This window comes from Rhipicephalus microplus, chromosome 7 (genome assembly GCF_043290135.1).
Source record: "Rhipicephalus microplus isolate Deutch F79 chromosome 7, USDA_Rmic, whole genome shotgun sequence".
NCBI classification, from domain to species: Eukaryota; Metazoa; Arthropoda; class Arachnida; order Ixodida; family Ixodidae; genus Rhipicephalus; species Rhipicephalus microplus.
In genome coordinates this window covers 121,663,772-121,783,593 of record NC_134706.1, presented here as the reverse complement: position 1 = coordinate 121,783,593, position 119,822 = coordinate 121,663,772, and the positions used below count along the sequence as shown (strand labels likewise).

The following is a 119,822-nucleotide window of genomic DNA, read 5'->3' as shown; positions in this document are numbered from 1 at the left end:
TGTCACCTCTCTCTCGCTTCAGCCTCTCCACCGCTCGCAACGTTCGAGCTCACATCGAGTGAACACTCTTTCGGCTCGTTTATCTGCGATGGATAGGGCACCGGAAAGCGAAGCTGCTTTACCCGCCGAAACATGCACCGAAGCAATTTCGCCAAATCCGGCTGTCGCCGGCCTTGTGCGGGTTAGCAGAGGCGATCGCGTTCGCGAATGGTGACGTCACGCCTGCAACCCCGATGAAACACGAGCCAGAAAAGCAAAATGCAAGCGTTGGCAGCGGAGACCAACGGCACCGACGAGGTGCAAGTAAAGCACTCCCATCGCGTTCGAGAATGGAGACGGCGCGCGGGTAGCACCGACGAGACACGAGCCGAGTAAGACGTGCGGCGAAAGCGTCCGCAGTGGAGTCGCCGTCATCGGCAACGTCGTCCCCAACGTCTCGAGAAAGCCGCACGCCCTCCACCGAAACGTCCGCCCGCAAGTGCAGGGCTCCGCTGGCCGATCTGATGGTGACCAAGAAGAACGACCCGGAACCTCCCGAAGACGCTCCTGCTCCAAGTGTGTTGCCGTGTGCGTCAGCGATGTCGCGATACTCACGCTGTACCTCACTCCCAACCTACCGAAAAAAAAACAGGTTCACTGTTGTCTGGAGGAGACGCTGACCAACAGTCGCGGGAGACTTCAACGTTGACCTAGTAGAGGAGGAGGAGAATATTTGGTCGATTTCAGTCGTGACGAGCACTCGCTGAAGTGCGTGCCAGTGGTATGGAAACTATCCACCAGGTGGATACATCTGGTCTTTGCCAACGTCGACGTCGAATATCTGCTGGAGCCTCTCAGCGTGCACTTCATCGATCACAAGGCCGTGGTAGCTGTTGTGTAATACCACCTAAGATAGAGCGCGTGTCGTATTTAAGATAAGATACTCATAGAAGTATCTGGCTCTCTGACGTCACTGTTATGTTCTCTGTTAGCTGATAAGACCACCGCATGTGTGGCGGTGGGGTCATTACGTTGTATTGCAAGTTGCAATAAACATGTGTGCATTGGCTAGCTGGCTACCGAGTCACTGAAGATACAACAGTAGGCAAGGTGAAACGCATGCCAGCTCCTGTCCAGCACCCGGGTCCACTCTGAAGAAACGAGAAGACCTACGCCAGCCACCGCTTCAAACGAATCTTCCAGCGCTGACCACAACACCCACGTTAGCACCGATCAACCTGTGACGCCACCTGTGCGCAACGCTGCTGCTTCGCATCTCATCAGAATACCCTTTAGCAAGATGTCATTGATTTTTTTCGTGGTACGACTGTGTAGTTTATTTCATTTGCATTTTGAACATGTCATATTTTTTACATGGTGGATGCTTTTATAAGGTATGGTATACTAGATGGCAGAATTGATAGACTTGCGCATAGAGATATTAACAATAATCGAGTCCGCCGCGTAAGATTCTCCATGCGCACTTCAACAATTCAATCTAGGCGTGAGGCGGAGAGGAAAGAGTAAGTGCATAAGAGAAATATTGAGAAATAGCCGAAAAAAAAAACACCGAAGGAAGTCATCACAGCTTTTTCACGTGGATGATGAGTGGGCGAAGCTCTGAGACATCAAACGGGTAACCATGAATCCTGTCAACAACGCCCACTGAAACAGCGTTCATGTCGTGCTGCTGTCTCCCATTTTTTTTCCGTCTCCACGTTCGCTTTATGATGTTGACGTTTCGATTCGGCTTCCACCGCCCTCGTTGTATCGGTAGATTCTTGCCGGCGTTCACGGAGCGCTCCCTCTTCTCTAGCCCTGAGTTCAGGATCGGCTTGCCACTGCTGTCATTGTGCTGAAGTGGCTTAGGCCCTCTTCTCATCTTCTACTGTTTTTGCATTTGGATTGGCGTTGCTGATAGCGTCGTTGTTGATGATGTCACCGGAGAGATTGAGCGGAGTGGAGCTTGCGCAGGCCATATAGAGCTATCTGGCACCTAAAGTAGCAATAGGGGAGTGTATTGCGAATCTCAAGCAAAACCAGCGCGCGATAACAGATCCAGGCACAGCTGTGGAGCATGCGTAGTATCCGATTCCTATTCGGGAGGTACCGGGTTTGATTCCCAGTGCCGACCGCGGTACCACTGGTTTTTCCCAATAAATCGAGCAGTACGCGGACGAGGTGCTCGGTTGTTTGCGGGTACCCATCTCGAAAGATGGCCCCAAAAAGGCCTGCAGAGGCACATCTTAATCTACCACAGCTTTGATGAAAACCCACCGCGGCTGTGGGAAGCAGAGAATTGCTGCCACCGAGTGCCTACCGGTTAAATAGACAGAAGGGCACTTCCAGCCAGAGCTGAGCAAAGCGAAGTATACCGGGACTTGAGAGCGCACCCACACTGTGGAAAATAGGTGGGATGGGAGCGAAAGTCCTAAATTTAAATTCATCCTCTTTTTTAAGAGATCACTATGACCATGCGAGCTTGGCAGTCTAGTCCACAAGCGCAATCGTTCAGTGAAAAGATTTATTCTATGTATTACGTATTATTATTCTTTTATTTATTCAATTGTTTTTTATCATTCGACATTGTCCAAATTATGTACTCAATTTAAAGCTAAGAAATTTTGATCAATCTGCCAGGGAGAGAGAGAGAAGAGTGTGAGAATTTATTAGAAGGCAGAGAGGTCGGCCTGAGCTAGTTCGCTCTAGCCTGCTACTCTACACAGGGGATAAGAGAAGGGGGAAGGAAAGAGGGATGAAGGGTGATGGACGGAACAAGAAGAGGTGCTGCGTATGTGTAGTAGCCACTTAGCATAGTACCCTACAGTCTAGTATCTAGTTCAGTGCTTTTCATAGACTAAAACAGCCTTTGTAAAAGCTTTGACACTGTTTGGTCGTTCATTGCTGACAATATGTGGCTTTCACTCAATGGCGTTCGTCCGTTGCTTGCCAACGTTGCAGTTTTGCATTTTTCTTTGCGCCACGTGTAATGCACAGTCAAAAAATATGTGAGCTAAAGTTTCACGCACTTGGCAGCGCACGTAATTCGGGCTGTCCGCACGGCAAAATAGGTGAGTGTAGGGGCGAGTGAAGCTGACGCCCAGGCGAATCCAGTGCAGTATATTAGCAAGTCTTCGGGTGATATTATCTGGAAGACAAAAAGTGGGTATGTGCCATATTGTGTAAGGCTCAAACAAGCAAACAAGCAAACATACAAACAAGCAATCTCGTATAGCAACCAGATACCACACTAAATGCCCTAATCGCGCATGCGCAGTAGCTACCGACAGAGACATCGCATGAAACCTCCGCTCAGCATATGAGTTATTGTGGAATAGCCTCAACGAAGTCCTGCTTGTTCGTTTGGGTAATTGAACTCTAATGTCCCCTCAATTCAATTAGCTACTATTTTAATAAATATTTTGTTGAGAACGGAGAGCAAGGGGATCGGCCTGTAATTTTTCACATCGTTCATGTTTACTATCTTAAGCATTAAATTGATGTTAGAGTTCTTCCAAGATTCTGGTACCCTTCCCGTCAACAGACAGACACTTCGTATATAAAGTGGCAAGTTTTTCTAACAAGTTCTCTGACATCTTTCAGCAGGTTCGTTGTTACCTTACCCTCACCAGCGGCTTTGCCTCACTGCATGCCTTCTCTAGCTTTCCTTGCTTACCCTATAGCTAGTGGTCGTGTGTCGAATTCGTCAGGGCTATTTTTGCTTCTTACGATATCATCCTGGTTATTTCAGCTTCTGTACAGCTTTCTGCAGAACTCCTCCGCCACCTCTACTATCTTATCCAGATTGATTATGACTTTGCCTTCCTTGTTCCTTAATGCATACATCCGGTTTTCGCCTATTCACAAGTTTTCATTTGCGGCTTTCAGGCTTCTGCTGCTTTTTACAGCCTGCTCAATTCTCTCTATGTTATACCTTCGAAATTTGGCTACCTTGCGCGTGTCGTGTGACTTCGGAAGCTTCACTAGCTCTGTGTTGTCAGTTGTATTGGAAGCCACCATGATTTGTTGTCTCTTAATGATATTTTCGGTATTCAAAGGTTCGTTTCTAGTGCCCTGTCTTCTGACACTACCTAAATCTTCAATTGCACACTCTTTGATGATACGGGTAAGAGTATCGGTCAGTGTGTCAAAGCTAACGTAGGTTATCGCGTTTGAGACTGAATCTATTCTGAAATGAAACTCCGAATTCCTGTACTTTCTCTCTCACCACTAGCGCAGTAATATTGCGCATCAGTTTACGTCTTTTCCTTAAATCTAGGTGAATACGAGCTCTTAGTGTTCTATGGTCACTGCATCGGTTGGACCTTCGGATCTCAACAACTATTTTTAAGTCCTGTACAAGTGGCACATACTCGAGGCTGAACAAGGTAGGTTAAAGACGGCATTCCGGATACGTCTGGCTTCTACGAATTTAACCGGATGTCTTTCAATGTGCGAACTTCGCCATTGTGTTGTACGACACCCCAAATATATCTCGATTCAGCGGATGTTCGCGCGTATTTCGCTGGTTCAATGTTAGAGTGTAGAAACGTATTTCTGTTTCACTGTAACAAAAGGCACTTCAGTGCAAAAAAAAACTTTCCTCTTTTTTTACTTGCAGGTGATGTGGCGATGTATGTGAGGTAAAATTTTCGGAACCACATCAAACAAAGGTGTTGAAAAGGAACATTGTCTAAGCACGCCAACAAGTTAAATGTTGGCAACGTAAAATGAGAAAAGTGAGGTGTTGGGCCAGTCGGTTTTCATGAATAAACAACTGCGCTATACAGTTACTGCGATATAGGAAGTTAGGGAGGAGACATAAATTGAGTTTATGGTTGGCGCCTGTTGTGTCCAGTTAGTTCTTAGTCGACTCCCTAACTTTGCATTTTACAGCAATTGTAGCTTACTTATATAGTCGTAAAAGAAGAAATAACCGAACAATGTTACACATATGGGAATAGTACTGTAGATATCGCAGGTATCAAGTTAGTGTTTTTTGAAGGTGTTTGAGTTCCGGAACAGATGAACAAGTGAGTTTCGCATTTCTATGGGAACTTTTATACCTATATTTAAACGCTAATTTATTACAGTAGCGGGGCATGAACCCACTACACCTACTTGACACATTTGTTCGTGGTGTGTGCAGTGCACAAGAACGCGCAGAAACGTAAAACTATGGCTGAATCTGCATGTGACAGCAACAATGATACATAACATTTACTTCACTGATCTACGACGTCATTTAAACGAGGCGACGACCTCGCTTTAGACGTCAGTGAAATAGTTAAGCAAAATGAGAAGAAACGTTAACAAGACAGCCTTTTCTTGGCCAGTTTCGTCATAAGTGTACTGCATATCTATACGTCAGCCCCGTTTGTCAATTGAGAATGGAGGAAAATGTGTTTATCACCCGAGCGAATGCTGTCCGCATCGGCTCGACGAAAATGCTGCGTCCTTCATTTTGATAACAGTGCTGATAAGGCGAGGGCCACTGCTCCGTTTTTCTGTTTTCGTCTCGCACCCTCGGCTCACACTAAAACGCTACAAAAGACGATCATGATAACGAGTAAGCAGGGCGTCGGTTACTCGTGGCTTTCAACTATTTTCGCGGGAGGGTGCGCGCCGGGATGAGATTTTATCGCAGTGGGCTTTTGCTGATACGCTCATGTGCAGCGTTCGGGCATATACCTCGACATACGCTTCTCGCTTCGTGGCAGGGTGTTTTGTGGGAAGCGCGGTACATCGGCAATGTGGAGCATCATCGGCGCCCTGCTTGCCACAGTTGTCGTTCTCGCTATCCACGGCATTGGTCGCTGGTTGATCAGGTAAGAAATATGCCGTGGTCTCGTTCACTCTGTTTTAGACGACAGGTGCAGCACTTTTGAAGCTCGGGCGACGCAGCAAATCGGTTTCTTGCAGCACTGAAAAACAGTTCAACGAGTCACATGAAATGTCGTAGACCTTTCATGTGACTTTCGTTTCGTTTTTATAATGATTTGTATATGAATACACGTCGTGCCTGAAAAAGAAACAGCGTCATTTACACGTTGGTTATTATATTTTTCAATAAAGCATGACAGATTTTTCTGATGGTATCGTGGCTCCATAAATACTTCCGGTAGCGCGCAGTGGGATCCAATCGCGGAGGCCATTTTTACAATGAGGAAGTCCAAGGACGGGACACATGGAGTTACACATTTAACTGAGCGAACTTATTGTATCCGTCCTACAGCATTGCACATTAGGTTTGCTACACTGTACCTAATAGATGGATCAGGCTGTAAAAAACTGCGTAATTAGTAATGTGGACATTAGGGTTATTTTGTATGCATGGTGAACCATGCACAGTTCAACACCGAAATGATGGTGATAAGAAGGACACAAAGGCCACTGACTTACAAGTAGTTTATTACGGCACAGAAGAAGAAAAGCATGAATAGAAAAGAACACAAAGAAAAGTATATAAAAATAAACGAAATGCTCGATAAATCAGCAAAAGATGGATGTATCAATCAATACCGTCACGTGCGCTGTTGAGATTATTTAGCACTCAACAGGACACAGGTAAACGATCTCCACAGAGCGCGTCAAAATAAAGGTTGATTGCTAAGCTTCATCTCTTGCTCATTTATAGAGCGTTTTGTTTTTGTGTTGCACCTTTTCTCCTCCCGTTTCGTGTACAGGCTGCCCTTTTTTTGCGCCTTGTTGTATGCACGTTTCGGGAAAAATGAACTAGGTATAAGTCCCATTTACCCTTATCGTCCTCTTCTCAGTGCTTTGCTGTGGCTCACCACTGTAATGGTGCTCTTCTATGGGTGCGTACCTTGCGTTATCACCGTGGTCCCGGTGCTTCGCAATCACGAACGGCGAGCGCATTCAGAGAGTAACATACTTTTTTAACCCTTTAATGACAGAATTGTGAAACCGCCGAGCGAAATGCAAGTTCTTCTCACTTTCCAGCTTTAAGTAGCAACCTTTAAATGATTCCGATCCATCTATCAATCCATCTATCCATCTATCTATCCATCTATCCATCTATCTATGACTTTTAGCTCTCCTGGCCGTTTTTATAATAGTATTGTTACGCCTACGAGGGGTTTATTCGAAGCAGACGTAACGGTCGACTCGACGGTATACCGCAGTGAACGCGAAGCAGCGAGCTCTTGCCACCAACCGAACGTCCTCTTCTTCTGCTACCACCATGTTCCCCGCTACACAGGTGCACATACCTAAATTACACATGTGGTAACACTTCCCTCCGCGCAGACGAAGCCCACTGGGCGAGTCAAACAGTCTCTCGAGGAATAAAGCGCTTCAAACGTGCAACATGGACAAGTTCAGTTTTTGCAGACCGTCGGCCGTTTGAATGGAGACGCGCTATGCGGTAAACTAAATCACTGATACGGTCTACAACAAGATAAGGTCCCGCATAGTGCGCTAGCAGTTTCTCGCTCAAACCGCGTTTTCTAGTTGGTGTCCACAGCAACACTAGGTCGCCGCGATTGTACGTCACGTGTCGGCGTCGGCGGTCAAAATGTGCCTTCGAGCGATCTTGCGAAGCAAGAGTGCGCAAATAAGCAAGGCGTCTAGCTTCTTCTGCCCGACAGATAATCTCGGATATGCAGGGATCACGGTGGTCCAAACACGGGAAGATGGTATTCAGGGTATGACGAGGTGGTCGAGCATATAGAAGAAAGAAGGGACTGTAGCCGGTAGTTTCATGCTGAGGGGTGTTGAATGCATATGTGATAAAGGGTAGAATACTGTCCCAGTCCTTGTGATCGGATGCAACATACATAGACAGCATGTTCGAGAGAGTTCTGTTCGTTCGTTCAGTTAGACCGTTCGTTTGGGGATGGTATGGCGTAGAGTGCCGAAACCTTGAAGCACAAACACGAAGCATCTCTTCCATCACGTCTGCTGTGAATTGTCGGCCACGGTCACTGATTACGATTTTGGGAGGTCCATGCCGAAGAATTACAAAACGTAGCATGAAGGAAGACACATCGGCTGCAGTTGCCGATGGTATGGCAGCTGTCTCGCAGTACCGTGTTAAATGGTCGGTGCAAACGACTATCCAGCGATTTCCATCAGAAGACCGGGGAAAGGGTCCAAGGAGGTCAATCCCGACTTGCTCGAATGGAGCTCTAGGGGGCGGCACCGGATGTAATCGACCTGAAGGAGCACTTGTTGGGCGCTTATGACGTTGACACTCGTTACAGCTAGACACGTATTGTTCCGTCGTCTGGCGCATTTTGGGCCAGTAGAATCTTTCTTGAAGACGGCACAGAGTTTTCGCTGTGCCTAGATGACCGGATGTTGGGTCATCATGCATAGCCTGCAAAACATAAACGCGAAGACTCTTCGGAACAACCAGAAGATATCGTGAGCCGGTGTTGGTGTAGCTCTTTTTGTAAACTAGCCCGTCTCGGATGCAGAAGCGCGTAGGCGATGATTTTGGTTTGGTAGCAAGAAGCTGTTGTACGGTGCTGTCCCTTTGTTGCTCATCCTTAAAGGTCTTGTTATCGGGAAATGGGTGGTCGAGTGATGCAATGTAGGTATCGATGGTGTCCGCGTCACATTCAATCGTTGGAAGCGGTAGTCGCGAAAGACAATCTGCGTCAGCGTGACGTCGGCCGCTTTTATAGGAAACCGTGAAGTCATATTCTTGTAGACGAAGTGCCCAGCGCGCCAGCCGACCAGATGGGTCACGCAGGTTGACCAACCAGCAGAGAGAATGATGGTCTGTCACGACGGTAAAGGGGCGTCCGTACAGGTAGGACCGGAAGCGCTGCACTGCGAAGACTACTGCAAGGCATTTTTGCTCTGTGACGGTGTAGTTACGCTCGCACTTGCTGAGCGAGCGACTTGCATACGCTACGACGTGTTCTTGATTATCCAAGCGTTGAACCAGGACAGAACCTACACCAATACCACTGGCGTCTGTGTGAATCTCAGTGGGAGCGAGAGGATTGAAGAGGCGAAGAATCGGATGGGACGTCAAAAGAAACTTCAACTCCGAAAAAGCAGACTCGCATTCCGGGGTCCAGTCAAACAGCGCACCTTTCTGAAGCAGACACGTGAGCGGGTATGCGATATTGGCAAAGCTAGGAATGAATCGGCGAAAGTATGAACAAAGCCCCAAAAAGCTTCGCAGTTCTTTCACCGAGCTTGGCTGCTTAAGTGCCTCCACTGCGGCCGTCTTGGCGGGATCCGGTCTTATGCCTTCTTTGTTTACTAAGTGTCCAAGGACGAGTGTTTGGCGCTCTCCAAAACGACATTTCTTTGAGTTCAGCACCAAGCGTGCTTTGCTTAGACAGTCCATTACGAGACCAAGGCGTGTGTTGTGCTCACAAAAGGTGCGCCCAAAAATTACAACGTCGTCCAAGTAACACATACACACTTCCCACTTCAATCCACGAAGAATGTTGTCCATAAATCGCTCAAAAGTTGCGGGCGCGTTGCAGAGTCCGAACGGCATCACATTAAATTCAAATAGTCCATCTGTTGTAACAAATGCCGTTTTCTCCTTGTCTTCCTCGCGCATTGGAATCTGCCAGTAGCCTGACCTCAGATCCACAGACGAAAAGTAAGAGGCCGATGATAGACAGTCGTTAGCATCATCAATCCGCGGGAGTGGGTATACGTCTTTTTTAGTGATGGCGTTGAGACGGCGGTAGTCAACACAAAATCGCCATGTCCCATCTTTCTTCTTCACTAGAATTACTGGAGCGGCCGACGGACTACATGATTCTTGAATTACATTTTGCTTGAGCATCTCGCAAACCTGTTCATTGATCACTGCGCGTTCGGAAGGTGATACACGATATGGTTTCTGTCGGAGAGGTCTGTGAGATGTCGTGTCGATTCGGTGCTTTATACGAGAAGCAGGGAATGACGGTGAATCATGCTGTGCGAAATCAAAAATACCGGCATGTTTGCGCAGAATACTCGCCAGTTCATTACGTTTCTTGGTGCTGAGTGACTTATCAATCATAGCCATAATGGTGGTGTCCCTGGCGTGCAGATTATCGCAACGGGTCTTATCCGGGGAATCATTGCTTTCTGCGAAGGTGGCAAGCGACAATACTTGGTGTTCACGAATCTCTGCAAGTTTCAGACCCTTCGGCAGCACTGTAGGTTCATTAGAGCAGTTAATCGCCCATAAACCAGTATGCCCTTGCGCAACCGATAATGTACAGTAGGGTATTAAAACTGTCTTCTTTATGCAACTGAGATGCACGGGCTCCACAGTTGCGTCAAATGTTTTCTCGCTTGCAGGGGAACAGGCAACAGGGACACATTTTGCAGACAACGGCGGCACAGTTGTGTCCACAGACACGCAAAGAGCACTTTCTTGAGAGGGCGAGTTTTCCATAAACGAAACTGGGATATTAGAATGTACTGTAATTTGTCCTGTGCGGCAATCAACAGTAGCACCACATAGCTCCAAGAAATCGAGTCCCAGAATGACGTCGTGCGTAGTATGATGGAGAACGGCAAACTCCGCGACAAAGTTCTGGCATGCCAAACTAACAGTCACAGTGCAGACACCAACAGGTTGTAACACCTCTCCGCTCACTCCACGAAACGTATCAGGACGGTCCCAACGAAACATAACCTTTCGTCCAAGAAGGCGGGTGAAAACTAAACTCATCACTGACACGCTTGCACCTGTGTCCACCAACGCCATCGTCGGTACACCATCGATAAGCACCCGAACCTTATTTCTAAGCATGGAAGCTAACGGAGGTATATCTATTGAAATCGAAGGCTGTCCGGCGACCTCACCTCCAACGGCCGCGCCGGCTAGTTTTCCGTAGGAGGCGAGGAGTGGCGGCGCCGAGGAGACGGTGATCGGTTGGCGCGAGGGGCAGGTGGTGGTGTCACACTGCGGTCAGAGGCCGGAGATTGGTTTCGTAGCGGTCCTGGGATCTCGTAAGACGCGCTTCCCGGGAATGTCGGTGCTCGGGTAAAGCCAGAACGGTTAAATCTCGGTGATCGGTCGTACCTTGGCGGCTGCCGGTAGTTGCAATACCTGGCAATGTGTCCTTCGAAGCCACAGTTGTAGCAGACTGGTAGAGGACGCTCGCTGAACCAATGCTGAGACCGCTCAGCTGTGAAGGGTCGGTGACGAGCTTGCTGAGCGGGGGCTGCCCACCTCTGTGTTGCGGGGCCGTGCCGAAGGCGTTGGCCATATCGCTGGTCGGCCGCGAATGAGTCACGACGTGGCCTCGGATTTCCAATTTCGCTGATGTCTGCCACACATACCGATGGTGGCAAAGGAGCTGATGGTGCCGCCGTGTAGTAGGGTGGATTGGTAGGTGGATGAGGAATGGTTTCGTCGACCCTGCCACCTTGTCGCTGCAGCTCTTCACGCACAATTGCCCGAATAGTAGCCGCAAGGTCGGTGGGCGGGCTCACGTCGACGCTGGCAACCGTTGTCACATTTGCCAGCCTACCAAATTTCGGGGCGATGCGACGAGTCTTCAATTTTCCAAACGTGCGGCATTGGCGTTGGACGTCGGAGGCAGAGGTGAGGTCATCCCTGCCTATCAGAAAATTGTAAACGTCTTCCGCTATGCCTTTCAATAGGTGTCCGACCCTGTCTTCTTCGGACATCTGCGGGTTTATAATCTTGCAAAGCTTAAGGACGTCCTCTATATAAGCAGTGCAGGTTTCTCCAGGAGTCTGGGCTCTTCCAGCAAGAGTCCGCTCCGCGCTTTTCTTTTTTGAGTCGGAGTCACCAAAACACTTCTTGAGTTCTTGAGCAAAAAGAGCCCATGTTGTCAAGGACTCTTCGTGGTTTTCATACCACATCAGTGCAGTGTCCGTGAGAAACAGCGCGACGTTCTCCAGCTGATCGATAGAGTTCCAGTGATTGTACCGGCTCACCCTTTTGTAGTGCGTTAGCCACGCGTCCACATCTTCTCCTGCCATTCCCGCGAACGGGCGGGGTTCCATGTAGTGATGCCGAGGTGTAGTCAGTGTAGATTGGCGCGAAGTCGAGGCGGTTGATTCCTGACCTTCGCTCTGGGTCATGACGACTGTTGTCGGCGGCAGACCGGCAAGACGACGGCTCCGGCGAACTCCGAACAGCTGTGGCTCCGTGGTACGTCGACGTGTCGTACCCCGCACCTCCACCACTCTGTTACGCCTACGAGGGGTTTATTCGAAGCAGACGTAACGGTCGACTCGACGGTATACCGCAGTGAACGCGAAGCAGCGAGCTCTTGCCATCAACCGAACGTCCTCTTCTTCTGCTACCACCATGTTCCCCGCTACACAGGTGCACATACCTAAATTACACATGTGGTAACAGTATATTGTCACGGGGTCGTGACGTGGCCGAAGACAGGAGACTTCGTGTTGGAATTTAACTGTTTATTTGGGCGAACCTGTGCCCGGTAAAGGGGAAGTCTAATTACAGCAGCAGTCTTGCACAGATAGCAGTCTCGGACTGATAGCGGCAAACGCAGCGTCGGCCTTCGATCAACAACTGACAAGCGGCGAAGCGCGTCGGCATTTATACCCTTGCCGTCGAATGTTCTAGCGTTATCGCTGGCGGTGGCGTAGGTTCCAGAACAATCTGTACCGTTCGCACAGTGGGCGTGATCTTATCGAAATGATCTACTACAGTCCGGAATATTCTCGAAATCTGCAGGCGCGGTTTGCGCCGAGAATCGTGTGGTGTTTCGGAACGATAACAAAAACTTGTGAAATGGAACGCGGCATTGCCCCCCTCTGAAAAAAGGCATCGTCTCGATGCTTTAACTAAAGATGAAGGTACAATAATAATGCAAGAAAGTACAATGAATAAATTACAATACAACAATAATACAAAAAAACACTGTTTCAGTTTGTTAACGTGCATGAAACGGCTTGAGGCGCGCGACATGGACGACTTCAGGTCGCGATCGGCGTCGTTGAGAGTTCGTGATGCCGTCGGGGACAACCTCGTAATCAAGTGGGCCGAGACGTCGAACCACCTTGTACGGTCCGAAGTACCGTCGCAGAAGCTTTTCACTTAGTCCACGTCGGCGTATCGGCGTCCACACCCAAACACGTTCACCGGGCTGGTATTCCACGAAGCGTCATCGAAGGTTGTAACGGTGGCGGTCGGTCGTCTGTTGATTCTTGATACGAAGACGCGCGAGTTGTCGGGCTTCTTCGGCGCGTTGAAGGTACTCGCTCACATCGAGGTTTTCTTCGTCGGTGACGTTGGGTAACATGGCATCGAGCGTCGTTGCGGGGCTCCTTCCGTAGACCAATTTGTATGGAGATATCTGCGTCGTCTCCTGCACCGCCGTGCTGTATGCGAAGGTCACATACGGAAGAATGGTGTCCCACGTCTTGTGTTCGACATCGACGTACATTGACAGCATGTCGGCGATCGTCTTGTTAAGCCGCTCGGTGAGGCCGTTGGTCTGTGGGTGGTACGCTGTCGTCCGGCGGTGGTTTGTTTGGCTGTATGCCAAGATCGCTTGAGTTAAGTCGGCAGTGAATGCCGTTCCTCTGGCGGTGATAAGGACCTCCGGGGCACCGTGACGTAGGACAATATTTTCGACGAAGAACTTAGCTACCTCGGATGCACTGCCTTTTGGCAGGGCTTTTGTCTCGGCACAGCGGGCGAGGTAGTCGGTAGCTACCACGATCCACTTGTTTCCGAAAGCCGACGTCGGGAACGGCCCCAGTAGGTCCATACCAATCTGCTGGAAAGGTCGGCAAGGTGGATCAATTGGCTGCAGAAGTCCCGCTGGCCTTGTCGGCGGTGTCTTGCGTCGCTGACAGTCCCGGCATGTGCTCACATAACGAGTGACGTCGGTGGTAAGACGTGGCCAGTAGTACCTTTCCTGTATCCTCGCGAGCGTGCGGGAAACACCGAGGTGCCCTGCCGTCGGATCGTCGTGCAGGGCCTGCAGGAGTTCTGGTCGCAGAGCTGAAGGCACCAAAAGGAGGTACTTAGCTCGAAGCGGTGAAAAGTTTTTCTTTTGTAGAAGACCGTTTCGTAGAAAGAACGACGCAAGTGCGCGCTTGAATACCTTCGGGACTTCGGCGGTCCTGCCTTCGAGGTATTCTATTAGGGCTTTAAGTTCCGGGTCGGCCCGCTGTCGTTCAGCGAAGTCGTCGGTAGTTATCGTTCCCAAGAAGTAGTCGTCATCCGAGTCGTCGGGTAGCGGTTGGTCGACAGGCGCACGAGAGAGACAGTCAGCGTCGGAGTGTTTTTTGCCGGACTTGTAAATGACAGTAATGTCATATTCTTGAAGTCTCGGGCTCCATCGTGCGAGGCGACCTGAAGGGTCCTTCAAGGTGGCTAGCCAACACAAGGCGTGGTGGTCGCTGACAACTTTGAAGGGCCTGCCGTAGAGGTAGGGGCGAAATTTCGACGTAGCCCAGATGATGGCGATGCACTCCTTTTCTGTTGTGGAATATTTTGCTTCTGCTTTGGATAGCGATCGGCTGGCGTAACTAATAACCCTTTCAAGTCCGTCAGCCCTCTGCACAAGAACGGCGCCAAGACCTACGCTGCTTGCGTCAGTATGTATTTCTGTCTCGGCGAATTCGTCGAAATGGGCAAGTAACGGAGGCGTCTGGAGGCGATGTTTAAGCTCCTGGAAAGCGTGTTCCTGTGGCGTTTCCCACTTGAACTCCGAGTCGGCCTTGGTAAGGTTAGTGAGAGGATCGGCGATGCGGGCGAAGTTTTTCACGAACCGCCTATAATAGGCGCACAGGCCCAGAAATCGGCGCACGGCCTTCTTGTCAGTGGGCGGCGGGAAATCGGCGATGGCGGCTGTTTTCCGTGGATCGGGACGAACTCCAGACTTGCTGATAACGTGCCCCAGAAACAAGAGCTCCTCATACGCAAATCTGCACTTTTCTGGCTTCAGTGTGAGTCCGGACGTCTTGATGGCTTGAAGTACAGCTTCAAGGCGCCGAAGATGCTCGTCGAAACTCGAGGAAAACACGACGACGTCGTCCAAGTACACAAGGCAAGTCTGGCACTTCAATCCTGCCAGTACTGTATCCATAACGCGTTGAAAAGTTGCAGGCGCTGAGCAAAGGCCGAAGGGCATCACCTTAACCTCGAAGAGGCCGTCCGGTGTTATAAACGCCGTCTTCTCTCGGTCTCTTTCGTCGACTTCGATTTGCCAATAGCCAGTCTTGAGGTCCATTGACGAGAAGTACTTGGCGTTATGGAGCCGATCAAGGGCGTCGTCTATTCGTGGGAGAGGATACACGTCCTTTCTTGTGATTTTGTTCAGGCGGTGATAATCGGCGCAGAAACGTAGGGTCCCATCCTTTTTCTTCACTAACACCACGGGGGATGCCCACGGACTCTTGGACGGCTGGATAATGTCACCTCGCAGCATTTCATCAACTTGTCTCTTGATTGCCTCACGTTCTCGCGTCGAAACCCTGTACGGACTCTGACGGAGTGGTCTGGCATTTTCTTCGGTTATGATTCGATGTTTCGTGATTGGGGTCTGCCGAATTTTCGATGACGACGAAAAGCAATCTTCGTATTGCAGGAGCAGGGCCTTGAGCTGTTCTTGCTTATCGTTCGGAAGTATGGGATTGACGTCGAAAGCTATGGGAGGGGCTTGGTTCCTCTGAGCAGGTTCCGCAGAATCGGCGAGGGCGAAAGCACTGGTGGCTTCGACAATTTCTTCGATGTATGCGACCGTTGTTCCTTTGTTCACATGTTTGTACTCATTGCTGAAATTCGTGAGCATAACCGTTGCTTTGCCTCCCCGCAGCTCTGCAATTCCTCTTGCAACGCAAATATTTCGGGTGACCAACAGATGCTGACTGCCTTCAACGACGCCTTCCAAGTCAGGTGATTTAGGAGCGCCGACTGAAATAATGACGCTTGAGCGAGGCGGAATGGTGACTTGTTCTTCCAGCACATTCAAGGCATGGTGTCCTGACGGCGTGCGCGGCGGTAGTGCTTCTTCTGTGGATAACGTTATCGACCTTGTTTTTAGGTTGATGACAGCACCATGGAGGCATAAGAAGTCCATGCCAAGGATGACGTCTCTCGAGCAACGCTGTAGGAATACGAAGTCTGTAGGATAAATACGGCCGTTAATGGTGACTCTCGCTGTGCAGATTCCTGCAGGCGTTAGGAGATGACCTCCGGCTGTGCGGATTTCAGGGCCTTTCCAAGCTGTCCTAACTTTCTTTAACTTCGCGGCGAACGACCCACTGATGACAGAATAGTCGGCTCCAGTATCGACGAGAGCAGTCACACTGTGGCCGTCGATAAGAACGTCGAGGTCGCTAGTTCGCCGTCTCGCATTACAGTTAGGGCGTGGCGTCGGGTCACGGCTGCGTCGGCTTGTTCCGCTGCTTCCATGTTGCGTCGTCCGGCCACCTTCGGTAAGTGAGCTTTTGCCTTCAGGGCTTTGCCTGATTGGGGTTGTGTTCAAAAAGCTCCGTCGCGTCGGCGTCGTCGTCGGAGGATCTTCGGTAGTTCGTCGCACAGCAACCGCACCTCCATCGGTTGCTGCCCTTAGTTTCCCGGATACGGGCTAGGAGACCGGCCCCGCGTTGGGCCAGAGTACTGCCGGGGGTGCGGTGACATGCGGCGGCTGGGCGACGGCGAACGGGAAGGACTTCGTGGTGTCCATTGAGTTCCTGCCAGGTAGTCGGCGATGTCACGTGGCCGATCTCCTGGCTGCGGACGCGGTGCATTGACGGCGAAGCCACGCAGTCCCATCTGTCGGTACTGGCAACGGCGGTATGTGTGCCCGGCCTCGCCGCAGTGGTAGCAGAGCGGGTGGTTGTCAGGTGCACGCCAAACGTCCGTTTTCCTCGGTTCACTGCGCTGGACCGCTGGGGAACGGTAGGACGTCGGTTGGGGTGGTGGCGGCGGGGGCGTCTGGCGACGGAAGTGTGACGGGGCGGCGTTTTGGCGTGGACGGGGAGGGGCGTTGTAGCGCACTGCAGCGGCGTAGCTCATAGTTTCTGGCTCGGGCGACGGTGTTTCGGGAATTCGAAGCGATTGCCGGACTTCTTCTCGCACAATGTCGGCGATCGAATCCACTTGAGGCTGCGCCGAAGGCAACAGTTTGCGCAGCTCTTCCCGCACGATCGCTTGGATCGTTTCACGCAGGTCGTCGGAGTCATTGGCTTGAGCAGCAGTGCATTCTGGAGTCAGGCGACGATTACACTGTCTGGTGCGCATGTCCAGCGTTTTTTCGATGGTGGTCGCCTCGGATACAAATTCTTGGACGGTGTTCGGTGGATTCCTCATTAGTCCCGCGAAGAGCTCCTGTTTGACCCCTCGCATGAGGAAACGAACTTTCTTTTCCTCAGGCATGTCTGGGTCAGCGTGACGGAATAGGCGGGTCATCTCCTCTGTGAAAATTCCAACCTTTTCATTTGGCAGCTGAACCCGGGTCTCGAGTAGAGCAGCGGCCCTCTCTTTGCGAGCGACGCTTGCGAACGTTTGAAGAAATGCGCCGCAGAAGACATCCCACGGTCGGAGCGTGGACTCCCGATTCTCTAGCCAGGTCCTTGCGGTGTCTTCCAAGTAGAAGTACACACGACGGAGCTTTTCTTCGTTGTCCCAGTGGTTGAGGGCGGCCACACGGTCGTATGTTTCTAGCCAGGTTTCCGGGTCTTCAAACGATGAGCCATGGAACCTTGGTGGTTCCCTGGGTTGATGAATGACGATCGCGGGCTGGGACGCTCCGGTTGTCATGGTCGCTGCAGTCGAGGTCATGGTCTTGGTCTTCCGCGCCTTGTCTTGTAGGAGGCCGTACTCTGGTGGGAGACCTTGCTGTCGGCGGCTCGTTCGCTGCTCTTGGTTGGCGTCGGTGTCTTCTCCGCGAACGGGGCTGGGTTCACGGCTTGACGGGGGCGTCCGGTACATGAACGAAGCAGCACCTCCACCAGATGTCACGGGGTCGTGACGTGGCCGAAGACAGGAGACTTCGTGTTGGAATTTAACTGTTTATTTGGGCGAACCTGTGCCCGGTAAAGGGGAAGTCTAATTACAGCAGCAGTCTTGCACAGATAGCAGTCTCGGACTGATAGCGGCGAACGCAGCGTCGGCCTTCGATCAACAACTGACAAGCGGCGAAGCGCGTCGGCATTTATACCCTTGCCGTCGAATGTTCTAGCGTTATCGCTGGCGGTGGCGTAGGTTCCAGAACAATCTGTACCGTTCGCACAGTGGGCGTGATCTTATCGAAATGATCTACTACAGTCCGGAATATTCTCGAAATCTGCAGGGGCGGTTTGCGCCGAGGATCGTGTGGTGTTTCGGAACGATAACAAAAACTTGTGAAATGAAACGTGGCAATATATACAAAACTTTGTATAGCATAACATGAGTGTATGAAAAACATATTTGACTAGTCATAACATGACAAACATGACATGCGTGTCATGAAACAACATGACTACATGCCTCGCCCATGATGCGCTGGCGGCCGTTTCGCGAGCTTCACTTTTACCAATTTTGGTATTACGGAAGCGTGAATGGATGACGAAGGTATGATACTGGGGCAAACATGGCTTGACGCATGCGCGTTTTAGCGTTTCCGGCGTCCCTCCGTCACGAAAAATACTGGTGCAAACATGGTAAACATGAGATGCGTGTCTTGTAACTACAAGACTACATGCCACACTCATGATGCGCTCGCGGCCGTTTCGCTAGCTTCACATGTACCAAACTCGGTATTACGTGACGCGAACGGACGCCATAGGTGAATGACACATCCAAACATGATAATGACGACATGCGTGACATGTAATAGCATGACTACATGCAACACTGATGATGCGCTCGTGGCCGTTTCGCTAGCTTCACATATGCCAAATTTGGTAATACGTGACGTCAATGGATGATGAAAGTTAGTGACGGGTGCAAACATAGTAATCATTAGATGCGTGTCATGTGAGAACATGACTACATCCCACAGTCAAGGCGCCAATACATTTCGACGTGACGTGGTGCGCGTGTTCACCGGCGTTCATTTCGTCGCGTCACGCAGGCGTTGCCACACCAGGCGCCGTTCCTGCTATGTACTCGCTGCCATGTACTCGCGGCATTGCTTTGACGCATGCGCGTCTTAGCGCGTCCGGCGTCCCTCCGTCACGAAAAGAAGGAGACGTAGTGTTGTCTAAGTAATGCATCGGTTCAAAAGGCAGCATGTCGCATTTCGCGCCGGTTGCCGTCGGGCCTCGCCGATGGACGCTAGTCGGGCCGGTCGCGCCTAGCGTTAGACTATAGAGTTCTGACGTTTTGCTAGCGATGCGTCGCTGTGCCCAGTGTGCGCGTGCGACAACGCTACATTGGAGTATATTAGGCCCTTCATGATGCACTTTTTACCAACTTTGGTGTCACGTGACGTCAATGAATGACGAAAGTATATGACTGGTGCAAACATGATAATCCTTACACGCGTGTCATGTAAGAACATGAGAACATGCCAAGCTCATAGCGTGCTGGCGGCCGTTTCGCTATCTCCACATAAACTAAATTTGGTATCACGTGACGGGAATGAATGAGGAAGGTAAACGACATATTAAAACATGATAATAATCGCACGGAAGTCATGTACGGCAGCATTTAGCTCCACCTCGTAACGTTCGCCTGACTTTGAAGTGACATAAACACCTTTGTCATTTGTGCTTCACATATCATTGATTGCCACTGTACGTGGGATCAGCCAATTTTTAAATTTTATTTTTTGTTTGCTGTTGATTGTGCCCTTCATACGTAGATGGCGATAGTGCCAGCGAGCTACCAACAATCGGATATATGGACTTTTAAGGAATTTTCGCTACCAGTTTACATATACCTTGAGCACGTTGCCTTCTTAGCCGATGATTGTCAGTCTTGCGGAGGTCCAGAATTCCGTGAGACAGAGCGCGTCGCCTTTGCTTCGCACCGGATCACGTTCGATGTTTCTGCCATATGCGTTGAAGGACCGGCTGTTTAGAAGTGCTATAGTCCGGGTAGCTGTCAGCGTTAGTCACCGGAAGCGTTCACTGGGAGCTTTAGTAAGGCAAAGGTACTGAAGATTGGTTCGCCTGCTTAAGGTCATGTGGACGAGTTTCTGTAGGTGCCATTCACCGTATCACCGCTACTTCGCGCCATCACATGGTTCCCTTTAGCAGAAGATAGTGTAATTTTTAGATGTGTAGTAGCTGATGGGAGAGTTCAATCCGGTGGGCGTAACACCCTTCCTGCGCATGTGCGAAAGCTGGCCCAAGCACCCGAACACTCTCACACGCTAGTGAGTTCCAGCCTGTGTAAGGGGCTTGGTAAAAATCTTCCCAACACTTCCTAAGGGATCATGTGATGGCATCGGGGAACGAGATTCTGCAGACGTGCGATGAAGCAACACATTACATTATATTCAGAAAGCACTGGCTCGTGCTAGCATGTTCGGCTCTGCGCAAGTGGCAGACGCACAAGTGGCTGGTGGTCCGTCACCAGCACAAACTCGCGGCCCAACAGGTAGTCTCGAAGCTTTGAGACTCCGAACGTCAGCGCCAGAACTTCCTTCTTGAGCTGCGAATAAATTTTTTTCAGCGCGCGTCTGTGTGCGCGAACGGAAAACGATGGGCTTATGGAAGTTTCCCACGCCCATGCAGTGCGAAATGACGGCACCTAAACCCGATGGTGACGCATCGCATTCCAGCCGCACTGGTTGGTCGGGCTGAAAGTATGTCAACATATATTGAGCTGAGAAGCGTTCGTAGCGCCTTTAGATAAAAGTTTTCTTTAGTTGTACCCCACTCCCATTTAGGCTCTTCATCGAGCAGCTTATACAAGGGGGTCAAGATGGCCGACATGTCTGGAAGGAACCGGTGATAATACGACAGCAGACCCAAAAACGAATGCAGTTCGCTTACATTTGTAGGCCTTGGGGAGTCGCGTATTGCAGCGAGGTTCTTTTCCGACGGGTGCAAACCATCTTTGTCGATCCGTTGCCCCAAGTAGACGATTGAGTCTTTACGGAAGTGACATTTTTCCGCCTTCAGCTTGACACCGTTTTCCTGAAAACTGTGTAAGATCTCCCGGAGAACAGAGTCGTTACCGTCTTTACGCTCGGCGACTAGTGCATCGTCCAAGTACACCTGCACGGCTGGAAGGCCAGCCTGGACGGTTTCCATGTAGCGCTGAAAAATCGCGGGAGCCGAGGCAACTCCAAACGGAAGAGGTTCATAGAAGAACAGCCCCTTCAGCGTGCTTATGACGGCCACCTTCTTCGCTTCCTCATCTAAAGGGAGCTGGTTCACGCGTCCTTCAGATCCAATGTAGTGAAAAGAGATCCCCCACGAATAGACGCGAGAATATCCTCGATGTTAAATAGTGGATAGTGCTCAGATGTGCACGCAAAACTACTTGTGGTTTTAAAGTTACCGCAGATGCGAAGCGACCCGTCTTTCTTTAGTACCGGCACTGTTGGTGCCACCCACTCAATGGGCTCTAGGCGACAATATGCCTTCACTCACTAAGCATTCCAGTTCTCTTTACACTTTCTCACGAAGAGCGTATGGGATAGGCCATGCATTGTGGAACTAAGGGTGGGCGTCTTCTCGAAGGTGGAATTTCGCTGGAGGTCTCTCTATTATTCCAAGCCCAGATTCAAAAAGTGCATGAAACTGTGCAGAGGCTGTCGGGAGCAACTGATACCGATTGCACTGTTCCGAGGAACTCGCCCGGAAGTATTCACAATGCTGGGATTAAATCCCTTTCGCAAAGGCTAGGACCAGAACACAATAACGATCAGGGTGGCAGGAACAGCTTTGCCTGAAAACTGAGCTTGAAGCTGCAGTTCACCGACAACGGGTAGCTTGCTCAAATAGCAGCTGTGCGTTATTTTGATCAGCGCGGCCAGCTCAGGCGATGTTTTTCAGATACACTTGTGGGATTATTGAAAATGTGATCTGTTTCAGATGCAGTGCTCTCATTTTGAATGGCGTAAGCACTGCCAGCCTGCCTGATACAAGCCTTGAGCCTCGATTGGGAGCACCATTTTCTTGCAAAATGACCCGTATTCCCAGAGCGAAAACGTTGATCTCTCTTGTGCGTGCAATAATTTGCTTGATGATCATATCCTCCGCAATGTGCGCAATCGGCAATTTGTTTCTTTTTATCTCTGACGGTGGTTTCATACGGGCGTGATATTTCAGCTAAACTGCATACCGCTGCCACATCCTATTTGGTCATGGCACTAACTTCCTGCGCAACGGTTTCAGCAGCCGTAACAATGTTTGTCGTTTCAGCCAGCGTGAGCTCACTTCTTTTGAGCAGCGTCTGCTGCACGGCGCGATTTCGAATGCCACAAACGATGCAGTCACGTAACATACGGCCAAGGCCGGTGCTGAAATTACACTTGTTAGCTTGCGAAGTTCAATGATATGGTCTCGGACAGATTCAGTGGCAGTTTGGTCCCTAAGGAAGAACTTGTAACTTGTGGCAACTTCGTTACACTTCGGCGCATAGTGGGCATTTAGGAAGACAAGTGCTTCTACGTAACTCAGCTGATTTAGCTTACGTGGAGCACAGTGTCCCGAAATTACGCCTACCACCTTCGCCAATAGCATCGAAACCAAAAACGTCCTTTTCTTTTCCGCTTTGCTATTATCAATTGCTTCAAAGAATGCCTCCAGCTGAGTCGAGTAAATTTCCCACTTCTCTTGATTTTCGTCGAAACTTGGGGTGCCGGGACTCGTAGCCGAGGTCATGCCCGTCGACGTTCCGTGGTGGTGGATGGTTATATTCAGCGCTCAGAAATAGTGAATTCCATCCTTGTCGCCACTCCATACCGATCTCCACAACAATAATTTAAATCTAGGTAAATTTATTGTTACCTGGTTAGGTTTTAGCACATGGTAACTGCAAGGGGTTCCTCACGAAAAACATGCTCATGATCACTCACGGCTTAAAAGCTTACCCGAAAACAAAAGTGAAGAGCAGGTATTTGATATCGGCAAGAAAACACCGCAACGCTTCTTTAGCAACGTCACAAACAGTCGCAAAAGCATTAAATATAATGAACGAAGACTGTTATTTCTTTGGCCCCATCTGAGAAGTAGGCGGACCGCAAAATTGAGGTCCCTCATTTAAGCTTTACAAGTACTAGTACCAAGTCAGCAGCAACCGCGTTTGCATTCGCTCTTTTGTTCCTCTTGTAACCTTGTCTACAAGGCTTACTTCTTTCTTCATTCCTAAATATAATATTTTTGATAGGTATGACCTTGAGTGTTCTAAAATTATTGATTATTGTTAGTGAGGTCAATGAATCTTTTCCACGAGAAGAATTTCAGACACCTCCTCAGGGTTGAAGAAAAAAAGCGTTTGTTTTAAACTTTATACAGGAAACAGTTCCTGCTAATAAAAATCTCAAGGCACAATAATTGCGTACTTTTTTTTGTCCTTACTGCACTCACTATGCTTTCAGCAGGCCCTAATATAGCAAGGGGCACAGGTGTCGTTTTCTTCTGAAGGCGTGTTGGCTTGTCAGCCAAAGTGATCGCAGCTGAAAAAAGTTGACGTTGTTGGCGAAAAGTCGTTGAAAGTAGTTCAAATGCTGTGAGCTATACTAAATTTTAAAGGAACGGGCAACGCAGTTCAATCAGGTGGACCATCTGAAGCATTAAAGGAAGGCTGCGGTAAAGCGCTCAGAATGCGGTAGCGAAAGAACATCAGCATGGCTCGGGAGGATTATTGGTAAAGCATACGAAAATAGATTTAGTGCACCAAGATCAGTAAAGCGGAAAAAATAGCAGCATATCCACGGGGTGAATGATGGAGAGTGGCACGAAGCATCCGTCCGTCCATTCTTTCTTGCTTCCGTTCATCCATGCGTCCGTCTCTGTGACCGTCCACGCGTCCATCCTCCCGTTCGTGCGCGTGCGCCTGTTCGTGCCTCGGTCCCTGCGTTCGTCCATGCTCCGCCATGGTTAGGTAATCGGCTGCTGACCCGCAGGTCGCAGAATCAAATCCCGGCTGTGGCGGCTGCATTTCCGATAAAGGCGGAAATGTTGTACGCCCGTGTACTCAAATTTGGGTGCACGTTAAAGAACCCCAGGTGGTCGAAATTTCCGGAGCCCTCCACTACGGCATCTCTCATAATCATATGGTGGTGTTTGGACGTTAAACCCCACAAATCAAATCTTCAATCAATCATGCGTTCGTCATTACATTCGCCCTAGCGTCCGTCCATGCGTTCATCCATACGTGCAGCCATCCGCGCGTCCATCCATGCATCTGTCTGTGTGTCCGTTCGTCCACCTATTCAACACTCCAAGTACCACCATCTCCCATCTTTTCATCATATATTCCTCATATCGAAGCACCACCATCCAGCGGACATTCCAAGGACTAAACGAGAGGTGGCACATGCGCACTTTCTTACGGCTTGTGCTTTGTGTCTACTTCCCACCTTTAACCACCGCGAGTTCATGGTATATACGAGTTCACTGTATTATTCAAGGCACTGCGGTCCAACGCTCGCTAAACCTTTCTAAAACCAAGGAGGTAACCCCTAGGGAGTATAACGTAGCAACCCTTTCTTGTCAGATAGTGCTCAATGTACATGAAAATGGCGGCTAATGGGGAATGCGAGACAGGTGAATTCGACTTTTAGTTAATGCGCATGCTGCAATTTTTTTATTGTTCAACAACGCACAGGAGAAATCTCCCACCGGCACCACCTTGCATGTCAAAGCGTAAGACATGTTACGTACTATGACGGGGGACGAACGGGTGCTGCTTTAAGGAGCTTCGACCCTAAAACACATGGGGAAGTTGCAGAAGGAACACTCGGCTTGATCGGGGGTTCTGTCGTCAGTTGTAAGTTAACTCCCACAAACTTGGAATAGGTGCAATATGAACGGTCATTTCCGCTCCTACAGGCCCCTACTGGGAGATATATAGTGTCGTTGAGCCGAAACAGCCTTGGTTGACATTGCGAACTAAACTACCCATAGCGGGCTTTTCTGGCGTTTGGGCTACAGTAAAACCAAATATATCAATCCTGTCTCTCAGGTATTCCGACCAATTGGCAACGAAGACCGAAGACCTTTTGTATCGATATAAGATGAAATCTTCAGTTGTGTACATGGGGAGGCTTTCACAGCCCACAAGCGAAATAAGCCCCCGCATAAAAAGGCAAAATGCTGTTTACCGCACGCATTTTTGCTTGGTAAGCCCAGCTACGTGTCCTTTTTCTGAAACATCGAAACCCATTCGCTTAAAGTGCCTTACCTGTATATGTATGACTCTAATTTTTATGCATTTTCATTTACCACTATATTTACGGAATCCTGTCTGCTATACGTGACAACGCAGCAAGCAAGTGATAGTGACTAATCACTGCCATTTACCATTGCAGCCGGCGCCGTGCCTGCTTCGATGCTTTCGACGGCACGGGAGTTCCAACGGTGCCTCTACTGAGCTTAATCAGTGGCAATAGTCAAGAATTCTGGAAACCAGTAAGTAAAATAATGGTTCACGATTTGAGAAACTGACGTTTCTGCACATGAATAACGTTCACACAGCTGAAACAAGAATGACGACGCTGGTTTGAGGTAGACGTCAAAGGCTTTCGAAAGTATGTTGCTGTGTTCACGTACTTATGAAGCAGAGCTTATCTCTTTTTATTTTTTTCGTAGTATTTATGGCACAGGACCATACACACACTTGGTTAAAAATGAAATAAAAAAATAGAAAATTCAGTCTTAGCCACCAATTCTGAAATAACATTGATATGACTCATATGTGGCGTTTAATGTCCCAAAACCACCCTATGATTACGAGAGATGCCGTAGTGGAGGGCTCCGGAAATTTAGACCTCCTGGGGTTCTTGAACATGCACCCAAATCTGAGCAGACGGGCCTACAACATTTCCGCCTCCATCGGAAATGCTGCCACGGCAGCCTAGATTCAATCCCGCGACCTGTGGGTCAGCAGCCGAATACCTTAGCCACTAGACCACCGTGCGGGGCTCTTTTGAACTACCAGAACGTTTGGTTGAGCGTCATGCGTATGCACCCATGAGCTGCGTTTTGAAGGTGGGACTCTAAAAAAATTGGCTGCTTAACCAATTGATTGTCAAATGCGTTAAAATTTTCTCCACTCACACGCAAATGCACAAAAAGACTTGATATACAATAACACCTAGTTACAAAAAAACCACGACAATGTTGTTTGGCTGGTTCACGAGAGGACACGCAGATGAGTCAAACAGGTGTTTCGCAGCGAATTTGTTAAAACTCGAAATAAAAGTAATGAACACAGGAGCCACCGTTATGATGAAGCAAAGTTGTGTTGTAAAAATAGGACGAAGTTCGCTACTCATCACGTGGCCCCTGTAAATAAATAAGGGCACAGACTGCAGGCTTACACCACTATAATACGTTGAAGCAGACGTAACCAATACTTTAAGGAGCCTTAAAATACAGTAGAGATAGTATCGTGACCAATCAGCCGTTCACACACGCTGGCGAAGCATGACAGTCTTGTACAAGTCGGCGCGAAAAGTAAACGAGGGTGATAAAGGGAAATCAGAGGCAGAGTAAAGCATATAAAGACAAGGAAAAGTAGAATGGCAAAGCATCTGAGAAAGAAGAAACAAATAGCATAAACAAACAAAATGTGTAGACAAGTGGACATGAACAATGGAAGAGAAACAAAATCAAATACATAGAGAGAGAAATGACACAAGAGATATAAATAAAAAGAAATTAATCTACGCCAGCCAGAAGAATTCAGGATCGACTAGCCGTGCTGTGCCCAACTTTGTGCGGGTTACTGAAAACTTCCTGTCGCTTTTCAATGCCCTCTTTTTTTGATCGATGAAGCTGAATTTCAGGAGCTCTCTTGCACGTTTACCGGTTTCAGACTACCATAAAAAGGATCGATCAATGGCTGAATGAATATGGCGATGTGTTTGGGTAAGTAACTGCTACTCTGCAATTTAAGGTCTTAACGTAAAAACTGTGCGTCTGCCGCATACCTCAACTTCCTTGCGTCTTTCTTTTCTTTGTTGCTTCATTCAGCAGGAGACAGCCTTGTGAAATGAACGTAAGAAGAAGGTTTAGCCGGGCACACCGAAAAGTTTTTATGTGTGGAGCTTCTCACCACTGGTGCTTAGATGGCAGAGTGAGGGAGCCAGTATTAGTGTAATTTTCTCACGCATCAGTATAAGTGTTCTCGGCAAACGTTTGAAGTGACAGGACTAACGTTGTTAGCTCACTTGAAGTTCGGTGTGTCTAGACAGAGCCATGTTACAAGAATTGTAAGTCGTAAGTACGAAAAACCAGGAGCAAATATGCAAGGCAAGTTCAGGGAAGATGAGCATTTAAAGTGATTGAAATACTTGAAAGAAAAGTTGCCACTTAAGCCAGCGTTTCGGAAAGCAGTGTATTCTTAAAGGCTGCCGCCTTTAGGTCTTCAAGTAGCAGCCTTGATGCATGCAATATTGCCTATCAGTTTATTGGATCCAGTGGAATTTTTATTCTAGCATTTTTATTTTAAATCAATATATGCACTGTGTCCGAAAATTGGGAACTTCTGCTTGTGCTTTCACACCGTGCCAGAGCTATGGTAGACAAAAACAGACTGCACTGCAATGAACATGTGTGGTGAATGAAACTTGTAGGACATAACGATTATGTACGTACACTCTAAAAAAGGTAATGCTTTTAAGTTGGCATACCAAAATCAAATGTACCCTGGATCACGGCAAGAGGACGACGATGAACTTGGATTTTAGTCGCTCCTGCGTGAAGCTTTCGGCAATCATTGTTTCTCCTTATGTTTAAGGCGATTGTTTCAACAGGATTGGTGGGATAGCCACGAGAGATATTAAAGAAATCACAGCAAAAGGAACCATCAAAACGAAGCATGTAACAACCAATCAGCAACTACAGCATGATGCGTACAAAAATATGACCTAATCGCAAACTTAGGCTGGGAAAACAAACGTGGTGTGAATATTATTGTCTGTTAAAAACCATGGTTGCTATTGCAACATGTACAACGAGAATAACAGTAATGATGCTAACGTAGCTTGTGACCCCTACGTATAAACTACAGCGACAGACCTACAGTTGATTATTATGTGGGGCTTAGCGACGGAAAACCACCATATGATTATGAGAGATGCCGTACTTGAGGACTCTGGAAATTTCGACCGCCCGAGGTTCTTTAATGTGCACCCAAAGCTGAGTACACGGGCCTACAATATTCCCGCCTCCGCCGGAAATGCAGCCACCGCAGCCGGGATTTAATCACGCGACCTACGGGCCAGCAGCCGAGTACCTTAGCCACTAGACCAAGGCGGTGAGGAAAAAGATAGACACATGTGGAAGCGCATTGCCATCGCCTGGCTCACTCGGCTGTTCGCTCCCTGGCTACGCATTGCCTGTTGTTGCTGCTATCCTCCCGGTCGCTGTGTACCATAATAAAGCCCCGCAACAAGTGGTGGAGGTGCTGGGTAGTGACAACCTGGAACTTCGCTGCTGGAAACTCAACCCAGCCTCTGCAAAGCCGGATGAAGTACCAAATAAACCACAGCAACAACCTGCTGTCCTGTTGCCTACATTGGTCTGCCCGACCCACCAATATTCAGCGGTACAGAAGAGGATGTTGAAGACTGGCTTGTCGAATACAAACGCGTAAGCGTGATCAACCACTGGAATGACGCTCAACAACGTGCCATTTTATTTGAGCGGCGTCCCCAGCGGGTGGCATCGAAACCACCTGCGTGACTTCCCGACATGGGCTGCTTTCAAAACGCACGTGGCGGAAGTATTCAGGCGCCCCGCTGTTCGCAAGCTTTGAGCCGAGCAACGGTTGCTTGGCCGTGCGCAGCAGAAGGGTGAAACATTCACCAGCTACATTGAAGACGTTGTCGACCTGTGTAACCGCGTAGATGTCGCAATGGCCGATGCCGATACGATCAGGCATATCTTGAAAGGGATTGAAGACGATGCCTTTCAGATGCTGCTGGCAAAGAACCTTTCCACAGTGTTTGAACTTGTCAGTCTTTGCCAAAGTTATGATGAGCTACGCAAACAACACACAGCCGCGCACCACTCTCATCCACAAGTGACTTCCATGTCGCGATTGGCTGTCACTCCTGCCAACTCATCTCTGCTGCACAGTTTAAGGATTTCATCCTTGAAGGGGTCGCTCGCCAGATTTCACTGATGCCGCTCGGTCACGATCAGTGGAATTTCCTGTTGGCACCCACTCTACAAACATTATAAGGGACCAAGTTGCCGAAGAAGTCCCGCCTTTTCTCCGTCAGGCTCCGACTGCTGCTCCCCTGACGTACGCCGCAGTCGCTTTCAGGCTTGTGCTGCAAGGTTTACAGCCAACGTCGTCCGCCCATTCGCCCGCCAGCATCGCTACCCACCCGCCCAGTCATACAGTACGAACGAGCCGACGATCCCCTTTTGCGCACGGAAGACGACCATTATATTTATTTTTATTGTGGCCTTGTTGCACATGTGGCCCGTTACTGTCGCTTTCGTGCACCGCCTATATCCAACAGTGTGCGCCCACCACGCGTCACGTATGTACCACGTCTACCCCGCCGCAGTTATTCAGACGGCTGTGGATCTGATCCTACCTCCCAGACCCCACCCTCCTGTTGCTGCTCACCTTTTCCTCCCCGCCGCTCCCTCTCCCCCATGCACCGACGGTGGAGCCCTGTGCGCCAGGAAAACTAAAAAGCGCAGTTCAGGAGACGAAAACTGCCCCTTACAAAAATTCTTATTGAAAAAAAAAACAAAGAGAAGTTACTGTGCAATGAAAACAGATGGGATCAAAAATACATGACGGTTCAATCAAAATACTGTTGAGGATATTGTTGACCAGGATGAAAAATTGGCCCACGACTTTCAATTGAAAAGCCACCAATAAACTCGATATAGATATATGATTGAGAGAAAAGGAAATGGCGATGGCAAATACGTTGTTGATGGAATAATTGAAATATCACTAAGGCAATTGTTGACAAGGATTGAAAATTGGCCCACGACTTTCCGTTGAAAGCCATCAATGGTTAATCAATGCACACAAAAGCATCATTTTTGCACTCGAGAGTGGCTTCTCGCCGATGATGCAGTAAATATTAAGACTACAAGGAATTAGAAAACGAGTAGTATCACAATAATCTACACCTGGAAGCCGCACTCAGCACTGGAGTCGAACTCGGGACCTCATGAACGTGAGGCAAATGTCTTACCCATTGCACCAAGTGGCTTTTTTTCTTTAATGAATGAAATTATCACCAGTAAAGTACACAGGACATACTTCATCAGAAGTCAGGCAAACACACACCAGCGTCAAGAACGGGAAGCCACTCCGGAACGGGGTCAAAAGTCTCGATAACACTTTATTCATTATGGAAAAGTCGCATGATCTATAGACACGCCGAGCCACCACGGTCGACGAGATCTGTCTTCCGAGAAGCAGCTGCTCAAGTGCGCAGTGTTATCGAGCACCAAGTGGCTATTTGCAAGTCGTTGGCGGAACCTTGAACTTTTTTGTGCCATATGCATTTGTTTACTTATGCATTTGATCAGCGAATAGTTTGTAGGACTTCAAGAACACGAGAGAACCACGGTGAGCGCTTTCGCCTCCGACTTCGGTTCGTGGTTCGCCGTTCTGCAAGATCGATTAACGTGTGTTCGCGCGTCGTTTTAGGGCTTCCCTGGGAACCGCGAGTGTTCGGCTCACCGAAATTGGCGGATACCACAGCGCGTCGAGGCTGTTTTCGGCTGTCAAAACCTACGTATGTTTCTCGCGCGTGCGTGTGCTGTGAGCAAAGTCACTCGTGTCGCGATCTACACGCGTGTCAGTGACAGCAGCCCATTCTCAACTGTTGAAAACAACGCCATTTCGCACGTAAACTTTGCATGCGTATGTTAGCGTGCCTACTCCAAAATTTGCATTTCGTACGCGCGAATTGCCGCCAGCTGCTCGCTCGGGTAGCAGCGCCTTTTCAGCTTTTTGACGGTTACTTTTTTGAGCAATTAGAATTTATGCGCATTATTTCGCAATATAGAGTAGTTTCTACACATTTTCTCTCTTCAACTGATCTTATTTATGTGGAGTGGCAGCTCTTACCTTTATTCAGCACCACACCACTGTTCAAGTGAATACCGAAACGCGCGCCAAGGTCAGTGTTTTCTTGGCGCGCGCTTACATAGGCCAGTGTTTCAGTATTGTCAGGCATGTACTATAGAACGGCCACACCATGAACACAAAACTTCGCAACTTCCGCGGTTCTCGCCTCTGTTTTCTTTTTTTTCCCCCTCCTTCACGCACGCACGCTGGAGAACACGAGGAGGCGCACGTCTCAAGTTTTCTAACGAAATATTGTTTACGAAATACTTCACCCATAGTTTTCTAATAGAAATGAGACGATAAACTTTTTTTGGAAAGTGCTCAATAGAAATAATGTTTACGAAATATTTCGTCCATGTTTGTTTGGTAGAAATGAGACAATAAAATTTTTATTGCAAAGTGCTCAACAGAAAAATTGTTCACAAAATACTTCCTCAATTGTATTTCAATAAAAATGAGTCAATAAAAATTTTATTGCAAAATGCTCAACAGAAATATTGTCAACGAAGTTTTGAAGCAAGTCAATGAGTATTCCGGAACTATAGATGATCAATAGAGTGAATCATTCGACCACAGTTCGACAATAGAAAATCAACAGTCATTGTTATAAGGGGCATTTCTGGCGAAATGCATAAGGCCTCAAATTTTCATCCCCAAAACTTTATTGAAGTCGCTATAAAAGGAACATGAACGTTAGCCCTTGTTGACACCGGCTCTGCCCTCTCAGCAATCGATGACGGCATTTGCCGCCATATCGAAAAAGTCATGACGCCTGTTTCTGGACTATCCCTTCGTATAGCCAACGCGCAGCACATTGAGCCATCCGGTGCCTGCACAGCCCGTGGCATCATCCAGGATGTTCTTTCTGTGATCGAATTCATTGCGTTACCATTTTGTTCCCACGACGTCATATTTGGGTTGGATTTCCTTTTTACACATCCTGCGATCATCAGTTGCGCCCGCACTCAACTCGAGTTGTTCCCATTTTCGACAGACGTCATCAATGATAAGGACACATGTTATGAAATCACAGTTCGTGACGACACCATTGTGTTTGCGCAGTCTACCATTCTTGTCTCTATCTCTTGCGACTCTGAAGATGGGGGCTCAGTGCTTTTCGCACCGTCTGCACGTCTAGTTTGCCGCCAGTCACTGCCATTGTCATTTGCCGTCCTTGAGTTCCATTTAGGCGCCTCTGTGATGTACATCACCAATCCATCGCCCGAGCCAATCACTTTGCGCCACCGGAAAACCCTCGGCCAAGCCGAGCAGCTGGCTTCATCTTCGATATTCGACACCATGGACGACCCCACTGATATGGCCACCCTCGAGACATCAACGCCTCGGCCAGTACCACGAACTTTCACACCAGCTATAGCCAGCGACCTCACGAAGACACAACGAGACCAACTTCTTCGCTTTCTCGACGAATTCTCTTCCTTTTCTGACTGCTGAAGATGGGCACTCGGCCACACAATGACTGTTTCGCATACTATCGACACCGGAAGACATGCGCCCATTCGACAGCGTCCCTACCGAGTATCGGTGAGTGAGGTGCCTTATCAGTGACCAGGTGAATGACATGCTTAAACGCAGTGTCATTCAACTTACCAACAGCCCATAGGCATCACCTGTCCTCCTTGTTCGAAAGAAAGATGACACACTACTATTTTATGTCGATTATCGCAAGCTTAACAAGATACCCGAAAAGATGTGTTGTACTCGTTTCCAAGAATTGATGACCCACTAGGCTTCTTGCAAGGAGGGGAGTTCTTTTCTTCCTTGAATTTCCGCTCGACCTATTGGCAAGTGCCTATGGCTCAGAATGACCGCTCAAAAACCGCGTAACACCAAATAGATTGTACGAATTCACTGTAAAGCCATTCGGTCTCTGTAATGTGCCCGCCACCTTTGAACACATGATAGTAGGCATCATACGTGGCCAGAAGTGGCACACTTGCCTCTGCTATTTAGATGATATTGTCGTCTCTTCGCCAGATTTCCCGACCCACCTACAATGATTGCATCAAGTTTTGACCTGTGTCCAAAATGCCGGTATCCAGCTTTACTTGAAAAAATTCCTATTCGCTGCTCGGAAACTAACTCTACTAAGACACCTCGTCTCTAAAGGAGGCATTCTTCCCGATCCTGCTAAACTTCACTCCGTATCTGTATTCCCGAAGCCTACTAACCTGAAAGCACTGCGCACCTTCATTGGCCTATGCTCCGATTTTCGACGCTTCGTTCGAAATTTGGCTACTGTCATCGCACCTCTCAATCCACTCCTCCAAGGCAACAACAAACTATCTGCCTGGTAAGAATCTTGTGACCATGCGTTTACGAGACTTCGACACCTGCTTACGTCTCCACCAATCTTGCGCCCCTTCTCTCCGAGCACACGCACAGAAATTCACTCTGATGCCAGTGGTGTCAGCCTTGGTGCTGTCAGAACGTGATGATGCCAGTTCCAGTCGTGCACTCACGAAACCTGAGACCAATTACACCGTAACCAAAACAGAGTGCCTGGCCATCATTAGGACTCTACAGATGTCTCGCCCCTATATTTACGGTCGTCCCTTTGACGTAACAGATCACCACGCTCTGTGTTGGTTGTCAAAGCTCAAGGACCCATCAGGTCGCTGCGACCTGACGAGCTATCCGCGACGTTTTTTTTATACCACCGTAACTACCACAAAGATGGCCACACATGGTTATTGGTCGTGCCGCACCATCTTCGTCACAATCTTTGCTCCGCTTTCCACAATAACCCTCACTCCCGTATTCACAAACGATCCTTCACTCAAGAGCTCTCCTCGACTTGAAAAAGCCGTTGGGAGCGCCGTCTCTTGGCGGACCAAGTCACTGCATATAGGCAATATTGTGCAGCGATTCTTGAGAAGCGCAGCGTCAATTTCAGTCGAGCAGTGGCGCAGTGCTCAACTCAGTCAAGTGAAGGAAGGAATTCGAGTCGAGGAGCCTTTCTGAATGCGGGGGTCAGTGTAGCCACGGCGGCGTGTTCAAGGCGTGCACGCGCTTTCTCCTACGCTATTATTGGCGCGGAATATACAGATTTATCTGCAAATACGTCCGCTCATGGCTCGCCTGCCAACGACGCAAACCAGTCTCGCACCTCTCCACAGCACCTCTCCAGCCGCTTCCCTGCACAGCCCACCCGTTTGATTGCGTCGGCATTGACTTGTACGGGCCCCTTCCATGCACTGGCGCTGGCAACTACTCGATTGTCATCGACGTGAATTGTTTTACAAGGTACGCCAAAACCGCTGCATTACCTGCCGCAACAGCCAAAGACGTTCATCCTACGCAGCTTTGTTCTCCGCCATGCCACCTCTCGTAAACTGCTCAGTGAACGGGGCCGTGTATTTCGATTAGGCGTGTTGCAATCACTCCTATTTGAATACAGAATTATTCAACGCACCACTAGCACATATAACACACAGACAAATGTATTAACAGAACAATTTAACCAAACTATGGGTGACATGTTTTCGATGTGCGTTGCGCCAGACTACTGCAATTGGGATCTTGTTCTTCCGTTTGTCACATTCGCCTACAACACCACCTCCCAAGCCACCACCGGATTTTTGACATTCTTCTTGCTATACGGCCGTGAACCCTCTAGCACCACTGATGCGATTCTATCATACCATCCAGACGTTTACGACTGCCAGCCTGGGTCAGCGGTGCTCACCACGCCGAGGAATGCCGAAAACTGGCCCGTTCTTTCACCTACGACCAACAGTGTCGCCAAAAACAGCGCCATGACTCCGACATGCCTCCGGACGCTTTCACCATCGACTTTCTCGTGTGGCTTTGGGTCCCGCCAGTTGCTGCTCCCAGCCTTTCGTCTAAGCTTCTTCCGAAGTATCACAGACCCTACCGCGTGGTCGCTGAGACCTCCCCTGTAAATATGGACCCATTACGCAATTTGCAACCTTCGTCGTCGGGGGCGAGAAATAGTCAACAATAACTGTCTCAAGCCGTATTATTTACCCTCTGACCTCTCTCTGGGCCGCCAAGATGACTTCCTCTCGATACCGGGGGTTATTGTGAGGAAGAAGATAGGCACATGCGGAAGCGCATCGCCATCGCCTGGCTCGCTCGGCTGTTCGCTGCCTGGCTACGCCTTGCCTGTTGTTGCTGCTATCCTCCCGGTTGCTGTGTACTTTATTAAACCCCCGTAACAAAAGGAAGAATTGCCAGCCAGGGAACACGTGGTGTGAATGTTATCTTGCCTTAACAATCACGATGGCTACGACAACAAATAAAACAAAAGCGATAATAATTATTCCAGCGAAACTTCTCACAACACTTTGCAACTACAGCAACAGACGTAAATTAATTCATGATAAACAAAGAATAAACAAGACTACCTAAATTATCGTGGTGCCAATGTCTCATTGCGATAAAAAACTCTACTCAGGCATTGAAGTGCAAAAAAAAGTGCAGCCACAATTTCGGAGAAGCTCGTGAGAACTACATAGCAACTACAGTTACAGCCGTGCATAAAACATACTGTTTAATACGGATGACCAAAGCAAACGGGTTGTGAATGTCCTACCATGATAATAACCATGATCATTACAGCAAAAGCAACAGTAAGAATTCGAAGGAAGTACGTGAGGGCCCCATAGCAACTGCAGCAACAGGCGTGCAGTATATAACATTGAAGAAGCCACAGATTCTGGTTTTACATCTCCTCCAATGACCTCGTACATGATGGTAACGCACTGATTTCTTGCAACGATCAGGAATATTACAGATATCCATTACTGAGAGTTACATTGAATGATAGACCGGAACTCACTAGGCTACCATGGGGCAATTGCACTCTTGAATGTAACCCCAAACTTGCGAAGAATGCGACTAGTTACATCTCTTCACTCCGCAAATATTGGAGAAGGAAAATAAAAAAAGGATACTATTACACGTTGCATGGAACTATTCTCAAATAGGCAACATCAACAACTTCTGCCACTACATTTGTGCACCGGTGGTTGCGAGGGGCACTTGCTGAGGAGGCAGATATAGTTTTAGGAGCTTGCTCGCTTTGCTGGGGGGTTGTCTCTCGTCGTTGTGCCGGCGTGTACGCTAGAGATAATTGAGCCCACTAGAGGCGCAGTTGTGCTCTCTATTTCGATAGCGCTCACTAGGCGGTGCACTGCCACTCAGGGGACGCTCACTCCACTCTTGGCGCGTGCTCTAGTTTGGGAGGAGACCGCAAGGTAGGCGCGCTTTCTTCCTCTTTCGCCGGACATCACTCAGTGCGCATTGATACCGCTACCCACTATGAACACCGCAATAGCCAAGGGGGTGGCGCGGAGTGTTCGAAATGCGGCAGCAGTGCGGGATCGCCCCCAGGACTCTTGTCGAACTTGCCACTACATCCTATTTGTCAAGATTCTCTGGCTTTGTACTTTACCGATCTCAAAGTCATTATACTAAAAGGAAAACGTTCCTCCAAGCTTATGTGATCCGTAAAGAAGCTCTCGACGAAAATGTAGATACTTCATCAGTACGTAAATATCTGTACATAGTACATTGATATGTAAACAATGAACACTGTGTACATAAACGATGTATACCACCCCACCACAACAACTCTCGTGTCACGTCTTTATATGATGATGATTCAGGATATGTACAGAAGATTTACGGTTTATCAGAATTAACTTCTAGAGCAAGCTCCTTCATCATTACTCACTTCGTAGGTATGCGCTTTTTTTCACTTTGGAGAATTCTTACGCAAACTAGGCGAGTGTTTTTGGTGAACACATTTCGCCCTTGTTGTTGTCTGCAGCCACAGAAAGTGTACAATGCGTGGCGGACTTTCGAAGTTTCAGTTTTATTCATTGAAGCGAAAAAGACAATTCATTAGGGAAGAAGGCGTGGCGTTTCGAGGAGGTGCCCCAAAAGCCTGCACCGCAGAACGGCCTCCTGTAAGAGTGGAGCGCCGAAATTCGCGTAAGCAAAGAAACAAACTGCTCAAAGTTTTCATTCACTCAAGTGCACATCTATTATAAATTAACCAAGGAGTACATAAAAGAGGTTGCTTCCCATATCATCACTGATGTGATCTCCCTTTGATAAGGACTACTACTTCTTACAATCAATAGGGTAATGAAATAAGTCCTAGTAGCCAAGCCGAGGTGTATATCCCACCAGTAACGAGATGTGATGTAAGGAAAGCCTTGTAGCGAATGCAGAGAGGGGAAGCCACTGGTGATTATTAGGCAACATCAGATCTGTTGAAAGACCGTGGGTATATTCTGTTAAAAAACCTGGACACCCTGTCTACGAAGAGTCTCGTAACGGGGACTGTAGCAACATCTTGTAAGACTGCTAGCATCACCCTAATATATAAAAAAGGGACGTCATGGACTTGAAAAGTTAGCCGCCGATGCCAATCAGCTTACTGACTGTTGTGTGCAAGTTATTTATAAATTACTAGCTAATAGAATGAAGAGGACATTAATAATAATAAGTTAACCAAAAGACCAAGCAAAGTTTCCTACGGGGTCGTGACGCTGACGAAGGCAGAGACAGCTTGTTGGAAATGAAACTGCTTATTTGGCCAAACTTGGGGCCGGTAAACTAGAAGCCAGATTACAATGATGCATGCTGGTACTGATAGCGGCAAAGATAGCGTCGGTCATCGATCAACTGACGAGTGGTGAAGCGTGCCGGCAATCATACTTATGCCATCGAATATACCAGTGTTACCGCTAACCACCCCGTAATTTCTCGAAACATTTGTACATTGCGCGCGTACTCCTACCGAAATGATCGACTACAGTTCACAAGCTTCCCGAACACTGCAGGCGCCATTTGCGCTGAACGTTATCCACAATGTAACGGGGCGATAACAAAATTTGATGAATGTGGTAATATTCGTACTATAATTCGGGTGATATGAATTGTTAGAGATAGGAGTGACCCCAATATTCAGCGCTTATAGATTCCTGACAAGGCACTTCGTTCGGTCGAGATAGTAGCAGTTATGGAGACTCTACGAAAGTAGAGCGTTGACGAAGCGTATGTAAACATCTCGAAAGAAAGCTACAGTGCACCCACTGTGACAATAGTCCTTAATTATAACGTGGCTGATTTTCAAATAAGAAGGGCGTAAAGCATGAGACATGATCTTCCCAATTCCATTCAGACTGTGTTTAGAGAACGTTTTCAGGACCCTAGATTAGAAAACGTCATGATTAAGTGTTGACGAAAGGAGAGTACCCAAGTAACCTTTGATTTGCTGTTCACATTACTCAATGGATGAACTACAGCTCGTGATTATTGAATTTGGAAAGGAAAACAGAAAAGTAGAGCAGGAAAAAAATGTACAAAAATTAATGTAAGGTGCAACAGTCTAGACAGGCAATTTCGCCTTGTGATAGTGGCGAGGTGCCGGAAGTTGTAAATCAGCACGTCTATTTAGGATAGGTAGTAACCTTGGATCCAAATCACGGGAGCGAGGGAGAATATCAAGAAGGCGGGAGCTTAACCAGTAAAATGTGGAGGATGGGGGAGCACATTTGGCAAGCATTCTCAAAGTATCATTGGTAGGCTACCATTATCGCACAATATGAAGGTGTTTAACACCTGACTCCTTCTAGTAATTACCTACGGAGCAGAAACCTGTAGGCTAAAAAGATAGATCGATTTTTCTTGAGGGCGATGCAGAAAACAATGGAAATTAAACTGATAGATATAATTTCAAGAGACAGGAAGAGAGCAGGGTGGGCCAGGGAGCAAATAGGTTAGATCGATATGAAAGCTGAGACCAAAAAAAAAATCACCACTCAAGCACTCTGTACAAATAGTTAACCAGCAAAAAAGCTGGTAAGTGCTGCTCCGGTGTTTATCTGCTCCCGGTCCTGTTTTTGTGCTCAGACGGCACTATCATTCCGGCGAATGCGAGTCTCTCTCACGTCTCCGCTGTCGGCGCTCTTCTAGACTTGTCCGTCGCATACCCATGTGGAAGGTTTAAAAAGAAACTGATGCGCTCGTGCTCGGCACCATGGTTGGGACGGGATGGACGACGTCACTCAAAACGCAGCCAATGGGGCGCATGCATGGGTACGACGCTGCGAATGACGTAAGTGATAACGCAGCCAACAGAGACCACTCGTCACACCACTGCCGGACCGCTTTTTGTGTCTGCTAGCCATCCATATACAGTTCTCGCTGTAATAAATGAATAGGAGACGGGCACGCAGGCTTAGACCGGATAACCGCTGGTCGTTACGGTCAGCTGTCTGGTTTCCAAGAGAAAGAAAACGAGCCAGAGGGACACAAAAAATTTAGGCGAGGTACTGAGCTGAAGTTTGCGGGACAACGGGGCAGCACCATGCTCTGGACTGGGCTGATTGGCGCTACATGGGAGAGGCCTTTGCTTGGATGTGGGTGTATTCAGGCTGATGATGATGATGACGTAAAAGAATGTTACTGAGGACAACCAAAGATTTCGCAATATGCCAAATAAAAAGGCAAATGTATCCACTATCGTCACTCAAAAATATATTAGGTTTAATATATTGAGATTTAGTAATGAATGATTTCAATGGAAATTCCGCAGAGGCAGGCAGAGTGTTCAGCAGGAAAACAACGGAATGGGCAAACCAAAATAAGTTGATGACTTATACAGCACGATCATGAGGCTACAATTTTATATGTAGAAACGAACAACTAGCGTGATGGGAGCTTAGGTGATGAATGAAGGTGGCTCAGTGCATCATTCAATGTGCTGAATACAATCAAGTCTTAACATATCAGTGCTGATCTTGTGCATTTCTTACCTAATGTTCATTCTTGCGTCTCATAATTGGGGAATTTTTCGTACAGTTTCTTTATTGGTGACGCGCCCTTCATGGTGGTCAAGGATCTGGACATGATAAACGATATATTCATCAAGGAGTCAAACAACTTCTCAGGACGTGGAGTGAGTAGAAATTCTTCTTTTTCGTGTATTAATTTCTTCCGCTTCTTTCTTTTGTTTTCTTTCTTTGTTTCTTCGACAAAATCATTGGATAGGCAGGCAATGTGCCTATAGTTGGTGAATATAAAAATAAGAAAAATAAAGAGATGCAAGACGCCAACATCCGTAGGTCGGCAGATGGAGCTTAGAAGATGCTTTAGACGCCAAGCTGCTTATGATCAGGGCTTGTCCCTTGTTTGTCAGTGTAGACACACTGGTACTCGGAGCACACACAAAATAGCTCTGCGGTAGAGGGCTCATTCCACTCCGGCGGGCAGTACGGTGTGAGTGGCGACCACTAGCAGCACTTCACTGCTCTTATAATAAACGCGCTTAGTCTTCTCTGTCTTTCTTTCGCTCACACACAGCGTCGTAGTATGATTGAAGACTTGAGTAAGATTGCAGCGGAGGCGAGGACTCACAGAGTGGTGTATGCGGAACCATGAACGTCTACCGTGATGAATAAAAGTGAACTATTTGCAGAACTTTACTTACACCCATGCCTGCTTCGAATAATGCTCATGGTTCAATTTTGGCATTGGTCTCACTCGGGTTTAGGTTCAAGAAAACATTGATCAGCGTGGTTTACCAGCAAACAATTGAACACACCAATTAGATCTAATGAACTCAGCCAGATGGAGTCATACAGTTTCCACTCGGTTGGTCTCTCCTGCATCACCACCACCCTGACGAAGTGGAATTGAGGCCATGACATGTGCCGTATTTCACCAACTTAACGCAGTCATCTGTTTGATACGGCCAAGTTTACTCCAAACGTTCAAGGTCTCACGTGCTTTCTTCACTTTTTTTCTCCAACTCACACGCGCCTCCACGAGAATAAAATTCATCAAGTTTTTACTCGACCAAGTTTATTTAAACTCAAGGAATATAAACAGTTGATTGCCCTCAAACTCAAGCTATTCAACCTTAATTTATCATAAGGGTTCTCACAAGACAACCGAGGTGAAATCTGGTGCCACCATTTGTGCAAATTCACAAAGGGGCGTCCTAAGAGCGCTGGGAATGATGGTATATGTGTTCGCGAGGCTTGTGTTGGCTAGTGCTGAAAAGGCTTTGGCTCAAAAGCGGATACAACTGCGCAAGTATAGCTTTCCTGAAATAAATCTATGATAAGTGGATTGATTCACGCGTAATGTGTTCTAAAATAACCTGTATACGGCATAACCAAGCGGTGAAAGAAAAAAATCAGACGACGAGCAATAGCAGATTGAACGCTGACGCTGTTTTGTTTAGCCACCGTTCGTTACCGTCTACGCATAGCGAAATTTTACATCGATGCAGAAGTTTCCCATATTCAATAAAACTGACTACTGTGCCAGGATAAGGAAAAAATATCTCACTAGGTGCCTGTTTTATAGAAATAACTATATTGACACACTTGAACGCGTTGAAAGGAGAATGCATCGAGGTGTACGAACTCTACGGGAACGATGAAAATCTGAGTGAAGTTGGCAGCTTGAATATTCTAGCATTCCTATGCGTCCAAAAGATCGCAGTGCCAGTTTTCCCTCTAGGTAAATGTAGTGAACTGTATGAGTCACCCACGGTCACTGTAGCTGTTACTCATGAATCATAAATCGAAATAATAATCCAAGATTGCTTGAAATATTCAGTTCTATGCAGTTCAGACAGGCCCATTTACCCTGCAGAGGCTCAATTACTTAGGTGTTGTTTTGGTTGAATTAAACACATAATGTATGATATCGTATTTAGTTGCGGTAAATCGGCAGATGTAAGTGCTCGGGCACACTGTCTTATGTCGTTTTCCATGCGTATATGCAAGGAAACTTGAAAATTAGAAAAGCTGATTTTGGTGTCAATCGCAACAGACACAAATATAAAAAGTCATAATTGGTCTTGAAATGTAATTTAATAAAGAAATATATCGCGCAAGTTGATATGTGTGTAGTTTGGTAGAAAGCGCACAGCTTTTACATGGCGACATGACAAAATATACGCGTACGTTCAACTTAAAGTAAACATTTAGAGCGAAACGCCGTAATATTCACGTGTGAAGTAAAAGAAACAACGACTAAGAACGTGTAAAAACAATTAAAAAATGACCAAGAGACCACGTGTTGTGCCATATTCTATCAGCCACGCTATTAAAAACACAACGCTTGCGGGAACAACTTTGTTTTAGGACAAATAAAAAAGTTAGGACACATAGAATGACCATGCATATTAATAATGGTAGGAAGATGAAGATATAATCTTCTGATAAAAAATCTGTAAACAGGGGTTGTATCGAACGTATGCATAAGTGATCCATGCATAGAAGTCACCATGCATGGCAAGTGGTCATATAAATAGGCACTGAGGTGAACCTCACTCTACAGCCAGCACGGGGCAACAATGTTCATAGAGTGGTCCCCGGCTATTTCACATACAAGAGTTCAATGATCACGCACATCAGCGGCCCATGTGCGGGAGGTAACCTATTAACCACTTCAAAACTCACACTGATGCGATAAGTATACGCTCATGCACGCCCAGACAGTATGCCCGAATTCTCTGAGCGATCTTACGCTCATGTGGCTCACCTAAGACTGTTTAGCCATATGTATAATATGGCTAAATATGGCCACGAACAAGCATCGAGCATGCAAAGATGCTCGAGCTCGTGAACTGTGCCCGGTGCATTGCGCGACCAACGACCAGCCCTACAGTCAACAAAACTCCTTTATATTTGGTGAAGCCGTGCTGGGTACTGATCCTTCTACCTTCCCCGTACCATACTGGAACTGCGTTCTCGGCGGCCACTCACTAATATGCCAGACACTGATCAGTAGATGCTTCCATCACCATCAGCCACTTGTCCGGGCAGTGTTCTCCAGCGGGAGCCTGCAATCTTCAGCGGAACAGACGACAACGACGTTGAAGATTCGCTCTCGATTTTCAAAAGAAAGATCACTCTGAACAGATGGACGGACGTGAACAAGTTGACCCGCCTGTCGCTCTAGCTCGCGGGTGTGGCCAGCCTTTGGCTAAAAAACCACGAGGTAGACTTCCGAACGTGGCCGCAGTTCAAAATGTCAATTGTGGCAGTCTTCGACCAATCTGCCGTGCGAAAACTTCGTGAGAAGCAGCGTTTGCGCTGCTTCTCTCGAAGACAAAGGTGAAATTTTAACATGTTATGTTGAAGACATAGGCATTGACGGAAACTCAAAAGATCAATCACATCATAAGAGGGATTACCGATGATGCTTTTCAAATGCTTTTGGCCAGACATCTGACTGCAGTTAACACTGTTATTAGCTTTTGCCAGAGCTACAATCAATGGCGGAAACTTCGTGCTCTGGCAAGACGTCTTCCAGCACGATTTGGCATCAATGTCGAGTCTTACCAGCCGGTCATGACCAGGCGTCGCTAATAGCTTAAATAAAATCCTTCGTTCGCGAAAATGTCACACGACAGCTTTCCTTGGTGTCCTTCACTCAGGCACCTACCACAACTTTGCCATCGTCCCTCCACGGTGTCATTTAGACAGAGGTTGCTGAGGCGCTACCAGCTGCCCACGAGCAAAATCCTGTACCTGCTTCCCTCCCATACGCCGCGGTTGTAGCCAGGCTCTCTCAAAAAGCACCCGCATTCACTGGTCCAGCATCATAAAAGCTCTCCCTCACCTCTAGTCATTTGCACTGGTACTTAAACCCCCCACTTGTGGCGCACACTCGACAGTCGTCCAATATGCTTCGCATGTCGATCCCCCGGGCACGTCGCAAGGTGTTGGCGCGTTCGGGCCAAAGCAACCGATGGAAACCTCCGAGAGCCCTACTTCCCACTTGACTCAAACGTGCCTTACAGTTCCTGCCCTCCAATGCAAGCTCGCTACCAGGATAATTTTCATCCTCGGAACATCTTCGCTCGCCCTCTCCGCGCCATCGCTCGCTTTCCGCTATGCGGCGATGCCCCAACGAAAAGAGAAACCAGATGACGCAGTTCCCGAGACGAGAACTACGCAAGTTCAGGTTTGCCGAAGTCCTCATTTTTTACCCACCAATGTTATGAATGTGGTTGTCGAAAATGCCGCTTGAGTTGGTCTTGTAGATACAGGTGCTGCTGTTTCTGTTAAGGACACTACAAATTGCCCTTCCATTCGCAAAGTTACGACGCCTCTCTCGGGATTGTCGCTTCGTACAGCCAGTGCTCTGCCTTTTAACCGACCATAGTCAGTTCAGCCCGCTTGACCATTCAGGACACTGTGTACGATAGGTGTTCATGGCTCTTTCACCGTGCTCGCGTACCATTATCTAGGGATAGGAATTTTCGTCACGTCACAACACCGTAATCGATTGCGCTTGGGCTGAGGCTGAATTTCGCGTACTTGAGGACCGAGCCTCCATTGACATTAAATGTGCCGCCAAACTTGTTGTGAACGATGACACCTACACACCCCCCCACTCTTTTCCTCCGTACCAGTTTCGTGCAGCGCTATCAACGGTGGGACGGTGTTCTTCTCACCATCTCAGATATTCGTAGCCTGAAGAGCCGTTCCGTTGCCTTTTGCTGCTTTTCACTAGATTTCACTACAGTACACATTGATAATTGTCATTCACAACCGCTATCACTGCTTTGACACGAGTGCGTTGGCCATCATAGCCGTCCACGGTGAAGTGCCCTTTACCCCCACCTGTCAAAGTCAACACTGACGAAGACTGTGCGACCAGGCGAAACGTTTGTTACTATAAAAGGTGTTTCAATATATATATATATATATATATATATATTGTAACGAGGGCAGTGGGCATGGAGCTCGAATATAGAAAAGGAAGAAGACTTGCTGTGATCGCAGGCTTGCGTTCAGTTAGCCCTTGCGTTCAATAAAGCTTTCGTTCGCCGAGTCAACTCCTGCTGGTTCAACACCCCGTTTCAAGTGGTGGAAGTGCTGGGATACATCTGGTACTCACCCTGGAGCTTCGTAGCCGCACACTCCAACCACCTTCTGCGATGACTGATCCGGGACCGTCTCAGGCCGCCACTCCAGCTCTCGCACCCATACCTGTCTTCTGCGCTGGCGCTCTCCGGCAGCGCGACCCCCCCATATTTGGTGGCACAGAGGACCAAGATGTGGACAACTGGATTGACGAGTATGAACTGGTGAGCGCGTACAATAAGTGGAACGCAGCCGATAAGCTCACAAATGTGAATTTTTACCTGACCGACGTGGCGAAACTATAGTACAGAAATCATCGAAGTGATTTAAGCACGTGGTCGGAATTGGCAAAAACGCTCTCGGAAGTCTTTGGACGTCCTGCTGTCCGCCGCCTTCGTGCTGAACAGCGCTTGCGTGGCAGAGTACAGAGAACAGATGAGACTTTCACGAGCTACATCGAAGATGTGCTCTTCTTCTGCCAGCTCATCAACCCGACTCTGGATGAGGCAGGCAAGATAAAAAACATAATGAAAGGAATCGACGATGGTGCATTCCAAATGCTTGCTGCGAAGTGTCCCCAGACAGTCGCCGAGGTGATTCAGCTCTGCCAAAGTTATGATGAGCTGCGTAGGCAACGTGATTCCACACGTTGCGCTGCTCAAGACACCGCGGACATTTCATCCCTCGACTATCGCCATGACACTGCCGACCACTCTGCTTTAATGCCACTCATAAAGCAATTCATACGCGAGGAGGTCGCCAGGCAGCTATCTATAATCACCAGAACTACCGAGCCGATGGCACCCTTATCGCCTTCGCTTCGTCAGGTCATTGAATCGCAAGTTGCCGAAGCATTGCCGCCAGCTCCGGCTCCACCATCTGTTACCGCACCACTAACATATGCAGCCGCTGTTGCTCGGCCACGCGCTCCATCGTCTCCGGCTATCTACGAAGCAACTCGCCACGTTTATTCGTCGACGCCACCCGCCCACCCGTTGACTGTCCCGTCTCCGGCTGTATACGAAACAACCCGGAACGTTTATATGAAGCCGCCGCCTGCACGACCGTTTCCGGTACCTTATTCAGCGACAAGTGCCCCTACCGGCAGCCAATGGCGCACTCCGGATAATCGGCCAATATGTTTTTCATGTGGCATCCCAGGCCACATAGCTCGTCACTGCCGCCGTCGCAGCTTCCCTTCTCATGACATTGCAGGGGCCTCACACTACATGCCCAATCAGCCACGATATCCCGTTCCTGCCGATCCACCTCTAGACGTACGTACCGGTCGCCGCCCATCCGGCTCAAGGCGTTCGCCTTCTCCTCGTCGCAGATCCATTTCTCCAATGTTACGTCGCAACAGCCCACCGCGAGGGGAAAACTGACGGGCGCAGTTCCGGAGGCAAGAACTGCGTTGGCAGCGAAAATTTCAAGACCTAACTGCTGTCCCCCGAACGAAATCGTACCCTATATTGATGGCATAAAGGTGCACGGACTTGTTGACACTGGAGCTGCCGTATCTGTAATTAGCGAGAAACTGTGCCGAAACTTGAAGAAAGTGACCACGCAACTTACCGACCTATCTTTGCAGACAGCTACGTCCCATCAAATTCAGCCTTCAGCTATGTGCACTGCACGAGTCGTCATTCAAGGTGCGATTTACGTCGTCTCATTTGTAGTTTTCTTCCGTTCTTCGCATGACGTTATCCTTGGATGGGACTTTCTTTCGTCAAATTCTGCTTTGGTCGACTGTGCTCGTTCCGAACTCGCATTATCTGTGCCGTGCTATGACCCCGACGATGGCGCTTCGTGTAGAGTGTTTGCTGCTTCTGACGTTGACATTGCGCCTTTCTCAGCTGTTGTTGTCTCGGTGTCGTGTGCCTCCCCCCCGAAATCGCCTGTGTTGTTTACGCCATCGGTCCCATCTGCGTTCCGTCAAAATATCATGCTTCCGTTTGCCGTCGTCATTTTTCGCAATGGTCACGCTGCCATTTATGTGTGCAATCCCTCGGACAGCCCGTTATCCTTACTACGTGGAGAATGCCTGGGAAGCTACGAAGCTTGCGAGTGCATTCTTCCGGCTACTATACCCGATTCAACGGTTTCGCTCCCAATTTGTGCTGTCACTCCTACCAACGCGCCTAATGATGCTCTGGACGTATTCTCGGATGCTATCGACTCTGAGCTTGCAACAACTCAGTGCGAAGAGATTATAAATCTCCGCTTTCGTTCTTCATTCGATCGTGACCAGTCAGGCTTAAGCCGAACCTTTGCGGTCGTTCACCGTATTGACACCGGTCAACAAGCCCCACTAAGGCAGCGTCCGTACCGCGTGTCATCTGCTGAACGCCGTGTCATCAACGAACAAGTGGACGACATGTTGAAACGTGGCATCATCGAGCCCTCCAACAGTCCCTGGGCTTCACCGGTTGTTCTCGTCAAGAAAAAAGACGGATCCATCCGGTTCTGCGTTGACTACCGCCGACTCAACAAGATAACGGGCAAAGACGTATACCCTCTGCCGCGCATCGATGATGCTTTGGACTGCCTACAAGGAGCAGATTTCTTTTCTTCGTTAGATTTACGCTCCGGCTACTGGAAGGTGCCCATGACAGAGGGTGACCGCCCGAAGACAGCCTTTGTAACACCGGATGGACTATATGAATTCACCGTTATGCCCTTTGGCCTCTGCAATGCGCCTGCCACTTTCGAAAGAATGATGGATACCGTCTTGCGAGGTATGAAATGGAAAACGTGCCTCTGTTATTTGGACGACATTGTTGTAGTTTCAAGCGACTTTGCGACCCACCTCAGCCGCCTCGAGCAAGTTCTTACGTGCCTTTTAACGGCGAGACTTCAACTTAACTTGAAGAAATGCCACTTCGGCGCTCGCAAGCTTGTAATTCGCGGCCATGTGGTTTCTAAGGACGGCATTCTCCCGGACCCTACGAAACTTAATGCAGTCGCGGCGTTCCCAAAGCCAACCACCATCAAAGAGCTTCGAAGCTTCATCGGCCTATGTTCTTACTTCCGGCGCTACGTCCGCAATTTCGCCTCCATTATCGCCCCCTTGACCAATCTTCTTGCCGGAAGGTCTGATTTGTCAGCGTGGTCGCAGGCGTGTGATGATGCATTTCAGGAACTCCGACGGCTTCTCACCACGCCTCCCATACTCCGATTTTTCGTTCCATCTGCTCCAACGGAGCTTCATACAGACGCTAGTGGTGTCGGGCTAGGGGCCATACTGGCCCAACGCAAGGATGGCTTTGACGAGTACGTCGTTGCCTATGCCAGCCGCACCCTCAGCAAAGACGAGAAGAATTACAGTGTAACTGAAAAGGAGTGCCTTGCCATTATTTGGGCAATTGGAAAATTTCGGCCTTATTTATATGGACGTCCGTTTGATATTGTAACAGACCACCATGCGCTTTGCTGGTTATCTTCACTAAAAGATCCTAATGGTCGGCTCGCTCGTTGGGCATTGCGGTTACAGGAGTTCGATATCCGTGTTGTCTACCGTTCTGGCCGTAAGTATTCCGACGCCGACGCCCTGTCACGTTCGCCATTGGCTTCAGAACCTGTCGGCTCGCCTATCTCCACCAGTGCTGCCTTGGCCATCAGCATTTCGGACATGCCTTCCGAGCAACGCAAAGATGCTTGGATTTCTTCTCTTTTGGACTTGCTTTCAAACCGGACGCCCGCTCCAGTTTCCAGGACGCTTCGCCGTCAAGCAGGACACTTCGCTATTCGGGATAACCTGCTTTACCGCCGAAACTACAGTTCGATGGGTCGTAAGTGGTTGCTTCCCCGACATCTGCGCTCTGACATCTGTGCCACGTTCCACGATGATCCGCAATGTGGCCACGCTGGTGTGTTAAAAACATACACTCGCTTGCAGCTGCGGTACTACTGGCGCGGTATGTACCGTTTCGTTCGCCGTTACGTAAGGTCTTGCCTTACGTGCCAGCGACGCAAAATGCCCACTCAGCATGCCACAGGTCCCTTGCAGCCGTTGCCATGTCCAGCACGAGCTTTCGATCGTGTCGGAATCGACCTTTACGGTCCGCTTCCCCATACTTCGAGTAGCAACCGCTGGGTCATTGTCGCTATCGACCACCTAACGAGGTACGCTGAAACAGCTGCGTTACCTTCTGCTACCGCAAAAGACGTTGCGTGTTTTATACTGCAAAACCTGGTTTTAAGGCATGGAGCACCTCGGGAGTTACTAAGCGACCGTGGCCGCGTTTTTCTCTCCGATGCCATCAAAGCGTTGTTGAGCGAGTGTCGCATCATACACCGCACTACCACAGCCTATCACCCGCAAACTAATGGGATGACAGAGCGTTTTAATCGTACACTTGGGGATATGCTGGCCAAGTACGCTTCATCCGACCAGTCAAATTGGGATAGCATACTCCCTTTTGTGACATATGCTTACAACACTGCAACGCAAAGCACCACTGGATTTTCGCCTTTCTTCCTTCTTTATGGACGTGAGCCATCATTAACAATGGATACCATTCTTCCTTATCGACCGGACCCTTCAGAGATGACTACCGTTTCTCGAGCAGCAGCACACGCTGAAGAATGTCGGAAGCTTGCTCGTGCGTTCACGTCACATGACCAGACGCGCCAAAAACATCGCCACGACGCATCAACCACGCATATGAGCTTTTCTCCGAACTCACTGGTGTGGCTATGGATTCCTTCAACTACTCCAGGACTCTCCCACAAGCTTTCGTCCAGGTACCATAGCCCTTATCGAGTTGTGCGCCAAACATCCCCTGTCAACTACCTGGTCGAGCCGCTGGATGCCTCTCCGGACAAGCGCCGTCGGGGACAAGAAATTGTACACATTTTTCGGCTCAAGCCATACCATGACCCTTCCGTGTACACCTGTCCTTAGGTCGCCAGGATGGCTCCCTCATTTCCCGGGGTGATTGTAACGAGGGCAGTGGGCATGGAGCTCGAATATAGAAAAGGAAGAAGACTTGCTGTGATCGCAGGCTTGCGTTCAGTTAGCCCTTGCGCTCAATAAAGCTTTCGTTCGCCGAGTCAACTCCTGCTGGTTCAACACCCCGTTTCAATATATATAAACTGGGCAGGCACATAACGTTGTCCAGACATATTTGAGCTTCGTCTGAAAAAGAGCAGAGATTATTAAACTCCAGTGGAAAACCACAGAACACTGCGAAGACACCTCTTGCACTCGCAGTCAGCTACCCACACCTCTCCCTGAGGTTACTTAGTGATATTCGCTGAATGCAAGGCAAGCCTATAGCCAACATTCGTGATCACATGGGCTCGTTCTAAGCTGAAGTTGTTATCACTAACTGCAAGAAAAGTTCACCACTAATTGCTACGAATTTACTATACATACGCACAAACAATGTCACAATCCACATCCTCTTTGATGCTTTGCAGCTGTTCAGCAACAGGCAGAGTTGAGTGTATATTCTTGTTAGAAAACTTTCTTAAAGTAAACTGCAACACGTGTATTTGTTACGAGAATGTGATAGGAAAAGTTTACGAGTAACAATTAAAGTCATGCTTGCACGCCATTGTGACACCCTAATATGGCAGCTACCAACCGGATCAATGTATTTCTCTCTTATCGTCCCCTAGACTTTTTATAGTATTGAATACAGGTGGTGTGCTCGATATTTCACCACTTTCAGATACGATTCTTTTACTTGTCGCAGCACATGTTCAACATGCAAGAGCGGCAGCCAATCTTCGCTAAGTACATGATCTTCGCGAAGGGTTCTTTGTGGAAGATTTCTCGAAATTGCATGTCACAGTTTTTCACGTCATCCAAGCTCAAAGCGGTAAGTAAATGCTGCAATTTATATGTCGGCATATATTATAACAGCATGTATCCCACTGCTCACTGATCCGTTTCTCATTTGTTATATTGTTAAGCCAGCCAGGGAAAAAAGGAGCTAGACTTAGCTAGGGTACAGTTGCACAATCTACAAGCACGTAAAAGTGCGTGCCCCTTCCTGAAATCACATCTTCCTCATTAATGTACTTTGTTCTTCGTTATAGCCAATTATTATGTCTTCCAACTTCTGGTTATTTTTGACGGTCTCGATGCTTTCTGTGGCATGAGTCAGTGGTAGAGTGTGAGGCAGCGTGCATGAACAATGTCGGCAGGCAGCAAATCAGAGGAAAAAGTACTGAACTGGGTTTATTTTGCAGGTATCGCTGGTTACGTGGCGTATTACACGTTCAAATCCTGAGTAGCAGGAAAGCAGTTTTTCGGGCAATTGAACGGGCTTAATCACTGCACCTAAATGTATGATGGCGCTCTAGACTCTGAAACATTACCATGACAGTAGTCATACTGTTGGCTCTGGTGATCTCGTGGTGATCTTAGATGATCATGAAAAGCTTCACGCCATTTATTAACTGCAGAGGCAAAACTACTACCGTACTGAGTCATTAGATCGAGGAAGGCCTGAAAGGTGGTGTCAGTAGTTGACGTTTGGGAACGGGCCGACAGCTGTGTAAGTGAGGAAAAAGCGAATGTGTCATGGCGGGAGAAATCACACGCAATTATAACAAAACTCCAATGCAACAGCCTTGTGGGTTGATTTGAAGAAGCGTAAATGGGGAGCATATAAGTTATTCTCTTGTGGAAGCATTTATTCTAGCGTTTGTTAGCAGATATTCAGCCTTGGTCACCTTTTGTGCGGAGGAATGAATTAAACCTTCAAAAGTTCAGGGCAGAAAAAAGCTGGCACGGTCAGTGAGAAGTTTACAAAGAGCTCTATAATAAAGGGTGAGGTCGTGATCGAGGAAACTGGTAAACTAAATGGGACACTTTCGTTTTTAGAGCGCATGTGATCAAATATTTGGTTGCGTGGTCTGTCGGAACAGCAATACATTTACCATCCTAAGCACCTGTTGCAAAAAATTACAGCTTGGGAGGAACAGCTTGGAAGAAGGAATGAATTGGAGTGTCAAGTGGCTCAACAAGTCCAGGAGAAAATGTGGGTGGCTTCTTCTGAAGCAGTCCCTCTGCGAGCGTTCTTCCTGATTGCACAGGGTAACGTGGCGTCAAACGGTGTGATACTTTCTGGGCAAGCGAAATCGACTCCTCCCACAATTGTGTGCCCGACGAATTGCTATGTCAGAAGTAGTGGAGGTGTGGCGCTGCTGACTGCCAACGCTTGAATGTCTATAGTATCGTAAGACTAGTATTTGACACATTCATTTGTATGTATGATGTTCTGGTGGTGGGAAAATGGTTGCCGTTGTACGAACGTACAAGTAAGAATTACCGCTCAGATGAAACTCTTATGTTACCCAATATCCTGTTCTACTTGACAGGAACAGCAAAAGTGTGGTTCGAGAACCACGAAGACGAAATTGGAAGCTGGCATGCGTGCAAAGAAAAGATGCGCGCCCTTTTCGGCAAGTCTGTGGGTAGAAAGGCAGCAGCCAAGAAGGAGTTGGCATCTCGTGCGCAAACGCCATCAGAGTCCTACGTGACTTACATACAGGACGTGCTTGCCCTTTGCCGAAAAGCGGACAACGGTATGGAAGAAACCGGAAAAGTAGCTCACGCGTTGAAAGGCATTGCAGATGATGCATTCAACCTTCTCATATGCAAGGACTGCAACACGGTCGATGCCATCATCAAGGAGTGCCAGCGTTTTGAGGCCGCAAAAAGTCGACGTATCGCCCATAATTTCACTCGACTACGAAACACAGCAGCAACCTGGTCGTGTGAAGACAGGCTTGCGCTTCAGACGCCGTTAACTGCAGAGCACGTGACCAAGATCATCAGACGTGAACTTGAAGCTCTGTTTCCTGCGTCCACGTGCTCCCATACCTGTGACTCTAGCTCTCAGATGGTGCCACTGGTACATGCCATTGTGCGACAAGAGGTTTCCAATGCTGAACTGGCCTCAAAGTGCACTACAGCTTCCTCTCAGTCGATCAACAGTCGTCGAGCCCATGTTTGGTATGCCCAAAGCCAAAACCTTCCAGCGCGCCCTCGCAATCCATCCGAGTGGAGGACTGCTGACGATCGCCCGATTTGTTTCAAACTGCCACCGTATCGGACACGTGGCCCGCCATTGTAACACTCGGTGGCATTGGCATCAGGCATCCTATGGGTACCCCCATAGGCCAGAGAGCGATCATGGACGGTTTCAAACTTACCGGGAGTCACCTCCGGCCATCAGTGAAGACGTTCCTTCTATGCCGCCATATCGTCGTCGCTCTCCATCTCCGCATGCTCACCAGTCCCGTTCACCGCTCTCCCGTCGCCCATCGTCTCGCTCGCCCCCATTTCGCCGACCAACGTCGCCGACTGACCACCTGCCGCGGAAAACTAGATGATGCAGCTCCCGGAGGTGATGCTGCATCAACCACTTGCCCGCCGAATCGTCTGACCATGCTGCCGACTCGACGCAACCTTATTGACGTTGAAGTAGATGACACACCCGTTGTTGCACTGGTGGACACAGGGGCTCACATATCAGTGATGAATTCAGAACTTCGTTGCTGCCTTAGGAAAGCTTTAACGCCACCCACAGTGCCACTCGTCCAGGTCGCCGACGGTGGCACGTTTCCCGTGCTTGGAATGTGCTCCGCGCGCATAAGTGTGGCTGATCGCTCCACGACAGTGCTATTTGCTGTGCTCGAGAAATGTTCCCATGAACTTATCCTCGGCATGGACTTTTTATCCGCCCACTCTGCCCTTATTGATTGTGGAACCGGCATGCTTCAACTTGATTTACCGTGTTACCATGATGACCCAACACCAGCTCAACCCCATCTGTGTTCTGCAGATCACGTTTGCCTAGCGCCTCAAGCCGTTACTTATGTGAACCTAAGATCAGTGCCTCCTGTTTCCGATGGTGACTACATGTTGTCACCTATTGCTGACGTTCTGCTGGCCAAAAATGTGGCCGTGCCTAACACGCTTTTGATAGTCATGAGAAATACAGCAACTCTTCCGATCCTAAACTTCAGCTGGTGCGCTCAAGTTATCCCAGATGGTATGACTTTGACAAAACTTTTTTCTATAGATGCTGCCATTTCGGCGTTAGTTGCCAAATCTTCTTTGTCCTCTTCTCCGTTTTCATCCTTGAAGAGCGTAGCGGATGCCACCATCGACAAGATGATCGCTCCAGACCTTCTTTCAGCACGGACAGCTGACATCCGGCACCTGCTGAAATCTTACCGCGACATCTTAGATTTTGATGACCGCCCTTTGCGTCAGACATCCTTTGTAACTCATAGGATTAACACTGGAGACGCCAGCCCCATCCGACGACGTCCTTATCGAGTGTCAAATGCTGAGCGACAAGTTATCCAGCACTAAGTTGAAAAAATGCTCACAAAACACGTCATCGAACCTTCCTGCAGACCATGGGCATCGCCGGTCGTGCTAGTCGAGAAGAAGGATGGCAGCTGGCGCTTCTGCATAGACTACCATCACTTAAACACAGTAACACGTAAGGACGTGCATCCACTGCCGCGGATTGACGATGCTCTCGACTGCCTACATGGGTCTGCCTACTTTTCATCTATCGACTTGCGATCAGGATACTGGCAGATTTCTGTCGATCATCGAGACCGTGAGAAAACCACATTCATCACACCGGATGGACTTTTCCAGTTCAAGGTTATGCCATTCGGACTGTGTAATGCGCCAGCTACATTTGAAAGAATGATGGACTCTCTCCTGCGTGGATACAAATGGACCACGTGCCTGTGCTATCTCAATGACGTCATCCTATTTTCACCTACATTCAAAAGCCACCATAGCCGCCTAACAGCTGTTCTTGAGGTTTTCCGGAAAGCAGGACTTCAGCTCAACTCTTCCAAATGTCGCTTTGGCCGTCGGGATATCACTGTGTTCGGCCAGCTTGTCAGTGCTCGAGGCGTGCAACTGATCCTGACAAAATTCGAGTTGTCAAAGATTTTCCCCTACCACGTTCCGCAAAAGATGTATGGTGTTTCATCGGCCTTTGTTCTTACTTTCGACGTTTCGTGAAGAATTTCGCTGACATTGCCCGACCACTTACGGAGCTACTGGATAAGGACATGCCTTTTTATTGGGGTACTGACCAAGCAACTGCCTTCAGCACCTTTAAACAATACTTACTTTTCCACCCATCTTGGCCCATTTCGAGCCGTCCGCCCATACTGAAGTGCGTACCGATGCCAGCGGACATGGAATTAGTGCTGTTTTCGCCCAGCGGCAACGAGGACAAAATTGAGTCATTGCTTATGCCAGTCGCCTCCTTTCTCCTTGGAAGAGCAAGTTTTCCACTAGTCTGGGCAGTCGGAAAATTTCGACCATACTTGTTTGGCCGCACCTTTTCGGTAATTACAGATCAACATGCCTTGTGCTGGCTGTCGTCCCTTAAAGATCCAACAGGACGACATGGCCGTTGGGCCTTGAAACTACAAGAATACAGCTTCGACGTGGCTTACAAATCTGACCTAATGCACCAGGATGCCGACTGTCTATCCCGTCACCCCGTGGACCCACCTGACCTTTGAGCAGATGATTCTGACCCTTGTGTCTTCGCCATGTCGGCTTTCACCGACATAACAAGGAACAGCTCAGCGGTGTCCACTTGCGGTCTATCATGCAGAGTCTACGCTTGCCCCACGTAGACCCGTCGCTACACTTGTTCGTTCTACGCGATGGCATTCTTTACCGACGCAACGCCAGCGCCGAAGGACCAGAGCTACTAGTCATAGTTCCTGCGACACTCCGTTCCGCTGTGCTTGAACAGCTTCACGACGCCCCAACCGCGGGACATCTCGGGGACACGCGCTTGTACGATCGCGTGCGGCGTAGAATTTTCTGGCCAGGCCTTTACCGTTCTGTGCGAAAATACGTTGCTGCATGTGAGTCCTGCCAGCGCTCCAAACATTCCATCTTGCCACCAGCTGGTCCGCTCCAACCAATAGACATACCCACCAATCCCTTCTACCGCGTCGGTCTTGATCTCCGTGGACCATTTCCAACTTCTCTCACTGGAAACAAGTAGATAGCCGTAGCCACTGATTACGCCACAAGATGCGCTATCACACGAGCGCTACCGACAAGTTGTGCCGCTGACGTCGTGGACTTCTTGCTTAATGACGTAATTCTTCACCATGGCGCTCCTCGACAGCTGCTGACTGATCGTGGTCGCTTATTTCTTTCAAAAGTAGTAAGTGACATCCTTCGCTCGTGTTCGACGCGTCACAAGCTGACTACGGCCTATCACCCACAAACAAATGGTCTTACCGAGCGCCTAAATCAAACATTGACAACGATGCTCTCCATGTACCTTTCCAAAGATCACCTTGATTGCGATAGTACTTTGCCTTATGTGACATTCGCGTACAAGTCGTCACGCCAGGACACCGCTGGCTTCTCCCCCTTCTATTTATTATTCGGCTGCCATTCAGCGCTACCCTTCGAGACTCTTCTCCCATCAATTACGCTAACGGTTACAGAGTACGCCCGGGATGCCACTGCTCGGTCTCAAGTGGCCCGCCAAATAGCACGGGAACGTCTTGGCTCGCAGCTCTCTCAGAAGGCCCGCTACGATAGCCATCACAGAGTAGTTTCCTACTCTCCAGGTTCATTGGTTCTCCTCTGGACACCATGCCACCACGTTGGCCTCTCTTCGAAGCTCCTATCTCGCTACTCGGGGCCTTACAAGGTTTTACGCCGGCTTACCGATGTCACATACGAGATTGCTCCGTTGGACAGGCAGTCATCGTCGTCCGCACCCGATACAGACGTCGTCCACGTTACCCGCCTCAAACCGTACATATCCGCATATGACCCTACTCTCCTTTAGGCGCCGCGACGGCGCTGCCAGCAGCGGGGGGTTATATGTTACACTACATCGGCAACGAAAGAGCATCATAAACGACGAAGGTGATGAAAGCGACCGTGCTCGTGTTGTTGTTGCGGCTGTTCTTCCATCTTAGCTGCAGCTGCCTCTGAATCTCCCTGTAGATTTTGTAAATATATTTATTTCATTCATTCTCTCACCCGCTTAACAATATATCGTTCACAAGCGTGATTGGGCCAGTGGACGACTCAGGTGTCGCGGTCCGCAGTCTTTGAATAAGGTCACGTAAATCTGGATTTCGGCGATCTATATAACGGATGTGGCTTGAAGCGAATAGCAAAAATACACATGCTGGCATTTCATTCCAAGCCTTAGGGGGGCCCAATGGTATGAGACAGAAGTATTCACTGACGTGATAATGTTTCCCAGAGTTCCATTGCACAAAGTTCTCCTCGGGGCCCGATTGTGTCCCAGTGGGATATTTCAAGCATGATAGCCAGCAAAGTGCATGGCGTTTTGTATATACAAAAAAATAGGTACAATTAGGTATGGCGAAACGTTACACACTGTCCAAACTACACAAAGGATTGTGTTTCTGGGATTGGAACGATATGTTCGAATGGGTACAGTTGGCGGCTCTCACAGCTGTTAATAACAGAAGACCCGTTCTTATGCTGCGCTGCAACACCATCAAATACTACGGCATAGGCGTTGCTCTGAACTTTTGTAGTTACCGAAGGATAGAAGTGGACCAGAATCAGCAATGCTATTATCCAAACAGAGCTGGTGGGGAACGGTGATATGACCGAAATCATTCAAAAAGGGTAAGAATTACGAGCATAAAACCAGAAAGCTGTTACTTTGGTTCGTTCAAGTGGTAATTTGGAAATACCATTCAGTATAATAATTGTGAGCATAGAAGCGAACACTGATCTAGTTTGGGGTGTTGATCCGAAAATCGACGCTTTCAAGTGTAGCACTTCTAGTGTCCCGACAAATAACTCATTTAGATGCATAGCGAATGAAAGTTCTTGCTCGCTCATCCCACAGGTGATGCCCTCACTGCTGCACGCCCAACAGCAGTTCATTGATATCCTGGGTGAACACTCGGACAGGGAAGTTGATGTTGACATCAACAACCTCTGCGAGCGCTTCACTTTCGACGTGATCGCCAAGGCGGCTTTCGGCATTGACACAGACGTACAACGGAACCCCGAGAACCCTTTGTTCAAAAACTCACTGGCTGTCATTCCGACAGTCACTACGGGTGTCTTGTATCACCTTGGCCGTGAGTAAAAATCTTGCTGGGAACCACAGAAAAACAGCCACACCCAGTTTAAACGAAGAAACGTAGCGAAATAACTGCACTAGAAGCGAAAGTTAAACTAGTTGGTCAGCGCCTTGTCGTCTCTTCTTCCATCTATATGGGTACTCTTGCACTGTTTTTTTCATTCGAGTAGCGAAATAATGTTGTGCTTGAGCCGTGCGGCCTGGCGTTTGTGAAACAAACAGGCCGGAATCGTGATTGTCATAAACACGGGGTGCCGAAGTCATACCGCCTAACAGATATCCCCAAGGACGCCAAGAGGACGTTGCCATCGCAGCTGCGGTAACAAAATCATCCCTTTCTTCAAAGCTATGAAGTATAATATCTTGTACCAATTTTAGCAGCTAAGTTCGTAGGGTAACGCAAATAAAGGTAGATGTCATGGGTTTGAATTCGGGTCATGGCAGCAGGATTTAGTTGTGAGTGTTATGCAAAGTAGTTCCGCGCGCTTTGAGTTAGGTGGCAAGTAAAAATTGCCAAGAAGTGTGAATTGACCCGTAACACTCCTCTACGAAGTGCAGGTTACCGAGGTATTCTTCCTTACCTAGTATATACAAATTTTCCCATTTAAGGCCTCTGAGTACCCCCTCTAAGCACGCATTAACTAGCATTGGGAAATCGTATTCCTTTGTCTTACACCCTTTTCATTGGTATTTTGTCGCTGTCTTTATGGAGTGCTATGGTTACAGTTGATCCGCTCTAGGTTTAGTTGAGGATGTCCGTAAATGTTTCATTGATGCCGTGATTCTGCAGTGTCTACATGACTGCTGATATCTCTGGAATCAAATGCCTTCTCGTAATCTATTAACACTACGTATAGCGGTATGGTGTATTCTGAGGATTTTCCTGTCACCTGATCGATAGTATAAATGTGGTAGATTGTCGAGTAGCCAGAACGAAATCATGCTTGATGCTTTAGGGTATTGAATTCTAATGCATTCTCAATTATGTTAGCAATTACCTTTGTGAAAAGCTCGTATAGGAAGAAGACAAGCTGATCAGCCTGTAACTCTTCGAGTTCTTGTTTTCCCTTTTCTTATGAATTAAGATGATGTTAGCATTCTTCCAAGATTCTGGTACCCTCACTGCAAGAGCGCACTTTGCAGTGTGGCGAGTTTTTATAAAAGATTCAGTCCACTGTCTTTTAGCAGATCTGGTATTACATGATCCTCACCAGCAGCTTTGCCTCTTTGCATTCTCTTCAAGGCTTTTTTGACTTCTTATGTCATTACTGGTGGGATGTCATATAGGTTACTGCTAGCTCCTACATTATGAACGTGCTCTTTCCGGCTATTGTACAGATGTCTGTAGCGCTCCTCTGCTACTCTAGCTATCCGTTCTATATTGGTTGTTACTTTGTTTTTCTGCTTCCTTAATGCATACATAAGATTTTTTGCCTATCCCGAAATTCCTCTTCGACGCCTCCTCAATTTTTATAACATGTTCATTTCTCTCCATGTTATACTTTTTTGCATGGAATACCTTACGCTTAATAATAAACTTTGAAAACTCTACCAGTTCCATTTTGTATGTTGTATTTGGGGTTTTCATGCTTTGATGTTTCTTAATGGGGTTCTTCACCTCCCGCAACAGTTTATTAGAGCTCTGTGAAACTATCGTACCTCAAATTTCCACTGCACTCTCTGTAATAATACTCGTCTGATAATGATTGACTGTGTCAATGCTAAGGCGGGTTTTCTAGATACGAGCCAATTATCTGTTTTAAAGCAAGGCTCTGAATTTCTGTACTTTCCGTCTCAGCACCAGCTCACTGATTTGCTTCTTGTGTATGACTTGTCGTTTCTTCTTCAAGTGTAGGTGAATTCGAAGACTAACAATTCTACGGGCACTGTGCTTTCCCGATGACATTGCATTGCTGAGTAACTCAGGGGGTGAATTGCAATTCATGATTAGTCAATTAAACAGAAAGAACTAAAAGGTAAATCTTAAACCTAAACAGCAGAAAGTGAAAGTAATGTACAATAATGCACAACAACCACGGAAAGGAAGAGCGTTTCGAGATAGCAGGCAGTGCACTTGAAGCTGTAAAAGAGAGCGGCTCCTATCGACAGGTAGTGACCACACAGCTCAACCACAACATTGAAATAACTAGAATAATAATAATGGGATGGCGCTGATTAGCAGGCATTCTCAAGCCATGAAGCGCATATTGCCACTATTACTGAAGAAAAAGGTATATTATAACTGCAGCACTTTATCAGTGCTTACATAAAGAGCAGCAACCTGCACAATTAGAGAAAGTGTTCAGCCTACGTTTAGGACGGTGCAGTGAGCAGTGGAAAGGAAATTGATAGGTAAAATCCTAAGGGACAAGAAGAGAGCATAATGTATCAGGAAAAAATAGCTGTTAAGGACATCGTAGTAGAAATTTAAAAAAAACGTGGTCATAGGAGGGGCTCGTAGCGCCAAGGCGAGATCATCGTCATCCTCATCGTGATCATTATCAGCCTGACTACGTTTACTGCAGGGCAAAGGCCTCTTCCTTGTTTCGCGAGCCAACTCGGTCTTGTGCTTGCTGCTGCCAATTTATACCCGCAAACGTCTTAATCTCTTCTGCCCACCTAACTGTCTGTCTCCCCCTAACCACTTGCCTTGTTCAGGAATCCAGTAGCTACCCATAATGACCACCGGTTATCCGTTCTACGTGCTACCTGCCTGGCACATGTCCATTTCATCTTATGGATTTGAACTATGTTATCCTTAACCCCGGTTTGCTCCCTAATCCACTCTGCTCTCTTCTTGTCTTTTAAGGTTACACCTACCACTTTCCTTTCTGTTGCTCACTGCGTCGTCCTCAATTTAAGCTGAACCGTTTTTGTAAGTCTCCAGGTTTCATCTCCGTAGCTAAGTACCGGCAAGACGCCGCTGTTGTATACCTTCCTTTTGAGGAATTGTGGCAATCTACCTCTCATGATTTGAGAGTGCTCGGTAAATGTGCTCAATCTCCTTCTTATTCTTCCAATGGCTTCAGTCTCGTGGTTTGGCTGCGCGGTTATTGCCTGCCCTAAGAAGGCATAGTTTTTACAACTTCAAGCGCACTATTACCTATCACGAAGCGCTGTTCTCTTCCGAGGTTGTTGTACGTTACTTTCGTTTTCTGCAGATTAACTTTAGGACCTACTTTTCGGCTCTACTTATCTAACTACGTAATCATGAGTTGCACTTCGTCGCCTGAGTTACTCAGCAATGGAATGTAATCGGCGAAGCGCCGGTTACCCAGGTACTCTTCATTAACTATTATGCCTAACCGTTGTCATTCTAGGCCTCTGAAAACCTCCTGTAAGCACGCGGTAAATAGCATTCGGGGATTGTTCTCCCTGCCTTACACCCTTCTTGATTGGTATTCTGTTGCTTTCTTTATGAAGCACTATGGTAGCAGTTGATCCCCTGTAGATTTCTTCCAAGATGTCTATATATGCTTCGTCGACGCCCTGATTCCGCAGTGTCTGCAAGACTGCTAATATTTCTACTGAATCGAACGCCTTATCGTAATCTATGAAGGCTATGTGGAAAGTTTGGCTATATTCTGAGCATTTCTATATTACCTGATTGATAGTATGAATGTGGTCTATTGTTGAGTAATCGGTTCGGAATCCTGCTCGTTTCTTTGGTTGATTTATTTTTATGTTATCTTAGTCATTACCTTACTAAATAGCTTGTATACTAAGGAGAGCAAGCTGATCAGCCTGTAATACCTCAAGTCCTTGTCATCTTCTTTCTTATGTATTAAGGTGATGTTAGCATTTTTCCAAGACTCTGGTACTCTTCCCGTCAGGATACACCCCGTAAACAGGGTCGCTAGTTTTTTTAACACAATCTGTCGTCCATCTTTCAGCAGATATGATGTTACCTGATATTTACGAGCAGCTCTGCCTTCTTGCATGCTCTCCAAGGCTTTTCTGACTTCTTCTATAATAATTGGTCGGGCGTCATCTGGGTTACTGCTAGTTCTTATATTAGGATCATGGCTGTGGTGACTACTGTGCAGATCTCTGTAAAACTGCTCGGCAAATTTTACTATTTTACACATATTGGTAGTTACTTTGCCTTCCTTGTCCCTTAGTGCATACATTTGGTTTTCGTTACTCTTAATTTTCTCTTCACTGCATTGACGCTTCCTCCGCTAGCGTGTTCAATTCTCTCTATGTTATACCTTCTTACAACGAATACCTTACGCCTGTTAATCAACTTTGAATGCTCTACTAACTCTATTTTGTCTGTTGTAATTGAGGCTGTCATGCTTTGACGATTCTTAATGAGATTATTCGTTTCCTGGGACAGCTTTCCAGTGTCCTGTCTAACTACAGTACCTCCAACTTCTACTGCACTCCGTAATGCTATTCGTAAAATTAAAATTCATGTCCTCAACGCGAAGGTTATTTTCCTCGATAAGAGCCGAGTAACTGTTCTTAAGCGAGACTATGAATTCCTGTACTTTCCCTCTCTGTGCTAGCTCATCGATTGGCTTTTTGCGTATCAGTTTTTGTCGTTCCTTTTTCAAGTCTAGGCGAATTCAAGACCGTACTATTCACGGTCACTGCATTCTACTTTCCCGAGCACTTCTACATTCTGCACAATGTCAGGTTGTGCAGTCATTATAAAGTCTATTTTGTTCTTATTTTTGTCATTAGGGCTCCTCCGTGTGTACTTACGGTTCCCTTGCTTTCGGTAGAAGGTATTCAAAATCCGTAAATTACTGCGTTCTGCGAATTCTACTAGAAGTTCCCCTTTGTAATTTTTTGTACCGATGCCATAATTTCCTACTACCTCGTCTCCAGCCTGTTTCCTCCCTACTTTTGCATTGAAGTCTTTCATCAGTATAGTACACTGTTTTTTACCTTACTCATTGCTGATTACACGTCTTCATAGAAGATTTCAACTGACGCGTCATCATGGATGGACGTAGGCGCATAAGCCTGCATCACTTTCATCTTGTATCTCTTATTGAGTTTCATTACAATACCTACCACTCTTTCTTCAATGCTCTAGTATTCTTCTATGTTGCCAGCTATGTTTCTGTGGGTAAAGAACCCCACTCGCAGTTTTCTTCTGTCAGCCAAGCCCCGATAGCAAAGGACGTGCCCGTTATATAGCACTGTATAGGCCTCATTTGTCCTAACCTCACTGAGCCCTATTACATTACGTCTATTACCCTCTAGCTCCTTGAATGGCACAGCTAGACTTGCCTTACTAGATAAGGTTCTAGCGTTAAACTTTGCCAAAATCAAGTTACAATGGCGGCCTGTCCGGGTCGAGAGATTCTTAGCACCCTCTGCTGCGGTGCAGATCTGACCACCGCCATGGTCAGTTGCTTCGCAGCTGCTGGGCACTGAGGGCCGTTAATTAAGGCGAGGTAACCGCTGGTAATTATTGATCCCAGAACGGATTTCAAAAAAAAAGGCAAGCGGGTCAGGGGCGAAAGAAAGTTAAGAGGGCAGAAGAAAGAGGAAATTTGTGGGTATCAAGTGGCAGCAGCAACCACAGGACTGAGTTGACTGGCGGAATGTGGGAGAGACCTTCGTACAGCAGTGGGCGTAGTCAGGCTTATGATGATGTTGATGATGTTGATGATTATGGTGAAAAATTTATGTAACTAGGACTGCTTTTGTCTGGCCTTCAATTATTCACTAATATTTTATCGCTGATATTTAGGATTTGTGTGAGAATGAACTCTATTGAGTATATAGGCGATAATGTAAATGAAGTGATCTGCAAAGTGTGGACAAAGAAGTTGTGTGCAAGTAGTAAATGTCCTAAGCCTGAAAACGAATTTATGTGTGAGTGAAAAGTCAGAGAGTTTATTGTCAAGCGAGATTACCCTGTATAAGCATTGGAATGAAGAATGGCTGCCACACCATGCTTACTATATTTACGGTGACAGATATTTAGTTTTTTTTCAACTTGGAAATTGTAAACAACCACGCAGTAATAAGAAAGATAGGAAGAACGATGGCAGAGAGGGGGCATACATACAAAAAATTTGCTTGCGTACTAGCCAGACAGACAGTCACCCGCTGAAGAAGTGACCGAATTAGTCTAGAAACGTAAGGCCAGTTTTTAACACTTCTATTTTAAAGCCATGAACTAAACTTGAGCAGAAAGTTTGGTTTATCATACTGCTAAGAAATATACCATTCCACGACACAAGGTCACTACAAATAAATGTTCTATTTAAGTGTTAATAAATCATAAAAATTAAAATATGCAGATATGTACTACGGTAAACATTTTATAAAGTGATAAAATCATTAGTATTGAATCCGGTGAAACTAGATTGTGTTAACGTAATACCATCAATGAGGGCATTTTGAAGAAAATGTCCTGCCTGTGCCGACGTCAGCCTCGAATACTGTGAGCAAAATATCCCGCTTTCTTCATGAGATGGTAACTGAGGAAGATGCCAATTTCAAATAAAGAAAGTTGGTTCGAGTGGAAATCAAACCCAGGTCATTTAGGTGAAAAACAGGTGTTCAGCCGTAGAGCCACGCCCATGCTTTGCGCTGTTTTGAAGTGGAGGAGGAATAAATGTTTATTTCACGAATTGATAAGTTACCTGTACGCGTGTAATGATCTGTAGCAGAAGCGCAGTTTTGCCAGGCGTCCAGGCATAGTAATTGCGCAATGCGTCACAAATTGCTCAGACGGAATTATTCCTAATTTATTACGAAACGAAAGCATGCGACGAGGAGGGCAGTTAAAAGGTGTTAGAACATTCCAAGTATCCCTGGCGCCTTAGTACATCGAATAGCACAGAAGGGTGCGGCTGAGTAAGACCTCATACGTAAAAGAAATATGTCTGCTTCATAAAGGTTAGAACTGCAGGCATAAGGAAAATATTGCCGTCATCTTACGTCACTGTGCATACCCTAACTGCAGTTTTCGTAGTGTTGTCTCCCTACAAAAGTTGTGGGTATACATCATAATTACCTAATGGTGTCCCCGCGGACGCATATTGAATAATAATCCTTGCTTTTGATAATCGGCCAAGTAGCCTTGCGCGTTCTCATAGGCGCATAGCGGGTACTTGTCCATTTCACTTGTAGTAGACATTACAGAATAGCTTGAAGTAGCCTTGAACATGCTCACAGAAGTTCCTTTTGTTGTAGCATAGTTGGCCTGTCCACCGAAAATTGAAGGCACGCTAGTGATCTAGAAGACTATGTGAACGGTGCCAAGTTATTCTATCGCGTTCTAATCTTGAACGCAACTTGCCGAAATATTATTCCATGTCATGAGAAACATCTGTGTTACGTGACGTCTAATACTGGTGTCAGTATACATCTATAAACCTTTAGGAGTTATGTATTAGGCATAAACTTCTATAAGGTACTGAATACTAATAAGGCGTTCACCTTTGATGCGTATGACCCAGAGCATAGACTCGGTTTCCCTAAGACGCTTGCCGGTTAAGGTCACACTCTTATGTTATTATTGTTTTTTTTTCCATGAAGGTAACGTTTTCTGTCCCAATGCCGGAACCTAAAGAACTGGGTGCGAATACGCAAGACATCACTCCAGATTGAATATTATGAATTCACTGGTTTTCTTTAAGCGGAAGCGAATATGAGGCCTGATATGTTTCGTTTAACGGCGACACCTGACATACTGTGTTCCGGTGTGATAAAACAAATTCTCTTAACTATATGCTATTCCAGAGAACCTCTACCACTGGCCACGGCTGCTAAGCGGTCCTTCCAGGCTTTTAGGAGCCATCTACGAGAATCCTATGGTTGAAATGACAAAAAAGGCTGCAGAAATTATCATGTACCGGAGGAAGAACCCGCAGGTCTGTATGTTTATAGATTCTACTAGGTATGTGATGCTTGTTTGGGAGTGAGTATATTTTTTACAGCGAAAGCAATTGTGATATCACAGTGCGGGTCTTGCGCGGTGCCGTAGTTGTCCGATGCCAGTAGAAAGAAAAAAATGCAGTAAATAAAAAAATCATTATGACCATAATAAAATCGGAACCATTGTCTCCTGCGCACCGTGGTTATGAACGGCGAAAACACAAAACACACACAAACACGTGACACAGATAAAAAACCACACGCATGGGCGCCTGTGCCCTGTGTGTGTGTTTTTTTTGCACCATTCACTACTATAAACTAATATCAACTCGCCCAACTGTCAGTGCTAATAAACCTGCGTGCCAGCCCAGTATTCTACCACTGAGCCATGTCGATGCTTGGGACTCTGAAAATTAGCTTTAGGCAGCCTTAATGTCGGGAAAGAATCGCATTAATTTGAATAATAAAGTGTTTTAGAACAGCAAAGGAAAAGCCTGGAGTCACACAATGCAAATTGTGTAATGAATGGGTGGTTCAATGCTCCAACACGTTACAAAAGCTTGTTACTTCAGGAATAATTATTCATCGTCGTCAGCGACTCCATAAAAACTTGCACAAAATTCCTGACAAGTGTACAGCAGATAACCCGCTTTTACAAAGAATGACGAACGACAGCATAGTGAATGGTGGCCTACTACACAAAAATCATGAATATATATGAAGTTGGTACCTACCAGAGTGCCTGAAGCAATTACCCAAAGAGTATTAAGAAAAGATTCTGAAAGGCTGCTCTTCAAGATTTCGCTGTGACTGTGCTGCGCGCAGGCCTCGCGTTTTAGGAGCGAAGCTCCTTAAGGCGTGGGCTGAGCGTCCCGTCGTAATCATATGTAGCCACCTCTCGCTAGTTCTTGAATCGGCCGTAGAGGGTGGTACTTATACATATGACGAAATTCATATACGCTAAATATGGAAATAGTACGATAGTAGAGGACATTACTTGTAGTATGACAAATATCAAAAATAACAGTACGTCCCTGGAAAGAATGATGATGAGTGGGGCGAAGCGTACATCGTTCCGTCCGTGCATCCATTCGTCAGACCATCTGCTTGCACGTTCATCCGTGCGTCCATTCATTCGTGCATCCGTTCATACGTCCATGCGTCCATCCATTCGTCCATCCTCTCATGCGCCCATCTGTGCATATGTCCACCCGTCCCTGTGTTCGTTCATCCGTCCGCCCATCCGTGCGTCCATTCTTCCATCCGTCCATCCATCCGTCCTCTTATGCATTCATCCGTGCGTCCATTTGTGCGTCCGTCTGTCTGTACCTACGTGAGTCTATGCGTCAGTCCGTCTGTCCATGCGTGCGTCCCTGCGTTCGTGTGAGAAACGAAGAAGGGGACCCGGACCCGATCGTCTGGCTACATCGAAGGTTAAGGGAACCACTGAGCAAGCCAGTGCCTAGACTCGCGCTCGTGCCAGCCGCCCCTTCTTTCTTTTTGGGGGCGAAGCTCCTTGTTAAGAAAAAGTTAATTTACAGCATGTACAGAACACAAAGGCTTCATAACATTCCAGTAACAGGGCACATACACTTCGGCACATCTATATTTCACGACTAACATCACTACGTTACAGTGAAGACATTTGCTCTAATATACATGATTATGTTGGCATACATGTACACAAAACTTCAATGTGATATAACGATTCAAGGGTATAACGATACAATAGATCCAAATGAAACACAATTTGTAACAAATGAAATCATATATAACAACTCAACGGGCGCTGCTTAGCACCAAGTTGGTCGAAAAATGAGTTGTATCCTTTCGTGTTCCACCTTGACGAAAGGGCACTACCAATGCCGCAGAAACTCTTGCTCCCCGAGGAAGAAAAGCTCTTCGGAGAGGAACGCGAGGATCTCTCGTCTCATTCTCCACAGTATCGGCCACAAGGCACGCCGGCGGCAATTGGCAGCTACGGACTCGCATCAGTTTCTCCAAAGGCTGAACAGCCCCGCAACTATTAAGAGAGCGGAGAAGCGGCTACGTGGAAATCGGCCGTTGGACAAGAAAGTTAGCACACCCTGTCCCCGAAAACCAGCGTTAACCGCACGCCAAAAAAGGCGGGAAACCACACATTCAAACGTCGCATGTCGATTGGTCTCTACCATGACGCAGTTGGGGCAAGTGGAAGTGCGAGCTACCTGCCATCGCTGCAACCGATCTCGCGTGGGGAGCAAGCCCCAGCCCAACCTCCAGACAAAGTCTCTGAGATGCCCTGGCAACACTGCGGCAGTTATTGGTTTCCAAGCGTGGTTCAATACAGATTGACGATGCTGGGGCACCAAGGGCCGTAGAAGGGCGGCCATTTTGTCCACCACTTTAGAATCGGCCACCTCTATCTCTGGGCACGTAGCTTCCAAACGTCCGTGAAATGCCAGAAGGGCTCGATACAAAGATGGTAATTCAGTTGATTGGGGACCTTTGTTTATTTGGCTATCCGGCAAGAAGACACGTAGTGATGGCCCCAGATGGTAGCGAGCCAGTGTCTGAGCGGGCATGTCATCATTGCTTAGTATTCGCAATAGAGTGCGGAGGCACAATGTAGAAGCCGCGACGGAAACGTCAGGGAATGCAAAACCGCCTTGATCTCGCGGTTGAGCTAACGCTGGACGTGATAACAATTCTATGCCACCAGACCAAAAAAATGAACTGATGCAGCTTTGCACTTTCCTGCAGACGTGGAACGGTGGTTTAACAGAATGGCAAAGGTACCAAAATTTTCCTAAGTACACCGTTTGAGTTAAGTATCGGCGTTCCAAGAGGGGGAATTCGAAGTGCCTGGCTGCTTTGATATCATTTAGAAGAGTTTGTACAACGGATGACCAGATGCTATCCTGTATACCAAATACAGTGAAAGTAACTCCGAGTATTGAAATCTCAGGAGACCACTGTAAAGGCGACGTGATGTTGATACGACCGCTGGGGTTGCCAATGAAAAAATACTGGCTTTTAGAAAAGTTTAACTTTGCACCGGAGATAATACCGAAATCATGGAATGTATCAAGAGCATGCTGCAGCGACTGTTCATTTTGTACATATAGAGTGATATCATCTGCATATGCAGCGACCTTTACTGGAGTGTTACCGGGTAGAGGTAAGCCACGAATCTGCGGATGATGTTCAACGGCCCTTAAGAAGCGCTCTAATGCAAGGATAAATAACACTGGGGAGAGGGGACACCCTTGACGAACCCCGGACCCCTCGCGTGACTCTAAATGCGTGACTCTCACGGGAATCTAAATAAAGGGTACTTTTTAAATTAGTGTACATAGCGTTGATAAGGTCAATGAACTTATCCGGGAATCTGTATGCATGTAAAACATTTAGTATGTAGCCATGTTCTATGAAATCAAAAGCTTTTTCTTGATCTAATGAAACCAACAGTCCTTGCGCACATCGGCTAATGGTGTATTGAATGATGTCACGCGTTAACCACGTATGGGTGTGTATTTCTCGGCCCGGAACAGAACAGACCTAGTGGGGAGTGATTAATGTTGCAAGAAATGGACTGATTCGGCGCACCAAAATGTTAGCCCAGAGCTTGTAATCTACATTGAGCAGCGTAATAGGGCGCCAATCTTCTGGTCGCGTGGACATTGGGTCTTTCTTGGGAACTAGTGTTATACGGCCTTTGTAGAAAGAAGTTGGAAGTGTAATATCTTGGAAACACTTGCGAATGACGCGTGACATAGTTGGACCAATGATAGGCCCGAACTGTACATAAAACTCTGCAGGGAGTCCGTCAGGCCCTGGGGCCGATCCCTTTTTCATTGCGTCTAATGCGCCTTTGATTTCGTCATCGGATGGCGGTGATAGGAGGACGTCATTTGACATGTTGGAATCATGAGGTAAATCTGTTGACAGAAGATGCGAAGAAACGGATCCTGGGTAACAAACATTAGCACCAGATTTAGCTATTGACTCAAAGTGTTGAGTGAATTCCTGAAAGTCGCGCGTACCCGCAGCAGCTGGGGTGATAGAGTTCAGCGAGTGGGCGGGCGAGCCTGGTGGACAAAGCAGAGCTCTGCGTGCATACCTTAGCACCTCAGGGTGCGAACAGGGTGCACGTCTACAGCGCCAAGCTGCAGCCGAGAGTGAAGAAGTGCGCATTATACGCTGGTACCGTTCAACGAGCTCCTCTTGCCGTGCCCGCGTTACAGTAGAAGGACTGGGATCTCGATTGGCAATGCGTATCTTCTGGATTAACAATGACGCATCTTTCGACATACGGGTGCAAAGTGCGAAGCTCCTTATAGCGTGGCTTGGGCGTCCCTCGTAGTACGCAACCACCAGTGGCACATACCCGAAATAGATATAACATTTGACCTCCAAGGTGGTGGCGGTGAGATATTTCTTCTGTGCGTTGTTTAACAATAGAAAATAGTGCTCAATGTACATGCCAATGGCTGCTAATGGAGAATGAGAGACAGGAGCATTCGGCTTTTAGTCAACGCGCACGCTGCGATCCCCGTTAGCAGCCATTGGCATGTACATTGAGCACTATCGGACAAGAAAGGGTTGCTACATTATACTCGCTGGGTGTAACCTCCTTAGTTTTAGAAAGGTTAGCGAGCGTTGAGCCGCAGGGCCATGAATACAATGAACTAGTATATACCATGAATGAATTCGAGGTGGTTAAAGGGGGGAAGCAGATACGATGATGATGATGATAAAACATTTATTATAAAAGAGAGATACGGGGCCAAAGCATGACCCCGCTACATGGTCGGCGTCCTTAGTCCGGGACACCGCATGACGAGGCCCCTACTCGCGCCCGTCTCACCAGAGCCCGTTGAGACTCTAGTGATGAGCAGTTGAGGAGGGCAGTCTCCCGTGCCTCTCGGGAAGGGGTAGGGGAAGGGGGTAGGTGGGGATTTTTCGGACATGCCCATGCCATGTGGAAGATATCACACGTCTCCCCACAGTGTGGGCACCGCCCATCTGTGTTGGCATCGAAATGTTTTAGGATTGCAGGACAGAGTAGAGTACCTGTCTGCAGGCGCCTTAGAGTTCTCTCTTCCGCCTTACTCAGCCCTTTTGCAGGAGCCGGGTAAAGGCGGTGAGTGTCGCGATAATATGTCAGAATTTCTTTGAACCGCAGCAGCGGTGTATTGGCCTCCGAGTCATAAGAGCCAAGGTGAGGAGCCCGGTGGGTAAGCGCTCGGGCGGCCGCGTCAGCGGCCTCATTTCCTCGTAAGCCCTGATGGCTAGGAGCCCATACGATGCGTTTCGGGGCTGGATCAGCGAGAGCCCGTTTTAGAATTTGGCTGGCTAGGGGGGATATCTCTCCTACCAAGTAATGAGCACATGCTTTCCGGGAGTCCGTGATAACTTTCGAGTTGGGGTCCACAGCAGCAAGCGCTATCGCAACTTCCTCAGCGAGCTCTGGATTTTGTGCTCGGAACGAGAGCCCATTGACATGCTTTTTCCAGTGAACTACACAGGCTGTGTAAAATCCCGTGGGCGAAGGCCCTGATATATCTACGGAGAATACAACAGGTCGGGAGCCGTGTTGCCTCTGAAGCGTCCGAGCCCGCGCCTGTCTTCTGCAAGCAGATACGAAGCGTAAGCCGTAAGAAATTAAAAGCTGAATCCTCCTGTCTCTCATTTCACATTAGCAGCCACCGACATGTACATTGAGCATTATCTGACAGGAAAAGGTTGCTACGTTATACTCGCTGGGCGTAACCTACTTGGTTTTAGAAAGGTTTAGCGAGCATTGGGCCGCAGTGTCATGAATACAGTGAACTAGTATATACCATAAACTCAAGGTGGTGGATGGTGGAAAGTAGACCCGAAGCGCAAGCCGTAAGAAAGTGTGCGTGTGCCACCTCTCGTTTAGTCATTGGAATGTCCACTGAATGGCGGTGCTTCTATATGGGGAATATATGATAAAAAGATGCGAGATAGTGGGACTTGGAGTGTTGAATAGATGGACGAACGGACACACAGACAGTTGCAAGGATGGAAGCATGAACGAACGCAGGAGTGGACGCATGAACGAGCGCAGGGACGGGCGTACGAACAGACGCATGGACGGTCACACAGACGGACGCATGGACAGACGAAAGCTTCGCCCCCCTCTCCATCATTTACTCCGTGGATATGCTGCCATTTTTTATTTCCAACACTTTCCCGCAGCTGACAAACTCACGGCAACGTTCTGGTGCACAGCGGTGAAAGTTGAGGCGCACATTGAAGAGAAAGATGCGAATGATACTAGAGAGAGAGAGAGAGAGAGAGAGAGAGAAAACTTTATTTGCGCATAGCACGGAGCATTCCAAATGGTCGGGCCTCTATTCCAGGGCTCCGCTGGCCCTAGCCATCATCTCTACCCGTTGGACCAGCCAGCGCTGATCAACAATGGCCGAGCTGGACAGCAGCGCCTCCCATTGTTCCTTTGTGTTGTTCATGTTGTGGTGTTCTTCATTGTGATGCGTACACTCCCACGTGATGTGAAACAGAGTTGGTGTGGCCCCACACCACGGATATATATCTTTATATGCTGTGGTGTAGAATACATGCAGCCTGTGTAAGTTCGTGTATGTGTTTGTTTGGATTCTGCGTAATGCCACCGATTCTATTGCTGTGAGTTTCTTATGCGGTGCTGGATACACTTTTCTATTGTCACTGTAATACTGAAGAATTGTACCAAAGTTAGGGTCTAGGGGCGTTGGATCCTCTATTGCAGTGTGCAAGGAAGCTCGGTAATTTGTGAAGCCTCGAGCCGCCTCCTCCGCAAACTGGTTCCCGGTGACACCCTCGTGCCCTGGCACCCAGATAATGGTTTGGGTGTATTCAATTGCGAAGTCCTTATAAGCTTTGGTTAGAATTTGGAAGGCCTTCATACATATTCTACCTTTTTCGTAATTTCTACACGCAGCCTTCGAATCTGTGATTATTGTCATTGGGGCTTTTCGCTCCCTGCCCTCCTTGATTGCCAGCGCGATCGCTATCTCCTCCGCTTCTGTGATAGAGGCTTGGGCTATGGAGGCACAACTTGTGATGTTTCCTTTTCGGTCTGTGACCACGGCCACCATGTTCTTTGCATTTGCCTGATATGGTGCAGCGTCAGAAAATCTCGCCGTATTCAAATATTTTGTCTTTTTATCTATGTAAGCAGCTCTTGCTTTACGTCTTCCAGCATGTAAAACTGGGTCCATGTTCTTCGGTAGGGGGCATATTTTGTGCCAGGCTCTGACTGAGCACGACATTTTCTTATCTCTTCCATGTGCCTGTACTTGTTCACCGAGGCCGATCCTCTGAAGAAGTTTTCGGCCGGTTGGCGTCTGTAGCAGGCGGTTAATCTGGGTGGTTACTTGTGCCTCAGCCAACTCATCAAATGTATTGTGAAGTCTGAGCGCTAATAGCTTCGCAGTTGAAGTGCTTTGTGGTAGTCGCAGAGCCGCTTTATACGCCAATGCTGATGCTGATGCTGATGACCTCTGATGGATGGCGCTTACCCACAAAGGGGGATGGGCCAAGAACCGGGCAGCAGGATACTTAAATGAAACTAAAATGAAAATGAAGCCAATCTGAAAAAGTAGCTTAAAATAATACTACCAAAAGTCAAAAATTTTTGCTGAGCAAGCGGTCAAACCATCTTTTGTTTTTGAAAGACATAACTACGAATTATAAACTAAAGATCTGGAAAGGTAGGGGTTCACTAGCATGGTAATCATTTAGTTGCGTTGATGTAATCAAACACAGCAGAGCATACATCTCTGTGGCACTAACCGAATGAAGTTCCGCCAAGTGATAAAATTACTGGTAGATTTACTTGTATTCCTAGCTTTTGTAATGGGGCTACTAAAAATATTTTTCTCTGATAAGAATAACGATGACAGAATAAAAAGAAATGTTCAATTGTTTCAATTTCGTTGCCCCAAATGCATAGCGGTGACGCCTTGAGCCGAGCTTTATTAAGGTAATAATTTAGTTGTGGAAATGCACCGCGCAATCTGGTATAAGTGACCTTTAACTGGCGAGATACACACAACTGTTTATTCCAGCAATAGCTCAAATGCTCGAAATCTTTGAATTTATCCAAATTACCTTTTCCCCATTGCAGGCAAGCATTTCGGAACCTTAGCGCGGTTACGTAAGCCGTATCTGGCAAAACTGGGATGGTGGGCCCACCCATTGATACTGCTGCTAAAGAGTCCGCCATTTCGTTCAAATGTAATCCGCGGTGGCCTGGCACCCATAGCAAATGCAGTTTTTTTTACGTTTTTCGGTACTAAATGCCGAAACGTATTCATCAGCTCTGAATTTGCTGCCGCAGAAAGTGCATTACAAACTGATAACGAATCTGTAATGATAACTGCTAATGATTCGCTTGAGGGCAATTCGCGTAGGGCAAGAACAATGGCCAATAATTCTGCTATGAATACCGGCGTATAATCTTGGAGTCGAATCGAAAAGGACCAGTCCAAAAAAGGAGAGAAGATGCCAACCCCAGTCTTTTCTTTTGACACAGATGCATCAGTCGCTATGATATTGCTTATCTCTAGGTGAGCTAGATAATCTGCTAACTGGTCATTTAAATACCTATATGCCAATTGTTTCGCGTTATGAGGAAATATATCATCGAATTGTATGCTAAGTATTGACTTTAGGTTGTGTATTGGACCAATATGCCTAATTTTTACATTCAGTTGCTTTAGTAGCGCTTGTGCAAATACTATTTGCGGGGTGTGTAGTCGCGACCAATGGGTTTCGAAAAATAAAGTCGGTTCTTGAATGAAAGCGTAAAATGAGAGTCTTTGGTTTGAACTGTATATCTTTAAGAATGCTTGCACAGTAAGAATTTTAAACCTATTTAGCAGAGAAAGTAGGCCAGCTTCCATATACAACACGTTATTTGCAACAATATTTGGTAGACCCAGACACAAACGCAACGCTTCTCTTTCCAGAAGTATTAGGGGTCTCATTTTATAAGCTGCGCTGCCAGAAAATAATACACATCCGAATTCCATGATGGGCCGCACATAAAGTTTATATATCATTATTAGCACATCTCTTCTTAAACCCGCTTTATGGTTTGGAAGCTTCCGTAGCCACCCCATGGCCCATGTTGCCTTGGAGTACACATCATCATGTGACTTCTCCAATTTAATGTGTCATTATATATGATGCCCAAATATTTATGGGAATTCGCCTGCGGAATGAGCTCATTACTGTACATTAACGAGATGTTGATAGGCTGTAGAAAAGAGAATGCAAGAAGCACACTTTTTTTACGTTCAGGGTCATATGAATATTTTTAAGCCATCTTTCTATCATATTGAGATAATTTAGTAGACTCTGGTGTAATGATTGGAGGTCGGTATTACTTGCAAAGAAAGCAATATCGTCTGCGTACACATATAAGTGAATATCCTTAGTTGACGGAATGGAGCTTAGGAAAATGTCAAATAAAACTGGCGACAGGACAGCCCGCTGTGATACGCCACGTGTCTGCTTATATCTATTCAATGAGTACCCATCTTTAAAGCAGTAATATTCTCTCCCTCTTAAAAACTCCGACACCCACGCAGTGATGTAGTTGGGAAAGTGGTGATATTCCATCTGTTTTAATAAAATTGAATGCTCAACCCTATCGTACGCTTTAGCCAAATCTAGAGTAACTAAAGCACGGTATTGGCGCTGACGCCGAGCCAGTTGTATTCGGCTCTCTAAATCAACATGCGCACGCCATATTGAGCAACCGGATCAAAAACCAATTTGACTGGGGTTTAATATTGCGTTAATATTATTATATTTTATTACCTGGGCATTCAAACCTTTTTCAATTAGCTTAACCAGATTTGACGTGAGTGATATCGGCCTTACATTGTCCAAGGCGAATCCTTTTTCCTGCTTTTTATGAAGTGGAATCACTTTAGACAGCTTCCATTCCGAAGGTATCCAAGCTTTTGTCAAAGAAAAATTCACCAGATTAAGTACTTCAGTTGGAGAAATCTTGAATATTACTTTTATAATTGCATTTGTTACCGCGTCTGGTCCAGGTGCCGAAGGAGATAAGTGCCTTATTATCTCTGCCAGCTCATTTAAAGTAACCTCCTCGAAATTCTCGCCTGCCATTGGGTTCACAATGTGCAGTGGTATAATTAACATAAATCTATCTTGGAGCCCTTTCGCATTATTTTTTACTAAATCAGAGAGCTCACGGAAAGAACAGAAGAGTCAATATTTTCAGCGGGTGGTAACATCTTTTGAGATCTTAAAAATCAGAAGACCACTTTTTGTTTTTAGCCCTAGAAAGATACTCATGTCGTTTCACATTATAACCATCTTTTGCTGTACTTACTGTGCGTTTGAAGTCTGCTGCTGCGAATTTGTAATCACACCAATTTTTCGGAGATTGGTTGACCAGCAGTTGTTTCCATGCAATTTTCCGTTTTCTATAGCTCCTCATGCACTCTTCAGTCCACCATGGACTAAAAGAACCTCTTGTGGCCGAGTCTAATTTAAACGTTGCGTCTTTTACTGATCTTTTTAACACTGCACACAGCCTCATAGCCCTAATGTCACCTTGTATGTCCTTGCGGTGATCAAAAGTAGCCCTCAAGTCTTTTTCTAAGTTTCTATAGTTGAGGATTGAGCGGGTCTTTTCGGCGACATGTATTCTTGGAAAGTTCAGTACAAAACTAATAGGCAAGTGGTCACTGTTAGTAGCACAGTCTAAAGTTTGCCACGAGCATCTATTTAGAGATGAGCTTGAAAATGTCAAGTCAATTACAGATTTAGAGAGACCTCGGACAAAAGTAGCAGATTGCGAATTTAAACAAGATAAATTCTTGTGAATAGCCCATTCCCACAAGCGTTTTCCGCTTAAGTCTGTTTTAAAACGCCAGGCCACATGATGTGAATTGAAGTCTCCAGTGATTAATATATCCTTTCTGCAGGCAGAGAACATATCGTCTAGACTTCGTGTGTCTTGCACCCCGGCTGGGAAATACGCATTTACAAACGACAAGGAAGAAACGTCTGGTAATATTATGTCTATTATCAAAATATCACCATCTGGAGTCACACAACGATAAGAGATCGTAGCTTTGTGACTAAACTCAGTTGCTATCAAGACAGCAAGCCCACCACCTCTGTTAGGTCGGTCCAATCGAAAGAGCCGATAATTTTGTAGGCAAAACGTCTGGCTAATTGAAAGCCAGGTTTCTTGCAGTGATATAATATCCGGGGAAAGTTGTGAAGAAAGGTATGATAGGTCTGTGGCTGCGGAAATTATAGATCTGCAATTCCACTGTAATATGGTTAGTGAACCTATTTTGATGACAGAACCGTCGCAGAAACTGCTTGGTCCAAAATGTCCTTTTGCAAAAAGTCTTTCTTAGACATGTTCTCAAATATTTCTTTTTTGGATAAATACTTTTTAGATTTCGAATTATGCGAAGAGTTTTTTGATTGGGGAGATCGGGTTTGCTTCAGAGCCTTATGAGAGTCTATATCCATATCTGCACATGCTTCCAAATGATCTGTAAGATCACCGTCTTCCGTTGTTTTGGAAGTCCTTGCCTCAGGAGAAACCGCTCGCTGACGTGTTGTCGCACTTTCTATTTCCGTACGCTGCGATACCAATGATGTCTGAGGAGCCCAATCGTTCGTAGGTTCTACACCTAGAATTTGAGATAGTTGATTGGAAACCAATTGTGCCAAGCTTTCAAAAAGGTTGTTTGCGAGGCGTTCCATTGCCTTTTCCATAGCCTTCTCTAAGGCCTCTGCGATAGATGTTGCGAGAGATGCATCCATGGCGGTGGTATTACGTGCTGCAACACCTGCATATCCTTTGGACCTCTCCTGCATATCTGCAACCGCTACTCTCCGAGAGCGTCTCTTGCGTTCTACAATATCCAACATGGCAAGCTCCCTTTCTTTTGCTGCACAGTCTGCGGAGTCTGCAGGGTGCGCCCCATTACATAAGCAGCACCTGTCTTTTTCAGAGCTGCACTTGCGGCTGTCATGATTTTCACCCCACTGACGGCATCTAAGAACTGATCGGTACCCTCTGACGCTATGTTCATATCGCCAACATTTCGAACGCTGCAGGGGTTTGGGGGAAAGTGGCTCTACCTTATAGATCAGTGGCCATGCCTTAATTTCCGAAGGTCGGACTGTTCCTAAAAAGGTCACTATCACCGATTCAGTTGGGAATTTTATGTTGTCAATTGTACGGGTGCACCTATACACTGAAATTACACTCGCCACCGAAAACAAATCGAGCACTTCTGCAGGTGTCCGGCTTGTGTCTACATGCGGACTAATCCTTTCGAGCATGCGAGGTGTGCCGGAATAAATGGGCTTACCGGATGCGCTGCGAATTCGGAACATTGCAGGAGCTCACGAATGCATTCCTGATCTGCGGAACAGCACAGGATGCCTCCGCGACCAAACTGGCGGACGTCAGTGATGTTTTGGAGATGCGAAGTGGCTTTTCGAAGCTCCACTTTAATTGCATTTGGGTTCTTCATCAGAATACTGCCCCCATCTGTAGGTACCAGCGCCACAGAGACACTTCTCGCTACATTGCGTAACAAATAGTGTATCGGCCAATCCTTGGCGGGAGTGGAAGCTAACCAAGGGGAGTGACCTTGGCCGGGGGAAGAAAATGACATCAAGATTGAATGACTCACTTCAGCTGAGAAAGGCCAATACAGTTACCGGAAAATAACGAACTCTCAAAGAACAATAAGGATACTGCCGCCCGATCCTGAGCCCGGGCAGCTTCTTCACAGTCGAGCCTCACAGTCGAAAGCCCCTCGGAGCTATGACCGTGACACCCAGCGTCTCTTCTCACAGCTGCAGGTGCTTTATACGCCATCCTTATTATTTTGTCTGCTTTTTCTTTCTCCTCTCTAATCATGTTGTGGTAGGGTAGCGAGTATGTTAGTCTGCAGATGACTAAGCTCTTTACAAAACGAAGCACGTCTTGTTCTTTCAGTCCAGCACGATTGTTCATTATTCGAACTATCATACGAACAATTTGTTGAGCTGTTCGTTTAAGCATATTCAGTGTGTAGAGACATCGCTGATTGGACTGTAACCACATCCCTAACATTCGAACGGTTGTTTTCTCTGGAATAATATTGCCGTCTAGCTTGACCTCAAGGCGGAGGCTCAGGTCTGTTCTTTGTTTTTTACTCTTGGTGAACCGAATGAGTTCCGATTTGTCTGCTGAGCACTGAAGTCCCCTTTCTTTAGTGTAATCTTCGATGGTTTTAGCTACCAGTTGAAGCCTCTGTTCTTTTTCTGCCAAGCTGCCCTTGGTTGTTCAGATAGTGATGTCATCCGCATAGAAGTAGTGTCGGATGTCGGGAATATCTTCCAGTTTTTTGGCTACACCAATCATGGCTATGTTGAAAAGCATAGGCGAGATCACAGCGCCTTGTGGTGTGCCTTTGCTCGATGGGTGGAAGACATTGGATTCGTCTTCTCCTAATCTGATAACAGCGGTTCTTTTAGTAAGGAAGTTCTGTACGTATTTGTACGTCCTTTGACCGCAGTTTGTCGCTGCTAGTCCATCTATAATGGCCTTATGGCTTACGTTGTCGAAAGCGCCTTTTATGTCGATGACCATGACAATGTTTTCTCCTGCTTTTGGAACTTTTGTTAGTACTTCCTCCTTTGAAAGCAGAAGGATGTCCTGTGTCGAAAGGTTCGAGCGGAAACCAAACATGGTGTTTGGCAACAAGTTATTTTGTTCAAGGTGCCGTTGAAGTCTGGTATTTATTATTCTCTCAAACACTTTGCCTAAGCACGAGGTAAGAGAGGTTGGCCTGAGGTTTTCTATTGCCAATTTCTTTCCTGGTTTGGGTATCATAATTATTACAGCATGCTTCCAATGCTGAGGTATAGTGCCATTCACCCAGTGTTTGTTAATGAAGTTTAGAAGCGCTGTTATGGCTTCGTCATTCATGTTGCGATTCATGGCATTGGTGATTTGATCCACCCCAGGCGCTGTGTTGCGTTTCATGCTGACGATTGCCACTCTGACCTCGGCATGCGTGAAAGGTGCATCCAGTTCTGAGTTTGGGAGTCCAGTGTATTTAGCCTGGTATGGGGCTTTGATGGCTCGGGCGCTGAAACACTTAAAACAGATGTCTTGAAGGAGGTCATCTCGTGTGCCTGGATATGTGTGCAATAATTTTTCTAGAGATTTTTGTCCTTCGCGTTTAGTTTTCAGAGGGTCAATCATGGCTCTTAGGATATTCCATGTCTTTGCTGTTCCTGGGGTTCTATTTAGTGAATCGCAGAATTGTACCCAGTTGGCGGTCGCGAGTTGATTAGCGTACTGTTCAGTTCGCTGCGTTATTTCTTCAATTTTCGCTTTGAGTTTCTTATTTCGCTTTTGCCTTTTCCATCTTTTAGTGAGGTTTCTTCTTGCTTCCCACAGGTGGAGAAGATGAGCGTCTACTTCAGGGGTATCATCTGTTCTGGCGACGGTTTTGGTGTGCATTTACTTTTCATTTCGAATTACTTTGCACCACTCGTCCAAGTCGTCTATGGCGGTCACGTGCGCTTTTAGCGCTTTTATATATGCATGCCAGTCTGTAATTCTGTCTGTGCGATGTGTTTGCGGATTCGGCCGGTGCGGATTGTGGTGCTTAGTATGTAATGATCACTGCCCAGGTTTTCAAGGGTGTTGTACCAGTCAACGCTGTGGCAGTTTTGTACTATCATCAAGTCTTAGCTCATATAGGACTTAGCTCAGATATACTAAATTGGATAGCCGCGTATTTGCAGAACCGTCATCAAAAAGTACGTGTAGATGATTGCACATCTAGTTCATTGAAAGTACTGTCTGGTGTTCCACAGGGGTCTGTGCTGGGTCCTTTGTTGTTTTTAATTTTTATAAATGATATTTCTGCAGTTGTCGAAAGCCCGGTTAAAATCAAACTTTTTGCAGACGATTGTTTAATTTACGCTCCTGTAACTAACGAAAACGACCAAATCAAAATTAATCGCTGTCTGCAAGCCTTGCATATTTGGTGCGCCCAGTGGGGGATGGAAATTAACTTTTCAAAGACTACGTTCACCCATATAACCAAGAAAAATCCGTACTCGCATATGACAATAAAATCGGAAATAGCCTTCTGACCAGAACACACAGCTTTAAATACCTGGGGGTGACTATTACCAGCAATTTGGGGTGGCACACTCATGTTGAGAAGGTGTGTTCAAAGGCCTACAGGAAGTTGTTTTATTTGTGGAAAAAACTCGAACATGCCCCTAGAAATGTCAAATTACTTTCATATACGACATTTGTTCGCCCTATTTAGGAGTATGCGTCTTCTGTATGGAGTCCTCATCAGCAGTCACTGAGAGATAAAATAGAAAAAATTCAAAGGCTAGCAGTGCGCTTCATTTGCTCGCGGTACCGGAGGACAGAATCAGTCACAAATTTGTTAAAATCAGGTGTGCTAGAATCCCTGCAAGTGCGCCGCGAAAAGCAAAGGTTAAAACTCCTGTTTCAAAAAGATAAGAGGCGAAATGAAAATAAATAAAGACACATACATACAACCTGCACCCAAACAAGGAGCTTGGTTGAACCATACTCACCCAATAAGGGCTTTTTGAGCGCGTCTGGATGGCTTTAAAATTTTTTTTTTCCGTATAGTATAGAAGTGTGGAATAGACTTCCAGAGTACGCTGTTACTAGCGCAAATGTCAAAGCATTTGAGTGTTCGCTAGAATTGTACTACCGGCAACATGAAACGAATGTCTGTTTTGTCATTGTGTATTGTTTTTGTTTTGTGTTTATATTCCTTCCTGTAAGGACCTTCAAGTCGGAGTTACAGTATTAATAAATAATAAATAAAAAATAAATAATAAAGTCCGGACTTGTGTTCATGGATACGCTGTTTCCTATCCTCGTTGGTGTTGCAGCGTCAGTTAACAGAGTCATTTCCAGTTTCTCTATTTGTCGTGCGATATTCTTGCCTTTGGTGTCTTGCATCTTATATCCCCAGCTTGCATGCCTGGCATTAAAGTCCCCAACTATGAATAATGGATTCCCTTTCGCCAGTTTTGCTGTCTTTTGAAAGAGCCTTCGAACGTTGCTCTCTTTTGTCTTGGGGGACTATAGATATTAGGTATGAAGGCGCTCTTTCCATGGCTCCCTTTGTTGGTGATTTCTGTTACGATATGCGGAATATCCGCATCTTCTATGGGCTGATGACATATTGCCGTAATTGAGTTATCGACTAATGTAGCAACTTTCCATTCTGCGTCCCCGGTACTATAAGTTTCGTAGCCCCGTAATTTTGGTTGTGTTCCGGCTTCCTGGACTGCTATGAAAGCAGGTGGTTTTTGTTGCGACGCCACCAACTGCAACAGTTGCCCTCTTTTCCGCCGGAAACCACGGCAGTTCCACTGCCATATTTCGCACTTTTCTGACCGCTGCGTTTGATGATCAGCCATTATGCGTCTCCTGGTTCATGACCGATAATCCGGGCCTGTTGTAAATTTTCTCAGCTTTTTCCCTGATGTTGATGCCTGTGGCATGCTTTCGCAAGACTTTCGTGAATTCGACGTGTTGTGCCTAGATTCTCTTGTCCAGAATCTCGAGCTTTCTATCTACATTTATCATTACTTGCTCTATAACTGTCGGTATAACTACCTTTATTGTTTCTTTCAGCATCGACAACGTAATCATTGGGTCGCCTCTTGCATTCGGTTGCGTCTGCAATTTCTGGACACTCTGGGCGGGTATAGAGTTTTGTTGCGGGTGCTGCGTTTGTTGCTTTTTTAGTTCCCTATTTTCGCGTTCTAGGTCCCCTATTCTCACCCGCATTATCTCTAAGTCACGTTCTAAGCGCGTGAGTTGTGGTGCTTGGTGTGAGTGTAGGGAGGATTTTGCTGCCCAGCTCGCCTGGTTCTTTGCTTCCTTTTTCTGCGCCTTCTTGCCCTTGTGCTGTTGTTGCTTTGCTTGGGCCTGCTTGTGGCCACCATTCCTGGAGTTGGAGCAGTCTCGAGAGCCGGACCTGTATCGGGATGTAGATCGAGACCTGGATCGGGAACTGGAACGGGCCCCGCCTCGTGGTGCAGAGTCCTCGCGGTCCGTGCTGAACCAGCGTCTCTTGAGTATGCAAGCGGTTTGTGGTGTGCTGTGTTGGTGCGACAGCATCGACCGGCCCTTTTGAGGGACGCGTTTGAGTTTTTTGGTGCACTCCGATGCCGCCGTGGGATGGCGTCCATCGCACAGGGCACATTCCGGATCGCAAGTGTGGTCCTCAGGTAGCCCTCTTAGGCGACAGTTGCTGCACGCCTTTGTCATTGGTATGGGAAAAACATCTGGCCTATGTTCCTGGCTCTTGCAGAGTTTACAGTACTGCCGTGTGGGTTGATAAGGCACGCACGGCATTTCGCCACTGTAATAATATACGAAGCGTGGCAGTATTGGTCCATCGAGCGTGATCACTGCAGTTTGTGACTGTCCGAGCATGCGGGCTTGAACAATTGTCACTCCTTGAGTCATCATCATCATCATCATCGTCATTTATTTTTCCCCTAAAGGCCCCTCTCGGGGTATTACATAAGGGGGGGGGAGGTTACATAAAGAGTTACAAAGCATATCGGATCACAATACTGAAACATAACACATAGAAATGCAGACTTATTTAAAAGCACAAAGAAGTTACAATTAGAATCAGGCATATAAAGGCGAAAAGGAAGAACAGTGTAAAAGAATTTTACAGCGTAAGATGATCAGTGACCAACTGCTTAAACGCAATAGGGTTTCGCTCAACGACAACCCAGTCTGGTAAAGTGTTCCATTCTGCAATGGCTGTTAGCCAAAAAGATTGATTAAAAGAAGACGTAGAACCGAGCAAACGCTGGACGCTGCGCGAGTTAAAAAGGCGACGAGATGTACGGCTTGGCGGGATAAAGAGTTTACCGTGAAGATGTGGGAAGTTATAGTAAAGCCTATGGAAGAAGCACAGCCCTGCAATCTTCCGACGGAACGACAATGACTCGAGTCCCAATGATGACTTTATGGCACTGATGCTTTCATCACGGCCGTACCTAGAAGAGACGAATCTGGCCGCACGGTGCTGTATAGATTCTTAAGTGTTAATGAGGTATGCTTGATGAGGGCTCCAAATAGCTGAGGCATATTCAAGCTTACTTCGTATAAATGTTTCATAAGCCAGTTTTACGTGGATGAGGGGACACAAGGAAAGGGAACGTTTGATGTAACCAAGTGATTTAGTAGTGTCGTAGATTTAGTAGCGCACTCGGAGATGGCTCAGGAGTTCAGCTTCTGGCGTTTCGCGTTCTAATCCGTGTACCACTCCTTTTAAGTATCCAGCAGGAGTGGATATGTAGGTGTTTATGGGATAGTTAGTGCCATTGAGCTCCAGTGTCTTTATCTTCAAAATCTTTTTTGCTACATCTTCGTACGGAGTGCTTGAAATAATTATGTTTGATCCGTTGCGAAGGCGAAGCAGAAACTTGTGGCTGTTACAGGCCTTCTGGTCACCGCTCGCATGTTCTATCGCTCGCGCAACCTGGTATGCTTTCAGTTCTTTCACAACTAACCCTGGTCTGGGCCGCATGATTATCTTCATATCGTTTTTGGGCAGCGGCGCCGCGCACGTTCGTCGTCGGCCCCTTTCAGATGCTCTACCGCGTCGCTATTCTGCAAGCGTTCTAGCGCCAGAGCAGTTGCTCTCAGTTACGCCTCGAGCAACGCTGTCATCACTCGCTGCGCGTTCTTGTTTCCTGATGCGTTTTCGCTGTCGCAATAACATTGTTACCTGCTACTGACCGTTTTTGGCTTCGTCGTCGCGTTCCTCCGCAGAGTCTTTTTCCTTGTTCTCGGCGTCGCTAGGAGATTCCCCTTGTAGCAACTCGTCAGGCGAAAAAAAATCTTCGTTGGAGTCCACCGCAGAGCTCACTTGGGTTTCGATGTCTTGGTCATCTATGTCCATAAGTGCCTGGGCTAGTTCGTTGGGGTTCGGGCAGGTGCAGCGCGACGCCTGGGCCGAGAGCTGGCTGCCTGGACTCCGCGTTCCGCTTCGCCGCGAGGCTTAGCGTGGCGGGTTGGCATGCTCTGCCGAAGATCTTCACATCTTAGAGGGAACCGGGATCGCTTGTACAAAAAGGTATGTCAGCGTGTACCTGACGTCTTCCTGCACAATTCCCGTAGTTTCACTGGTAGTCACATGATTTTAACCGCTGCTAGGTACGGTGATTGACGGAGCCGATGTTAACGCGTGTGCACTCCTCGGCGCCACCTGGCGGTCAACGATACTAAGGGTGGGATTGTTAGATGATGACGATCCAAGGCTTTGGGGAGGCGGTGATGCTTTGGGAGGTGGTGGCTTGACTTATGGGGGAACTCGTCCAATCTCGCTGCGATGCTACCTCGTGAAACAGAGCCGTCTCGGTCGATTTGGAAGGTGTCGGAGACTCGTCCACACGCACTGGTGTTGGCCGCGGAGTGCCGTAGTCTGTCTGGGTGTCGTGAAAGATCAGGTCCGTCAATCTGATGTCTTTGTTTGCAAGACTCTGAGCAATTGTAGTGTACTTGGAGCTATCGCTGCCCAGGTGCATCCAATTGGAGCTCGCAGGCGCCTTCGATCTGCATGAAGACTGCGAAGTCGATGACGATTCTTCTTTTTCCTCGCTCGACGGGGATGACAACGATGCCGAAGCTTCCTGGTTCTGTTGGCCAGTGAGCTCGCTAAGGACGGGGATCTCGGCTGCGTTCGTAAGCAGTGACGATTTGTTCACGTCCTCTGTGGCTGGTGGGGGATTGTTGGTGTCTGTCCTAGCATCGCGAACGATGGCGCACATCAACCTGACGTTTTCGGGTGTGTGAGTCTGACGCATGCCGGTGTTTCTGGAGACATCGCTGCAGGAGTCTGCAGACGACTGGTCGATCACGGTGTATCCCGCTTCGCGAGAGTCCTCGTCTCCACCGGTTTCCTGCCTGAAGTGCGTGGTGTAGTGATAGAGCTGTGCGGTGTGGCACTCGTACATCTATCGCAGGTCTCTGGCGTCAGGCGCAATCTTCTTGTGAGGTTCGGTGGCGTCGTAGACGGTAATGGGGTCCATGAACCTGATTAAGTGTGGTTCGTAGTAGCGCTACCGCTCACACTCCTGATCGTTGACTTCCTTGGACTTCAGGGGAGACAAACTTGAGACCCTACCACCAGGACCAGGTCTCAGGCGCATGTAGGACGAGAAGTCGCGCATGTAGGACGAGAAGTAGATTTTAGATACTCCCGAAGATTCATAAACAAGGCAACCCGGGCCGTCTAATATACTCCGGTATAAACTTCACAACCGAGAACTTGTCACGCTATAATGATTTCGTTATGAAAAATATTCCCAGGACATTTCGATCATTCGTCAAAGACACCAACAATTTTCTTCAAGACACATTAGGTCTTAACATTCTTCGCAATGCAATACTTGTAACACTGAACGTCGAATCACTTTATACTAACAAACCTCATGCCGATAGAATTGATGCAGTACTTAAGGCATACGAGGATTCTTGCCTCGAGAAAGCAATCGATAAAAAAGCCTTACAGTTTCTATTGAAGCTTATCCCAGAACTATATTACTTTCAATTTATTAATTGCCATTACATTCAGATAGGAGGCACGTCAATGGGAACCCGTAAAGGCCCAAATTTTGCTAAAAGTTTCATGGGCGTTCGAGAGAATAATTATCTCTCAAGCACTAACCTGCACATTTGTTTTATATGCGGTTTATAGATTATATTATCTTAATTTGTATACATGGGGAGGACACGCTCTCAAAATTTATAGATGAATTCGATCATTTTCATACATCGATCATGCTTTCGCGATGATATTAAAAAAATTTTGTTAACTTTCTGGATGTCACTGTCACGCTTTCCGAAGGAAAATTGCTCACAAAATTATACCACAAACCTCTTAATAAAAAACCAGCATCTCCATTTCCGGAGCAGTCATGTCCGGCATTGTAAGACAGGTATACATTATAGTCAGACTCACCGTTTTTAGTGATTGTGTTCCGACCGCGAAGATTACCTATCTAACGGCGAGCAACTTAAAAGCTCTCTCATTAAACGACGGTAGCCGGCTGGCTTGGTCGATGACACTATAGACCGAGCAGACCGTTTGAATGGAGCCGACATTCTTAGCGGAAACCATTTGCCTGAACAACGTGCTGGCACTAATCTCGTATGGACTTAATCGGCATCAGTGTCAAAGGTTCTTTCTATACCCAAACGCCACCACAACATCCTTTCCCAAAGTGAGCATCTGAAAAGTATCTTTCCTGAAACACCTCGCGTAGTTTAGCGACGCTCGAAGAATCGCCACGATATGCTAATATCGTCAAAATTAAACTGACCCACAACATCTGATTGTGCACTTTGCAACAAACTACGCTGCAAAGCTGCCTGCATATGCAAACCACCCAAGAAGCCGTTAGTACATCATCAAACTTCACCCTTAAAATTCGCACCTCCTTTTATTGCGATGGCTTTAACGTTATATACATGCTCGAGTGCGCTGTTTTCCAAGAACAGTATATTGGCCATACAGAAACATCGTTCTAAGTACGCTTCAACCACCATAGATCACATACCAATACGCTACTTAACCTCCCGTTCCCAAAACATATTCGCTTACGAGGGCACTCTTTCGGGAAAATTGGGATCACTATACTTGAGTCGGGCTTTCATTCTCACCACAATAGGGAAATCCGCGAATCATACCTCATCTACAAATTATACACCGTGCCATCAGGTATAAACAAAAGTACAGGCACGCTTTCTAGCGTGCCCGCTAAGCATTATCAGCCTCAACTTATGGTCCGTGGTCTCATCGGTTAAGCTGGTCGGATACTGTATCTAATGCCTCTGTTATTGTGTATATTTGTCTATCCAAGGTTTACAGTTACTTGCGTTGATTAATCGCTAACGCTATACCGAATGTGAATGCGAGATTGTATTTCAACGCGCGCGTGCAATAAAATCATCAACTACTTATCTTATTCATATCACCATGACTGAGCTGTGTATGTGATGCACAATCTGACTTTAATGTCAGGCGGTGTTTCGGTATTTTGATATTCATGCTTTCATTGTAGTTTTATCTCTATCTATCTGCGGTTCTTACAGAGTTGTGCTGATTGCGCGAAGAAGTGATTTCTGTTCTTTACTGTTTTCTATATACGTTTATGTTTTTGCATGATATTTAACTATACCGTCATGAACACTTCACGCCATGAATCGTCTAATCGCTGATTTACGTCGCCGATCTGTATTATTCTATGTGAATTGTATTTTTAGAAAAACGAGTTGAGATGTGCTTGTTACTTTGACAGAATCTCGTCCAACAGTCGAAACGTCAGCAAATATACCGTGCAATACGAACCTGCATCGTCGTCGTACTCTTTTCTCTTTTGAAACACACACACACACAAATATGTATATATATATATATATATATATATATATATATATATAATATACAAATATATATATATATATATATATATATATATATATATATATATATATATATATATATGACATCCAACAGACAATAATGCCAAGGAATGTATAGGGGAAGTTATTAGAACAAATGTATTGTAAAGAAAATTGGGTGTAGGAATGACCAGCCGTGAGCAGAAATCGAACCTACGACCTTCGAATAACGCGTAATAACGCCTAATGTAATCGAGTCACTTCAATTTTCTTGGCGCCAATTCTGCTCTGATTGATTGCTCCGCTGGTGTGCTCCGCCTTGAAATGCCAAAAATCAGTGCCGCCCCGTACCAACATACATGCCGATTACGATGCAGCGACTTTGTTCGCCTGCCGTCCAAAACTGGGACGTACGTCGATTTTCTGTGCTCACCAGCTGTGCCCGACGGTGACTATTACGCTACGCCTCTCACCGACGTACTCCTTGCGCACAATGTTGCAGTGCCCTATACGGTGCTCAGCTTCACAGATAACAAAACTTGTCTTCCTCTTGTAAATTTCGGCTACATGAATCATGTGCTTCCACAAGGCATTTCCGTAGCCCACCTGTGTCCGTTGCTCGATTCACGAATTCAAGTGCTTGCCTTAGACACCCTTGTTTCACCGCAGCGCACATCACTCGCAACACATTCGGGCAGCCGTCAAATTTAGACATGATCGCCACTGATCTTCCGCCTCCGCAAGTTGAAGCCCTACAACATCTTCTCGAGGCCTACCAGGATATTTTCGATTTTGGCGACCGACCTCTTGGGCAGACGTCCTTCGTCCAGCATCGCATACACACAGGTGATGCCAACCCTGTTCACCGCCGTCCATACGTGTGTCTGCTTTTGAGCGGAGCGTAATTCAGAAGGAGGTGAACAAGATGCTAGCGAAGGACATTATTGAACCATCCTCCAGTCCCTGGGCATCCCCGGTGGCAAGGACGGATCGTGGCGATTTTGTGTGGACTATCGCCACCTTAACAACATCACCAAAAAAGACGCATACCCTCTGCGCCGCATTGACGACGACGCCCTTGATTGCCTCCATGGTGCCACCTACTTTTCTTCCATCGATCTTCGTTCTGGTTACTGGCAGATTGCCGTGGACCCCATGGACCGAGAGAAGACGGCTTTTGTAACACCCGATGGCTTCTACCAATTCAGTCATGCCTTTCGGCTTATGTAACGCCCCCGCCACCTTTGAACGAATGATGGACTCCCTGCTCCATGGATTCAAGAGGTCTACGTGTCTTTGTTATCTGGATGACGTGATTGTGTTTTCTCCCACTTTTGAAGCGCACCTTGAGAGACTGTCGAAAATTCTTGATGTATTCCGTCTCGCCGGCCTTCAGCTGAATTCATCCAAGTGCCGGTTTGGTCGCTGTCGCATTACAATACTTGGACATATTGTTGACGCTTACGGCGTACAGCCTGACCCAGAAAAAGTTCGAGCTGTGAAGGAATTTCCTGTGCCAAAAACCGCCAAAGATGTCCGCAGCTTTGTGGGGGCTCTGCTCCTATTTTGGCCGGTTCATCAAGAACTTCGCGGAAATCGCTCGGCCCCTAACAGATATACTCAAACCAGATGAGACCTTTACCTGGGGTCTCTCGCAAGCAGCAGCATTTTGTGGCCTCACACTTTGCTCACTTCTCCTGTGCTGGCTCACTTCGACCCTACGGCACCAACCGAAGTGCGCACTGATGTCAGCAGTTACGGAATAGGCGCTGTGTTGGCTCAGCGACAACGTGGGCAGCATCGCGTGATAGCTTATGCCAGCAGGCTGCTGTCCACCTCGGAGCGTAATTATTCCATCACAGAGTGCGAATGCCTAGCGCTGGTGTGGACAGTCGCGAAATTTCGCCCTTACTTATACGGCCGACCATTTATAGTTCTCACCGACCACCACGCTCTCTGCTGGCTCGCCTTCCTCAAAGATCCCACGGGTCGTCTCGCCCGCTGGGCACTCCGCCTCCAGGAGTATTCTTACACCGTAGTGTATAAATCAGGAAAACTGCACAAAGATGTGGATTGTCTGTCACGCTACCCTGTGGCCGACTGCGATCCTACGAGCACTGATTTTGTGGGCTGCGTCCTTTCCATCCCCCAGCTGCTTCCTCTCGGGGACGAGCAGCGTCACGATCCGGATATAAGCCGCCTAATACAACAGCTCGAATATTCACCGCAAGACGCTTTTGTTCGCATGTTTACCTTAAAGGACCGCACCTTATATCGGCGTAGTTTATCGCCCAATGGTTACGACCTACTTCTGGTCATACCAAAGCACCTGCGTTCCACAGTCCTACGCGAGCTCCATGACGCGCCAACCGCGGGTCACCTTGATGTCTCTCGCACATATGACAGAGTCCGCCGCCGCTTCTACTGGCCTTGCCTTTCACGCTCTGTACGTCGCTATGTCAACGCTTGTTAAATATGTCAGCGTCGGAAAAAAGCAGTTGGGACTCCCTTCCGGATATCTTCAGCCCATCGACATCCCATCGGAGCCATTCTTCCGTGTTGGTTTGGACCTTCTCGGTCCCTTCCCAACATTCGCCTCCGGAAACAAGTGGGTCGCGGTGGCTACGGATTACGCGACCCATTATGCAGTTACCCGAGCCGTGACAACAAGCTGCGCTACAGACGTCGCTGATTTTCTACCACGCAATCTCATTTTTGTGCATGGAGCCCCTCGTCAATTGCTGACAGACCGAGGCCATACGTTCCTTTCGAAAGTGGTTGACGATATCCTGCGTTCCTGCTCTACCCAACATAAGCTCACGACATCGTACCATCCCCAGACAAACGGGCTTGCAGAACGTTTAAACTGCACCCTGACAGACATGCTATCAAAATACGTCTCGGCCGACCATGGTGATTGGGACCTTGCACTACCCTACGTGACGTTCGCATACAATACCTCCCGGCATGACACTGCTGGGTACTCGTCATTTTACCTTCTGTTTGGAAGCGAACCAACATTGCCGTTGGATACCTTCCTGCCAGCCGCTGCCCAGTCTGCTTCTGAATATGCACGCGACGCTATTAGCCGAGCTGACCACGCTCGTCAGCTTGCCCGCAGCAGAATAATGGCGTCTCAAGACTCGCAGAAGCATCGTTACGATGAGCGGCATCACGACGAACACTTTCCAACAGGTTCCCTCGTTATTCTTTGGTCCCCTACGTGACATGCAGGCCTTTTAGAAAAACTTCTCTCTCGTTTCACGGGCTCATACCGCGTGCTTAGACGAGTGACCGACACTACATATGAAATTGTTCCTGATAATTCATCAACCTCTTCCGCTCTGCTGTCAAGGAACATCGTCCATGTATCAAGGCTCAAGCGTTACCACACTGCTCCTGCTGTGGCCCCGTAAACTCGCCGGGTCGGCGCTTTTGTCGCCGGGGGTGGTGTTACGTGATTTCGGATGACTGAATCAGAGCATAGTGGGGCATACCCAAGAAAGGTGCTGAGCTGCGTTGTGGCTGCGGACTGACAACTGTTATTTTCCACGTAACAATATATATTCGTATGAGAATCAACACACAACAGAGGCCTCTGTGCCTGATGTGCTCTAATGCGAAAATTTGCGTTCACGAAACTCCCTTTGGTCGCTGTAGAAGCCACATCTACTTTCCGGCTCGGCTGCTTTATGAATCTAACATGGGTTACGTGAGAAATGCACGAACCTGTGGAAATTCTTCTCACAACATCCCAATTACATCACATTCTCACAACACACCATCGCCCTTGCTGCAAACGTTTCACTGTTTTGCAGAAATAAGCTTTTCTAAACATAAAATGGGGGTGATGTTGCTACAGACAGGGTTAGCGTGGCAGACTTGGCGGGCTACTGCTCCACGTGAGCGATACCTTCGACCCATGTCGTTCGGCTCAACACACATACCTTGATCCTGTGTTTCATAGGAGTGTTTGCAGTACTTCAGGCCCCTCTTTTCGCATCATCCACATACCGCCTAGAAACACTATGTCTTCGCAGGATTTACGAAGAAACTTTCTTTTTTTACCGTGCCCATCGGCATTTCTGTCTCAGTGCAAAAACGCTTGCACGACTACGTGTAAGGCTCCAACTTGTCAGCTAATTAAATTCAACGCGCTGTGGGGATGGAACACTTATTAGAATAAATAATCTTGTGGTCCAACAGAGTTCTTATTTTGTACTATTTAGGCTGTATTCACAGTGTCTTCATAGTTCCTGCTGAAGCTCAGGGGTTGTCACTCCGACTTCATACTTGCCCATACCTAATATTGTGTACTCAACATGATTTCTTGTCGGCTGGTATGAAATAAGAGCGTTAACCAGCAATTTTTTGCCTGTCTTATGCAGACACTGTGAATACAGCCTAAATTGTTGTGGCAATGTTTTCTTCAGGTTCGAATACCGGACATGGCACAGATGCTTTTGGATGGTCTTCGCGGCGAAGAAGTGCCTGAACCCGAGAAACATGAACTGCCTAAACAGGGCACAGGTATCACACAAGCCTTTGACAACGCTAACTAGGAAATATTTTGTATTACAAACAAGAAACCTGAAACCTGGGCTTCAAAAGCATCCTGGGATAAACTGCAAAAAATAGGCCAAAGGTTTTATTATTTTTTTATTTCTTAATTTAATAATTTATTCATTTATTTTACAATGCATGATTATCTGGGTGCAGGAATCGAAAGGAGACATTATGAGTCACCTGAATAGACCTCTAGCACTAAACTGCACATTCTTCACACAAAGAAGTCTGATTGAAAATCCTGCCACTTATTACATAGTGGGCATAGACGCTCTGTCCTTATTCTTTAAAGAAAATAAAGTATAATAAGATAGAGCACTTCACTAAGTCTTTAAATAACCATCTTTGCTACGTATTTCTTGTGACCTACGCAATTTGTGTTCTAATAGCCCTAATATTTAGTTCATCTTGTGCCTATCAAATGCAATATTTCTATTTCAATTGGCGAGTAAGTTCTAACACATTTAGATGGTGCTTTCGTATTCTTCAAATAAGCCCGTGGCACTGTAGTAGACGTGGCAATCTTATACTGCACGTTATCACAGCAATCTCCGGCTTCGAACTCAAGTGTGCAATTCTCGACTCAACTAGCTGAGTGGCACGCTTTTGCACGCTCACATTCTTTCCACAGTGACATTAACGACTGCGCGTCAGCAACACGCCGTGTTGGTGTGGTTGCCGCTTATTCAAACGAGGTCTGATATACAAAAATCAGAGCTCGTTTAGATTCAATCTTGCGTAACTACCGAAAACGTAGTGTAAGGGGGTACTACGACATCAAGAAGCAAAGCGGTATTTGTGCTGTCTATCATTTCAACGTGATGTAAGTGGTCAGCGCACAGAACGTACAGTGATATATAAGCAGTGCAATAATGCTTTATTAAAGACGATAGTCTTTTTTGGGGACCTTCGACACAAAAATTTTGATCTGTCGGTCCGTCTGTCTGTCTGTCTGTCTGTCTGTCTGTCTGACTGTTTATCTTTTTTCTGTCTATTTATCTCTCTGTCCACTCTTACCAACGTCGTGGACTTGAAACGGCCGACCTTATCCGCAGCGACCACCAATGTTACTCAAGGTTGAGCGTTCATGCTTGTGTAATTTTCAATTAAAAAGCAATTATTGCGCATGTCTGGGGCACCATAACAACACGCATATATTCTGCATGTGCATCTCTTACTAGAAAACGCATACATAGGTAATTTTAAGGAACATAACGCTTATCACGCTGCGCTTACAATGCAACGCTTGCACGGAGCGGGGAGTGTTTCCAACGCTTCGGTAAGACGAGATGGTGGTGGCACCTACCCGTCGCCTCGCGTTCTACAGCTTATCACTTCTGAGATGGGCGCGCATGGCCACGCGCTTTGTTTTTCAAAAGAAACTGCCAGATTGCGCTGATGTCTCACGTGTGACGTGACTTGATGCACTCGTTCACCTCCGCTGCACGCTCGATGCACTCTAACGCAGTGCCTCCGGAATACCATTCACCTATTTTCTTGCGCAGAACATCAAATAAATGTTTTGTTCACTCTCTCCACACGCAAGACTGTCGTCTTTCGACGACATTTGCAGATACGGGGCTAATTTTTCGATAGCAATTATATGAACACTCTCGGCTGGATTTTGCCGCCGTCATCATTCACCATATATGTATTCGTATCTATATTTATAAAAACGCAAGAAAAAATAATCCAAAAAAAGACTCCAATGCACGGAATCGATCGTCCACCCTCTGAATTGTGAGCGCGAGGCATTAGCCACTGAGCCACGAAGGAGCATGTTCTCCAACTCTAAAATAGCAAGCTATTTTTATCTATAACCTACTGGTGGTGATGGGCATCTCTGAAAACTACTGTTGTGTTTTATGCATTACTAGCGAGATGACGCAATGAGCGCGCGTCGCCATATTGTCATGACGCGGCGGCGCGCGCTCTCTTCTCCCGCACGTACTTTTCCCCACGGAGAGACAAGGCTCGCGCTCGCACTTGCTCACCTTGATGTGGGGAGAATCGCATGCCTTGGGCTTTCACCGGAACGATTTTGATGTAGTTACCGAGCGCACAATGATCACTGCACTCGTTGCGCAGCCTTCGTTTTCGAATAGGGCACGCTTTTCAGACACAGCGAAGTTACAACTGAGACGCCTATTCGCGTTCGTTTGTGCCTGTGACTACGTTTCATGCGTTATTTGTGCATGAAACGTGGGTAACGTTTTGATCTGCTTGCCATTGTGCGCGTGACCTTCCAATTTGTTGCTATCGCATTTATTGCTTCCCTTTTGTGGCAGAGCTGCGGCTTCATTTTTTCTCGAGATATCATGCCATTAGGGACACGTGCGTTGCAACACTATGGCCTAAAGCCTTACTTTGCTATTTCTCAACGAATAACGTATGTTGATTGCACTGCATGGTGGTGTTCTTCTGATGTAGGCCTTTTTTGGATTGGAGAGGGTACTGATGTGTATACAGGTGTGTTAAGTTGATGATCAGGTGCACCTAAATAGTGACTTGGCAAAGGTTATTGCATGGTGCACCATTTGGCAAAGGATAACTTCGAGAAAGCTGTTTATATGAGCATTACCAAAAGAGACCTGTTCCCTTTAATATAGCATGAACGATGTATCGCAATGCAACTAACACAGTACAAATATTTGGGCCTGCCTGTTGATCACTAATAATCTTTCTCGGATTAAGTACTTCAATACTGTTGTTTCTAGTTTCTTGCGCCAGCTATTTTTTTTTTGATACGCACATTGAAGTCATCCACACCTACTGGTCGTTTTTTAACCTACAAGTCATACATTCGACCATTGTTGAAATATGCAGTGATTACCTGTGACCCATTCACTCTAATGAATGTTAAAATTCTTTGACGTGCACAGCATAAGGTAGTTCAATTAATTTTCAATTCCTGTGGCCGAATATTTGTGAGTGAGCTGGTTAAACGCCGTCGACTACCCCCGGTGACGGAGTGAAACCATATCTGCCAATTAAAATTTGTATATCAGCTCGTCAGGGGTCATTAGAACGTCTACACTTCGAATTATTTTTCTTACTCAACATGTTATCAAACAAGGCAAAGACATGCTTTAACCATAGTTCTGTTTACAGCAAGGAGTAAAAAAGAGTATTTAAACATTCTTTTTTACTCGGACTATAACGGACTGGATTAATCCTAACACCAATATAGTTTCTCAAAAGTCTTTAGCCATGTTTGAAGCACATCTGAATATGTTATAAATTTTTTCTGTTATTTCATTCGTTCATTACCAGTGTCTTATTTTCTGAAGTCTTACAAGTGTTTGAAGAATGCCGGCAATTCGAGTGTGCTAAATTGTTTGTATTTTTGTATTTGTGAACTACCCAGATAAGATCTGGCAACAGATCGCAGTATTTATAAATAAATAAAAATAGGTTATTATAATATCGGTTATTTTTTATAAAAAACCTTAACACAATGTTCTGCAGATATTATACACCCAGTGCACAAACCATAACTTTGGCAAAAGTGCCATTATACATAATGTCCATTTTCTTATTACGTTGATCTTGAATATTTATTGGCACAAAATTGAATAGTGGCCTCTCGGAAAAAAAAGTTGGCCGCTCTATCGTTTAAGCAGACATTTCGTTGGCAACACACGGCGCGTGAGCACGATCCGAAGGAAAAAGAGCTGGAAGGGTTGCTGAATATGGCGCAGATTGCATACCATATCAAATCGTGACACGTGAGATGATACCATGGTAAATGGTGGTACTTGGTGTACTAAATGCAGGAACTGACGTTCATATTTATATTCGTGATGCTTATTTAGACTGCAAAAGCAGCATTATGAATTCTGGAGGTGAAATAGCAGGGCATACCATCAGGTTCACATCATGACTGTTCGTAGAGTGTGTGAGATGTCGTTAATTGAACCGATCGCCGTTATTTTGTTCGATGCATGATTAGAGCCAAACTGATTTGCACTTCACCATGCCAATTTTTCTTCCTTTGAAGCCCCCTTGCAACCAGAGACACTCTACCAACTGGCTTCAAACTGCATGGTGGTATTCTTAGGAGGGTAAGCATGACTCTGAGTCAAGGTTGTTCTGAGTGTCATAAGTCTTTTTTCCTTTGGTCATTCCTAGATACGACACCACGAGGTTGGTCCTTACGAATTGGTTTTATCTAATGGGTAAATATCCGGACGTACAGGAAAAAATGCGTCAAGAGGTGCTTGCAGCCTTCGCAAAAGAGGTGGGCGTCCATCCAAAAGTTGCTTTTTTATACTGCATATGACATTCTTCTTTCCTCACCCAAGAAAGCATGAGCCATGTGTAATTAGGCAAGATATAAGGTTCTTAGAATGCCACCTTCCTATGTTTGCTCTTGATGCACATTGTTCTGTCACGAGTACTGGGTTTATGGTTTATTTGGGTAAATAAATAAATAAATAAATAAATAAATAAATAAATAAATGATGCGAAACAGTAAAGGATTACTGAGATATCTCGTAATTATAATTCCGGAAAAATATTCCTTACTGACTAGTGATTCCACGCGCCTTGAAAAGCAGGTGAACGTTTCTGCACTTGAACCCAACGATAATATTGGTGGTATATTACTTCACAATAATAATACTTAACACTTGGGTAATATTTCCACCACCAACTATTTGCAGAGCTTCAATGTTACGTGGTTTACCTAGTAGCTAAGAGGATAGTTGTGTTGTGAAAACTTCATATATAAGACTACATAGTTCCATATGTTATAAATTTTTATAAATACGAATTATCGGGAATACGAAATTTACGGAAAAAAAATAGGCGAGGTAGTGTGCACACCACCGCAGTCTACATATCTTCGCAGAAAAGTAACGGATGTGTCTATAGTGGAAAGCCTCCTATCATTGCATACACGTATTGCCAGTGTTCACACATGAGTCTCGAAACTTCCAGTGTCATTACTATTATTAGCTGAATGTTTCGTTCCAACAGTATTCAGCTAATTGGTTAGCAATCAACTTCTGTATAAATCACGTTCATTACTGCAAATCTAATTACTACACTGATTTTTTCGAAAGGCCACCAAAGTAAATAAAGTGCACTGTACAGAACTTGTAGAAAAAAAAGCACGAGAAAACAGAGAGCTGGAAATTGGCGACGGAATGCCCAATGATAGGCAAATTAATACAATTTTGCTACAAGGCAGAATAGGTCCAAGAGCAAAGGGGAATGGGTGGTTTCGGAGCCGACACAAAGGAGTTCCTGGGAGTTCGGGCTGATCATATAATTCATAAGAGGAAATAGTGGCCAGTGGTAGTAAATAAAAGGGCACTAAGAGTTACGCCATGAGGCCTTGTGTGACTGGGAGCTGGCTGTGATGACAGAAATAAGAGATTCTCAATACTCAAATTGAATGAGCTTGTGATAGAGATACCAAATTGGAGACCTTTTGGAGATTCGTCATTCAGCAGAACGCGCAGATAATGCCGAGTATGACCGTAAAAAGTGTACTGAGAGGATGGGAATGAATAAGATAAATTCGATGAAGTAGCTCGTGCTTGTTAGTAGCCATTGACATACTGCTCTATTTCATATCAAGCAATTCATTCATACAAGCCCCAATTTTTCAATGGAAAGGTGAAAAAGTGCGCTATAGATTCAAGCTGCCTAAAGTGGCGTGTAATACAGCGTAAGGAAAAGTTCGAACTCTCAGAAAAGCAGAGCAAACGATGAAGAATATTCTGTGTTTTTTCATCACGCCAGTTTGATTTTCGGTTGCGTTGTTTTACGTTGTTTTCTTGCGTTCATGTGCCCATTTCGTCCTCTATGGAAATTGAAAGAATACAACAAAGTATCTCCGCAGTACTTATCATTTGACAAAATAAAGTTTTGTATATGTTGCATTATTTCGCATATGTATTCATGAAGGGGTTCTGTATTTTATGCTAAAATTGGACGTCGAAATACCACAAACCTCATGCAGTAGTGTGAACAAACCAACATTTTCTAAACGCACAGCCACTGGTGGGTGGTGCCAGGTCACTTTAGTTAAAATTCCTAAATATGCAGCTACGCTTAGAAAACACCAGCTTTTTTGTTCATAGCATCGAATTGTCGGCGAATATATAGTTATAAACACTCCGTTCTTTAGAATTACGTATATATGCATTTCCTAACTAAAAACAGATATTACCGAGCACTTTTGTATTAATGTTGTGCCTCAAATACGATTAATATCTCCAATTTCGACTGACGATGTTCACAGGTATGAACACAGCCCCTAGACCAAGAAGGGTGGGCGCTGAGGAAGGGACAGAAAAACTAAAACTCCTGTGATAAACTATTCATAAAAACACTGTCGTCGTTGAAACTAAGGCTGCGCATTTTGCCTACGTCATTGCGGTCATTGGTCATTGGTCATTGCGACCATCTTTCTCGCGATCTCCACTCATCTGAGCACAGGCGTGTTTTATGCCTCTTTTTATTTCTTGATGCAGGGAGACCACCTTTCGCTGTTCACACTGAACCTGCTTCGGTACTCGAACCAAGTAATTTCCGAGACCATGCGTTTGTACCCACCAATCATCACGTGAGAATTTGAAATGATCTATCTACGTCTCACTGCTTCTAATGTGTCAGAGCAATGCATTGTTGAAACGTGCGTATTTGAAAATTTTAACACCTGCGAAACCGAAAGTAAAAATAAAAGAAAATAGTGATAGCACGATGAGATATGTCAAATTTTGTTTGAGCCTCGGGTATGACTATCTCGGAGTGATTAACTTTGTCTCATGTAATGAGCTATATAAAGAGGAATAAATCATTATTTATATGTGTGCTGAGAGTAAGTGTTGTAGCATTGTGACATCCCAATATAATATGTTTTCACACCTAAACAATCACACTTACCCTTAGCTTCATATCTTCAGAAACGAACAACTAAGAAAGAATAAGCAACAAGAGCGCTGGCTGACAACTGCTTTGTTTATTCAAAGGAAACAGAAAAAGGAAGGAAAAAGAAAAACTAAACATGCGCGTGCAGAATGTGTACGTAGCGAAATAATGCACATGTAGTATGATTACCTTTTCTTCAAATACGTCAGCTCGCAATGAAGAAATACAATCGATAGACAGGCAGAGTAACTCAGTGTAAATAGTACAGAAAAAGCGTTTTGTTGATGATTTCTAACCAGTTTCTAGCCTACTTATCTAACCAATTCTGGCTTGATGAAGTGAACACAAATGTCGGCTGCCAGAGTGACTCAATTTCATGAGTACTCCAAAAAAAATAAAGTGTTTAGTGGACAGCTTCTATATATTTTTAATACACGGTTTGCTTTATCATTTCTCTTGAAAAGTCCAGAGGTGCACAATAAAATAAACGGTGTCAGTGTACGCGTGATCACACCTGGTCGATAATTTAGGAATGGAGCTTTCAAAGCGGTAAGTTTGTGCTGTAAAGAAGTTCAGTGGTACAGACATGTTTCAGTAAATCTTCGCTGTGAATTCATGCTTATAAATTTATGTCGATCATTGCCACAGATTTACAACTCGGTGCGCGGAAGAAGACTATCGTTACGGAAAGTACCTCATCAAGAAAGGCACCTCCGTTATGGTGCCTACGTACCAGTTGCACCATGATCCACAGTACTGGATTGAGCCGGAGAAGTTTGACCCGGAGAGGTGGGTAAATATAGGTGTTTTTTTATTTCGGTATGAAACCTGTTGTAGTGTTTCCTTTTACTAAAAACATAAATGATGTCGAAACAAATGGCATAGCACCTGACCGAGAACCCGACAGCCTTGTCACAGTTTATGTCGTATTCATATTTTTATACTAATATTTGTTATTCACTGAAAGTAGCTTTCATGACACCCAGCCCAGCATGAAAAAAATGAAAACAGAGAATCACTAAACATAGCTAGGTCAGGATGTGACTTTAGAAGAAGTTGTACCCGAGAATATCAAATGACTAATATTCTGTAACAAAAGTTGAGAAGAAACTATACAGAAAATGCGAAATTAAAAAAAATATTATGTGCTTAAGTTATGTTTTGGTTGGTAGCACTTTCTCAAACAAGCTTCTTGTTGCTCCAACAAAAATGTTGATCCGCTCACGAATGAATCACCCGAAAAGCTTTTAGAATCTTAGAAGCACGAGAGGTATGTAAATTGATTTGTCACGTGCTGTACTTACATTCCCTCTTCCCACGTCCCGACAAGTGCTTTGAGAAACTGAGCTTTAGGGGATAACGAAGGGCAAGAAGTTACACCCTGTGGGCGTAATGACTTGTTCGGTGTTTTTTATTTATTTTTTCGGAGGCGCTGCTTACTCTCAGCATGGAAATGAGCGTGGATACGTGGTGAGATTGTTGCTAGATCTTACAGAGCCAAAAAGTGAATACTCGTCACAAAACGAGCCCAAAAGATGCGGAAACAAAAATCATACCATTCTTGATTTATCTTTATATATGAATTAAAAATAACAGTAAAATAGTTTATTAACATCACGTAGTCGTTTGGTACACTGAATATATACGTAACTAAGGACAAAGTCACACAGCAGTTACTAATGCCGGCTTCAAACGTGTCTATAGAGGCACGTTTGTCACGCGCTGGCTAACGTGCGTACATTCGGTCGAAGGCACGTTTGGGGCACGTCGTTAACCTTATTTATTGCTTACACCAACGTATGTTTGACTTCAACGCTGAACCATCGGCATGCGCACGTGGTAGGAAGGTCAGGGAAGCGCAAAATTTGCCCCATGCATTGACTTCGGAGGATGTGGCGTCGCTCCCACGAACATTTTCTCCGCTTACCACGTATACGTATATAGACTGAGCTACTGAAATTCGTCGACAAACGAACGCCAAACGCAGATTTGTGAACTTGATGATCAATAAGTATATATATTTGCTTGAGAAGTTGAAAGTTGAAATTTGCTCAAGTAAGCGCGTCAAGCGACTGGAAAATTCTTTAAACCAGTCGGCAAAAAAAAAAATAATTCCGCGTATTGTGAGCGCAGCTGGCAACCCTCGATAACTATGAAGCTGGCGACGCTCCAATCACCCAAAGGCCTTGACGTCGGCCGTATGGCTTCACTTGTCGACAGAAAAAGCAGCAATTTATAGCTGACTTTGGAAATAATTTCATATTCTATGCCACGTGACGCGCTCTAATGTTTGGCTCGCATGTTCTGCGGTTCTTTAACTGCCGACTTGCAGCGTTTTCTACAAGTGGTTAAATAGTGTTACAAAGCTCTCTCAATACAATATTCACTCGTGTCCACATGCAAACGAAAACGTTGATGGGGGGGATTTAGCGGACACTAGGTAGTGGGCCTCTGGCTTGACTCGAAAACGAAGAGGACGATCTTGCGGCTCAGCTGTTTAGAACACGCTGCTTTCGCTGTTTCAAGGCGCACCTGTGCTTTGTTCGTGTTGTACCACGACACTCGTGGAGGTACTGAATCGCAACCCTGCCTGATGCTCCACACTCCTGCTGGGAGCCGTTGATCCAGTCCAAACGCATTGTCACCAATTGCAACTCCTGTGCATCGTTTCAGTCGATGGTTGCGAGGCCTCGCGCTAGAGCTCACTCTCTCGCCGGAACCTCCCAGGCACCGCTCACCTCGACCAATAGCCGACGCAAGCCCCCAACAGGTGCCCCAAGGCAGCTTTCCGATGCAACCATCTCAGGTGACCATCTCTCAACCAGTTGTTCCTTATCGCTTTAGTGGCGGCGCCTATGAAGACGCTGACGACTGGCTTGACCACTACGAGCGTTTTGCCAAGATAAATCAGTGGCCAGAACAGCAAAACCTTTCTCGAGCCTATTTCTACCTTGACGATGGTGCTCGCACTTGGCATGAGAATAGAGAAGCCAAGCTATCAACTTGGCCCGACTTTCGACAGCAGTTCGTCGATACCTTCGCCAATGTCGATCGCTGTGGCCGTACACATCAGTTATTGGAGCTACGGGTTCAAAAACCTAATGAAACCATTGAAATGTTCGCCGAAGACATGACTCGTCTCTTTCGTCGAGCTAACCCGCGCATGACGGAAGATAAGTTGAGTTACCTCATGCGCGGTGTCAAGGAACAGCTTTTTGCCGGGCTACGGCGCAACCCTTCAAGTACCGTGGTTGACTTCATTAAGGAAGCTACGGCTATCGAGCATACTCTTCATCAACGCTGCAGGCAATACGACCGCATGTCGAGCAATGTCCAAATTAATACTATTGCTATGTCGTCTGAGAGTCAGAGCTCTTTGAGAGACTTGATTAGGGAGATCGTTTGCGAAGAACTGCAGAAGTTTCGGACTCCTGATGCTGGAACGCCCATTGCTTCAGTCATTGAAGTCGTTCGCGACGAAACCCACCAAGCGTTGTCTACGGCTGGTCTTGATGCTGAGCAGCGTCCCATGAGCTACGCTGCCCCTCTCCGACGTCCAACACCCGCTACGCCGACGCCGTACCGCCAGGCACCAATGGCCCTTTGGTCACCGCTGCAAGAGCAGACACTACAGAAACCACCCATGCCAATACCATACAACCAGCCATCCACAGCCACGCCATGGGCATCGACGCCAGGGGAGACGCTCAGATGTCCACCGACACGAAGAACAGATGCATGGCGCACAGTCGACAGGCGTCCACTTTGCTTTCACTGTGGAGGTGCAGGCCATATTGCCCGTCATTGCTGGCATCGAGGTGATTCATTCCGTCCTGTCCGACCTTGGTTTGACGGTCGACGTGCCAACGACGAACACAATCTACGCCGCGACGACACCTCCTTTTACGGAGCTCGTTCTTACTTTGAGAACGGCCGTAACACTGCAGAGGAGGCAATGTCTACTAACCCGCCTGGTCTGGGACGCCGATACCACCCTCCGTCTCCCGCGCCTTCGCCTTTGTTGCACCACCGCACCTATGCGGGACTTAATAAAAGATGGTCACCTAGCCCGCGCCGGGGAAACTGAGGGCGGTGACCTCCGGGGCTAAGGTTGCATGTCATGAAGATGACAAAAAAAAGCTCCACTGCATGACGTCGTACAGCCGATAAGCCATGAAAGCGATGAAATTGTCACTGCCGACCTAAGTATTCTTCTTGACGACCAGCAAGTGACAGCTTTAGTCGACACCGGCGCCGACTTCTCTAATATCAGTCAGGACCTCGCCGACAGCCTCAGAAAAGTGAAGACGCCATGGACGTGCCCTCAAATAAGAACGGCAGGGGGCCAGTTATTGATGCCCTCTGGAAGATGTACAGCAAGCATTGACATCAGAGGTTCTCCTTTCACTGCGTCGTTCATCATTATCGCCGCATGCTGCAGAGATGTATTCCTTGGCATGGATTTTTTACGAGAATATGGCGCCGTCATTGACATCCCAAAGAGTATGATTACTTTCTGCAACCGTATGGGCTTACCCGATTTTCCAGAGGCGCGAGCAAACCAACTGCATTTTACTGATGACGACGTGATCCTTCCTCCTAGGTCATGCACGCTTGTTTCTGTGGTCGCCACTGTCTAGTTTGACGCCGAAGGAGTTGCAGACCAAATAAGCTCGCTTCTCTTCAGCCATGCTATTTCTGTCACAAGAGGTATCGTAAGAGTTGCTGCTGGACGCACGGACCTACTGCTGACCAATTTTAGCGCTGAGCACCGGCACCTTCCAAAAGGAACGGCTGTCGCTTACTTCGACGATGTCATAGATGCCAAAGGCTGCTTGGATGTAGTCGACGAGGCGCTAAAACTCGATTCAGCGCCTGTTCTAGACCTTAGCATTACTTTGCCGGAAGATGAGCGACACAGGCTCCTCGAACTATTGGTCGAATACCAAGATTGCTTTTCGACAACATCAAGAGTTGGCCGCATGCCTCTAACCAAGCTTCTGATAATTACCGAGGAAACGGCGAGACCTTTTCAGCAGAACCCTTATCGCGTGGCTCCAAAAGAACGCGAAGTGATACAACAGTAGGTAGACAGGATGCTTGAAGATGACGTCATTCAGCCTTCACCAAGCCCCTGGGCGTCACCTGTGGTCCTCGTTAAAAAAAGGACAGAAGCCTGCGCTTCTGTGTGAAATACCGGAAGCTAAATAAGGTGATCAAGAATCACGTATATCCACTATTTATAGATGACTTTCTCGACAGACTACGACATGCTCGATACTTCTCTACAATGGACTTGCGCAGTGAATATTTGCAAATCGAGGTGGACCCGAAAGACCGCGAGAAGACCGCTTTTGTGACACCAGATGGGTTATATGAATCTAAGGTCTTGCCATTTGGTTTGTGTTCAAGGCCTGCTACCTTTCAAAGACTCAGTGGTTGAAGTTGAAATTCTGCTTAGTATATCTGGACGATGCAATAGTGTTCTTCGCAATGTTTGACGAGCACCTTGAAAAGCTTGAAGTAGTCTTACAAGCTGTACCGTCTTCAGGCTTGACCTTGAAGCCTGAGTAGTGCCACTTTTGCTACGAAGAGCTTCAATTTCTTGGCCACACCGTCAGTCATGCAGGTGTTCGTCCCGATCCTGAGAAAATCGCAGCCGTTGCACAGTTCCCTGTGCCAACTGATAAAAAGACTCTCAGACGCTTTCTTGACCTCTGTGCATATTATCGACGATTTGTCGTGGACTTCGCACGCATAGCATCCCCATTAACTCGACCGACGAGAGAAGACGTCACTTTTGAGTAGAAGAAGGAAGAGGAAGCTGCTTTTAACGATCTTCGTCCACCACTACAAACACCTCCAGTCCTTGCCCACTTTGACGAGAGAGTCCCTACGATGCTTCATACCGATGCATAGCAATGCCGGGCTTGGAGCTGTGCTTGCGCAGCAGCAAGAGGGCGCAGAAAGGGTAATCGCTTAGGCAAGCACAACGTTAACACGTGCTGAGGCTAATTACTGCACGACCGAGAAGCAATGTCTCGCAGTGGTAGGAGCGTTTACAAAATTTCGCACATTTTTATATGGCCACCCTTTCAAAGTAATAAGTGACCACCACTCACTGTGTTGGTTAACAAGTCTTAAAGACCCTACAGGGTGATTAGCGCGTTAGAGTGTCAGGCTGCAAGAGTTCGATATGGTAGTCATACATAAGCCAGGCAAGCGACATATGGACGCTGACTGTCTGTCCCGTTCACCCATTGAGTCGGCAACCCTACCCGAGGATGAGGAAACGGCATTTTTGGGTGTCCTCGACACGAACCCCATTGCGCAGCAACAACGAGACAACGCTGAATTGCTTGGATTAATTAACTACTTGGATGGCAGATCTCACAAGGCACCGATAGTTTTCGCAAAAGTGCTGTCATCGTTTTGTTTACGGGACGGAGTGCTCTACAAATAAAACTTTTCGTCGATGGGATCCGCCTATCTGCTCGTCATACCAGCAGCCCTTCGTACCGAAGTACTCAAAGCATACCACAATGAGGTGACCTCTGGCCATTTGGGTTACACGAGGACATTGGCCAGAGTACAGCAAAGGTATTACTGGCCGAGACTAACCACAGCCGTGAAGCACCATGTTCGTACCTGTCTCGACTGCCAGCGCCGCAAGTCACCACCCAATAAAACAGCTGGCCTCCCGCAACCCGTGCAGGTCCTAACAGCTCCATTCTACTAGATCGGCATGGACATTTCGGGCCCACTACCTACTTCTACTGGAGGGAACCGCTGGGTTATCGTCGCGACAGATTATCTGACCCGTTATATCGAGACAAAGGCTATCCAGAGAGGTACAGCAGCGGAGGTGGCAAGCTTTTTCATCGAGAATATTGTGCTGAGGCATGGTGCACCAACCGTCGTGATCACAGACAGAGAAACCACATTTACGGCAGCTCTTTTGGATCACGTCCTGATGGTGAGTGCAACAACGCATCGTAAGACCACTGCCTACCACCCACAAACGAACGGGCTGACAGAGCGTCTAAACAAAACCATTGAACAGATGCTTTTGATGTGCGTAGACGTTGAACACGAAAATTGTGATGCAATCTCGCCATACATAACGTTTGCGTAAAACACGGCCAAACAAGAAACGACCCGCATGACCACATTCATCCTCGTTCTTGGGGCAGAAGTACGAACTATGTTAGATGCGATGCTACCGCACGAAGGTAACGACATAGAACCAGACGCTGACATATATACAGAACACACAGAAGAAGCTAGGTAACTTGCACGTTTACGAATCCGCCAGCAGCAAGAGCACGATGCAGACCACTACAATGCCCACCGCAGAACAGTCGTCTATTTTAAACTGGCGACGAAGTCTGGGATTGAAAACCTGTACGGAAACGAGGACTTTCCAAAAAGCTCTTAAGAAGATACTTTGGGCCATACCGAATGCTGCAACAACTGAGTGACGTCGCTTACGTAGTTGTTCCCAACAGTTCGAGTAGTACGAAGCGTCGCCAGTACCATCCTGAACTCGTTAACGTAGTGCGCATCAAGCCTTACGTCAGCGAGTGATTTCGCGAGACTTTACTTAAAAAAACTGCATTATTGACTTCGCATCAGGTCGATGCTCTTTGAGAGGGAGGCAAATGACCCGTGTCAACATGTAAACATAAACGATAATGGAGGGACTTGGCGGACACTAGGTAGTGGGCCTCTGGCTTGACTCGAAAACGAAGAAGACAATCTTGCGGCTCAGCTGTTCAGAACAGGCTGCTCTTGCTGTCTTAAGGCGTACTTGTGCTTTGTTCGCGTTGGACCGCGACAAAATAAACACACGTTTTCATTGCCCGACTACCATTTTTTGTTACAGGAACATTGGCCATGTTCCATCAAATTGTACATTTTTCTGAATTGGGATTCTTAAACACCATAGTTTTTCCAGGTATACGTCGGCGCGAAAATTGTCTTTGGTCTGTCTGTCTATCTATCGGTGTCTGTCCTGCAATTTAGCCACCTGGTGAAAGTTGAGGACTACGCTGAAAACACCACCCTCCCTACTCATCTTCATCTGGTAGCTGAAATTATTCCTGTGAACTTTGTCAATGAAAATACAAGTACGATGCATATTTTCGACTCAACATCAACATGTCGGGGTTTGGCAGCGTCCTTTACCTAGAAATTGCATAGATACAAAATTGTAAATATTGAAGAATTTATTTACGCTACACTGACAATGCGACACTACGAAAAAAAAAGACTGCGTGTTTAATACGCTTCGGTAAACTCTTAAGGGTCTTTCACTAAAACGACGCGGTGCTGCCAACTGCAAGGGCTGGTGCATTCAAAACGAGCTTTCGTTGATTTGCATTACTGCCAGATGGCTCTATCATTGTCATGCAGCGTCATTGGAAACAAGCATGGATATACGTGGCCAATATTTACTTTGTAGCTTAAGCCTTCTTTGAGTACAATTCAATTTAGGTTCCCTTTGTAATTCCTTTAATAAGTAAGTTGTTCGGTAGGTTAAAATATGTTCCCCATAACTTGTTTGCAGTTTTTGATTGTTATCAGTTTTCCCCGAGACAATATTCGTGTTGTCCAGATCCACTATTCTTGATGGAATTTCTAAAGCTTTTATGACAGAGTCAAGAAAATGAACGTTTTATGTCCCCATTAGAAGCGAGTTAACTCGACGTCACCTAGCTAGGCACACTCTGGGACGGTCAGGTTAAGCCTGAACGCTTTTGCGCGGGCCCTGTGCATGGTCAGGATTTGAGAAGTCGAGTCGTGTGCCTTACTAAGCTTGTTAAATTTATCTTGGTTCAAAGGGGGGCCGGCAAGGCACAGCCACCCAAGACATGCTCGAAATCAGCATAACCATCTCACAGGGGGCATACTGGGCTTTCGAACCATTCGGGGTATATTGTGTGCAGCGCCGCAGGGCTCGGGAAGGTTTTTTTTTGAGCAGTCTGACAGCGACAGCTCGAGTCCTGCACAGCGAAATGTGTGACTGGGGCAAACTCTTCTTGAGAGGTAATGGTGCTTGCATATCTCATTGCAAGTGCGAGAGGCTCAGATCGCCCAGGAAATGGCGCGTCACCCGGCACATGGTCAGTCAATTCTCGTGCAGCCAAATGCACCTCCTTGTTCTGATTGATGGAGTCACTTTAATTGGTCCAAGATGTGCAGGAAACCAGACAAATGAGTAATTTTTGAGGTATTTGGATTTTTTAGGGCTCTGTAGGACCTGGAGAGCCACCATGCCCTTTAGAAATGCCTTGATAGCAGCGTTGGAGTATGAACCAATTGTTTCATGTACATCATCCGTCAATGCGATGGTAACCTGCTTTGCAACGCTGAAGCTTGAAGTGCAGATGGCAGCGCAGCTGATTACTTCGAAAGTGCATTCAACGGCCACTGAAGAGAAGGCTTTTTTTTAGGTGTCGGCGTATCTGCGCGAAATATTTTGCTAACGCTATACCTTCACTATCAACAGATATCAACATTCCTAGTTGTGGTGAATCTTGCCTTTCTTGTAGATTCCGCATTTGCTGCTAAGGGCGCAAGAAACCTTATACATAACAAATTTCAAACAAATGAAACCATTTCAATGTTCATGATGTGCGCGGCATGTAGAATAAATTACGACACGTACAACATCCGTTCTGAATTGGTTTGTCTTATGTCCATAAACAATGTATATGCGCTCAAAATATACCACAAGCAGCCTTTTGTGAGAAGAGCTACATGAATATTTCTTGATTTCAGATTCAGTCCAGAAAACAAACGCTCAGTGAACCCAACCGCCTACATCCCTTTCGGCCTGGGGTCGCGCATATGCCTTGGTCAGCGCCTCGCGCTTGCCGAGCTGGCCTCGGTAACAGCGCAGGTACTGAGACACTATTCCATTTCTCTGGGGGAGAGCCAAAAGGTAGGTGAACAACGCACACTTCGGCTAGGCCACGATTATATTAGTATTATGTAGCGCTAAAAGGTTGTCTGCAGAAAATAGTTACTGTCTTCTTTCAAAACATAAATAATTCCAAGGTTTTTCTGATAGCCCTGCTGGTTTTACTGTAGTAATGGACCGTGTGTATATATATATATATATATATATATATATATATATATATATATATATATATATATATATATATATATATATATATATATATATATATATATATATATATATATATTGTGGTAAAGCCTTTGAACAGTGGGTTGACCTCTTCAGCGCCTTCTAGTGGGTCACCCTTTTTTTTTTGATAAGAAGAAGAGCAGCTCGCGCAGAGAGTCGATCCCCGCATTGACTGTCGCTGTCGTTAATCATCGCTGAGTGTCCGCCAATAAACCGCTTAACAATTTGGTGGAGAGTGCTGAGAGTGCTCTGCCCTTCAAACACCTTCGGTCCGCATTCAATGCCCTTGGAGCTTCGATCCCGTACCGTGCCTCCAACCATGTACCAAGACGCCTCCGAGCAAACGCTTCCTCCTACGCCGACGCCATGTCCCAGTGTTCCCGGCATCCGCGACCCTCCTGTCTTCACCGGAGCGGATGGCACCGACGTCGAGGACTGGCTGGCCATGTACGAACGCGTGAGCGTCCCCAACCATTGGGACGAGGCAGGTAAACTCGGCAACCTGTTTTTTTATCTCGCGGGTGTGGCCGGCATGTGGTACAACAACCACGCATCTGACTTCCCGACATGGTCCGCTTTTAAAACCGCTGTCGTCGACGTGTTTGGCCGCCCGGCCGTTCGTAAGCTGCAAGCTGAACAGCGTTTACGTGAACGAGCCCAGCAGACCGGCGAGTCCTTCACCAGTTATATCGAGGACATCCTTGACTTGTGCAAGAAAGTCGACTTGCACATGTCAGAGGCTGACAAAATCACGCATGTTCTAAAAGGCATCGCCGACGATGCCTTCACCATGCTCCTGGCAAAGAACCCCCGCACTGTGGCAGAAGTCATCATGTTATGCCAAAGTTACGACGAGCTGCGGCGGCAGCGCTTGATGACCCGTCGCCCGCCACCACGTGATGCTGATCTCTCGGCCTTGTCAGCAGTTCCTGACCACGCAACCTTGCTCGCCGAAATCAAGTCGTTCGTGCGTGAGGAAGTTGCCCGCCAGGTCTCTCTACTGGCTTTTGCTTCCCCACAACATGCTCAACAGCCATCAAGTACACTTCTACCTCCGCTCCGCCGAGCCATTCAGCAGGAAATCGCGGAGGTCGTCCCTGAATACCACCAGCCGCCTCCTGCATCTGTGCCACTCAGCTACGCCCAAGTTGTTGCAAGGCCGCCCCCACCGATTTCTGCAACTGTTCCCCTAAATTACACCGAAACCGTCGTGAGGCCCCAGGCCTTTGGAGAAACGGTCTCGCCTACATACGCCGGCGTCACCCACGTGCCCCGAGTGCCGCCTACCATGCACTCATATCAGCAGCCGGCTCGCCAATCGCGTTCTGCGACATGGATGCGACCCGCAAACCAATGGCGCACTGCTGACAATCGCCCCATCTGCTTTGCTTGTGGTTGCGTCGGTCATGTAGCACGCTATTGCAATCGTGTGCAGCAACCGCAGGTCGCCTCCAACTTTCCCAGCCAGTCAAGCTGCTCTTATGACCAACCGCCGCCTATGTCACCGTCGTCCCGCCCCGTTCCGTCTACCCGCCGTTCACCATCTCCACGACGTCGCTCACTGTCGCCAATGCGGCCACGTCCACTCGAGGGCGACCAGGAAAACTAGTCGTCGCAGTCCACGAGGCAAGGGCTGCGACGCTGTCGAACTGCGGAAGCCCTTTGGAAAGCCCGTCGAACGTGATAGACGTGCTTGTGGATGGCGTTCGTGCATATGCTCTTGTAGATACTGGAGCCGCCGTATCCGTGATGGACGAAAAACTTAGCCGACTACTGCGCAAAGTGACCACGCCGCTTTGTGGGCTCTCCCTCCGTACAGCCAGCGCCCAAAGTATTCACCCTACGGCGATGTGCACAGCCCGCCTTATGATTCAGGACGTGATGTATGCGGTCGAATTCATCGTAATTTCTTCATGCTCTCACGACGTCATCCTAGGATGGGATTTTCTCTCCCGCCACGACGCCGTCATTCATTGCGCACCAGCAGAAATAGAACTCACGCCATTCTCTTCTTTGACGCCGGCCGACAGTCCATCCGCTGCAAGCAAGTTACTCGTCAGAGACGACACTCAAGTGCCTGCAAACTCGTCCGTTGCGGTGTCGCTCTACTGCGCAAGCCTTTCTGACACCGCTGCACTCCTCTCGCCATCTCATCGTGTCTTCATAAAAAAAAGCTTGCTGGTTCCTTTCGCGACCGTGCAACTCACTCACGGCAGCACCACTATTTTTGTTGTGAACTCATCTCCGTACGGCGTTACGTTGGTGCGAGGGGAATGTCTCGGCAGCGTGGAACCCATCGAAGACGCGCAAGTTATGGATCAACCCGATGACATACACTGCTCAAGTTCCTGTACGCTTGGTGCTGTTTCGACATCTGCTTCATCATCCGATGATATATTCGGTCCCTGAATACCCGACGACCTTACGCAGGGCCAGCGTTCCCAGCTTTTGGGCCTGTTGGAAGAATTCCGCTCTTCTTTCGATGTCGCTCAACCTTCTCTCGGCCGCACATCCACCGTTACGCATCGCATCGACACAGGCGCACAGCCACCGCTGCGGCAACGTCCATATCGCGTATCTCCCACAGAACGCCGTGTAATCAACGAGCAAGTCGACGACATGCTTCGTCGCGATGTTATTCGCCCCTCTAGCAGCCCCTGGGCATCTCCTGTCGTTCTCGTCACGAAGAAGGACGGTTCTGTGTGGTTCTGTGTGGACTACCGACGCCTCAACAAGATCACTCGTAAGGACGTGTATCCACTACCGCGGGTAGATGACGCGATTGACAGCCTGCAAGGAGCAGAATTCTTTTCATCCATCGATTTGCGCTCAGGGTACTGGCAAGTACGTATGGCTGAGGACGCTCGACCGAAGACCGCTTTTGTCACTCCCGACGGCTTGTACGAGTTCAACGTTATGCCGTTTGGGCTGTGCAATGCGCCCGCCACCTTTGAGCGCATGATGGATACAGTTCTGCGTGACCTAAAATGGCACACGTGCCTGTGCTACCTCGATGACGTCGTCGTTTTCGCTCCTGACTTCTCGACGCATCTTCAATGCCTTCGGCATGTTTTAACGCGTCTGAGCAACGCCAGTCTGCAACTGAACCTAAAGAAGTGCCAATTTGCAGCTCGACAGCTGACAATACTCGGCTACGTCATGTCCAAGGACGGAATTCTCCCTGATCCAGCCAAGCTTCGGGCCGTGACTGAGTTCCCCAAGCCGACATCCGTCAAGGAACTGCGCAGTTTCGTAGGACTGTGTTCCTACTTTCGGCGCTTCATTCGAAACTTCGCGACTGTCATATCGCCGCTGACTAAACTTCTCGGAAGTAACGGGCCTCTCCATTCGTGGTCATCACAGTGCGACGACGCTTTCAGAACACTTCGTCGTTTGTTGACGTCGCCTCCCATATTCCGCCACTACGACCCTACGGCCCCTACAGAGGTACACACGGATGCCAGTGGTGTCGGCCTCGGCGCTGTCCTTGCGCAGCGCAAACCAGGGTTCCCGGAATATGTCGTGGCGTATGCGAGCCGTACGCTTACTAAAGCCGAGACTAATTACACAGTCACCGAGAAGGAATGTTTGGCAATCGTCTGGGCCCTTGCAAAGTTCCGACCTTATTTGTATGGTCGCCCATTTGATGTCGTCACCGACCACCACGCACTATGCTGGTTGTCGTCATTGAAAGATCCCTCAGGCCGTCTCGCCCGGTGGGCACTTCGCCTGCAAGACTATGACATCCGCGTGCTATACCGCAATGGAAGGCAACATGCTGACGCTGACGCCCTGTCGCGCTCTCCCTTGCCTGATGACAATGCCAACAACTCAGTGTCTCACCTTGCCATTTCTTCGATTAGCATTCATGCCATTGCTACTGAACAGCGCAAGGATCAATGGATTGCCTCACTGATAGACTTGCTGACTGATCCATCCACTCCATCCACTCCATCCACTCGCGCGTTGCGTCGTCAAGCCCACCATTTCGCCGTTCGCGACGACCTCCTCCACCGACGCAATTACAACGGTGACGGCCGCCAGTGGCTACTAGTCATACCTCGCAGTCTGTGCTCTGACATATGCGAATTCTTTCATTCTGATCCGCAATGTGCGCACTCCGGGGTATCGAAGACTTACCACCGCATTCGCCAACGGTACTTTTGGCGCGGCATGTACCGCTACGTGCAGAAATTCGTTCGCTCGTGCATAGAATGTCAGCGCCGCAAAACTTCAACACAACTGTCACCGGTAGGTCTGCAACCTCTACCTTGCCCTGCCAGGCCGTTTGGGCGCGTTGGCATCGATTTGTATGGGCCACTTCCACTAACGTCAGCTGGTAACCGCTGGGCCATTGTTGCCGTGGACCACCTCACGCGATTCGCCGAAACTGCCACTCTCCCCGCGGCTACAGCGAGCGATGTGGCCTCCTTCCTGCTCCAACGATTCATGCTGCGACACGGTCCACCTCAGGAACTGCTCAGTGATCGAGGCCGCGTCTTCCTGTCTGAAGTCGTCGAAGCCATTCTCAAAGAGTGCAACGTTGTTCACCGCAAAACTGCTGCTTACCACCCGCAGACGAATGGCCTCACTGAACGCTTCAACCGCACGCTCGGCGACATGCTTTCCAAGTACGTCGCCGCCGATCACACAAATTGGGATGACATTCTACCCTTCGTCACCTACGCATATAACACCGCCCCTCAAAGCACTACTGGCTTTTCACCTTTCTTTTTATTATATGCAAGGCACCCGTCGCACACCATCGACACTATACTTCCGTACAAGCCAGATCCGTCCGAGTGGGCGCCTATTTCTGCTACAGCCAAGCTTGCTGAAGAGTGTCGAGAGCTTGCAAGGACCTTTACAGCGCATGATCAAGAGCGGCAAAAAGTCATTCGCGCTGACGCCAGCACTACTGCGCCCACGTTCCTCCCTGGAGCGCTCGTCTGGCTCTCGATCCCTACTACTGCAACTGGCCTATCTTCAAAACTATTGCCCAAGTACGAAGGCCCCTACCGTGTCGTCCAATGCACTTCCCCAGTCAACTACTTGATTGAAACCATCGAACCATCTTCGAACATGCGTCGTCGAGGACGCGACATTGTTAACGTGGAGCGCCTGAAGGCCTACCATGACCCGCTCATTGTAACCACCTGTTAGGTCGCCAGGCGGCTCCCTTTTCGTACCCGGGGTAGTTGTGGTAAAGCCTTTGAACAGTGGGTCGTCCTCTTCAGCGCCTTCTAGTGGGTCACCCTTTTTGATAAGAAGAAGAGCAGCTCGCGCAGAGAGTCGATCCCCGCATTGACTGTCGCTGTCGTTAATCATCGCTGAGTGTCCGCCAATAAACCGCTTAACAATATATATATAAGCGCACGTCCCTGCTAACAGAGCACTATCTATATACAGAGTTGACCACTCACTATAAGCCGATCACAGAAGATGTCAAAGCACTTTCCGCATTAGCAGCAAGATGGCGCCAAAAGCGCCCTCGGTGCCCCGATTGCTGCTAAACGTGCGCTTTTCAATAGTGCGTTCTCCGTCCTATGGGCCGCCTATGCACGCATGCATTCATATCGTGAGGGGGGTTGTGCGTCGTGCTCGTTTACTGCAAAAACTGTGTTAGAGTCAAAGGGAACCCGAAGGCAACTTTGCTTGTTGCACGAGCCCGTTTGTGAAAGAACCACTCTGTTCAACACACTAAACTAACAACTGTGACTTTTGGTAGTTAGCGTCGGTTCCGTTTATACCTGTGCGTACGTTCTATGCGTCCTTTGTCTTCAAGCCGTACGTTAACTTTCGAGCTGCGAACGTTTATAGTTCACGCACATTCTGTGTGTGTTCTTTCTATACATTTTTTGTGTTTGATTATTACGCAGCACGCTTAGATCTGCTAGCCGTTCTTGGCATGACATTCCATTAATTAGTTGCTCTGCATGCGTTTTCCCCCTTGAATTGATACCGCAACCTTTCGTCACTGTTAAGTGCTATTGTTCTGCCTTACTACATGTTATTCATTACTGTCATTCATATTTTGTTATTGGTAATAATTTATTGTGGTTAATACATACATTCTTTTCATTTTTTGTCTCGCTTGGTAACTCTTGCTACAAAACTTCAAACTCACTGGTATGGCCACTCTAATTGAAGCTACGTCAGCCATATTTAATAGGATCTTAACTAAAGGTATCGACTGTGTGAAGGGGCTCCAATAGCCTTAAAAATGGTGAATATTAGACAATAGTTAGCAGTACCACGTGTCGTTATACTGTAGCATATTTCTGCCACTCAAAATTCAACTTTTACACTGTCTCGAATCGCTTTTTATATTCTCGAAGAATTGCGAGTCGGAATCATTTAACTTTCATTCATTCTCCACACACATATTAGGACGAACTATATCTTCGTAATGAAAGCTGTTCGCCCTGCAGAATATCACGTCCCAGTGGTATTCGAGCATGTGATCCTTGGAAACGTTCACTGAGATGATCTGCATTTTTCTTGTTTTCTTTTTCAGCGTGATCTCGAGATGGACACCTACTCTGTTATGGCCACCCCTAAAGAAAAAGTGTTCGTCCGACTGCATAGGCTCTCCGAGGGGCAAGTGAACTGAAGTTATCCGTCTAAGCGAACCCGTACTTGTGAATTAAAACAATGGGCATAATTTTCTTTCCACCACTAGGTAGAACTATGAAGCTGTGAAACCACTGTTCCTTGGCATGTTCCAGTGGAAGTTCTCAATAAAGAAAGCACTTAAAGGGCCCTGCAACGCTTTTCAATCAGCCATTTAATCCATTCGTTAAGGTAGCTTATTGCCCCATGAATTGACCACCACAAAATTTTAGTATCCGTCCAGATGGAAAGGAGTGAAATTAGATTTTTAATATATATATATATATATATATATATATATATATATATATATATATATATACACAAATATATATATAAGGAGATGTTGATGTCAATGCGTGGCGCCGGCTAGTCCTCTTCTCTTGCAGAAAAGTCGACATCGCACAATTTGTAGCAAACACAAGGCTATACATATGTACATAGCACAACACTTACATAAATGAGTTCACGTTTTTCAACACTAAGTTTCCGCACCACACAGAAATGTGTCCACACTACATAGAAATGTGTACGCAATACACTGTGTTTGTTAAAACACAAGTAATCACGCCAATTTAAGTGTTCACACAAAACATGAAAGTTCAATAAAATGCCCAAGGTGATCTTGTCGCTCAAATACTGAACTGTCTTCAGAAAGGTTTGCCCAAAAATGTCTTAGTGAAACCCAAAAAATACTGTTTTGAAACATACCGGTTAACAGTAAAGTACATTTGTTTTTGTTAAGTACTTTTGAGAAGACTAGCCCCCTGACTGCCTCTGATCCAGTCCACACAGCTTGCACGACGAAGCTCGTCTCGGTCGACGTGAGTAATTCATTCATTCATTTTCGGAGCTTTAATGCCTGTATGTGTTCAGAAATGGAGTGGCTACGAAATATCGAGAAGTAGAATGTGGCGTTAGTTCACGAAATAACACGGCAGTTGCAGCACGCCATGGTGGATTTTCCGGCAGCTTTCAATGCAGAAGTCGTAAAGGGTTTGACGTGGACATCGCAGTCCCGGGCCAGTATATCGCAGTCTTTGGAATGAAGCATAAAAAAAGCGTGGAGGGGAGGGGGGCTTCACAGAAACAAATTCTTGCTGCAGTTCCTACATGCGTGCGATTGCTCACTATTAGGTTCTTTCCAAGTTCTACATTGTGAAAGGTTGCATAAAGTAACAATAAATAAAACATCTAAATTTACTGAGTAAGAGAAGGTCAGCACAGTCACCTTAGGATACTTTGTCATGTTTTGCTGTTGGCTATGCTGTGTAAATGCGGCAATGGCGTAGTGGTTAGAGCATTCGCCTCGCATGCAAGAGGTCCGTGGTTCAAATCCCGGTACCGCGCAGTTCCCAACCGGATTAAAAAAAATCCAAAAATCCGCGTGTTGATGGAACTGCATTAAGAGGCCTGGGGTGCGGCCTCACCGGCAAACACCGCCGAGAACGCACTCCCTCACCAGAGAAGGATTGGCCACCCTGGTGCAGTATCTGGCCACTACCTCCCACATGCTTACGTCAAATAACTCACGGCCCTCAGTCCCCAGCAGCTGCGAAGCAACTGACCACGGCGGCGGTCAGATCTGCAACACAGCAGAGGGTGCTAAAAATCTCTGGATCCGGACAGGCCGCCATTGGAACCTGAACTTGGCAACGTTTAACGCTAGAACCTTATCTAGTGAGGGAAGTCTAGCTGTACTATTTGAGGAGCTAGAGGGTGTTAAATGGGATATAATAGGGCTCAGTGAGGTTAGGAGGACAGATGAGGCCTATACGGTGCTACAGAATGGACCCGTCCTTTGCTACAGGGGCTTGGCAGACAGAAGAGAACTGGGAGTGGGGTTCCTAATTCACAGAAACATAGGTGGCAACACAGAGGAATACTATAGCATTAATGAAAGGGTGGTAGGTATCGTAATTAAACTGAATAAAAGATACAAGATGAAGGTAGTACAGGCTTACGCGCCTACATCCAGCCATGATGACGCTTCAGTTGAAAGCTTCTATGAAGACGTGGAATCGGCAATGAGTAAGGTAAAAACACAGTATACTATAGTGATGGGCGACTTTAATGCAAAGGTAGGGAAGAAGCAGGCTGGAGACCAGGCAGTAGGAGATTATGGCATCGGTACAAGAAACGCCAGAGGAGAGCTACTAGTAGAATTCGCAGAACGCAATAATTTACGGATTTTGAATACCTTCTACCGAAAACGAGAAAACCGCAAGTGGACATGGAGGAGCCCTAATGGCGAAAATAAGAACGAAATAGACTTTAGAGTGAGTGCACACCCTGGAATCGTGCAGGATGTGGAAGTGATTGGCAAGGTACGATGCAGTGACCATAGAATGGTACGGTCTCGAATTCGCCTAGACTTGAAGAAGGAACGACAGAAACTGATACGCAAGAAGCCAATCAATCAGCTAGCACTGAGAGGGAAAGTGCAGGAATTCAGAGTGTCGCTGAAGAACAGGTACTCGGCTCTTAGTGAGGAAACCAACCTTAGCGTAGATACAATGAATGATAATCTGACGAGTATCATTACGGAGTGTGCAGTGGAAGTTGGAGGCAGGGTAGTTAGACAGGACACTGGCAAGCTTTCTCAGGAAACGAAGAACCTAATTAAGAAGCGTCAAATTATGAAAGTGTCAAGTACAACAGACAAAATAGAACTGGCAGAGCTTTCGAAGTTGATTAATCGACGTAAGGTATGCGATGTAAGATGGTAAAACATGGAGAGAATTGAACACGCTCTGAAAAATGGAGGAAGTGTCAAAGCATTGAAGAGGAAACTTGGGACAGGCAAAAGTCGGATGTATGCACTAAGGGACAAAAAAGGCAAAATAACTACCAATATGGATAGGATAGTTAAAATAGCGGAGGAGCTTTACAGAGATCTGCACAGTAGCCGAGACAACCACGACCTTAATACTATAAGAACTAGCAGTAACCCAGATTACACCCCACCAGTATTGATAGAAGAAGTCAGAAAAGCTTTGGAGAGCATGCAAAGGGGCAAAGCTGCTGGTGAGGATCAGGTAACATCAGATCTGCTGAAAGATGGAGGACAGATTGTGTTAGAAAAACTAGCCACCCTGTTTACGAGGTGTCTCCTGACGGGAAGAGTACCAGAGTCTTG

The 119,822-nt window shown here is 47.0% G+C and overlaps 1 protein-coding gene across 1 annotated transcript; it reads left to right on the top strand.

Annotated features, from left to right (window-relative positions):
* Window positions 1-5,602: 5,602 nt before the first annotated feature.
* On the top strand, window positions 5,603-116,833 carry LOC119179089 (cytochrome P450 3A43). The gene is made up of 14 exons (XM_075869613.1): window positions 5,603-5,807; window positions 25,347-25,446; window positions 26,855-26,907; window positions 39,956-40,052; window positions 50,688-50,813; window positions 57,861-58,098; window positions 65,814-65,944; window positions 92,901-92,997; window positions 97,034-97,097; window positions 97,165-97,273; window positions 99,519-99,610; window positions 100,564-100,704; window positions 109,699-109,861; window positions 116,589-116,833. The coding sequence occupies exons 1-14, from the start codon at window positions 5,731-5,733 to the stop codon at window positions 116,682-116,684; spliced, it is 1,584 nt and encodes a 527-aa protein (XP_075725728.1). The 5' UTR covers window positions 5,603-5,730; the 3' UTR covers window positions 116,685-116,833.
* Window positions 116,834-119,822: the final 2,989 nt, after the last annotated feature.

Coding starts and splice junctions, on each gene's coding strand:
- LOC119179089 (XM_075869613.1), top strand. CDS start 5,731: ATGTGGAGCATCATCGGCGCCCTGCTTGCCACAGTTGTCGTTCTCGCT. Junction 25,447..26,854: donor GTCAAGAATTCTGGAAACCA/GTAAGTAAAATA, acceptor TACCGGTTTCAG/ACTACCATAAAAAGGATCGA. Junction 92,998..97,033: donor ACTGCCTAAACAGGGCACAG/GTATCACACAAG, acceptor CTTCCTTTGAAG/CCCCCTTGCAACCAGAGACA.